General features: G+C 36.5%; 4 protein-coding genes across 6 annotated transcripts; 2 read left to right on the top strand and 2 right to left on the bottom strand.

The window, feature by feature from the left end:
- Positions 1-17,649: 17,649 nt before the first annotated feature.
- Positions 17,650-20,464, bottom strand: LOC128997809 (uncharacterized protein K02A2.6-like). The gene is made up of 2 exons (XM_054423545.1): positions 19,894-20,464; positions 17,650-19,166 (listed from the first exon to the last, which is right to left on the bottom strand). The coding sequence occupies exons 1-2, from the start codon at positions 20,462-20,464 to the stop codon at positions 17,650-17,652; spliced, it is 2,088 nt and encodes a 695-aa protein (XP_054279520.1).
- Positions 20,465-35,759: 15,295 nt separating this feature from the next.
- LOC128983514 (uracil-DNA glycosylase-like) lies at positions 35,760-60,759 on the top strand. Of its 3 annotated transcripts, none has more exons than XM_054402814.1 (7): positions 35,760-35,844; positions 37,315-37,704; positions 40,089-40,242; positions 42,886-42,928; positions 47,375-47,463; positions 51,520-51,698; positions 59,425-60,759. In XM_054402814.1, exons 2-7 carry the CDS (start codon positions 37,336-37,338, stop codon positions 59,572-59,574), a joined length of 984 nt encoding a protein of 327 aa, XP_054258789.1. In that variant the 5' UTR covers positions 35,760-35,844; positions 37,315-37,335; the 3' UTR covers positions 59,575-60,759. The 3 variants fall into 3 exon arrangements, with proteins under 3 accessions (XP_054258789.1, XP_054258790.1, XP_054258788.1); XM_054402815.1 differs by lacking the exon at positions 59,425-60,759 and adding an exon at positions 58,847-58,941 and having other exon boundaries at positions 35,787-36,213; XM_054402813.1 differs by having other exon boundaries at positions 35,788-36,213.
- An 855-nt stretch (positions 60,760-61,614) lies between these two features.
- Positions 61,615-64,853, bottom strand: LOC128983517 (signal peptidase complex catalytic subunit SEC11A). Its single transcript, XM_054402818.1, has 2 exons — positions 64,529-64,853; positions 61,615-62,738 (listed from the first exon to the last, which is right to left on the bottom strand). The coding sequence occupies exons 1-2, from the start codon at positions 64,539-64,541 to the stop codon at positions 62,212-62,214; spliced, it is 540 nt and encodes a 179-aa protein (XP_054258793.1). The 5' UTR covers positions 64,542-64,853; the 3' UTR covers positions 61,615-62,211.
- Positions 64,854-72,261: 7,408 nt separating this feature from the next.
- LOC128983515 (charged multivesicular body protein 2b-B) lies at positions 72,262-134,097 on the top strand. Its single transcript, XM_054402816.1, has 6 exons — positions 72,262-72,689; positions 76,585-76,676; positions 88,653-88,769; positions 113,021-113,201; positions 116,405-116,511; positions 133,812-134,097. Exons 1-6 carry the CDS (start codon positions 72,644-72,646, stop codon positions 133,917-133,919), a joined length of 651 nt encoding a protein of 216 aa, XP_054258791.1. The 5' UTR covers positions 72,262-72,643; the 3' UTR covers positions 133,920-134,097.
- The last annotated feature ends 10,082 nt before the right edge of the window (positions 134,098-144,179 follow it).

Below are 144,179 nucleotides of genomic sequence, written 5' to 3'. Positions count from 1 at the left end.
TGCAGGGAGGATCACATTCGAGTCGTTTTAAAGCGTAATTTTCCAATTTACATAAATATAAAACGAGTCGCAATAAGAGCCGGCGCAAGGCTGTTAAATATTTCGATTGAATGTTCGCCGCGGCGCGGGTTTAAAATCCGTTTTCACGGCTGGTCGCTTACCCCCTCCCCTCTCATCTATATGATAAGTGGTCCTAAGTTCCTTAATCAACGGTGCGCTTCTGATATTGACAAGTATTCATTAAGTCCACCCTGACCAGATCTGTTTTAATTCGGTGCAAAAAGTAAAGAAAATCTACGACAGTGGTTATATATTCGATATTATATAAATATTGTTCAAGGCATCATCAAGGTGCTTTCAAAAAGAATTTTTCTAGTTTCCGAATTTTATAAATATAAGCCCTGTATAGTATACGCAAATGTACAGTTGATTTGTAGAGTTTATACTGTAATCGATAAATTGCGTGAGGGATTAAGACTTTAATCCACGACCATTATGAAGACGCGATGGCTCAAGTATCTAGATTGCTTCTACAAGAAGAAACACTGATTTGTAAGGAAGTATACAATGAACTCATTAAGTTATTTATTAAAAGTTAAGAATCAGATAGATCCATAAACCAGGTATCCCTGGGGATGTCTCACAACTTTTGTGATCTCAGCAGCTTCATTATTTCGGCAACTAGTAGGCAATATAGTATGCTAATTGTTTTATTTATTCATATGGTATCAAAATGGATCAGGGAATCGAGATTAGACCTAAAAAGTAGTTACTGCACCCGTGATTACTTCCGCAACGGGAAAGGACGCTGGGGAAAATAATGCTCTAAATCGGTCACATGTGCCCTTTGTAAATAATATAAGGCTGTACCACATTTATTTGGATGAAAGATTCATTCTTTTGATTCACGTAAGTAGTGACTGATGCTTCCTCTTCACCGGATGAACAAAGTAACCATCTAACACTTTGAACCAATAGCTGAACGAATCATCCGCTGCAATGAATTTACATTTGTTGTCGGCTTAAGAAATTCTTGTTTGTAAGTATTGGTAGGGATATAGCTGTCTCCTGTAACACTGAGGGTCAGTTCATGATATCAGTCTTTCAAAGCTGTTCAAAACATGGTCAACAAGCCTTAGTCTGGCATACTTGTTACAATCGTTGAGCTACCTTCCACAGATCAAATACCCGATAACAAGAAAATGGATGAAGCATGGACCATCGGGATGCGTCCAAACACCACCAAAAAAAGGAAAGTAATTAGTTTTCCAAGTAAAAATTCTACAAGAATATTAAAACCTTACAAAAGAGAGCAAAACCCATTTTTGGGAGTGACCTAAAGAAAAACAATTAAACTGTTAAAAAATGTTAAACAAATTTTACCCTATAAAGATAGCAATAGTAGAATCTGGATAAAAAACAAACAAACAAAAAACATTTCATATATTATATATATATATGTATGTATAACATCATTATATTAATATACAAGCATGTTTCTTCGTGTGCATTGCAGGGAACGAATACTGTTGAAAAGAATAGTGTTGTCGTTTACGAATACTGTTGAAAAGAAATTTACCTGTAGATGTACAGAATTCTTCTATAAATTTAAATAGGTTTTAAATAAGCACACAAACTGGATTTAAAATTAAAATTAATTAACATGGACCTTATGGACCTTTTTCTCTTTTTTTACAACTTTTAGTTATTTCCATAATGTTTAAGACTACTTTTATCTATGGTTTAAGCTATCTGCTTTGGCTTCCCAGTAAAATTGTTTTTCACTTTTTGTAAATTAGATTGTGCAACAAAAGGTTATATTATTAGGTTTTAGGTTAGGTATTAGGTTATGGTTTTGGATTAGGTTAGATTATAGATTGTAGAATATGGATGGACTGTTTAACTCGTTCCCCTCGCACATGCTTTGCCTATGTGGGGAGGATCCATTTTTGTTAAATTACTGTTGTGTATTTTGATTCATGGAATAAATGATGTCTGATTTGATTTCGATTTGATATGGGTTGTCATGCTGGTGACGAAACAACAACGAAATACACAGAAAACCAAAACAAATGGAAACAATTCCAATCGCATGTTTTATTAACTCTGTACATTAAATTTTTTTGACCACTGGACCACCACTGAACGACCTCTAGTACAATAAGATATGCATAAAAAATCAAACAGATGGTACTCTATTAACAAGTAGAAAAATGTAAATGCACATCAGCATAATATGTAAAATCGTTATGTCGTAACCTATTTAAGTTTCATTTTACCTGAACATTGAGTATAACGAATTTCAGCATTCTACCTAGTCTGGAAGTCTTGAGAATGAGTAAAGAGTAAGGCAGGTAGTCAGTCAGTGAGTGCTTTTACTTTTATATATTTAGATTGAGTGTAGAGGTATGAGTAGATATTTTAAATAACTCACAGTAGGAATACAATGTTACAAGTTAAATCTGGCTTGAGTACATTAACGCAAACGTTACAAACCATACAAGCCATTTAAGATTGTTATCTGTACAAGTGCCACTCGACAATGGGTACAATGCGACAAACAAAGCAACATCTGACCACCGCCACACATTGTGGCCGGGCCATTACGGATTTATGATGCGATCAACGGCAAGATTTTATTACAATATCCCACCAATTACAGTCAACCGGTGGTCAATTACATAGCAGATGGGGAGAGTTCCCTGGGGAGTAACCCTTCAGAGTCCCGGGTCCCGGTCCCGGTCCCGTGTCGCACATCATGTGTTTTATGCAAAGAGCTCTTCCTTGTCTCGCTTCATTGTGTGAGACGAATCCGCTAATCTGGCCGACGCTGCTGAAATTGGAATTGTTGTTTGACTAATGGAAGCGAGATGCTGATCAACTGGTTTTGTTATGGTTTGTTGGGCATCATTTGATACGTTTGGTTGTTAGTTATCCTATGGTGATGGTTCGGAAACGCACGACGAAAGTGTAAAACGAACAAATTCACTAGTTAGTATCATATGAAAGTTATTATAAAACTTTTATATCATAGCGTACCTATTTTAATAGGGTCCACCAAACATGATTACTACTATAGTTATTCTTGTATAATACAAGACTAAATTTTGGAGCTGGGAATGTAAAGTTATTAAAAAAGCTTAGTTTTTAAGTTTTCAATACAACACCATTCTTTCACACTGTTTGTTTTTTAGACTGGATTTGTACTTAATATCTAGCATCAAAGGCATAGATAACAGATTATTAAATCGTATCTTGTTACCCATCACAGTTAACAGTTTAAGTTTTAAAGTCTATTTTTGTCTAAACTAAAAGATACCTTTTTTAAAATGTTTATTGAATCAATTGATCCAGTAAATAATGAGGCCCTGCCATAGATTAAAGGAGTACCTACTTCTTTTAACCTATGGATATCTATGGAAATAATTTTTTATTGTACTTTTCTTTTGGTTATGGTCCAGGAAAAAAATTTTCAGAGCAACCCGACTCTAAAACATTACGCTCCGTTGAAGACTAAAGCCATAGGGAGTTTTGGTGTTACCGGAAAAGTGCTTAACACAAGTATTTCATAGAATGACTTGTCATTCTGCACATTTCCGTAAGCTTAAGGCGGAGTATAAAATGGTTTTATAATAATAATAAAAATAATAATAATAATAGTATTCAATGTATTCAGTAAGAAACACTAGAAGTGTCTACACGCAGACCACCGAGTGACACAAGTGTCTACAATCAGACCCTTAAGTGACACAAGTGTCTACAAGCAGACCACTAAGAGACACAAGTATCTTCAAGCAGACCATCAAGAGACACAAGTGTCTACCAGCATACCACCAATTGACTCAAGTGTCTACAAGCAGACCACCAAGAGAAGCAAGTGTCTACAAGCAGACCACCAATTGACTCAAGTGTCTACAAGCAGACCACCAAGAGAAGCAAGTGTCTACAAGCAGACCATCAAGTGACATGAGCTTCTACAAGGAGACCACCGAGTGGCACAAGTGTCTACATTCAGACCCTTAAGTGACACGTGTCTACAAGCAGACCACCAAGAGAAGCAAGTGTCTACAAGCAGACCACCAAGTGACATGAACTTCTACAAGGTGACCACCGAGTGACACAAGTGTCTACATTCAGACCCTTAAGTGACACGTGTCTACAAGCAGACCACCAAGACGAGCAAGCTATCCATTTGTAATCAATAAAGTGGTCCGCAAGTCGGGCAGGATTAGAGCGTGAATAGGGTAATTACCATTTCCGAGGTTGGCAGCACCGCGCGGCGGAAACAGCCTCACTCGTCGTCACCTCGGTCCAGCTGCGAGCTGCTTACAAATCGTCTCCAACAACTTCCCTTTTTTACAATCCCAGATGTCCCTAAACGGTCTACCATATTAAATTGTTTATTTTGAGAACGAAAGACCTCTTGGCTGAGGATCAAAAGTAAACAAGGGATTGCGGTTGAAACTATTTCTCATCTGGCCGATTTAACAAAGAAATTATAAGCTCAATTAAGCAAAAATATTTGAACTAACATGAACTAATCTAATACTGCTCAATCCCAAAAAGCTGTATTCTGCAATGATTCTCCCAGTTTCTTAGTGTTCACGTGTTATAAGCCTACCTAAAATACCGGTCCTCTACACTTTAGCAATGACGTTAGTAATTACTCTTTGTTCGGTGTCAAGATAAAGTCGATGGTACCATCACAGTAAAGTGGCATGTTGTAAATTATGTTTAAACAATTGGAGTTCAATTAAAAGACTATATCAAAGTATTACAAAATGTACAAAAGTGTTTCAAAGTATTACATAGGTGACATATCCTTTTCCATAATTTATCAAATCCTTACTATAATTTCATAAATAAATTATTCTGTTATAAACTGCCAACAAATTTTAAATTTAAAATATTGAGTGACTCGACACTGCCCTTTACCACATAACAGCAATCGTCTAGTAACCCTGTGGAAATATTCTTTTCGATTTATTCTAACATTCTCTTTGAAAATAAAAATAAATACTGTAGCGACATTTTATCCACCAAGCATAATTATTTTACAATATACAGAAAGCGAAATATTAAAAAGCTTCATACCTGGTTTAACTGTAATGATTCTGAATCCGTTGGCAAATTTATTTAGGCAGTGCAAATTGTGCAGTACAGTATTGATTCACCCATATAAAAAATAATATAAAAGTAAGATTGCGTAATGCGTACATCTTGAGCGTCTTATCTTGGTAAGGTTACGAAGCATAGCTAACATCGACAAACTCACTTAAATGCGGATTATGTTGAAAAACGAAAGCGGAAGTTTTCCACGAGGATATAATTTTCCCATCAGGCATTGTCTGAGAGTTGCTGGGACATCTGGGCCTTCTCATGTTTAATGCATTTATCAATCACATGTGCGCGCCCGTGCATCGACGCTTTGTACGGTTAGGAGAGAAAACAGGACTAACATTTATATTTTTATTATTTTATTATTGTTTCTCGTGTGAAAACAATTACGAACAAGGTTTAGGTAAATGAAAAATCGAATCCAGTATCAGTGAGATAGAAAATAAGATAAGATACCATGTTGTGAAACGCACTTATAAAGACCACCATTATTAATGAGAAAATGGTTTTATTTATTTTTTATTTTGTTTATGTTGTCTTCGAGTCTCTACAAGCTGTCAAAACTGTTCTTCTTTTTGAAACATCTTAAGTAAAAAAACCTCCGTAAATTAGACAATTATCTCTCAAATATTAAATCAAATATAAAGGTAATTATAAAAGTTTAATCACATGCAGACTATCAATATTGCGCAAATAGTATTGTTTAGAAACTAGAAACAGGTATAATAGTGCGAGTTGAACATTGTCTGGGCGGTATTTAAGGATAAACAGGCAACTTAGCCGTGAAATGAGATCGCTGCGATAGCGGGACGAACAAAAGGTGCAATTACAGTACTTTTAGCGGTGGAATAGAGAAGGAGATAATAAGCAGTAATTGTGAGTAATTTAATAGCGACAATAATATTTGCTGAAACAAAGCGGCACAAGGGCTGTTTGTGAGGGGTTTAGAACCGTAGATAAGTCTGGGTGTTAATATTTGTGGTTAATGAAAGGGTATTTCAGCAGATGTGGGCCCTCTGGGGCCTCTTGTGGGGGGGGGGGGGGTTGAACCCCGCTGATAGAACCGACCCATTCAATTTAGATATATGCTTTTTATTCGGGCAATGTAATTAAGAGAAAGAATGGACTTGTGTTTGCTGCACAAGTCAAACAGAGTCGTTTCCGGTCAAACTCTCATTGTTGTGACAGGGTTACCAACCCTCCCTTACGGTTGTATTTACCACCGATATTGTTGTCACATGTCGTTCCTGCTGCTGAAAACAATTTGAAGATTATAAGACAAATAATGTTGTTCTTTTGAACTGCTTGTTCATGGCCACGTAAATATAGACCGTCATTCCCAAATATGTTTTACATTCTCTCAAAATGTATTTAAAGCAAACGTAAATGTTGTAGGCCTATACACTTTGCTGAGTGTAAACGGAAAACGGTAACAACCCATGATGTAAATTTTCCATTATTACTCCGTTATTTATCTGTATACTAATCTTAATAAGGGTTTTCTCTGTAACATTTTTCGCCCTTCTAGGATTGAGGTGTCATTTCAAAACTTATGATCTAGCGCAGGGATAGATGGTGATAAAAAAATAGTTTTCTTCTGGGCTTTGCCCCCCTAGCAATTTATTTATTTATAGGGAGTGCGGTGCGTAAATGTGAATTAAAATCAAACTGTTGAGTTTATAACCACAGTCATATTGGCCACCATTAATGATAACTTAATTAATTGTACCCTGATTGAGGTAGGGAAATAACTCTTATTGAATTGATCTTCTATTGTTATCATTTAAGTATTGTACATTTTTAGTTTCATTTGTCTAATAACATGTCTTACAAACATGTTATTTTTGTATGATGGTGGTTTTCTGCTACGAAGTAATCTTGAAAAGGTAAAAGGATTTAATATTGAGTAAAGTATTAAATTTCAACCAGATCGGTAAAATTATTTTTTTTTAGGACGAGTTTCCTTGAATTGCAGCTTAAATATTCCAGCAATTAAATTATCCAGCTGATCATAATGTAAACAATTAATTGTGGTCTTTATAAGGATGACATGGGAACTTTAAAAGCCACTGGGGCAGAGCCCAAGGGACTTTTTCAAAAGGTCAGTTTGCAAAACGTGACACGCTCTTTCCAATGAGACGTCAATGGTCAAAATCGGTTAAGAAACAGCGGAGGAGTTTAAAGGACAAATTTCGTGTTGGCGTATTAATTTTACAGGGTGGCTGAAAAGTAACTTGCATCCCCCTTAACTTTTCAACCATTTGAGATATTTGAAATCGGTTTGCGGCAACTTCCTTAGATATGAGGGGCTACAATAATTATGGTCAATTTTGAAAGTTTTGCCTTAGGGGTAGCGGAGGTAGAGGGTAGCTTAAAATTTTCAAATGACAAGTATAGTCAAGTTTGGTATCATTTTACAGGTCTTGACAAAACATAAACATTAACATAAACAAAACAAAAATCGACTCACTGATAACAAAATGGCGCCCTAAAACGTTTCAAATCCTAAAAATTATGAGGGTGGAAAAAAATTAACTTGCACCCTCTTTAACTTTTTAACTATTTTAGATATTTGAAATCGGTTTGCGGCAACTTGTTTGGATACAAAGGGCTACAATAATTATGGTCAATTTTGAAAATATTGTCCTTAGGGGTAGCAGGGGTAGGGGGTAGCTTAAAGTTTTCAAATGGCAAGTATAGTGGAGTTTGGTATCATTTTGTAGGTCTTGACGAGACATAACATTTAACATAAAGAAAATAGAAATCAGTCCATTAATAACAAAATGGCAGTTCAAAATGACTTTAAATAATCATTGCCTCAATCATTTTTAGCTGCCATTTTGTTATTAATGGTCCGATTTCTATTTTCTTTATGTTATTCGTTATGTTTTGTCAATACCTGTAAAATGATACCAAACTCGACTATACTTGCTATTTGAAAATTTTGAGCTACCCCCTACTCCGGCTACCCCTAAGGGCAAAATTTTCAAAATTGACCAATATTATTGTAGCCCCTCATATCTAAGAAAGTTGCCGCAAACCGATTTCAAATATCTCAAATGGTTGCTAAGTTAAGGGGGGGGGGGGGGGTGCAAGTTACTTTTCAGCCACCCTGTATAGATACTATAGAATAAACCATTACAAACTAATAAGTAGAGTAAAACATTGCATACTCTATAGTCTGTGTTAGTAGTTCTATTCACTTGAAAAAGCAAATAGGTACTGCCAGTTGTGGACCCTATTAAACTGTGCCATTTATTCAAGGGTACTCTCGTCGTTTATAAAATAGCAACTACCGGTACTGTATTTTAACGTCCATTAGTATAGCACGTGAGGTGATGGAGAGTGTAGGGATTGAGTTATCCTGTGAACGTCATCGAATGATACGCAGTATTGGGAACAGATCGGTTTGTTCTGCACCTTTGTACTAAACGTCAAACCCAAAAAGATCAAACAGGTTAGGGAAAATGTGTATTGTCTATTTAGAAGTATGATACTTTTATGAATAATCTTCAATTAACTGTATACAGAATGAAAAAAATGTCAATACTGATTTTTACTGGCTTTGAATAATGATAGATGTAAAGGTTATTTACAGTCTTCGCAATCCTGTTAATTGAGCACTACGGCCGTTTCGGAGATACTGTAACTCCATCGTCGGGTGCGTAGTCATCATACACTAATCTGAGCTATTTACATATTTAAATTTTTTACGTGGTTTCTTCATTTTCATAGCGTCAAAGGTTAATAAATAGTACATACAACACAAAACACGGACACGACACGAAAACATTAAGGCACGTGCACGGCTAAAAACTGACAACCGACTGATCGAACTTTATCACTGCAAAGGTTTGGTGGACGACTGGAACAACTGATAACACGTGTACCAACATAGCTGCTCAAATTATACCTTGTCCTGTTTGATTTGTATTATTTTCTCAAAAATTGGATTGGCTGCTGAATTAGTCTGGGAATTAATTATTAAGTTCGGTTCTTTAGCTGTACTGGTGTAAATGTGGAAATTTTCAATACAATTAAGTTTGTGGCCTTTGTGGAGTATTTCTAAACTATTAATTTCAGAGTAGTCGTGGCAATACTGTTGGATGTGTTCTGCATAATTTGAGACAGGATTTGGTTTCTTGATAGCACTTATATGTTCTTAATATCTGGTCTTAAAACATCTACCAGTCTGTCCGATGTAGTAGGAATCACATTCTCCACATTTAAGCTTATACACGCCTGACTTCTCTAGTATAGGCGTAGTATCCCTTTGTCGTGGAGCTGACAACTTACGTTGAAGGTTGTTGCTAGTTCTGTATGCAACTGAATAGTTATGCCTACTAAAAGGACGAGTTGCTAAACGTTGGTTGAGTTTACAGAACTCTAGTGTCACGTACTTTTTATCAGTTTTTTCTTTGGCAATTTTGTTATTAGCTTTACTCTTGATTCTCCTGTGCAGTTTATCAATCATGTCAGAGCTGTAACCGTTATTCAAGGCAATGTATTTTATTGTGTTAAGTTCATTTCTATAATTTTCTTCACTTAAAGGTATGTTAATCAATCTGTAGAGCATTGAATTGTAGGCTGCAATTTTGTGAGAGTGGGGGTGATTAGAGCTGCCAACGCATTTTGGCCGACAGTAATGCGCATCAAGGAAAGATTGTTTACTGGCACCGATACGTCGACGACGTACTTTGCTTATTCAAAGGCAATAGCAGACAAATTGACCTGTTTGGGAAATATCTTAATAATATCCATCCTAGACTTAAATTCACAATAGAACATGAGAAAAGCTCTTCTATCAACTTCCTTGATCTTACAATAACAAAATCCGATAACAAACACCTTTTTAATATTTATAGAAAACCAACCAGTACAGACACAACCATCCATAGCAGCTCTAATCACCCCCACTCTCACAAAATTGCAGCCTACAATTCAATGCTCTACAGATTGATTAACATACCTTTAAGTGAAGAAAATTATAGAAATGAACTTAACACAATAAAATACATTGCCTTGAATAACGGTTACAGCTCTGACATGATTGGTAAACTGCACAGGAGAATCAAGAGTAAAGCTAATAACAAAATTGCCAAAGAAAAAACTGATAAAAAGTACGTGACACTAGAGTTCTGTAAACTCAACCAACGTTTAGCAACTCGTCCTTTTAGTAGGCATAACTATTCAGTTGCATACAGAACTAGCAATAACCTTCAACGTAAGTTGTCAGCTCCACGACAAAGGGATACTACGCCTATACTAGAGATGTCAGGCGTGTATAAGCTTTAAATGTAGAGAATGTGATTCCTACTACATCGGACAGACTGGTAGATGTTTTAAGACCAGATATTAAGAACATATAAGTGCTATCAAGAAACCAAATCCTGTCTCAAATTATGCAGAACACATCCAACAGTATTGCCACGACTACTCTGAAATAAGGGGTCAGCTGGTACAGTACAAAAGTGTACTGTACTGAAAAATGTTTTCTGCAGTGACCAGGATCCGAACACACGACATCGCTGCCTTGGGCCCGAAGTCCGTGACGATACCGACTGATCCACCGACTCACCTAAAGCTTTAAAGCTGTATGTAGTTTTACTATAGAAAATTGTTGGAGTTTAATTGACTCGCCAACGGAAAATGCAGATGTCAAACGTGTTAATCTAGCCAAACTACAAGGAAACCTTCCTGTAAACTATACCACCTTCTATGACACATTGGTTATTAAAGTCTCGAAAATTAAGGGAGAAGAGAAAATAGATTTTTTACATTAGCTTACTCTTAGAGTGACTCATTTAATTATGTGATATTTAATAGAAAACATCTAGTAGGTACATAGTTATAGGATTTGTAAAAGTTTCCAAATGTCAATGATGTATATAGTCCATCGTCCAGTAGGCCTAGCGATCGCGCCGTGTCGTGTAGGACTACACTCCGCCTGTGTAAACATAGCACGGACGACAGTTATTGAGACATATGTCACAGCTGGTTAAGCCATACACTTGTCATCACCTCAACCTCAACCTCAGGCTACTGCACCGGAACTTCTTCTTCCTAACTCTCTATTTATCTGATTAATCGTTGCTTGTTTATGTACTTTATCTTATCAAGGATGACAAGATAACTCAACGAAGCCTTGCTAGTGGGAGACGGTCAGAGGGTCCCAGCCTCAAAATCTACCTAAAAATCCTTTGCCTGCTTTGGTGAGCGTTGCCACAGGGTCCCGGGCCGACCCCTCATTAATCCTGGGACCCTCAGACCGCAGTCGCCTGGAAAGGATTAGGTTTGGGTTTGATAAATGTTGACAAGGGGCAGTGTATTTCTATCTTTCACGATCAACTTAGTAGATTTAGTCACTATTTATTTGACAAAGAATTGTCACTTAAAATTTTAAAACGTTCCATATCTGTTGTTTGTACTCGTTATGTTCTCATTAATCCCTAATTCTGCCATGCCGAATTCAATACAATTATTTTCAATACAGAAAAATGCACCAAAAAGGCCGAATTCGTAGAGGCGCTTTTTGAAAGGTTTTCAAATGCATATGTGTAGTGTGATATATTCATTTAAAGATCTAATCACCCCAATCATTTTGGTGCTAATAAAAATAAATTGTCTCTAACAGTATTTACAGGGTGGGCCAAAACGTTTATAAAAGGACTTTGAAGTCAAATGCCGTATAGGCCTACTGAACCCAAATTTATTATCAAGCATATTTTTAGCTACTCTTTAAGACAACTTGCAGTAAGGGCATTTTGTGTTAATTTTTAATTTTGAAAAATCTCCAACTTTAAGATTAAAAAGGGGTTGAACACTCTACATTCTCAAATACCAAGGTATGACAGATAGTTAAAGGCCTTTTAAAAAATATTTTTATTCAAGTAGTCTTTGTAATATTAACTACTACCTAATTTACTTTTTAGTATAAATGCGTGTATAATATATCTACCCGCAAGCAAGCTAAGTTGTAGGCCTGCCTATAAATTAGGCTATAGCAATTATAACTTTTAACACATCTTTTAAATATAATTACCTATACGAACATTGAAAAATAACTGAATTATTTCTCTTGATTGTATTCAAACAATAAATCCGGTAGCCTTAATGTTTATTCAGGAAAAAGCCATCAATAGCTAGTACTGGGAAAGGTGATGGAAATGTCTATTGTAGAATGTTGTTTGGTGCGTTTATAACAAAGTATTCGACTTATTGTTGAATTCAACCTAATTCAGAAACATAGGTCAGCACTTGGAAAGGTAAATGGAATATGAGCGAACAATGCAAAAACAAGCTCCGTTAATCCGTTCGAATTTCAGATTCCAGTAATTAGGTGACAAGTCACTCGGCGTTCCATTTTTAATATATGGCCGTGGCATATGATCGTGTTTAACCTCAAAATATAGAGGTGTTCTATTCATTTGCCATAAAGAAATAGAACTAGAAAACTATGTTGATTTAACTATGTTTAAAGAATTCAACAAATATATCTGTCTATCTATTCTATATGTATAATATGTGTGGCAGTTTTTTGTGAACACTACTCCTCCCTCATCTGTGCCTGTGGACCAATTTCAACGTTTGAGGGGTCAAAGGATTCGTCTCAATTTGTAGTTTTGCAATAAGGGTTTGGAATTGTATAATTCTTACTCTTAAGGGCGCAAGGCGCACTCAAAGATTGCGTTCGTTGCAGAATTGGAATAACGCACGCGGAATTAGGGCCCTATTGTCGCTAAGGTCAAGTTAATTTTTCTTATTCAGGAGAGGCAAATACACACATTTCAATAAGATAAAATGAAAATTGTTATCCAAATCTTATAAAGGAGTTATCAAAAGTATTTCAATAAATAAATCTTCCTTCAGTCACCCGACAAATTTGGCTTCCTTGTACTGTTTATAGTACAGAAAGCTGCTAATTGCTGTATATATATACTTTGTCGTACGGTTTATACTTTGTCGTACGGTTTATACTTTGTCGTACGGTTTATACTTTGGCGCACATCAGGATTCCAACGAAACAACACAAAACAGCGTGGTTCTATTATGCACGTAATCCGGAGTGATACGGAGCTTGGAAATAAGTTGGCAACGCTACAAGATAATAATACTATGAGCAGCTGATGACTATTATAACTACGATTTAACCTGTCAGTTCGTGTTTATAGTCTCGGCATTTCTGAACTTTCTGGACTTTTCTTTTAAACGTTTTTAAAACATTCCTACGATCTTAATAAACAAGTAAATACCTTTAAAGCATTTTTTTTAGGCACGGAAATCACTTCAAATTACAAAAACATACGGGACTATATTCTCAAGTCGCGGAGCACATTTCTTGCCGAGGAAAAATAGCGGAGTGATACGGACCGGGTACTACTTTCTCTAGGGCACCTATTTGTGTTGCCAGCTGAACCTAAAAACGTGTTGTATAGTGTTTGAAAGACTAATTATTTATATGCTTCATAGTGACTGTAGGAAAAATATAATGTGTAACACGAGTGCAAAAGGCCTTTGCTGCACTCGAGATCATTCTCGTGTGCAGCAATGTGCCACTTTGCCCACTAGTTACACAAATAACTATTTCATACGAAACTAAAGATGTTTTGTGTGATATTGGAAAGATTTCTTCTAAGCTTTATAACAAACGTCATCTATCATTAGACCATTCGTGGCTTTTAATAGGTTGCCACGAATAGGAGAACAGAAAGTCTGTTCGAGTATTCGTGTACTGCCGAGAGAATATAGAACACGTAACTATTAAACAAATAACGTGCGAAATTAAATTTTTATTATTTTATAAACCGTAATCTTACAGTAACGTGGTAAGCAATTCATTGATTCATTACTTAAGAGAGCTAAGCCCACCTAAATGTGTATTTTAAGCTGAAAATGAATGCACTGTGAGTGCAAAATGAAGTAAGATGTAAGCTATAAGGTAGTAGGTGACACATTAAATCCTACATCCGGGGCCGATATACTTTTAACGGTGTCCGCGAACACGAGAACTTGGGTAATTTTGGTCCGATTATGATGGCATTTGGCTTGAAGGTGTAAGGTGGGATGAACGGGCGTGAGTTAAAAACAATTTTCATGATATAAAAAAACACACTTTATTGCCCTCCCTGAAGCAGCTAACCTAGGTACTTGTTGTATAATGTACTAAAGGTAACGGAGAAAGCTTGAAAATAAAAAAGACGACATTTGAAATATCTTTGTTATTGTTGTGGAGATGTAGTTTACATGTTTCTCTATGTTGATAATATTTGGTTAGTTGATTTATTTCATCCTATACAATAAACGTTCGTTAAAAACACATTTTACCTTCGTAGCAGCAAAACTAAACACTCTTTAAAACTAACTTTATTCACGCTATTATTTTGCCCGTGCCGAGGGTAGAATATAAACACAAATTCCACAAGGATGTATATTTCTAGTTTTACTGTTTGATGTATTTTATGTGTTCGTTGTAATATTAATTTAACTTAGCTGGTGATTACACTATGTAAATAGCTTTCTAATATATTATATGATTAACAGTTTTGCAAAATAACTTTAAACAGTATAAACTCTCGTATAATGTTAATTCTTAAACATTCTAGTTTTTTAAGATATGCATCAGTTTAGATCTTCACATGTAGGCCCTACATACTTCACATATAGTTAAATTGTTTTAATATAGTTTTGCAAGTGTCATCAAAACGGGTTGACACTGATAATTATTATTCATATCCTTGTACCGTTAAAAATAAATAGAATTTCCTTCAAATTTTCATTATTTGTTTATAGACAGTATATCAGTAGTTTTTTTCTCTGTTTTCATGTCAATTACTGTAAATAGTTGTATTTTTTAGTTTTACTGTTTGACGTCTTTTTATGATTATTAAGTGGTACTAATAATCCATCTAAACTTATGTAATCATTATATATTTTTTAATAAATTAGGCTATTATTTTTCACGACTTTATTATTGTACTCTATATGATCTAAACGTGTTATACATAACAGTGTTAACCCGAACATTAGTATTTTAGATAGATAGATAGATAGATAAAAAACTAAATATATATTTCATTAACAATCAGCAAGCAAAGCCCTCGGACGATATCGAAGCATGAACAGTCCTAAACAGATCCGAGGTATGGTAACTTTATTTTTGTTAGTTTTTACGTACTTGATTAGCATACCCACAGCAGACCCCTTTAGATCTTTGTATAATATTATTGTGTAGATATAGTACAGTGTGTCAGTTGTTACATTGGTCTTTTATTTATAGTTGATTGTTTATTTTTCTCTTTTGCATTTTTCCATTTGTTTAATACATTTTCATTGGAAGATAGAGTTAAATCTCAATGCAGTTATTAATTATGATATTTCAACAAGACTGATTAAAATACATAAACCAGAGATATATTCCTTGAAACTAGTAGTACATCGAGTTTTACCTCCATAGTAAATTGTGCATATATTAAAGGTTGTAATGCAACTGAAACGCAAAATAATTTATTTCCAACAGTAACCCCACGTGTGGGGTATTTCAGTGACTTGCGCGTTAATCCTCTCTTGGCTGGCGTTGCCAGAGAGTCCCATCGCTAATGAGGGGTAACCCTGGGACCCTCTGACCGCACTCGCTCAAATATTTTACGACCGACCCTTGTCTGGGTAACCCTGGGACCCTCTGACCTACAACCCTTGCTAGTTGCTGTAATCATTTTAAAATGTTTGTACTGTTGATGTTGAAGTTGAAACAACATTAAAATGTGGATTGATTTAATACTAAAACTATAAACAGTGTTTAGGCAGTTCCTTACTCGCGATTGTAGACAGCTTACAAAATCAATAAATAAATGGAATTTGACCCTTCTTAATATTTCACTTCTTATTTTGAGTGTACAGTATTCACGTTTAGATAATTTGGTATGAGGTTAAATATACCTTTAAGTGGTGAAAGATATATTTCTTACTTTCAGTTTCTCATAAAAATATATCCCTATGCCTATTCAATTTTATAAATTGATTCCTCAAATTGATTTGTTCTGGAAATGAATACACAAAAACAAAATTAAATATACGACGAAATAAATAAACTATCGCAAATTTAAATTGAAAGTGTCTCATGTACTGACAAAAGTTTTTACAGAAAATCTTATTTTAGTAACAGTTGGAATCATAAAGACACCACTATCAACAAGACTCGAAACCTCGTACTGGGCATTTCAGGTTAGTAGAATAATACGTTCACTACACCACAAGGTCTAAGTGAGCAGAGTGGAATCCAACTTTACTACTACTTACTACTTTGACTACTACTATACTTTGACTATTAATTCAACTTTGTAGAAATAATAATCAGTTTCATCCTAGCTATGATCAGTTCAAAGTGGAAAACCTACAAGTGGACTTTGAACCGATTTAATCCAGAAACTGCCATGGCAGAAAAGAGAGTGTCGTCTCCAGAGAAGTTCCTCATTCCTAAAGAGAATCGCGCTTACTCAAGTGCCGAATGATGATTAAATACGGCAAGTTTCTGCAGGTATTCGGTTGGAAAATCCTGATTTAAAAATCATTCGATTCTCTTCAAATTTGGTATCAAAATGAACAGGGTAAAAAAATAAATTCATTTGCGCGATTGACTAGACGGTTAATAGACGGACCTCGTATCCCGGAACTGAAAGAGGACGGGTTAATAATTCGAGATACCAATGATGTTAGTTACGATCTGCATGGTTCGACTTTTACACACTTACATTTACTTCAAGAATAAGTTCCAAATGGGTCTTATTAAATGTTAAATTTGCTGATATAATTTAGTATTGGATATTTTGTAAACGTTTGGATAATGGGTGGGTTGGTTGCAAAAATAACAAAAACATTTATACATTGTTTCTTCATAATATTGCCAAACGGCTTAATCATTTTCAAAATAAACTTATCACACACTTTTATAGAAATTTCTATATTTCGGCATTAGCCTTCTTCAGGAACAAACACAATAACAAATAGAAGTGTTTACCACTCTGAATCATATGGTTTTAGCAAAAATCCAAAATACATATAATTTATGAAGAAGTAAAAAAGAAAATGTTTTGATAGAAAGAAAGAAAAAAATTTATATATATATATATATACATATATATATAAATTTTTTTCTTTCTTTCTATCAAAACATTTTCTTTTTTACTTCTTCATAAATTATATGTATTTTGGATTTTTGCTAAAACCATATGATTCAGAGTGGTAAACACTTCTATTTGTTATTGTGTTTGTTCCTGAAGAAGGCTAATGCCGAAATATAGAAATTTCTATAAAAGTGTGTGATAAGTTTATTTTGAAAAAAAAAACATTTATACAGTTATTATGTACTTTAACTAATTTAATACAATTAAATTGTGCACATAATGTTGACTGTGTAGTGTATATTTATTACTGAATAACTTCACATAAACATAAATAAAAACAACAACAAATAATTAACTGATCAGCTGGATTAAATAGGGACAGTCTTTGGAAATATGTATCAACTCTCCCCGCCTAAATTTCACATTTTAGAAGCTGATCGATATGCCTCCTCCACACAGTTCCGTCTTCCATTTTGACTTGGTATAAGAGGGTACCTTCTCTTCCAATGACAGTTCCAAAGCACCATTTCCGTTTAGAACTTGAGTAGTCTCTAGCCTGTACACTGTCCCCCACTTGAAATTTTTTGCGCACAGCCATTGCACTTCTTGCTGACTTGTTACATTGAGGAAGCAATAATCCTAAGTGCGTTCTTATCTCTCTTCCATATATTAAACTGTAAGCATTTGACCCGGTTGAGTTAGGGGATTGACGAAGTTGCATGAGAAGCCTATATAATTTAAGATCTAGTTTACCTCCTTCTTCTTCCATTGCCTTTAATGATTTCTTTATTGTTTGAACATATCGTTCGGCTTGCCCGTTCGAGGAAGGATGGTACGGTGCAGTAGTTTTGTGCACCACACCATTAGCAGACAAGAACTGACGGAATGTGCTAGAAGTAAACTGACTCCCATTGTCTGATACTAGAACTAAAGGTAGACCGAATGTAGCAAAAGTTTTCCGAAGTTCCCTGATACACCATTCTGTAGACGTGTTTTTAGTTGGGATCACTTCAATCCATTTGGTGAATGCGTCTACAATAATGAAATACCATTGTCCTTGCATTGGGACAGCAAAGTCTATGTGTACTCTTTCCCAAGGTCCTTGAGGAGTCAGCCATGGATGATTGGTTTCTTTAGCAGGTTGGTTTTGTTTTAAGCGGCATTGTTTACAGGTGCGTACCAGTTGTTCAATGTCCTTGTCGATGTTTCTCCATGTGCAATAGCTTCTAGCAAGAGCTTTCATTTTATCCATACCTAGATGCCCAACGTGTAGTTCTTGAAGCACAGCATGGTGAAGAACTTCTGGTATTATTACCCTATTACCCTTAAATATACATCCATCTTGAAGCGTCAATTCATTGTCATGAAAACCCAGATGTTCAACAGACTCCCCTGTCTGAAGGGCACGTAGCACTGATTGTAGGAACTTATCTTCAGCAGTTTTTCTAGATATTATTTGACTGTCTACTAGAAACGAGTCCAGCTGGCTGATTTGAAATAGACTACGGTCATCCACATGATTGATTGAAGTGTGTTCAGTTGGGAATCGTGATAGAAAATCAGCATTCGCATGGTCTGTAGTTTTCCTGTATTCGATTTGATAGTTGAATCCAGATAAGAAGTGTGCGTAATTGAACAGCCTCGTTGCTGAGATTGATGGCAGAGTCTTGTTTGGATGAAATATTGATACTAACGGTTTGTGATCAGTCACTAGAATGAACTTACGTCCGTAACAATAGGGGAAAAACTTTTTGAGGCCCCAGTATATACCTGTTGCTTCTTTGTCAATCTGACTGTATTTTTGTTCCCATTTAGTCAGAGTACGTGAAGCAAAACTAATAGGTCTTTCAGTTCCATCACTGTATCTGTGAGAGAGAATGGCCCCAAGGCCCACCGGTGACGCGTTTGTTGCAAGCACTAAGGGAAGATCTGGATCATAGTGAACAAGTACATTGTCACTAGTTATTTCTGATTTAACTTTCTGAAAACTCTCTTCACATTTAGTTGTCCATATGTACTTTTCCCCATTCCGTAGCAGTTCATTAAGTGGGTAAAGGATTGTGGCCAAACTTTTAATGAACTTATTATAGTAGTTAGCCAATCCCAGGAACTTTCTCAATTAATTTACATTTTCTGGCTGTTTGCTGTTCATGATGGCAGAAATTTTTTCCTTTGATTTGTGTAGTCCCTGAGCATCAATGGTGTGTCCCAAATATTGGATACTTCTTTGAAAGAATTTGCACTTGTCTCTGTTTAGTCTTAAGTTTTTGGATCTCATTCGCTCTAGTACAGTCCGTAGTCTGGTTAGTAACTCTTCTTCTGTCTTACCTTGAATAATGATGTCATCGAAAAAGCACTGTACACCAGGAATCCCCTGTAAAGTTTTGTCCATAAACTGCTGCCAAAGGGAAGGAGCTACTTTGACTCCAAACATTAAGTGATTTACTTTGTACATCCCTTTATGCGTGCTAAGTGTTTGCATATGAGCACTTTCTTCATCCATCCTCATATGAAGGTAGGCATTAGAAATGTCCAATGTGCAAAATAGTTTGCCTCCATTCATTTGGGTGTAAATGTCCTCAATTCTAGGAATAGGATAGTTTTCATCCTTGATCAATTTGTTCACTGTGACCTTGTAATCAGCACAAATGCGCACTTGACCATTTGGCTTGACAACAGGCACGATGGGGGTACCAGTCCGAGTGATCTACTTTGGTTATTATTCCACATTCTTCTAGTCTCTTGAGTTCCTTTTCAATTTCACTCCTTAGAGAATATGGCACTTGTCTTGGCTTCACAAATATCGGTTTCGCGTCATCCATGACCCTTAATTGTCCTAAATGATCAGGTATGACTCCAATTTTTCCATCGAATACATCACTAAAGTCGCTCAACATGTTTCCTAGACTTGATGTCTGATTCATTTCTAGACTTTTTATTTCACCCCAATCTAATTTGACTTCCCTAAGCCAATCTCTACCAAATATTGCATCGACATTTTGTTCAATCAAAAATAGTTTCCCGACAAATCTTTGCGTTTTGTACATGCAATTCACAAACGTTACACCTCTTGGCTTAATAGTTTTCCCTGTGTATGTACGAAGTTCAACGTTGGTTGAAAATACCTTTTGTGGAATTGACAACTTCTTAAAGTCTTTGTAGGACATAGTGCTGAGGGCTGCACCCGTGTCTAGTTCCATTGGTACTGTTTTGCCCTCAATCTTCATGTTTACGATAAATTTGTCATTGCTTCTACTGTTGATGACATTAATGTGAAATTCATTCTCACTACTTTCTTCAGTTTCATATTCTGTTTGATGATTTCTGTACTTTGTTTGCATCTGCCTTTTTGTTTGCATGCATACACTTGCAATGTGTCCCACTTTGTTACACCTTCGACACGTTGCTTCCTGAAAACGACACTCATGTGCCCGATGAGATGGTGAACCGCAGCGATAGCATTTTCCTTTGAGCTTTTCAAAATCTGTTTTGAAATTAGGGCTGTTCAGTGAGGATTTCAGTTGTGTTGGCTTAACACTTTTTTCGTTATTATTTGTATACTTAATCTGATTCAATTCACTTTTTTCCAACGTATTATGGCTTACAGTCTTACTTTCTGATTTTGCAAGTTCCATTGCTGAAGCAATGTTTACTAAATCTTGAGACATTCGTTTTTCACGATCTTGTAATAGTTTAGTTCGAATGTCTACGTCTTTCAACCCCCGGATAAACTGTAGTTTTAGAAATAGGTCTGCAACAGATTTACCACAGCAACAATGAAATTCACAATTTACAGTCATCTTCTTAAGAGCAACTGAAAACTCATTCACTGTTTCATGTTCCATTTGATTCCGCGAAATAAATTTCTGTTGTAAAGCCCATTGACTTGGCTGAGGATCCACAAATTCTTTCAAGAGCTGCACTAAGTCATCATATTGTTTGTCCAAAGGGTCCTCAGGGGTACAAACATCATAGAGTTGTTGATGTAGTTGAGGTGTTAGGGCATGTAGTAGTGTATATACTTTACCTTTATTATCAGGTTCTTGGTTATTTAGATACAAAAATACTTCCAGTCTTCTTATGAAGTTTGTGAAAGTTTCTTCGGGGTGATATGGTGTGAAATTAATTCTCCCTGATGTGTTACATAAATGTGTACTGGGTGATGAAGATGAAGAGGTGTAAGAGTTTTTCTGTTCAACAGCTAGCATCATTTCTTGAAGTGTAGTTGTAATCTGTAAATATTCATCTTCCATGTTGCATCTGCATTCAATTTCTCTACTAAGCTCACCCAAATCTGTGTGTGAATCTATTTCATCTTGTATTTGTTTGTACTTTGACCAGTATTCGGTAACAGTTTTGAGCTTTACATTTAGTTCTGTCGCTGTTGGGTTGCCTTTTAATAATCTGTTTGCTCGTGTAAATTGGCCTTTGACAACCGTTCTTGCTTTGATTAGTTTCTGTAGCGTCTGTTCTTCAGTCATTTTGTTTTCCTCGTCGCCAATATTATGTACTTTAACTAATTTAATACAATTAAATTGTGCACATAATGTTGACTGTGTAGTGTATATTTATTACTGAATAACTTCACATAAACATAAATAAAAACAACAACAAATAATTAACTGATCAGCTGGATTAAATAGGGACAGTCTTTGGAAATATGTATCAACAGTACAGTTGGATTTTTTTAGCTAGAAGCAGTTAAGGTGTGGTGGAATATCTTTGAAGATGAACCTTTTTTGCTAGTGCGATCATGTGTTCATATGTGTCAAATTTTGAGGTTAAATCAAAACAAACAAACTAGCAGATATTGGAATTGACAATAGTTTAATATACTTTAAACTTACTCTAGCCTACTTTTATTAAAGTATTTGGAAATTTAGAGAATATTTACTGTGAAATAGAGACGTGATTCCTAATTCCAAATCAACTAATGAATAAGTTGTTATTTAATTATTGTCTCCAAATTATAAGTGATGGTTGCTTTGAAAATAGTTAATTATATGAGCAAATATTGAATCTTCTTGCATAATGAATTTTGATCATTATAATAATAGAATAATGTGGTTGCTGTAACTGAGATACACCTAAAATAACTGTTGGGACGTAGAGTAATGATGATTTACGTGTAGTTTTGATTTTTAAATCTTCCCGCCTTTTGGGTTTCAAGTAGTTTGTTTTGATTTAAACTCAAAATTTGACACATACATATACATAACATGATCGCACTACAGCAAAATAGGTTCATCTTCAAAGATATTCCAACACACCTTAACTGCTTCTAGCTAAAAAAATACAACTGTACATGAGAATCAAAACTGTTGCTTACAAGAACACAATCAACTACAAACATACATTTTTTACTGATTACAGATAGGCTACGAAAGACAATTTGGATATATTACTAATGGTTTTCTCCGGGCAAAGCACGGTCCCCACTCCCCAGGCACTAATGATGAATGTTGGCTACTTCAATAGAGATCACAGAGAGTTTTTCGAAAAGCTTTTACGAAAACATTTATTTTCCTGCTCTTTGGGAAATTACATGATCAGTGGAGGGGAGAGTTGGCATTATAGGAGTGAAATGTTAAAGAAGTGGAATGCTTAAGAGAAAGGGAAATACAGACAGACACACAAACGTACATTTACAAACTCACACAAGCACACTGGCTATGTGTAAATGCATTAAACATGAGAGATTCCAAATGTCCCTCCGGGCAAGTTGCCGACAACACTTTTCCACGGCTGGACTTAAACTGGCAACAAGACTTAGCTTTTTATCGAATTACATTTCTGGACAGTTTGGCGAAGTTCTAAACTGATGCAAAACTTTTATACTTAAGCCAAATAGTTATATTAGTTTAGTAAATGATTTTTTCCACTTCGTAATCGGAGAGGTATACAAATTAAATACGTCTCATTAGGTTTTCACAAAGAAATAAAAACGTAAAAGTGTCTAATTGCGTCTACGAAGAGGTAATAGTTGAAATTACACCTCAAACGCAGGATGTTATCTTAATTATTTAGTAAAAACTTGTATTACTAGTGATGCGGTTCTGGTTCCTGGTCAAAATCGATTCTCAGTTGTACAGTACCTACATAAATATTGTTTATTCTTTAAATATAAGCTATATGTTAGTAGTTGAAATGTTTTGCGAAAATTTGGAATATTTTTGGGGAACGTAATTCCTACAAACATTTGCATTTATGCGGAGGAAAATGCGGCAAAGGTACATCACACCCTTTATAGATTTTTATTGTTATAAAGATACACGCTAAGTGTTAAGTTGGAACATTCTGCAGTACTGCAATGTCCTACATTGCATACTAATTTTTCACTCGGATTTTTATACCGTTCCCAAAATTATTGTTTAAATAAACACCGGTAATGTTCACAATTGTCTGGAACATCGAAGGTGGTCAACCAAATACGCTGTTGGTCTCAGCTCTAGTTTGTACCATAAACATATAGTTTTACCTCCGACCAGTGTGAATCTGAGGCTCTGATTACTGACGTAGCTCGGAGGAATTTGATTAATAGACTATACAATTCCACAATGTTCGATATTTTAAGTTTACAAGATTTGCTGAGAAAATTTGTAAGTTAGTATAATGGAAACATTTATACGTTGCTACTCCAAGTCTATAACTAGTTAGAAATATATATTTCTTTTATGTTTCTAATTTAACTTTTATTTCAAATATATATTATAATGCACATCCATGGAACATAACAAGAGACATACACTCATGAAAATTGTAAATACCCCCGCCACAGCAAACCTGCAGACTAAGCGAATTTCCCTGCTAGATTCCCACTCGAATATTCCCTAACTGTCCGATGTACTTATATAGGAAAACCGAAATCTAACCCTATAAATTCCCCGTTCCCATCGTCTGATCATTCCAGGTCCAGGTCTTAACAATGAGACATACGGTAAACTTATTCCCATATATGAAAAATTCGCTAAAAAATACAAATTAATTTTAGCATTTTAAAAAATGTTTTCTAAATTTAATTAAACTGCTATGGTAAGCGGAGAATCATTCTGCAATGCAAAAACTATACGCCAGTAACCATATTAATGATTTATTTTATAAATTTCAAGGGTCATTTGAGGAAGTACTGAAAAGAAATGGGAAAGAGATCGCCTTATCTGTGCAGGGCCTATCTAACAACACACTCGCTTAGACACTCATGCAGCAAATTGGCCCCATCCCCCCCTGCACGATCACTTTAATTGGAAATGACAAATCCCGGCCGACTATTGAAATGGTAATGGCTCGACCAATCCCGGCCACTGGAAAACTCTCCGATAATCCCGGCCATTGTCCATTAAATCTGCCAACTATCATAACACGCCACCAAACTGACAACTCTGTATCTAATGATAAACATGCAACTCGCGGTTACACTCCGGGGCTTCAGTTGTACTGTATTGTTTTAAAGCGTAAAGTAAAACATTTCTTATATTTTACTGGTGTTGTATCACATTGTATACTCATACAGGGCGAGACAATGAAAGCGACCCAATTTATAAATAGTACTAACTCAATAATATTCGCCCAATGGATATAAATAGCACATAAAAAGACAGCTCTATTGCCATTTTAACTTAACAAAGTCATTTTTCCATTTCTTGAAAACAAAATCCTGCGCAAGTGACGTCCTTGTCCTACTTGACATTCCTTTTTAGTCACTTGAAAACTCCATCAAATACTCCTCCAGCATTTCTTCAGAAATCACTTTTAGTTTTTGGAAAATTCTTAGCTTCAAGCAAATCCATGGGCGACTTTTAAAAACCTCGAACTTCAAGTAGCTTATCAGAATCCCCCCACCCCCACCCAAAAAAAAGAGGCAACGTAAAACAACAAAAGTTTCCTGGCAAATCTTTTTGGACTTTTTCATAATTTGCTGGTGTACAAAGGGTTTTGCGGCACCCACCGGTTATCTTTAAGTTTTAAGCCTTCATCCTAAATAATTTTACCCAGTTCACCATTGTTTTCCAATCTGAAACAGCGCCATGTTGACCAAGGATGGAATGTGGGCCAAACAATCTCTGGGGTTTTGCACAAAAATCACTATTATTAAAAATAGGTTTCCACATCAAAATCTAAGTCATCTATCAGTTCTAATAGCCTCAGGAATAATGTTTACTAAAATGGCATAGTTGAATTGATGTTATAATTGCTGTTCATTCATTGTTGCTTTGCCTATAGTGTGTCAACGAAAGAAAATTGGGGTGCTCTCACTGCCTCACCCTGTATACATGAGATATTTGGATGACCTCACTGATCCTAGGTTAACATAGTGAATTAATTATTATTTTTTAAAGCAAACAAAATGCTAGGGGTTGGTTTTAGTTAAAAGCAAATGAAACATAAAGTCTTTCACAGCTTTAAATGATTACATTAAATTAAATGATTACATTAAATGATTAAATGATTGGAGGGGCCCCTACTTTTTTTCTAAATTTCTTGAGATATCAACTCTGGACCACGTCAGACCATTGTAGAGTAGTAAGTATTTCATTTTGACTGGGTATAAATTTTTGGTTGCAATCTTGGATCCGCCATATTAGATACGTTTTTTTTTTTATGTAAAGGTAGGGTTGTGACCCATCGTTTCAAACTAGATTTTTACTCTGAATACGATGCTGCAATCCGTCAAAAAATCTTGACTTATTCTAAAGTTATGATAACTTTTTATAACTTTATTTTTAGCTCATTTTAACATTGTGCATTTACAAACTAAGACCATAATCTCATAATAGTGCTAGGTAAAGATAAGTATACACCATCAATCATTGTCGACCTATTTTTACTTGGTTATGACGGATGTATTTTTTTCGGCCGCCATCTTGGATCCACCATATTGAAATGTGATAAATTATTTTAAATATGAAGGTGGTGTTGTGACCCATCATTTGTAATTACCTTTTTATGCTGAGCTTAATGCCGCAATCAGTTTTTTGTCGCCAAGCTTTTTTCAATGAAATATTACCATTATTATTTTATTTTAAATATCCATATTTCAAAAACAAAATATGAAAATAAATATAAAAATGTATGTGTAGGCAAAAATCACCAAAAAATGTATTGTAGTAAGTTTGTTTGGATTATTACTTAAAAGCTGTGAAAGACTTTATGTTTCATTTGCTTTTAACTAAAACCAACCCCTAGCATTTTGTTTGCTTTAAAAAATAATAATTAATTCACTATGTTAACCTGGGATCAGTGAGGTCATCCAAATATCTCATGGGATTACAAAACATAGCTTTAACGCGGAATCAAACAGTCTATAAAGTAAGTATACTATTTATACAAAGTAATACAAAGAAATCCGTTTAGAGTCGCTGCGTTGAGACACGTGGTTTTTGGTAGTACACAAGTACAAAACTCCTTTGTACAAGAGCTCAGTGAGGAGTCGCCAATTAATTATAATTAGCTATTAACGCGATATTCACAGTAAGGCGAGAAGTCAAGACAACTGGCGATAATTGCTGGAAACAGTCGAGCCATTGTCCGGTAGAGCGGGGAGACTAACTAACCAGAAACAGGTGACGTCGGCGACATCAAAGTCGCTACTAATGCTCAGTTCCGCCCGGGGGTGACTCCTTTGACGGAGGATTTAACGGGCTATAATTGCACAACTTGCCCGTTAATGAAACGTGAACTTGATGACTTTTTGTTGGTCAAATTAGAGAGTTACACATGTGTCGTTCCGGTGCGACTCCGGCCCACGACCCTCTGTGTTGCGAGCTGGACCACTCTCATAGCTTTGAGCCGAAACACTAGCAATAGTAAAGACTATACAACCGAGAAACGTTATGTATAACTAAAATAGCAGTCATAGTGACATTTAACGTAGGGAGCGAGCTGGTCCACTCTCATAAACATTAGCAATATAGTAAAGACTATACAACCGAGAAACGTTATGTACCGATATCACTAAAATAGCAGTCATAGTGACATTTAACGTAGGGAGCGAGCTGGTCCACTCTCATAGCTTTGAGCCGAAACACTAGCAATAGTAAAGACTATACAACCGAGAAACGTTATGTACCGATATCACTAAAATAGCAGTCATAGTGACATTTAACGTGGGGAGCGATCTGGTCCACTCTCATAAACACTAGCAATAGTAAAGACTATACAACCGAGAAACGTTATGTATAACTAAAATAGCAGTCATAGTGACATTTAACGTAGGGAGCGAGCTGGTCCACTCTCATAAACATTAGCAATATAGTAAAGACTATACAACCGAGAAACGTTATGTACCGATATCACTAAAATAGCAGTCATAGTGACATTTAACGTGGGGAGCGATCTGGTCCACTCTCATAAACACTAGCAATAGTAAAGACTTTACAACCGAGAAACGTTATGTATCACTAAAATAGCAGTCATAGTGACATTTAACGTAGGGAGCGAGCTGGTCCACTCTCATAAACATTAGCAATATAGTAAAGACTATACAACCGAGAAACGTTATGTATCACTAAAATAGCAGTCATAGTGACATTTAACGTAGGGAGCGATCTGGTCCACTCTCATAAACATTAGCAATATAGTAAAGACTATACAACCGAGAAACGTTATGTATCACTAAAATAGCAGTCATAGTGACATTTAACGTAGGGAGCGATCTGGTCCACTCTCATAAACATTAGCAATGTAGTAAAGGCTATACAACCGAGAAACGTTATGTATCACTAAAATAGCAGTCATAGTGACATTTAACGTAGGGAGCGAGCTGGTCCACTCTCATAAACATTAGCAATGTAGTAAAGGCTATACAACCGAGATACGTTATGTATCACTAAAATAGCAGTCATAGTGACATTTAACGTGGGGAGCGAGCTGGTCCACTCTCATAAACATTAGCAATATAGTAAAGACTATACAACCGAGAAACGTTATGTATCACTAAAATAGCAGTCATAGTGACATTTAACGTAGGGAGCGAGCTGGTCCACTCTCATAAACATTAGCAATGTAGTAAAGGCTATACAACCGAGATACGTTATGTATCACTAAAATAGCAGTCATAGTGACATTTAACGTGGGGAGCGATCTGGTCCACCCTCATAAACATTAGCAATATAGTAAAGGCTATACAACCGAGAAACGTTATGTATCACTAAAATAGCAGTCATAGTGACATTTAACGTGGGGAGCGATCTGGTCCACTCTCATAAACACTAGCAATAGTAAAGACTATACAACCGAGAAACGTTATGTATCGCTAAAATAGCAGTCATAGTGACATTAAACGTGGGGAGCGAGCTGGTCCACTCTCATAAACATTAGCAATATAGTAAAGACTATACAACCGAGAAACGTTATGTATCACTAAAATAAAAGTTATAGTGACATATAACGTAGGGAGCGATCTGGTCTAGTGGTTAGAGCGTGGGACTTCGGTCCCTGAGGTCTCGGGTTCAAATCCCGCCAAATCACCAATGGATTCTAAGTGATGATGCCGCAACCCCTAGGGCTAGCCGAAAGTAATGTGAAAAGCAATCCCGGGCTCGTGCCTAACGTCTTAGGACAACGTCTTAGGATTTTATATATATCGCTAGTTATATATATATATATATATATATCGCTAGTTTTATATATATATACATATATTCCTAAAAACGATAACTTGATTAATTTTGGTTCGATTTAGATTAAATTTTGCATGAATTTGTCGAGCTAGATAAACTTAAATAAGTTCGCGAACCAGCAACATCGAGTCAAGGGAACGGTGTATTTTGAGGTTTTAAAGTCTTTTTATGTTTACCATAAAGACATGGAAATGCACAATTTCCATTACATCCTTTGTATAGATCTTAAAAACAAACAATTTAGTAAACTATATTAATTGAAGCATTGTTGTACAATCAGGTCACGGAGAATGTACAATTCCCATGTTGATGTTATGGAGAAAAGGCATGGGTCTTAATAACACTCCCAAACTCAAATGACGAGTCGATAAAACCCCAGTTTTTTTTTCTTTTAGCGAATTTCCCATATAGGGAACAAGCTATTACCGTAGGTCTCATGGTAAGACCTGGACTCGGGACCGATTTACTTTTTCATTTTGATGTCCCCAGAGGCCAAAAACACCATCCGTTCAAATTCATATATATATATATATATATATATATATATATATATATATATATATATATATATATATTTATATATATATGTGTGTGTGTGTCCGTCAGCACGATAACTTGAACAAAAATTATCCGATTTTGATGAAATTTGGTATAAACGTGTAAACCTACATTTATTTGAACGAGTTCGCGAACCAGCATGATCGGACCATGGGAACAGGGGTTTATGGGGGGTTTTATGGGGTAAAAATGGGGTTTTCCCATTTTTGACCCTAAAAACATAAAATTTTGGAATTTTTTTCTCAACCATTTTGTAGAGCTTAAAAAAGTAAATAATTTAGTATATTGAAGCATTGTTGTATGCCTAATGGTTACGGAGAAAATTAAAAAAAGTGCAAATTTAAAATTCCCATGTTATTCTTATGGAGAAAATGAAAACTGTTGTGGTTTACTTGTTTATGGATATATTGATAAAATTTGGCAAATTTATTTATTTCATCCTATACTATTGACTTATGGTCGAAAATGCTTTTTACCTTCCCTGTAGCAGCAAACCTAAGCACTCGTTAAATCTAAATGTTATTTAAATTGAGAATAAATATGTCTTATATATGGAAATATTTTAGTAAAAATGTAATCAGACAAGTTGAAATTCGCTTAGTCTGCAGGTTTGCTGCGGCGGGGGTATTTTTGTTAGAACTCCTTTTAAATCCTTTTAAACGGCAGATATCTTGGAAATATTCAACATCCAGATAATTTTGTTTCATGCTAAAATTTATCAAATGATACTTGGTAGGCTTCCCCGTCATGACGTTGGACAAACATCAGCTGACAACACCATTAAGAGCTCAAAGAAATAGAAGGATGCAACTTCCACCAAAAGTTTTAAATCGGTCTCCCACGATACCGGCCATAGGCCTAGGTCTTAACCTTGACAACTTCATAAGGCTAACCTAAGACAAGAAAATGCATAACCTATGAAAATTGAACGTAATACGAAAGGCGAAATACTGTATAAAAATAGCATTGAGTGCAAATAATGATAAAGGCTAAGTCAAGGTCAGCCATTTTTAGTTTTTATTTGTCCACCGTCTTCAGCCATATTTCTAAGACTAATAGTACCCTACCTTTGTGTGTGTGCCCTATCTTTGTACCATACACACTAGACAGAACATTCACGGAAACATTTACAAAAGTAACGCTTAAACAACAAAGTCAACTCCCCGATGGACAAAGATTCTATTAGATGCCGCAAGGAGTGTTATAAAAAGATACGGTAATAACAAACTAATAAATCCTAGCCAACACTTATCAGTGTTTTTCAAATTTACCTCAAGAAAAAGTCACTTTCTCTAAAGAACATATCCAATGTACGGAAAATTGTGTGTATAATGTTTAAAATAACTTGTTTGGATGTTGATTGAAGTATAAGTTAATCTGTTCCTGATAAAGCCATTAATCTCTCAGATAACCTCGCCAAGTGACGGCACGCAGCCCCAGCCCTCAACCCTCACTGCCATCTACCGATAAACAAACAAACTAGATATCCATTATACGGCTACGCGACGCGTGAAAGCCTTGCGCCGATAAGCCTGTCTTTGATTAGAGCTAAGGGCGGTTTTAATGCGAGTTGAAAGGGTGTGTTTTTTGCCGATGCAAATCCTCGAATAGAACGTGGTTTCGGACATCGCAAATCCATTTGGGCAAGAAAAGAGTCAGTCCTCTGATAAATTGTTAATTGATAGTCGATTGTCTCTTAATCTCTTTTTCACACCCTCCACCGCCTGCCGCTTCCCACCCCTCCCCTCGCCCTTGTTTTGCTCTGGGATTACTTTGATAACGTCCGCCCAAAGCCAAGCTTAAGTGGAAAGTACTTCCTTGTGTCCAGGCCCGGTCATCGGCTACCGTTTGCGCTGGCCTTCGGGGAATGGAATTTGCAGAATCCATTTTAAAACGTTTTAAGCTGGTCGAACCTTTTTACCCCAGACAAATGAAAGACCTTTCACACTGCATACATTAGGCCGAAGAGTGAATTAAGTGTTTTAAAAATCTCCCATAGTCCGATTTGCAGTTTCATTTAACTTAGGTATCATCAACTTAAGTATAAATGCCACGTGTGACTCTGCAATAACAAAATTATCTTATTTTTACAATACCTGAACCAAGCCGTAGAATACCCTCAAAGCGGTCAGTAACTTACACGATCTGTAAGTAAAACAATATCTAATATTTACTATGTTTTCAGACCCAAGCCAACCGCGTACGAAGGGCGGGTACTCTGCTAGTTCCTTTTAAATATGAATACTCATAAGGTTAACGTGGTAATCTTCAGAGCCACTGGGGCAGAGCTCGAAATGGTTTTTGAGATAAGAATATGTCTGTATGTTAATCGGGAATGTGAGCTATCATCATGCCAAATTTTAACCCAATCCGACCAGTAATTAATGCATGATTGAACTTCAAACAAAGAAACAAACGCACAAATTACAAACTTTTCTAACCAATTGGAAAAAATTCTGTAATAACCCTACACTAGATACAGTAATCAACAAAATTCCATAATCAAATAATTATTGGATGGCTTTGCCGTTCAAAATACAGTACAAATAAATTTATTTTTGCACCGTTTTAATTATTTTTCATAAGGCTAATGTTAATTTTTTTTTTTATTTAAAGAATTCCTTTTTTGTGCTTATTTTTCAGCCTATTTTAATTTATAAAGGGATACTGCAAAAGGAAAATAAAACATTCACGCTTTAAATAAAACATGTGGTTGGAATTTCTTCCATTTGTTTTGGTTTTCTGTTAAAGACGGTGACAAACTATCATGACGTAATTACATAGGTAATTATTCAAATATTTTTTGGATTTTGCCGACGTAACCAAACAAATGCGTGTTATTGTTTTATCAACTGTTTCAATTTTCAACAACTAAAGTAAACATTAACTGAAGGCATTACCTAAAAATTCTATGAGTTTTGTAATGAAGAAAATAATTATTCTTTGTATTGTAGCGAAAAGTAACGTTCAAAACACGAGTGAAAGTGGGTTTATACATATTAATTCTCGATCATAAAGTGCTCGATAAATCTCGCACTTCAAACATGGTCTCAAATATGTAATGACAAAGGTAATGACTCACTTTCTACTCTTGTTATGAACTATAATTTTTTTCAAATAAATATAGAAACATTAGCTAATAACAGATAGTTTGTTTTAAACAGCTGTTTGGTTTAATAATATTTACACGCTACTTCTCTAAGTTGGGTAAACATACTACTTCCCTAAGTAGCTAACGCAATAACTTGAGTAATTTTTGTCCGATTATGATGAAATTTGGTTTGAATGTGTATGGCGGGATAAACTTGAATTAGTTCGCGAACCAGCATGATCGGACGATGAGAACAGGGTTTTACGAAAGGTTTTATGGGGTAAAAATGGGGTTGTCTCATTTTTGACCCTCGAAACACAAAATTTCCCAATTTCTCTCTAGACAATTTTAAAGACCCCAAAAAACTAATAATTGAGTATATCAAAGTGTTTTGTACAGTTATTGGTTACGGAGAAAATTCAAAAGATTGTAAATTTAAAATTCTAATGTCATTCTTTTGGGGAATATTGAAAAAAATTAACTGTAGTTTGTTTTATGGATGTATTTGGATCAAACTTGGTATATTTATTAATTTTATACTAAGCTATTAATATTTTACCAAACAACACTTTATTACCCTCCCTGTAGCAGCAAACCTAGGTACTTGTTAAACCTAAAGTTATTTAAATAAATTTAATTGAAAATTCAATTAAGTAAATGGAAAGTCGCTTAGTCTGCAGATTTGCTGCGGTGGGGGTATTGTTTTTACTTTTCTTTGTTTGCTTATTATTAATACAGTAATTAATTAGCAATTAATACAGTGAAAATTGATGTACAAGAAATTATGTAGCAGAAGAATTTGTGTATAGACGATTTATTTAATTAGCCAGGAAACCAAAGCTGTATTATGTGGAATGTGAATTATTATTTAACATAGTGGATATTATAATTTATTTTATTTGTAGCCGTGATGCTATAACCAAGATTTTCTGGTATAGGAACTCGGGGCAAGAGTGCGCAGAGCAGAGCGGACATTTTTACTTTTGACTTGAGCTAAAATAAAAATAGTTGGTATAGTTATGGTCGGTACCAATAAGTCTCATCCAGCGCAAGGCAGTAACCACGCCATTTCTCCGTAGTTTGATGGTTCCTCTCTGTTTCATTTCACAATTAGGTAGGATCTTTTTATCGTCATTTTGATAAGTAATAAGGAAACAGTATACGTTATTGCAACAATTGATTCAACCGTTTCAATCCTATATAGTTAAATGGTCATTCAAATCTCTACTTATTTCTGTCATGTTAGTTTAGTTCCTAATGGCCACAGCGAGCAGCAAGTTCGCATGCATAGCCTACTCTTGCCCCAAATATTATAATGTTGTTTCAGTGTTAACACATTTGTATGAATTTTTTTTATTAAGAAGTTGGCGGCCTCTTTTAACCTTGCATTTGCCCGTCCACATAGACTAAGCGCCCGTGCGTGGATCGTTTACAGCAAACAATAATAAATTAATAACAGATAAATTATCAAAATAACGCCAACAATTGCATTTGCTTTGGGTTTTGCAATTGGCTGTTATTTTGATAATTAATTGTATTATTCATGCAGGAATCTTTAAGTAGTAGGCCTACCTTTGACTAGTACTAGCAGACATTATCATTTCTTGACTTCAAAATTCGTGATGTATTTGAATCAATTTACAGTTTTTAATTAAACATGCTATGAAAACACAACATCTAACGTAAGTAATTTTCTTCTTTACATTTTTAACAAATAGCATTACGATATTTTAACTGAATTCACTAAAACATACTATGAAAACACAAAATCCTATCAAAACACAAAATCTAACGTCGCTTAAAAGAGCCTAAGTAATTTTCTTCTTTACATTTTATAAGAATAACATTTTAACATTTTAATTGAATTTACTAAAACGTCACCAAGTGTAACAATAACCCAATTTTCGTATGGATGTGAACAAAATGTATCGTGGGCATCTGGTTTGTGTAAACTTGAAAAAGTTAAGATATCTGAACTTTTTTTATAATTGGTTACAGAATTCATCACGAGCTCTGAAAATTTAAAAGCCTATAGAACGAAAGGCTTTTATTGGATACTATCCAAACCCACAAAAGGCACACCTTGAGGATAAGTGCTTGAAATTGATACCCAATTTGAGAATATAACTAAAAATAAATATATGGGCCAATTTGCTGAACAAAAAAATACAAAAAATTGTTTTAATAATATAGATACTACCATGCTATTTTGTACAAATTTGCTTGATGCTGATTTAACATTTATAGTCTCCTTTCATTTTCAGAAGAAATAAAAGAAGACTGATCGGAAGACATGTATACAAATGAGGAGATGCTTCAAACTGCCCAACAGCTGCTCGAATTAATTTGTTTTAAGCTGGATGCGAAAACTTAAAATTTACCTCGTTGAAAAAAAAATTGAGGTATAAAAGAACAATTGAACAAACAAGGACGACAAGTTACCAAAATTATCCGTTCAGCGTGTCAAGAGGATTTCACTGGAACTGACAGAGGAGGACTGGAATTCGATGCAATCATAGATTAAAAGAAGTAGACAGTTAAAGAAGTAGAAGTAAAGAAGTGTCTATACTCCTTTTATCTATGATGCAATGCACTTCATGCAAGCGGAAAAGGCTGTCATGACGCTTGTTCAAATTATGAGGGTGGGAGCAAATTCTCTTGTGATTACTGAAAAAAAATCTATTTTTCACTAGGAACGTGCTAAACTTAGACTTTTTGGTAACATTTTAGTAGTGAATATGACTGTTTGTACTAATAAAATTTGTTTCAGTATGTCTTTCGTACATTTTTAAGCCAAAGGCTCTCCGAAAGAAGACCTTGTGGGTAACCGGTCTATAATGTTAGTATAGAATAAATAAAAACCATGTTTTATTCATTCATTCTGTGGCGTTAGTTAGTCTATATTGTTACCCATGCAATAGCGTAAAAATCTACTTTTAATATCCGAAGTCAAATATGAAAAATATTATTAAGTCCACCCATAGTAAAAATTCATAGATAGTATGAAGGAAAATAAATCCTCACTGACTTTGACCTTGCCATTTAGAAAACATAAATACAAAAATATATGGTAAAAATTTCCAAAGTATCCATCACCATACACATAAGAACAATGTAAACGTCAACATATCAAAGAACACATTATAGGTATATAATCAACGCAGACAATTCATTAAAAGTACACTAGCTGCATAGGGTTTTATTTAACCTACTGTTTTTGAAAAAGATTTGTGGAAAAACAGCAAACAGCTGTGTGAAGTTCCCGCGCTTCAGGCTCGGCTCCGGCTCCGGCTGCCGCCGCTGCTCCGCTGTCAAGAATCAAGACTGAAGACTAACTTAAGTAGGCCTAAACGAAACTAGCTTAACTACTTAATTAACTAAAAGAGACCAAAGAAAAGAAAGAGAGTGCTAAGCTTTTTAAGGATCTATCTTGTTTGATTTTCATCTAGTTTTATTTTGTTTTATGTTTTAGTAAACTTAGGAGGAGCCAAGTTCACCACATTTTTGTGTTTGAGCTTTGTTTGGCTCAGTAAAATCAGAATAGTGAATAGTCAGAAACAAAATAGAATACAGTTTGGTGTGTCCTGTCTACTACAGTACTAAAACTTTGTTCTCGAGCAAGTTATGCTTGATGATTAGATATTTCTATGCTAACCAGCTAAGTTAGCCTATATAACGAGGAATTCCTATTCGAATTTGAGCAGTATCGGTACGTACACATACATTTTATGTATTTTGGTAGGAAGGCCTAGAAACGGTTCTTTCCTGTTAAAGGGAACATTCATTATTATCGACGATTTCTTTTTCGATACATCGATATTTTATTTTATTTTTTTTATATAGCCTATTGTTATTAACAAATTGAAACTTGCTGAGAACTACGATAGGCCTAAATAAATATTGTTCAGTATCAATAAATACAAAATATTATTAGGCCTAACCAAACTTGCTGTACGGTAACATTTCAAAATTCCGTTAGATAGCCTATTCCCCATGCCTTTTCTGTTATCAAACGGAATTTTGAAACGGTAACTTAGCCTACTGCAATTTTGGTTAGTTAATGTTGGTTTAGCTTAGAATAGTTTCATTTATTAATCCAATATATAACTTAGGTAGGCAGGCTATTATTTTTGCCTAAACAAGATTAGTTCTTAATCCTAATCTCTAATACGACGCTTGCTCTGAGCCTATAATTCAATAACTGAATAACTCTGTTACTGTTACTGAACCAAGTATAACTTGGACATATTTGCTATGTCTGTTTTTCTCTCTGTCTTTAATTTAAATGCAGCACAGAAAACTATTTTACTTTTGGATAAATCCAAATATATTAAACCCCAATCACAGCACACATGTGCACACAACATAACGTTAAACGCCTATGACAGTAGGCCTAACCAATATTTTTGTCCCTCTTATAGTAAAGTAATTAACAGTAGTATATATGTACCGAGTGTGTTAAATTAAGATTCATTATTTTCTTATTTCCTTTTTAAGGGTTACTCGGTTACTGTGCAATTCATAATGTAGCCCCTGAACTGTACCTATATTAATCCTATAAGGGATTGCCAAATTATGCCTAAAGTAAGGTAAGGTGGAGGGTAGTCTTAGAACTTTTCAGGCATTAGGGTACTAAAAGAAAATATTATTCTTAAAATAGGATAACTTATATGTATGCCTCTAGTTCCTAGCTGTCACATTCAATACCAGGTCACACAAGAGTCGTCACACAGAGGAGTGTGACGGTTGGTAGGTAACGTGTTGAAGAGATTTGGTGACTACTGAGTAACTGTTTGTTACTATCTTTTAGATTTTCGATCTGTCAAGCAAGATGAGCCATCAGAAAACAATAAAAGCATTTTTCCAGCCATCCATTGAAAAAAAAGCCCCTAAAAGAAACATTTCTGACGTTGAAAATATTGACAACACTAATGTGAGGGAATCTGTCAAAATACTTAAATCAAATAACGATGAGGAATTGAGGAATGCTGATCCCACAAATAAAGATGAATCAAAACCTTCAGAAGAAAAGAAGCTAGAAACGGTTGTTAGTGAAGAAATGGCGCTTAGGATTGCTAATAATAAACTTAGTGCAGAATTAAAGCTTATGAGTAAGACACACCCTGCTTTACATTCCAATGTTGGTTTGACTTGGTTTGAAGCACTGAAAGATGAGTTCTCTAAGCCATATTTTAAGAAGGTAAGTTAAGTCTAAGCCAATGCAAAGTACCTAACTTACAAGTTGGCCTTTTCTTGAATATGGAATAGGGCGCTATTTGTCTGATTCTGCTTTACTGGGAGCAGAACTTACATACAGATCTCAATGAAAAGTCCCACAGCTATTAAAAACCTTTTATTTTACTGCAACACTCCGTTGTCGGTTCTGTCAGAAAAACTGTAATATTGAAAAGCTACTCCCGCCCCCTGCTGAGGGAGCAAAATCAATAAAATCAGATGATCAAAATAAACAGAAATTGTAGGTGTGATATCTCTTTGACATTCATTCAAAGGTGCCCACAGGGGTTTTGATGTCGCAAGTTGCAACATCAGAAAATTTTCTGAGGGGAATTTATGATTTTGGGGGGGATTCAAGCCAGTGGTTGGTTAGAAGCTCATATATTATTAATACGCTACTTGAAACTTTGTGAACAATAAGGCTTTTTTGTTTTATAAGATTGTAAGATTTAACCCCCACATATTATATACCAAAATGTTTGTCTAGGTGTGTAGATTTGCAAATTGACCTCACATTTTTGGGTCAGCAATTAAAATTATACAGCAATTTTTATACATCTTTGGAAAATTTATTTATTTGAAGGTCTGTATTTTGACCGTTATTTACGCTACATACTTGCTGTTGGGCTTAAACTGTCACAAATGTATCCTCGTTTAATTATATAAAGTAATACTTTCAGTAAAATCAACTGTTCGCGAGATAGAGTGAAAACCCACAGGAATGGTCAGATTTTTGCTATTTCGTTAACAAGTGGCGCGCCCCGCGGCGCGCGGTGGTATCTCGAGGTGGATAACTTGGATTTTCTGTTATGGGCCCAACACTAACATCCAAAAATCAGAAATACCCGACCTTTTGCATACCACAATGTCTTATTTTACTGGACTGTTAATCTCCATAAGAATAACATGGAAATTTTAAATTTACAATATTTTGGAATTTTCTCCGTATCCATTAGTCGAACAGTAACGCTTCAATATACTAAATCATTTATGTTTTTAAACTCTACAATATGGTTTGGCAAGAATTTGCTAATTTTTTTGTTTTTGGGTCAAAAATGGGAAAAACCAATTTTTACCCCATAAACACCCGTCCCCATAGCCCAAACATGCTGGTTTGCGAACCTGTTAGAATAAATGTAGGTTTATACCAAATTTCAACAAAATCGGATAATTTTTGCTCGAGTTATTGCGCTAACGGACACATATATAAATATATATCCCAAAAAGCAACAACTTCCCTATGGGCTTTACCTCACAAAAGAGACAAATGGTAATATCCATTTCCCATTCAGATTTTTTTACTTATATACACCACAACATGTGACACAAAAAAATAATTCGAACTGACTTTAAAACAAATCATGTGTAAATATAACTTCCAAAACTAACACGGGTTAACGCGTTTGTAAAAGTCCACATAAGATCTGAGTAAACAAGGAAGTAATGGGTTTCTTGGAAGGGGCGATATGAATTTGATGGAATGGTGTTTTTGGCCTCTAGGGACCTCAAAATCGAAAAAGTAAAAGTCGGTCCGGGTCCAGGTCTTACCATGAGTAACTACTTATAAGATATGAGTATATCTTATTCCCTATATGGGAAATTCACTAAAAAAAATTGTTTTACTGAGTATATTCATCTAGTTGGGTAGTTAGTTATATTTTAGTAGTTATGAAGGTCAGATTTAAGAGAATGACATGTATTTTGTGTTTTCACTTATATAATCATCATCATACGAAGTCATCTTATATGCAGTTATCAGCCAAAATAGTATAATCCGAAACTGTAAGGGTTGATTTCTAGGTTATCAATAGCTGGAACCGTAACGCCCTATTTGAGAAAAAGCTAATGACCAACCGTCCAACCCAGAGGTTTTTAACTTGAAATGTAAATTCAGGCCACCGAAAAGCCCTAAAATGACATCTCTGTGTTTTACTCCCCTTCACTACTAAGCAAAGTGGAGCCAAACTAATTACCCTAATATTTATATCCACACAAATGTTGTGTTCACTTAAAACTGTAGGTAAAAATGATTATGAAGCTCGAATCGATACATACTTTCGATACATGTGATTGTTTACAATCGAAATTTACAACTGAGTTGACAACAGCTGATTATTACTCCCTAGAGTCTAAAAAGGATTTTTACTCCCTAGAGAGTAAAATTGCTACCTTAGACCCGCAACGCATGCATTAAAAATGGCTGTATTTAATGCAGTATGACAAAAACAATATAATATGAACCCTTGATGACTCCGCTTAATATTGTAGATGCCTTTGCGGACGCCACCTAGTATATTTAAACCCATGTTCACGATTTTAAGATTCTTGTGAAACAATGCCATGTTGCAGTTGAGCAAGTTCCTTGTTGAAGAAAGACAGAAAACCACTCCTATCTTCCCAAGGCCAGAGGAAGTGTGGACTTGGACTCGCGAATGCAGAGTTGATGAGGTCAAAGCTGTCATACTTGGACAAGACCCTTACCACCATCCAGGACAAGCTCATGGTATGTTATTTTTCATTGTAATTTTTTACGTTTTTTGGAAGGCAATTTTCAATCCTTGGTTTGTTACTAATAGCCTATAACATCGATCTTTTGGTGGGTAGCATCATAGCCCCATTTCCTGTAGGGGTTAGTCATTGATTTAGTTATCCCTCTACATATTATGTTTTTTTCTTTATTGTATCTTACTGTAAAACAAGTTGTTGGTGGACATGCTAAAAGGTATGTAAGGTTAAGTGAAAAATAGTATGATAATAATTCCTGTTTTGAGGTGCACCCAACCTGTCAGCTTCAACCCAAGCCACTCCCACCAAGCCTGTGCCAGAGACTTCATGTTGTATGTTGTTTTTTCTGAATCACTGTCATATAATATATATGATGTTAAATTACCTTAATCGCCCCTATGTCGTGACAACCGTTTACCATAAATTAGTTAGTAGTAGGCCTACTTAAATGTATTTTTGTTTGTTACTGTGTTTTGTACGTGCGTGTCGGAAAGACTATGACGTGACCCTTATGGTTTAGACAAGTTTTTGTAAGATTATCAGTACCACTCAAGCTACAGTAGTTTTTGCAGCCATATCCTGTTACTATAAGATTATAAGTTTTAAAAGATGCCGCTTAGTGAGCGTGAAAGAATTACACTCTTAATGATGCGCGGCTGGGGTGATAATGCAAGACCGTTTGCAGAAGTCACACAATTATTCAATGCTACTGTTCCTGATAGAGCTCCTATTTCTAAATCCACAGCACAGTACACAGTTGCTCGCTTTGTAGACACTGGTACTGTTAAGGATCGTGCCAGATCTGGACGACCAAGTACTGTGACAGACGAAGACGGCTCATTAGACATTCTTCAGTCTTTCGTTGAAAATCCAAAACAATCAGTTAGATCAGCAGCACAATCTCATGGAATAGGTCGTGAATCAGTTTGCAAAGTATTAAAGAAGTCTGGTTTCAAGGCATACCGGGTTCCCCTGTTGCAGGAACTAACCGAAGATGATTTTGATCGCCGGATGGAATTTGTAGTGAAATTATGATGAATAGAATTGACCAAAGACAAATACTTTTGGACGATATTGTATTCTCAGATGAGTCGACTTTTATGTTGAATGGCCATGTTAACAGGCATAACTGCCGGTATTGGGATAATGTTAACCCACACTGGATGAGTGAGTGTCACACACAACACCCCCAAAAAGTAAACGTATGGGCAGGTATCGTACGTAATTCAATTATAGGACCATTTTTCATCGATGGAAATTTAAATGCCAACAAGTATCAGGATATGCTCCAAAATGAGATTGTTCCTGCTTTACAAGTTACTCTGGGTGCTGACTTCTAATCATGTTTTTTCCAACAAGACGGAGCACTGCCACACTATGGTGTTCAGGTAAGGCAATACTTAGATTCAGTATTCCCACACCGGTGGATTGGAAGACGAGGTGCGATTGAGTGGCCGGCTCGTTCCCCTGACCTAACTCCGGTTGACTACTTCCTATGGGGCTATATCAAGGACAAAGTGTATCGAACTCAGCCTACAGATCTGAACGAACTGAGACATAGGATATCACATGAAGCTCAAGCTATTCCACGAGAATACACACAAAATGCAGTAGCCGCCTTTTATAACCGGTTAGCATATTGCCAGACGACCGATGGTGGACATTTTGAACACCTACTTTAAAAGACTTTCTGTAAGTAATACCCTTAACTTCTATTACCTACAGTAATAATGGTATTAAACATTTTTAAACTTTGAAACACGATTTCTTCCACCTGGATCAACCTTTTGAAGTCCGATTTGCGGCATTGTTTTCAGTTGAAGTAGACCTTTAAAATGATGTACAACTCAACATAGGCTGTCATTAAAGATTTTCTTCTGACCCCCGACGGGCCGTCCCCCAAAGGTGATATCCGACCACCATGTACACAGAAAAGTAGCTTACAATTTCCAGTAACGGTATACCAAATGTGGTTGTGATATCGTTTGTTGTTTAAAAGTTATAAAGTTGTCCTAAGACTTAATGGTCACCCTGTATATTATTATGCCAGAGAGTTGGACTCCATACCTGGCCAAGACAGGATTAGAACCCTTGACCTTCATTGCTATCACCTCGGACCTAACAATCTGCTGCACTAACAGCACTGGTAAACCAAAGCACAAAAGTAGAAGTTATAAGCTTTCCTTCAAGGTTGAGGTTGCAGCAGGTATCAGCTGTTCAGCTCCCAGCATGTAAGTGGAGGTTTAGGTAGGCCTATGGCAACGTTGCATTAAAATACAAAGTTTTAGTCCAGAACGCCATTAAAGCATTTGGTTCAGGATTGAACTAGCAACCGTCCAATTTGAAGACAAGCATTGTACTCTGCACATACAATTACAATTTTTTAATACAATTTTTTTTCTGTTTTAAATATTTAAAACAATTTGTTCTAATCAAACATTGGCGTTTATCGTACTATACACTCTAAAAAAATAATACATATATTGTGACGTTATCTTAAACCTAAACCATTATTAACAGTGTTTGTATAATTCAACACTGGGAGTAACCATCTTTAAGTCAATAGTGTAACTGACCTGTCCAGAAACGTTTATTATTTTTATTTAGATTACAATTTTAACTGTTGATGTTGATTTTTCAGGTTTGAGCTTCAGTGTTCCTGTTGGAGTTTCACCTCCACCAAGGTAAGAACATAATAGGCTAGTACATTTTATCATTAGGGTGTAAAGTGACTCTTTTCGACCCAAGCTCAAGTTTCATGCCTGAAAGCAAAGCCAAGGTCGGAATATGAGCTAGGTCATTGACATTTATGATTCTGAGAACATTAGTTTGGATTCTATACAATTTTGTAAATGTGGAAAAAAGATAAATAAATATTGTGTTGTGCTATAAAATATACATTGGCATAATTATAATTTGTATTTAGTGACTGACCTTTTTGTCTTATCTTCGTAGGTCTGAACAAGGAATGGTTTAAACAACTACCAAGGGTAAGATTTATGATGATTCAGAAAAAGAAAAGTCAGGGCTTGACTGCTCTGAAACTAAGTTTGATCTCACCTCAAGAAACCTAAACTTTTTTTACCTGTAAACATTACCATACTGAGTAAATGTTGTTAAATGTATTTGACTTGCATTGTATTATTTTAAAACAAAATACATACACTTTTATCACACAGAATATTAATTAAAATTCAAGAATATTTCATTATTTTAAATTTCTTATTGCCTGGGTGGAGATGCATAACACTTTCTTCAATCAGTTATAATATAGCCTGGTACCTGTTTACTTATAATTCATTCTATATCATTGAGCAGAGGGAGCGAAGCTCTTATACTACACTCCTGCTTTTGTTTTTCAAATACTCCTCCTGAACGGCTAATGTGATCTGCACAAAATTTAGCACAGTCGTAGTAATCAACCATGGGAAATAAATCTGAAATGGTTCAAATTGGACCACAGGGGTTTTCCCTATGTGAATTTTAGCTTTTAGAAATTTAACATGGGCCTTATGGGTTAATCGGTTGCCATGACATTATTTGCAAGATAACAATAAAAAGGTAAAAAAGGGTCGCAACATTTGTTAGTCACGAATCATCTAAAATATTTAGCACATTAGAAATACCGTACAAAGAAAAGGAAAGAACAATCGGATTAATATCATTGATCATTTATTTACTACATAATGAATAACTAATAATTAGGATCACTGGTATTAGGCTGATGCAACATTGACTTTAAATACTCCAAATAGCCATTTATGTGAACCAAAGGCCTACCATTGAGTTTGGATACTACAAGTAGACTTTCCATTTACGTGAACTAGACGTACCATTAATGCTGACTTTGAATAGGTACTGCAAAAAAGAATTTGATAAATGTGAACCAAAGATACCATTGAGTTTGGATACTGCAAGTAAACAATTCGTTTACGTGAATCCCACGTATCATTGACTTTGAATACTGCAAAAAGACATTCCATTTAAGTGAACCAGAATTAAGCCTATACCATTGACTTATTCATTTGAACCAAATGTATCATTGACTTTGGATACAGCAAGTAGATTTCTCATTTATGTGAAGCAGGTGTGCCCCGTGATTTAGGATACTGCAAGGAGACAATTCATTTACGTGAATCAAATGTTTTTCATTAAGTTTGGATACTGCAAGTAAACAATTTGTTTACGTGAGCCAGACGCAAGGCGTATGAAAGAAGGTGTGTGCATAGTGACGTCAGTGCGAGCAAAACGTGTTTTATTTTACCAAATCCATATGTTAGCAAATCATAATTTTCCAAAGACTTTCGAATGACAATCATTACGAATTAGCATTGAATGTATAACAGCACGAATACTAGACAAATGTTTTTTTCTAGTATTCGTGTATAACACTATTTAGTTTTATGTTTTATATATATAATATTGCGTTGTATTCAACATTGAATATAATGTAGTAGTGTTATACAATGTGGCAGTAGTTTAAAACATTTTATAGTAAGTACCATTTAATCGAAAAACAGTAAAATAACTAAAACATTTGTGTCTAGCTACACACTCATCCCTACCCCAGCACTGCAAATAACCAGTATCCGTAAGTTTTAGTTGGGCTAGCGACCTGTCCGCGCGCACAGACGTTTTGGCCGAACTGTACAAGTGTGGCCCCGGTCTAACAGGCAATTCATTTTTTAGGTAACCATTTATAAATAGTTTTCACTATAATACTGTACCTTTTTTGCAGCTCTTACATTTTATGTTTGATATTAAAACGCTCTGATTTAATTATAGCCTTAGCAGAAAATAAATATTTACAAATAAATTGACATTTATTTACAACAAGATATGTGTTTAAATTTTTTTTACACAAAGTTTATATTCAATTAGATTAGATTATATTTATAGATTAATTAGATTATTCATTTAGATCGTTACTTGCGATGGTGGCAATGCCATAATAATTGCACTCACGTTATTTGTGTCTTACACAATCGCGGCAACATCCGCGATAATCTCCTGCGATTATCTCAGCATCCATGACTATAGGCTATTTGTGATTGTGGCCATATCTCTGGTCATATCTCAATCGTGGCGAGATTCGTGATGACTTCCGTATCGTGGCAACAGCCGCGTGATGATTTCTTCTGATTGCGGTGACGTCCTGTATTCGTGATGGTTTGCTGCGGTCGCGATTTCCCACTTCGCAAAACAAGAGAGGCCATTCGGTAAGTGTCTAGTAAATTTTTGGAAGTTATTAAGAAGAACCATAGTCCGAGGGGTTCCCCTACGGGTTTAGTAGTTCAGTGCTAGGGTTTAGTGTATGTCATTAAAGTGTTATAAAATCTCTACAACTTAAGCTATATGTCATTTTGTGCTGTTTTTGTTAAATATATGTAAATACAATCTTGTCAATTTCTTTGTACCTTAAATATTTATTTTCCACTAAGGCTACTTAAATGAGAGATTTTCAATTATATAAAACATAAGTAGAAGCTGCATATATTTCAAACTATTTGTATATTTTTATTATACTAGACATAACCCCTGCCCGATCACGTCGTGTCCCGTTACCATATTGTATTATCTTTCGTTATTAGCCCTAAATGTTTGTTTTTATGTTCGTGTACGTGTGCGTGTTAAATGTATTTATTTATCATGAATTGACGACCTTCAAATGAAGCAAGAAGACATCTGTACTGGCCTGACGATGACTCCTTTGTGAGTCGAAACCGGTTGCAATTTAGCAACAAATTGATCACATGAATGCAGGTATTTACACCATTATTTAGTAGTTAAAATTGACATATCATATCGTTTTAAAATACATATATGCTGTAAAACACAAAAATAAAATAGGGCCTGACTCAAAAAATTACATGGATAAAGAAATTTAAAAAATCCCATTTCTGTTGGTTAGTTTAGTAAAAATATATATATAGTATTTTATTTAAATAATGGTACATTATGACAAAACATTTATTTTGGTCCCAAAGTGACTCAGTCTGACAATCTATAATTTTTCAACTGAGGCAGAGCCGAGTAAAATATGTTAAAATACTATTCTCTCTATGTTAAACTTATTATGATCAGTGATATGTACAATTCTTATATCATTAATTAAAGGCAATTTACTGAGAAATGTTTTCCCCGTGCTCCATTATATTACAAATAGCAACTGAATTCATTTGTTATTATTTACAAAAAACTGAATTTGACAGTTCTGCTGTATTACTGTTTGCTGGGTTTTGTAACATGTGTTACAATTTGACTCCATTCTATTTTTTTTTTTTTTTTTTTTTTTAGATATCAAAATCCAAAAAGTTAAAACGTTCGCTACCGAGCGACACACATATGCGTCGGTCCGGTCACTCCTACAGACCAAAAGGAATGATCATGACATTGCTTACAGACCAAGTGATATAGGAATAACATTGCCGACAGACCAAAAGAGAAATATCGTTTAAATGGACTAATTGACTTCATATTAACCTTAAGTGAATTAGTAAGCAATAAATATTTTTTTTATTTATCGTTTTGAGCAAATTTTAAATTGCCGCATATATGTGTCGGTCAGTATATTTAATGAAATCCAGTTAAAAAGATTACATTTTTGTTTTTGTTTCAATAGACCAGGTGACCCACGTAAGCGTCGTTGTAAATTTGGTTGTTTCAAGCTTTTACACAAACAATTAAAGAAACTCCACTAAACACTCGCCAAAACTGCAAAGGTTATAACGTTTACATCTGTTCTGTGATGTCGCGGAATACACAATGTAAACAACAATGTTGCCAACTGTTGTGTGGCGTAACCAATCGTCATATCCACAGACCAAGCGACGCACATTTGCAGCAGATATTCCTCTAGACCGTTACGATAAAATCAGGGCTTTAAAATAGACCGTTGCTAAGAAATATGCTGATTAATATCATTTAACACCGACGCAAGTGTGCGTCGTTAGTCTATTTCAATGTGACCAGTTGACGCAAATATGCGTCGGTGGTCTTTTGTGAGAAACGAGTCGACGCACAATTGCGTCGCTGGTCTATGCGAGCGTAAATTCCATATAATTGTGGTAGCGAACGTGTTAACCCTTTGTGTGCATGACATTCTTTATTGTAAGAATCGTCTGTTTCAGCTTACTCAATATGTACAAAGAGCTAGAAAATGACATTGGTGGCTTCAAGAGGCCTGGACATGGCTATCTCATTGGCTGGGCAAGACAAGGTGAATACACAGTTTTCTTCAACTTAATTATACTTTTTATCAAATGCAAGATCTTGATAATCTAACAGATAATGCAATGGGGTTCAGTTTACTGGTCTTTCTAAAAAAAAACCAAACCGAGAATTGGTAAAAAATAAAAAAAATGTTTTGGTTTATTGATTATTACCGGTATGCAATAATTTGTCCATGGTTATGGACGACGATAATGATGTCTCCATGTGAAAGATTTTGCCGCGATAGTGTGACACAATTATGATTTTTTTCAATCGCAGGAGGAGGAGGTGTTTAGGATATTGCCTGGATCACAGGAGACTATAACGAGTCTTGGCGTTCGTGAGGATGTTCAATATTTTTTCCAAAATCGTAGGAGGAGATGATAATGTCTTGGTGCTCAGGGACGTTCAGAATTTTGTCATACTCGCCGAATCGCGGCAGACATGATGTCTTGGTGTTTGCAAGAGATGCTCTCAATCCCGCGACGATTGTGGGATATAGCTATTTTTTCAGAGGATAAAAATACCTATAAAATCGCGGGAGCAGATGAGTTGGAAAAATTTACTTTCCCTGAAGAATTTTGACTAAAGAATAAAGTACAAATTCTATAATTACCCTTAAGAAATGGAGAAAAAACATTTAGTCAACGCTCTCAAACCTTACTAACAAGAAAACATTGTCTTATCTATAATATTAAAACGAAACAGTGTTTTTTTATTTCACGATTCTGAATCAACCACTCGACGGATTTTCATGATTTTTGTGTTGAAAGAAAGATAATTTTGAGAACTAGGGAATGTCGAAGCCATAATTTTAGTTTAGGGTCCCAGTTTTTTTAGAAATTAAGTTTTAATTTCAAAAAGTCTAGCAGCCGACGCTAGCAATTTAAAGTATTTTCAATGCTGGTTTAACTAACAGCTGGTTTATAACTGTCATTGAAATGTTTATGTTACGAGTTGTTTGTTTACAAAAATATTGTTCGTTGGTGTTTGCGTTTGCTTACATACTATTTCACTTTAAAATGTAGGTAGTTTTCCCTTACCGTGAAGGATTTGCGGTATCAGCAAATGTGTTATTATGAACTAAACATCACAAACACTTGCGTTTACTCAAGTTTTTGTCGTAAATGCAATCTGTGTAAGTATTTAGTTTATGCATTCCAAATTTCAACTCATATTTGGGAAATATTTTTTCAGCAGTTTATCGCTTAATTGTGTAAGATATAAGTGGTTTACGTGTTGATACTTCTTTTTCTGTATGTTTGAATGTGAGTATGTCGGCATACTAAAATTTTGGTTAGTAATGAAAGCGTCAATCGGTGTATGTAGTAGGTCTCTATAAAACCGTTAAATAAACTGCAGTGTGCAGCAGAAACCAAAGTCGACTCATACCATACCAACTATCCCCGTAGTACTGATCATTCAGAAACTTGGGCACTGACCAAAGAACCGAAAAACCTTAATGATGGGTTAGATAATAAAGTGCAGAGAAAATATACAGACCAGTTCAAGATAACGGCCCGGAGGCCGAAATAAAAAAGAACAGAGAGCTTAGAGAAATGTGTTAACAACCAAATATAGGGATGCTTTCCAGAAGTAGGTGAAGCTTGGATGGACAGGCTGTGCATAAACTTTAAAAAAGTATATTCCAAGGAGTACCACACGATAGACGGGAAATATCAAGTTATGAAATGCATCCTCAGACTGGGATCTAAATTTTGAAGAGGCAGGTGATAGAACAGAATTCTCATAAAAGTTTCAGTGGTCACGGAGGTAAGATAAGGTACGGTAAGTACATAAGTAGTACAGTATGCAATTGGAGGTGGCATGTAGCTACTCTACTCAAAACCAGTGTGAATCGGTCGCCAATCTCACTTCAAGATTTTTCAAATCGACTCGACACAAATGCTGTTTTATGGTAAAATTATCGGATTTAACATACATATCACCATATTTTAGGTCTATATTCGAATGGAATAGAATAAATAGGTGGTCACGTTACATTTGTTTATAAGGTGATCTTCCTCATTAAAACTGCCAGAATTTGTGTATATGCGTGTGAACTAGATGTTCTGAATTATTCCGTTTTAGTTGACAACTCGATTCCCGTACGTAGGACGGGCCACCAGCTCGTAATAATAATAATAATATTGAATGAATATATTAAATAGAATTAAAAGTGTACTTAGCCTACAAAAGATTTAAAGGCAATGTCATAACCGATGATTACACAACTCCATAAGTTAACTGTAATCCTGAGAAAGGTTATAAAATAAAGCTTAAAATGTCTGTTTATGGTTACACCGGATTCAATTTAGTTCATATAGACTAGAGTGGATTTATAAATGAATGAATGAAATGAATGAAAATGATTTATTTAAACAGGCAAAGTGGCCTATTTAGTGCAACACATTCAGAAGTAGGCAAAATATTTGTTATTCAGCCAAATGATACCGCTTCCTCAAAATAAAAACTAGGCTACTAAATTCATTGGTATAACTTAATTACATTTTTGTTGACTGTTTTAAGGCCAAATTTTTAGAACAGATATAAATTATTTACCTAATCCACCATGTTAACTCTATGTTACTTCTCGAGTGAAGTAAAGTATCAAAAAACTCACTCGGTGATGTAATGAAACCCATTTAAATAACATTGAGTGCTCAACTAAAAAAATATACCTCTATGGAGCCAACGACGTTCAATGCTAGAAATCATCTGTGCGCTTAAATTTATTGTTTTGCTTTAAAGAATTTTCCTAACCTAGCTTTTGTTTTTAAAAGAACGTTACTGTTAGAAGATGAGTGAAATGGATAATGAAACATATTGTACGTAACCTCGTGTATATTGTCGGGTCAGGTAAAATCTTGTACGTTACACGTTACGAAAGAGTGTGTTTACATCACTTAGGTAAATTATGCAACTCGCTTCCGCTCGTTGCACAACATTCACCTGCGTGATGTAAAAACGCTCTTACTACACTTGTAAGGTAAATAGCTATTACAACATTTCAAGGAAATCGTTGAAATCCATTACGAGATCTTTGTGCAAGCATATATACAAGCAAACATTACTCACATAAGAGTATAGGATAAAATAGGACTTGATTCGCAAATACTTACGTTTGCTGATAAAATGTGTTTGTTAGTGACATTAATAGCTTAGTATAAAATACTAAAATTAATTTACCAAAATTGATCAAAATATATCCATAAACAAGCAAACTGTAGTAATGTTTTTATATAGTACATGATCAACTCTGACTTGTAAGTTTCTTATTATTTTATGTATTACTCCATGCGTTGGGCCGATGGCTCTTTCTCAGAATATACCAAGATGTCGAGCAACCAAGATGTGTCTTTTAATTATTAAATCCCTACAAGTCCGGCTAGCCCTAGTTCACAAACTATAATGGTTTTCTTATTTGCGTAGGAATTGCCAAGTGTGCGTTGATTTTGTTGTCTCTTTGTCAAAGATGGTTCAGCAGTGCTGTGTTCAAATTTCCATGGGTTGAATGTGAAAATAAGATCCGACAAACGAAATACTGTAGGGTTGAAATTCTATTCAGATATACAATTTGTTTCCAATAATGAATCGAGTGTCAATCATTCGTAACAAATCAATTTCCTTCATTCACTCATCATTGTTACCATATTGGACGCGGAAATAAAATGTCGTCGTTGTGTAATCTATGTGCCGTGTGATCTGTTAAACATACGGCTAGTTAGAATGCTGAATATCCTTCAAGCAATCTAGGATAGGTGTTTAAAAATTAAATCTAACCTACAAACCCTTGGACATCCCGTTTACCACCCTAACCCCGCACAATTACGCTCAAAACCATGAAAAGGTTAAGGGTAGATAGCCTGTACAGCTAAACAGGATGATGAATATTCTTCAAGCATTCAAGGATAGGCTAGATAGATCGATTCGATGGACAAATTAGGATAACTAAACCTTAAACTATCCTTTAAAGATTAGATTAAAGATGATAACCTACATTTCATTGTGGAATCTTACTTAGCGTGATAGAAGTTGAATGTAACACTTGATATGTACCTAGGTGTGCTACTGCTAAATGCTGTGCTGACAGTCAAGTGTAGAACTCCCAACTCTCACAAGGACCAGGGCTGGGAGAAACTGACAGATGCAGTGATCAAACATCTCAACACCAACGGCAAAGGCATAGTCTTTCTGCTTTGGGGATCCTACGCTCAGAAAAAAGCTGAATTTCTTGATCAGGTACTTAAAACAAAATTTAGGTCTGTGGTTCAGGTTTTTCTGGTTCTACGAGGCCCTTTGAATATTTTTTCACTAGACTACTTGTAGACTATTATTCACAGGATATAAATTCTTTATAAAATGCCTAAAAGGTTTCCACATGGTTCAAAGCAATTGAAATTGGCAGGAGTAAAGGGAATTGAAAATATTTTTTAGGTACCATAAATCATGAGGTATATGTGTTGGTTTGACCTTATTTAACCAAATACGAGGGCTGTGCTGAAAATAAACTCCATTTGGACAATATGTGGAAAGTATTCAATTCAGGATAGTGTGGCAGGACAGTCGCTTTCCAGCTGATGTAGTATGGAGGCTTAAAGATCGCTTATGTTAATTTTACCAAGTCTTAAAATAGTAAAAATATATAACTTCTTGATCAGCATTGTACGTGTTATTAAATTTACGGAAAGTAAATAAAAGAAACGTCTTATAACACTTAAAACATATATTTACGCTTATACTGTTACTCACAAGACGGTAAATATACAAAAACGATGGTAAGTGGTGATCGATTTCGATTGGGCACTCCAATCATCATCAGACCCAATAGGCGAATGACAAGAATCTTGAATGGCGTCCCTACTTATACCCTATTGGCTACCGGAAGCACCGGCCAATACATTTATATAAGTACAACTGGAATCAAAATGTATTTGTTCATTAATCAACTTATTTCTATCTTTACATTTTTCCTTATAAATATACAATTCTTCCCAAGCATTCATTACATATCCTTTCTTACAATTCTTTAAAATATCTAGACTATCCTCCATTTTTCCTAGTGAGTGCCCATTTTGTAACAGGTGTTGTGCGACATTTGATCTTTCCGGTTTGTTGTTCCTCCACGCAGATATGTGGTTTTTGAAGCGGTTTACGAAGTTCACAGTCTGTCCAATGTAGAAGCTATCACAATCGTTACAATTGATTTTATAGATGCCCGAAGTGTCAAATTTGTTACAATCTTCTATTTTTGGATGCAGTATTTTACTCATGGTGTTCTGAGTCCTGTAGGCTATTGAAACTCCGTATTTCTTGAATCTGTTAGCAGTCCTTTGTGTTGTAGTCCCCGTGTAGCTAAATGTGATATATCTGGTGCTTTCCTCTTTTATCTCTTCTAATGTTGTTCTGCTGTTTAGTGTATTCTGTCTATCGATTTTTCTCCTCGTCTTCCTTGCGATGTCCTCTATCGTCTTGGTTCGAAATCCATTCACTTGGGCGATCTTCTTAATGGTGTCCAGTTCTTTTTTCCTATTGGCTTGGCTAAGTGGGATCTTATAGGCTCGGTACAGCATAGATCTAAAGGCTGCGGTCTTGTGGATTGTCGGATGGATAGACTTGTTGTTGATTGTAGTGTCCGTTTGCGTAGGTTTCCTGTAGATGTCAAACTCTATTTTGCTGTCTTTTCTCTCTAATGTGAGGTCCAGGAAGTTGATCTTTTTGTTTTCTTCAAACTCGTTGGTAAAGGTGAGGTTTGGGTGGTGGCTGTTTCATTTGAGGCATTTCAATAGTAGGCTAGTCTCATTTGATATCGCAAATCTGTACACAAACATACCTGTATCAGAAACTGTAGATCTTGTTAAATATAGGCTTTTGCAGAATAGTTTAGACGATGAATATGTCAATCAGATTGTAAAATTGCTTGTGACTGTTTTAAAGCAAAATTATTTTAGATTTAACAATAGATTTTACGAACAAACAGATGGTTTTAAAGCAAAATTATTTTAGATTTAACAATAGATTTTACGAACAAACAGATGGTTTAGCTATGGGAAGTCCACTTTCGGCAATTTTGTCAGAAATATTTTTACAGCACCAGGAAAAAGAAATGTTAATGAATTTAAGAAAGAATCATGATGTAAAACTGTATGTTAGATATGTAGACGACATTCTTGTTATCTTCAGACAAGCCCAGGAGCAGGAGCATGAAACGATGATGCAGACACTAAACAGCCACCACCCAAACCTCACCTTTACCAACGAGTTTGAAGAAAACAAAAAGATCAACTTCCTGGACCTCACATTAGAGAGAAAAGACAGCAAAATAGAGTTTGACATCTACAGGAAACCTACGCAAACGGACACTACAATCAACAACAAGTCTATCCATCCGACAATCCACAAGACCGCAGCCTTTAGATCTATGCTGTACCGAGCCTATAAGATCCCACTTAGCCAAGCCAATAGGAAAAAAGAACTGGACACCATTAAGAAGATCGCCCAAGTGAATGGATTTCGAACCAAGACGATAGAGGACATCGCAAGGAAGACGAGGAGAAAAATCGATAGACAGAATACACTAAACAGCAGAACAACATTAGAAGAGATAAAAGAGGAAAGCACCAGATATATCACATTTAGCTACACGGGGACTACAACACAAAGGACTGCTAACAGATTCAAGAAATACGGAGTTTCAATAGCCTACAGGACTCAGAACACCATGAGTAAAATACTGCATCCAAAAATAGAAGATTGTAACAAATTTGACACTTCGGGCATCTATAAAATCAATTGTAACGATTGTGATAGCTTCTACATTGGACAGACTGTGAACTTCGTAAACCGCTTCAAAAACCACATATCTGCGTGGAGGAACAACAAACCGGAAAGATCAAATGTCGCACAACACCTGTTACAAAATGGGCACTCACTAGGAAAAATGGAGGATAGTCTAGATATTTTAAAGAATTGTAAGAAAGGATATGTAATGAATGCTTGGGAAGAATTGTATATTTATAAGGAAAAATGTAAAGATAGAAATAAGTTGATTAATGAACAAATACATTTTGATTCCAGTTGTACTTATAAAAATGTATTGGCCGGTGCTTCCGGTAGCCAATAGGGTATAAGTAGGGACGCCATTCAAGATTCTTGTCATTCGCCTATTGGGTCTGATGATGATTGGAGTGTCCAATCGAAATCGATCACCACTTACCATCGTTTTTGTATATTTACCGTCTTGTGAGTAACAGTATAAGCGTAAATATATGTTTTAAGTGTTATAAGACGTTTCTTTTATTTACTTTCCGTAAAAATATATGACATCTTTATCATGGTATAATATCCTATCAAGCAAGTGTAAGTTAGGAGCATTTAGCTGTTAAAAGATTATTAGCTTCAACAAATTATTCAGTCGTAGCTATTTATCGGGAGTTTTGTGGGCCATATGTGATGAGCTAAGGAGTTCTTAGAGAATATACTTATAGCATTGTAGCTATATAACAAGAGACCTGGGAAAGTTCAATTGGGTTGGGATGCATTCAAACATATCTGCCTCACACTCCCAATATCTCTAATTGCATATGAAGAATTGAAGATGTTGCTAAGATCAAGATCTCAGCAGTTCTGAGATAATGAACTAAAGGATGCAGTACATACTGGCTCAAGCAGAGTCGGTGCAAGGTATTTTCCTCAACTTGCAAGTGTCATTTTTGTACCCCTCAATAATACACTCCCCTCCCCCTCATCACTCATCAATTAAAATGTAATACATGGTCAAATGGAAAGTATCAAATATGTAAACAATACAAAAAATATCACATTGAACAACTATTAAAAATCTATGTAGATATAATTAGTTTCTGCATAATATATCTAATAGATATCTATATCGATCTGTATATTCAACATGCTACATGCAATATTGATTAACCAATTTCAATTTGTTAATACCAAGGCAAAAATGTGGTTCGGATTCCACTATAAACTGTAGGTAGCTTAGTTGTCGTTAGCTGTATGGGCTATTAATTAACAGCTGTGTCTAAGGAATATGTCAGCCTTAAGACGGTGACACACTATCGATCTTTTCCCCGAACAAGACCCCGAACCGAGCAGGGAGAAGGGAGAAGGGAGGTCGAAGGGAGGATGTTCGATAGTGTGTCACGGGTCCGTACACCGATCAAGACGCCGAACAAGACATCAGGCCGAGCAGGGAGACGAGCGCTCTGGAGGCGGTTTTTTGGCGAAAGATCAAAGAAAAGATCGGTCCGATGTACGATAGTGTGTCACGGTACATTTTTGCCCCGTACATCGTCGCGAGCGCCGCACCGAGCGGCCACCTGCGCTAGCATTGATAGTTCTGATTTAATATGGCAATTAAACTCTTTAATTGGTAAAATAAATAAATGTTGGGTAATATGTTGCCGTTATATATTATAATCATTTAAGATGTAATGTTTGTGGTTTGTTTGGTCAAGGTTGAAAGTGTAGAAACCGTTAAATCAATTATATCAATAATATTAAGGTTGAATTAAGTAATTGATGTTGACTTAAATTCTTTCAAAAATAATATAAACATTAATATTATTAAAGGCAATTAAAATGATCATTCTGTAACGTTATTTCAATGAATAAAACCAATAGAAATCAATAGATATAACTAAGCATCCTTTCTAGAATATTTTATTTTTGCGACAAGTTTTCAAAATGCGACTTTTAACAATAATTTTTGCCTCTTCCACGGCACTGCCTCCGTGCTCTCACTCGCACACACTCTCTATCTCTCTCCAAACTTCCTTTTGCCGCGCTCGGTAGAATTCGTCTGGTCTTGGTCATGTTCGGGGAAATGTTTGGAGTAAAATTTTGCTGATATTTATCTCCCTTCTCCCTTCTCCCTGCTCGGTTCGGGGTCTTGATCGGGGAAAAGATCGATAGTGTGTCACCGCCTTTAGTCATTAACAAGACTACAAGATCACTCCACCCATCCTACATTGATCTCCATTCATACTTGGCTTAAAATACCTACTTTGTATGGTCACCATTTCAATGAAAAGTATTAAAGTAAAGTATTAAAGTAAGATTCCAATAAGGCATAACCAAAGACTCACCCCTGCATATTTTACTTTAAACAAATAAACATGTTTTTTTTTTTACTTAAACAAAATATCAAGGTCTAAATTCAAACAAATGTAGGTGTCCAGCCAACTGGGAGAAGTAAGAATTTGTACTTTGATGACTGAGCAAAAGTCTGTGAGTTATACATACATTTTGTATGGAACTTGGAAGTTTTCACTTTTTAATGATATTCAGTCAAATATCGCTGCTTGTCCTCATTTTGCCTCTGAGTCATGTTATAGGCTTGTTTTTATTAGCTCGCTTTCTTACAAATTTTGATATCAATTTTAAACAAAGTTCCCGATGAGCTAGAGACTTGAAATACTTTTTAAAAATGCCATGTTTTTAAACACACTAAAAAGTAGAAAATAATTTATAAATATGTTGAGAGAATAAATACTTGTAAAATTTAAAACGGTAAACATGGGGCGCATGCAATTGATCATAATAGTTCAATAGGTGAAGTTAATTGTAAATTAGCATGCGCCCCACGTTTTTCGTTTTAAATCTTACACGTATTTATTCTCTCAACATATTCATTTTGAGATAAGAATATGCCTAGATGTTAACCCTCCAAGTGTCCATAGTTTAGGCCTTAATGTCCACCTATTTTTGGCACATTTGCAAGGTTTTATTAAAACGGATCTGAGAAGCTTAAAACAATGTTAATTCTAATGTTCTATATACCATTTTGTTTGGAAAATCATTGGCTTCAATATTATATATAAAACATAAGGAACATTTTTTCAAAAAAAAAAAAAATTTTTAGGTAAAAAAAATATAATTTCGAAAATTTTCAAAAAAAAAATAAGTTCGCGCTCAATGAAATTGTATAAATTATAGGCCTATAAATATTTGAAAATAGCCACTTTGTTCTAAATTTTATGAGGATTACAAATATATAATAATATAAGGAAGTATATTTGCAAATAAATAAGTTATGGGCAAAAAACTGATTTCAGTACATAGCGTTTAGCTAAGAATGCATAGCCTAACCATAGCTAGGAATCTGGCTGATAATTTACATCAATATCACTACCTACTTCTTCAGGATCATCAACCAGCACTTCAAAACCACTTAAATCTTCTTATAATGCACCACGTATATCACTACTTTGGATTTTTAACACTAAAACAATGATAAACGTAATAAAACACATCAGTCATCGGTCCGGGGGAACATAGCTGTTTACAAATACACGCACGTCAGCTGTCTGCTACAATATTTTCGGAACTAAAATGAATAGCGCTTAGAGACAGACCTCTGGAGAAAGCTTAGAATATTACGGAAAGAACGATACCTAACTCGATCCAGTTCAATCCGATTCAGTCAGTCATAGAGCCTTCGCCGTAAACGATGTCTGCGTGTCGAAAAATCGACAAGTAACACTACACAAAGTGTGCTGCTTGTCGAATTTTCGTCAAGTAACACTGGGAGGGTTAATCGGTAATGTGAGGTATCATCATACCAAATTTCATCCCTATCCGTCTAGTAGTTAATACGTGATTGAACTTCAAACAAACAAACAAACACAAAACATTTCACATTTATAATATTAGTAAGATTATTTTCTACTTTTTAGTGCGCTTAAAAACGTGGCATTTTTAAAAAGTATTTTCATTTATAAATTACTCTTTATGGTTGTTTAGCAGAGGATCATCATTTGTCTTTTGGAATCAGTTGTTAAGGGTGTTCAGGTGTTTGTCTTGTGTGCGTGAGAGGCGGGAATTCTCGGGCTGTGGTACCAGCACTACTGGTGCGGGGTAAGAAATGTCGTCCTTCTCCCATGCCACCAACATTGATTCAGGGTGAGCTCAGCCTCGCACGGGGAACGTTGTGTTCGATTGCCGCGTCTTGTACTAGTGTTGCTAAAGCTTTTGGTGAGCTTCGTTTCCTTGTCGGCCATTCCAATCTTCGGTGCTTCGTGTTTGTGTCAACTAGGTATATTTTGCGGGGTGCTGACTTAGTACTTTTTTGTAATATTAATGTTTTAGTTATAGTTTTTTTATTATTTCCATACAATAGTTATTTGTGTAACTAATGTGCGAAGTGGCACTTTGCGGAACATGAGAGAAATGTTTACGCACAAGCCGCAGGCAGGTGTGGAAATTCTCTCAAGTACAGCAAAGGCACTTTGCGCTCGTGTTACACATTATATTTTTCCTACAGTTAAGGCATATAAATAATTAGTCTTGTTTTTAGGTAAGATTAAATCTAAGCGTTGAACGAAATGGGAATTGCAGCACCAGCTGATTGTAGTCGTTGTATCTTTTAGTGTTGCCAACTTATTTTGAAGCGTACGCGTAATACGTTGCTATCAAAAGCACACTGTTTAGTGTTGTTTGGTTGAAATACTGGAGTGCGGCAAAAGTAAGTAATTTCAGCATTTTCTCAGTTAACTGTAGTAAAAATACATTTCTTACATATTATAAAACATTTTGAAAACATGTTGGGATTGAAATTTTGGAACACTAAAAGACTTTTTTCAATGGTGAAGGGGGGTTGTAAAATATCCCCCCCCCCCCCCGCAAAAAAAGAAAGAAATTTGCTTTATGGGGGATAATATTATATACAAATATTGATGGTATAAGAACTATTTAATATACAAACTATTTCCTGCATGACTGTGAGAGTGTGTGGGGCTGAAAAATAGTTATGGGTTGGACTAGGCCTGGCATCAGCCAAAATTGACACTGCGACCTCTATATTCATAACTCAATAACTCAGGGTATATTCATACCCTGGCATTATTTTTGAGTTAGTAATCACGTCAAAATCAAAGGGACAACTGTTAGAACATCTTTTTCATCACTTTAAAACATAATTATAATTTAATGAATTCCCTTTTTTCAGAAAAAACACCACGTGCTGAAGAGTGTGCACCCCTCTCCCTTATCTGCATCCAGAGGATTTTTTGGATGTAAACATTTCTCCAAGTGCAATGAATTACTTGTAAGCCAGGGCAAGAATCCAATTGACTGGAGTTGTCTCCCGACCCAATAGATGTGAACGCTTATGCTAAGTTAATTGTACTTATGATGGAGATAGAAGAATCCCACCAAAGCAATAGATTCCCATGATTAGTTATAGGCTACTAAATATATCAAGTCCAGATAAATTCTACGTGTTATTCTATAGGAGATTACAAAAAAGTAATCTCAGTCAAATTGTTTTGTATACAGATCTCATGATTTAGAGTTAATGTAGAATTATAACAAAACAATATTTAAATACAGCCGCTTGTGCAAATGAGTTTCGAGTCCCCAAGATGAAATTTAAAGTGGAACCTCGATAGCAAGACCCATGATAACAATTCAACCTTTATAATAAATGTAATTTTCAAATCCCCTTGAATTTTTTTACCCCTAAGTTAATCATATGTTATTGCAAACCTCGATAAGAAGTCAACCTATCGAGGTTCTATAAACTTATTGAGAATAAGAAAATGCCTTGTGGGCAAAAATTTATCAGTATACATTTATTTATCAAGAACTACAAAAAAAAAAAAGGTTTCAAGAATAAATATGTTGCTTCGAATTACATAAACTTACTCATTTTGAAAGTAGTTTTATATTTCATTGTGCATTAGAATAAACTTGTAACAGATTAATGTGATGATATCATTTGATTGATTTTGAGTTTAAATCATTGTTTGAATGCATTTTGAAACCCAGACATGGTGGTCCTACAGCTGGTTATTTATTTGATCTAATAGACTTCTCAAATTGTTACAAATGAAGGGACTCATAAATAACCATTCTTTCGATTGGAATAAAAACCAAATCATGCAAGTTATGCTAAATAATAAGCCAGTTGGGTGTAGTCAGAAATGCCAAATGTTTCATAATATTGTACTAGGCCTTTTCAAAATTTATTTTGACAGTGATTGATAATAATTGTAATATAACATTATTGATATTGTATCCTATTTGTAAGTTGTTGTGCCTTATAGTTTTGTAAAATATATATATATATGTAGGTATATACAGCTCATGTAGGCTACTAAGGTTCGTTAAAAACATTTTGCTGGGAGAGTGTGTTTTGCTTTCCCTGGCTGACAATACTTATCTTGGTAACATCTTATCTTAGCTTATAATAGTTTCTTGACATCCATTTAGTAATGGTGAAAACCATAAAATTTTAAGCTTGAAATGTCAAAACTTAAAAAAATAAAACAATAAACTCTACATTGTGAAACACTTTTTAATTTGCCTGTGTTTGAAAAACTAAATAGTGTGCAATCGCAAGGTTTCTCAAAAGGCTCCTTTGTCTAACTTATCGCAGGATTTTAAACAAATGTTTTTAAGTGCTTTAAGGGTCCGCTCTACCTCAGCTCGGGCTTCAGTTGCTATGTTGCACCATTAGACAGCGCCGCAAGAAGCACTGCAGAGGTTTCCAAGATTACTGTTTTCGAATTAACCAATAATGATAGCTACGCACTCTAAATGGCTTATAGTAGTGCAAATACCAATCTATAGTTCTGCGGTTTTTCAAATAATGTTTTTTCAATAAGTTAGGGCTAGTTGAAAAGACCTTTTTCTTGTTCTACAAATCAAGTTTATAAGGTGTGTATTAAAAATAAATGAAATAATGAAACGCAGAACTATATAAAATTTCATCCTCTTTAATATGAGACCTTAACTTGGATTCTACCTTCAATGTAGCAGGTGAAAACAAGTAATCTTGCAAACCCTTGCATTCGGTTGCGCGTCAGGGGTAGAATGCACCCTTAAATCCTGTTAGTTTATCTGGTGGATATTATTTGAGAAAGAGTACAGAAATGATTGATGTTTACATCTTAGGCGTTACTAGCAAAGATGTGACACGGCCAATTACAAAAGGCTTGTGATACAGGCAAATTTTCATAATATCCAAGAGCAGGGTTTTAGTTTAAATAAGTCACCAATTGAATTTCAAAACCAAATTGTTTCCAAATTTGTAGTACCAGTACGTATGAATATTTTTGCACATCATCTTGTCAAAAAATCTCTTACTGCAAGTAGGTAGTCATGATGTTGGAGTATAGAATAGGAAAATTTCAAGTAATCAGCAATACCCATATATTTCCTTAAATTAAATTTTACATAACAAAAGATGACTCTCTTATCAACATGAGATCTCACAATTATTAACCTCCTAAATTAAGCTAACATAATTTGACGGTACAGTAGTAACAATAAATAGGCCTACCTAGAATAGTATAGTATGATTATGATAAGAATGTTAGAAGATCTTATTATTTGTGAAAATTTTGATTCCTCACATTAAATTACAACAACTTGTCTCTTAAATTTCAGATATAAACTCTATAAGTTATACAAAATCTAAATATTTTCAAAATCATTGTTATAAAAACAGAACACTTTCGTAATACTGTAAAATTTAATAAAATAGAGGATAAGCCTCCCGTAGGCCTACTTAAAAAAATACAAATTTCAACTTGGTCTGATAAAAGGACTTAACAGGCCAAGAAAAGACTAAACATTGTTTGTGCACATACGAAAGTAAGTGAAATTGTAACAAAACTACTGAAAAATGATCCTAAAACATAAATATTTAAACCCTTGAATGAAACTGTCAAACATGCACAAATATTTCCAGATCTGTAGACTGAAACCACCAATGTTTCTTGCTGAAAAGTTACTCTCGATGTACAAGAACATAAAGTCCTAATCCCGCCAACACTGCGTATTTGAACTTGGGATATTCATTCATATATATAGTAACCATTCCGATGTAAGGCAGGAAGCCTCGGGCCCTGCCAACTACATCTTTCTTGGTGAGCCATAATTGTCCTGGAGCGTACAAACCTCTATCATCAACACTGTTGTTGTCTCCTTTGGTCAAAAACTTGACAGTTCCATTCTCCTTTTCGTGGAGTTTGATCACTCGATGCACAATTGGAATATCACGACCCTCCACTTTAAAGACAGTGATCTCTCCAACTCTGACGGGCTCTTCTTGGTAGTTTGTGAGGAAGAGTAGATCACCTCTGTGAAACGCAGGCTCCATGCTGCCACTGAGCACAACTACGATGGGACTCTCACTGCCAGTGACCACCATCAGACCCTTCCAGATCATCAGAGCCGAAGACACTATCATACCAAAGCTCAGAACCTGATACAGGAACTGTCGCTTGTTCATGCGTTTTATCTCATCAATGGCACCTGCAAACACAACAACCATTCATTAGTTTGTTAAGATTTATGTGATATCCCCTAGGGGACTCTTTTAACATTTATGTTACCTAAGCTTTTTTAATAGTAGTTTACACAGCGATTGCGTAAAGATAGTGGTAACGACACAAGTAGGAAATTTAACAGACGACCCTTGGCAAATGCCTTAAAACTTGAGTGACGTTAAGACTTTGCGCGAGTTGAGTGCACTACTTTACCTATGACAGTATTTTAATTACTAAAATCATTACGGTACTCATAACTTGTAAGAGAGGTTAAATATTTCCGTTTATGACGTCTCATTACCACTGACAGTGATGCAACAAAACATTGTACCAAACACTACTCAACAATTAAATTGGCCTGAACAGCTGATTAGTTGCAGTTAATATCATTACAATTTTACTTCTTTCCTCTCAATCCTTCCTCATTGGTCCGTTACCTGTGTTGTTAAGTAAAACTATGCTGTTATGTGAAACTTTTCAATTTTAAGAACTGAACTGAAATGGCTAGTTTACAAAACGGGCGTAGGTAAATATTTGAACTAAATAAAATACAGTTTCACCTTTTCTGAAATTTTTTAGCAGCTCTTAATAACAAATTTATTTGTACACGCTATTCCATATAGTAAAACATGTTTGTGTAATCTGGTTGCCTCTGCCTGCATGTGAATAGTGAGTTGGCACGGTTGGCAGAAGTGGAGTGCCAATGACGACAACAGTGAAAGCCAATCAAACCATTCAATTATCTTTTGTTGTATCTTTTTTTGCACACAAGCCATAAAAAGTATAAATTGTAAACAATTTAACGTCATAGGTGTGCAGCTAACTGTTCATGGTGGTACTTTCCTGTTAAAGGGAACTTGCTACTTACTTACTTAACTTACTTGTTACTTGTGGGTGTTCGCCTCCGCTGTCCTTAAGAAAGGGGGCTCGAACATTCATTATTATCGATTATTTCTTTTAGAATATCGATATTTAATTTTTGTATCCGATATATTGATTAAACAGTCCGTATTGATTCCTTTGTTTTAATTTCTTCAAAGGCATTTTAAATACAAATTAAGAACTAAACTTAACCTTGTTTAGGAAAAAATAATATAGCCTAACTTATATCTGGGTTAGGGAATGAAACTATTCTTAACTAACCTAACATGACCAAAACCAACCAAACTTGCTGTAGGCTAAGTTAACTTACCGTTTCAAAATTCTGTTTGATTAGGCCTAATTTACAGAAAAGGCATAGTGAAATTTTGAAATAGGCTATTACAGCAAGTTTGGTTGGTTAGGATATTTTAGAATAGCCTAGTTTCATTTAGGCTAAATAAGTTATAATTTTTTTTTATTATTGTTTGTTAAAGGTACTTTTCTTTTAAAGGGATGCATTGCGATTGCATTCCAACTCCTAATTTTGAACGATATTTTCCTGATATACCGGTATCGATATTTTTGGTCTGATATTATCGGAATATCGATATTGAGGCTCCGATAGGCCTACTTATTATCGTCAATTTAAGTAACGATATTTTCTTTTAATATACTTATCCCAACACAATTAGTGACCAACAGATAGGGAAGTCTACCCATGTTCAGTTTTATGTAACTACTATATTTAATAACTTACAGTTGGATAGCGAAGAATATAGTCTGCTTATAATGTAGGCCTAACTATTTTTAAATAGAACATAACTTAAAAGGCGAAGTCTTGGCATAACTTCCCTTGATTGACCAAATTACCATGGTTTTATTCCTATACACACAATTAGATATACAACTACTTACTGCTTATAAACATGTTGCTTCAATTAGATTAATTTAAATTGACTTTCAATCCGGCTTTTTGGACGATGTCAAAGAGAACGTTATACTAGGCCTAGGCTACTCCTTTATGCTAAAAATTTGTTTACAGTAATTATTATCGTAGCCGTAATCTGTATCTGCATGAATTATTACAATTGAAAACAAGAATAGTACATATCGTGCGGGTTGTTTAAAAGATTACGGATAAACAATACCAATACAGGACCACTGTGGGGTTATGTTTCACGTTCGAGACGATTTTTGTTTTGATCTTTGATGTGGGCCGCCTATGTCGTCATTCGCATTCGTCAATTATTGTCAACAACTGTACCAACCAATACTACCAACCAAACAAAATGGCAACCGCTGACGCGGACCATTAGCAGCACACAATGACACAATCGTAGAAGAAACAATCAAAAGTTATGACCAAAAATTAAAAACCACGGTACTTATTTTCCTTCCACCATGGTACTTTATCTTTTACCATGTAATTTTTTTATATAAGAGCAAAATTTTCATATAATCCCTACAGGTTTGTTATAATAATGCAATTGAAATTGTAGGTATCTCTAGTATTTTAATGGCTTCGGGCTATAATACTAGTTTTCAATAAAAAGTTTTTCAATAAAGTATGAATTCAATGAAAGAGTTTTCAATAAAAACTTTAACTACCCTTTACAAGATACTCCTGCGTCCAATTTTGGAATATGCGTCGATGGTTTGGAAACCTTACCATGGCATCTACGTTTCTCGATTACAAAGAATTCAGAGAAGATTTGTAAGAATTATGGGAGTTAGATATGGCTACAATTATAGACACGTCCTAGTTGAAGAGCTGGTCTTCATACTCTGACCAAGAGAATAGATGTTGCAGATCTATGCGATTTTCCTGCTTCTTATAAAGATGAGGGTATACGAGATCAACTTTTTGTAGCGATTAGAGAAAAAAGTTTAGGGTATCTGAAAAACTACAAATGAATACAGATCTAACACTTAATTCTGCTGTCTCAAATGTTAAGCAATCCCAATCGGTTAAAATGCAACAATCATTGATGAGGTCCAGGTCTTCTGAACATGCGCTAACTGCAGATAAAGTCACTTCAAGGACTTGGGGCACTAAATTTGCTAAGAAACCTCCAGTTGATTCCAATGCGTCCAGTGTCAATTACTACAATCAATGCCAGTGGTGAGGTAACACTCAACATGAACGACCAAAATGTCCAGCCCGCAATATTTTCTGTCGAAACTGTAAAAAGAAGGGCCATTTTGCTAAATGATGCCTGTTCAAAAAATGTCAAGGAAATAAATTCAAATCCCCTTCAAGATGAAGTTATTAAGAGTGACAAATGTATGGGGTCTATTAATCCTCAAAAGAATCCTAAAGCAAAATGGTCTGCTGAAGTTAAACTAAATGAAGTATGTATTCAAGCTAAGATAGACACTGGAGCTGACGTTTGTGTCTTGCCCCGATCACTTTATAAGTTGACTGGGACGGGTGGCGTCGTCCTGTAATCCAGCTAACTATTAGGTCACGAATTGTGGATATTTATAGGGATGCACTGTGGATGCGATGCTCCCTGGTGTGGATTAACGTCCGCACTAGTGAGTACTACGACTATCCGCAGTACTATCCTAATAATTAGACCAATTCGTAAATTACAAGGAAAAATGTGGTTCGGATTCCACTATAAACTTTAGGTCCCTTAATTGCCATTAGCTGTATGGGCTATTAATTAACAGCTGTGTCTAAGGAATATGTCGGCCTTAGTCACTAACAAGACTACAAGATCGCGCCACTCATCCTACACTCATCCTTCACTCATATTTGGGTTAAAATACGCACATAGTGGCGTCCCCATCTTAAATAATTGATAATTGATAATATTGAAATTTTGTATGTACCCACTAAATTCAAGTAACAAAGTTTTAATTGGGCCTAGCTAACAGATCTGTCCTTAATATGCGTATTCGAGGGTACAATCAAGTACAAGAATCAATATTGTAAGTCTCAGTTTTATGTAATATCTGGTGCTAATAGAACCCTTTTGAGCAGAAGTTAGTGAAAAATTTGGTCTAGTTAAAAAGAAGGATGTTTTGAGTCAACTCAACTGGCTCATTTGATCCCATTACATCATACCCTAAACTTTTCAGTGGTCTTGGTGATGCACAAGCTCATTATAATATAAAGCCAAACGCTGAACCGTACACTTTCAAAGTTCCAAGGCGTGTTCCCCTACCCTATAAAGATGCTGTAAAAAAAAGAACTGGATGCAATTTTGGATAAAGGTGTTATCGTGAGAGTAGACACTCTGACTGACTGGTGTTCACCTCTTATCAAATACTCCTCCAGCATTATTTCAAGGTTCGCTTTAGTTTTTGGACGATTCTTTAGCTTCAGTTCAAGCAAATCTGTGGGGCGACTTTGAAAAACCTCGAACTTCAAGTAGCTTACTAGAACAACCCCCCCCCCTTCCAAAAAAGGAGCCAACGTACAACGAGCTTTCAACAACAAAAGCTTCCTGGAAAATCCCTTCGGAATTTGAGTTACTGTGTGACTCGCACTCTTTCAACATTTGCTGGTATACAAAGAGTTTTGCGGCACCCACCGATTATTTTTGAGGTTTAAGCGTTTATCCTAAATAATTTTACCCAGTTAACCATTGTTTTCCAATCGGGAACAGCGCCATGTTGACCAAGGATGGAATGTGGTCTAAACAATCTCTGGGGTTTTGCACAAGAATCACACCAAGATTTGACTGGGACGGGTGGCGTCGTCCTGTAATCCAGCTACTATGAGGTCACGAATTGTGGATATTTAAAGGCATGCACTGTGGATGCGATACTCCCTGGTGTGGGTGTGGATTAACGTCCGCACGAGTGAGTACTACGACTATCCGCAGTACTATCCTGATAATTAGACCAATTCGTATATACCAAGGAAAAATGTGGTTCGGATTCCACTATAAACTGTAGGTCTTTAGCTGTATGGGCTATTAATTAACAGCTGTGTCTAAGGAATGTCAGCCTTAGTCACTAACAAGACTACAAGATCACGCCACTCATCCTACACTCATCTCCATTCATACTTGGCTTAAAATACCTACCATGTATGGTCGCCATTTCATTGAACAGTATTAACTATTTTTAAAATAGGTTTCCACATCAAAATCTCAGTGTTCATAGCCTCAGGCATAATATTTACTAAAATGGCATAGTTTAATTGGAAGTTATAAGCACAGCTGAGCATTCCCTGTTGCAACAATTAACCACCATCTAAAACAAATTGTGGCGTTCTCTTGCCTCACCCTGTATATGAATTTGAACAGATGGTGTTTTTGGCCTCTAGGGACCTCAAAACGAAAAAGTAAATCGGTCCCGGGTCTAGGTCTTGCCATGAGTACTACAATAATAGCTAATTCCCTATAATATAGGAAATTCGCTAAAAAGGAAACAAAAGTATGGTTCTGGAAAAAAAATCTTTTTGGTAGTATGCCATAACAACAATGAAAATTCAGCACTTCACACTGTTGAGCGTGTGGTTAAAGGCGCCACCAAGGAACTACGAGACCACAAATCCCATCACGGGACACGAACCGGCACTTCTCGGCGTCTAGCGTGTGGCCCTTTAGAGGCACCACCACGTGAGTGAACAACAGTGTTGCCAATGCAAACTTACTGAAATACCCACACTCAATGGTAAAATTACCCAAAATTACCCACAAACAGCGTTTGGCCTGCGCGACTTATTACGCGATATTTATTTCATAGCATATAACCATAGATAAATCATACATATAACATATAACAAAACAACTTGATATATGAAAAACCCAAACCAGGACAGCTATGAAAAAAAAATTTAATTCTCACCGCTAATAAAAATAAATTATTAGTTATTAGATTCAATTTGCATGAAATAATTTAAGAACTGTACAAAAATACATATAGGGAGGGAGGAGACCTAGGAAAACACACGAAGAAACGAGTTATAAAGGTGGTAACAGACATCGGCATCGCCCAATTTCAGTTATGTACCACAGGACAGACTTATTACACACTCCTCTGTACCACAGACTACACTAGGTAGGACTATAAAGGCGGCCGTGACTATTTATGTTTGTAGTCCTGAGGTAGGACTGCAGGAGCAGGACTATGCAGATTGCAGACTGCAGAGTGCAGGACAGGGGTCAAGGGAAGGGACTAGGACTACTGGATGGACTGGATCTGGATGGAGTGGAGTGGATTTTGTTAGAATACGTAGAGATAGAATGGAAATGGGAATAGGAATAGATGAAGATTGCTAGCAAAGCAAAGAAAGCTAGACAGTAGAAGCACAATTACGCGCAATATTGCCAATCCAACAACCCGATGGGGCCGATGGGGGCCAAAAACACATAAATCTATATGATATGCTCGAGGATAAAATTACCCAAAATTACCAACACATTTTCCATTACCAACATTAATACCCACAGCCCATCAAATTACCCACAAATTGGGTAATTACCCACACATTGGCAACACTGGTCCTGATCGACGTGAGCAAAGCCTTCGACCGGGTCTGGCACGAGGGGCTTCTCTACAAGCTGGCGTCCTCCCCTCTACCCAGCTCGATCTACAGGCTCGTCAAGAGCTACCTGACCGCTCGCCGCTCGCCGCTTCGTGTTCACTGAACAACCAAAACACTGATAAAGAGAGGAGAGGTGTGTCAGAAGAGCAGCCAATGGACTTCATGTCTAAAAGACGCTGGTGATGGCCCAAAAGAAGCCTAGGTGTGGACAGACGTCTTCGCTAAACCTCAGCAGTCTGGAGATTCCATAAAGGGTATAATTCGTGGGCTGATATCTCCTTTTGAAGACAGCTCTGGGGCCCTATTTTTGAAATGGTTGACAGTTGAGTCAATCGTCAGCACTCAACTCAACCAACAACATGATTTGGTATTTTTGAAACCCAACAGTTGGGAAGCGAGTTGGGAATCACTAGTTGAGAGACTCGTGGTGGAAATGTAGAGCATACGACCGTCAAAAATTCAGATGACGTCATTTTGAACCAATCACAATGCAGAGTTCTTGCGGACTTCGATTTAACATCTTCTTACTCTAAAATCTGGCAGCTAATCTCCTCAATCTGCCATATTTCGAGACACTTAGGTAAACTGTCAACTCCGTTCTTGAGAGATTGAGATTGAGGTTATGTCTTGCTTAATCTTAGTGATTGCAAAGTACCTTAACTTAAGTAATAAACTAAAGTAAACTAAATAAAGTAATAAACTTAAGTATAAAAAATAAAATTTACTATGGATGTTTGTTTTAGGGTGTAGCTAATTATAAGTTTAGGCATAGGCTGCACTTTACTTTAGGTCCTACACTCATCCTAAATACATTATTATTTGCTTTCTTCGTCTCTATTTCGGAACACATCACCTTATTTTAGTTTCCTTCATCGGTTTGTTTTATGTCATTTTTAATTGTTTTTTATTTAGGTTAAAGCGGCTATTTGCCATTGCCCTGGAAGCATATCGTAACTTAAATTAATTTGATCCCGTTATTAGGTGAATGGTATTGAAACAAACTATGATATTGTTTCTCTCTACCACAATCTTTAATACCTTAAATCATAGGTCTAATAACAATAATTATCTTATAATAAGTTCAATTAGTATGCCTAGTCTATTTCAAACATTCCAACAAGAATAAAACCCTTGATTAAATAGTCTAGTATTGAACAGTAAATAAAATTAAAATGCGATTATTCTACGGAAAACAATCGCATAATTGGGTGCTAATACATTGACAACAAATACATAACCTCTAAATCGCAATTAGTAAATTAAAGCAACAACAAAACAATATGGCGTCGTCTCAAAAAGAGTAATTTTTTGCCGAAAGAGAGGAAGAAGAAAGTGCAATCAACCTCCACTCAACAGCTCGATAGGTGTTGAGTAGTTTTGGTTGTATAAGTCCACCGTCAACCGTTTCAAAAATACGAAACTATTGGAAATAGAATGACTCGACACTCAACTCAACAGTCAACCATTTCAAAAATAGGGCCCCTGGATCGGTTTCCTCTTGGAGCGTTAAAGTCTACTTCGTTCAGGAGTTCGGGGCAGTCAATGATCCCATCATTTGCCAGTTTGAAAAGAAAGACAATGTCGTTGTTCTTCTTTCGTTGACTTGTCATCTCAGGGGAAGCGGTTGAAGGCCGAACTGCACCTCGAGACCTGTAGAGGAACGTCGAGGAAAGGAAACCCGAGTTTTAGACCCTGTAGTTTGAGAAATCGTGTTTGAATCCTGTTAAATCCTGTAAGATTTCAATGTGGCCAGTTTGATAAGGATTTCAGATGACGGAACAGTACTCCAAGATTGGTTTTACTAGGGATTTGTACAGCGTGACAAGTGCCATGGAATACTTGAGAGATATTGTAGAGCGATGAATAAACCCCAGTAGAGAAGATACTTCTTGAGGATATGGATTAGGTGATCATGTGGGCTGAGTGAAGGGACAGATCACCAAGATCCCTGAATTTCTCGACCACGCTGAGACTTCTACCGTCGATGCAATAGTCATACTCATGTGAGAAACATTAACACATTTATATAGCATAGTTAAATTATTTCTACGATATGTTCTGTTTTATGCGTGTTTAGGGGCCCCAATCAAGTCTCCGGTTGGGAACATAAGAGGACAATAAGCAAGTGGATCTAATGACGGATCTAGATGAATACGGCGTTTAAGGTTATTAGTAAAAAAACTAAAAAAAACTATGATTTATTTGGCCAGGTGGTGGGGGTGCTTCTTTTCAGCTTTAAAAATAGCTGCGACATCTAACAGGTGGCATCATTGTAGCGAGGGAAGTCACTTCTTTTGTCTCTTATTATGTACATAAGAATCTCAGTTGACTCCTATAGGAGCATCTCGTCCCTACAAATTTCTGCCTCAGTCTTTAAAGATTGGGCAAATGGATTGGCATTGTGACCATATTTCCCGGATATTTTTTATTTGCGTTTTTTGTTTGAATTGTGTTGATGCTCTGTTAGGTTCCAGTTTCCAGGGCCAACGTCGTACTTATACATCTGTGGGTATTCTTGAGGAATTAGAGGACCTACTCGGTGGCAAAACGTGTCATGGATCTTGAAATTATAGATCCTCTCAACTTAATGAGCTTGAGAGCTGACCATTGCAAAGGCGGAATTTACTGGTTGGCGTCAAGAGATGTATTTAGCTTAGGTCTGAAAAGCTCACTTTACAGTGTGTGGTTGTCATCTACTTGCGCACAGAGTGCACCGGCTTCTGTACATGAGAGATAACCAATACCAAAATAGTATGAGAGCGGATCTATATTCCAATAATTTTATATAATTTATATAATCTTTTACAACATAATATATTTCAAATTTCTATAATCAGTCATAGATTACTTTAGAGTGATTCTTCGATTGAGCTCTTGCTGTTTATGATTTGTTCTATATTCATTACAAGTAGCAATTTTGCTCGATTTCAAGCAACGGGTTATCTAGTTATGAAATTAATTGTCTACTATAATAAATAAGAAATAACTAAGTAATAAGAAAGGAAATAAGATAAGTAGTAATCTGCGATTGAATTGAAACGCATGTGCAGAAGGCAGAATCAGAAACCTAACACAAGCCCAGTCTTACTAGTCCACTTGTCCAGTCAGTAGTCACTTCCGCCCAGTACCCAGCTCCAGTCCGGTCCGATGGGGTTTCGTGATCGCCTGATCGGGATAAACATAAACTTAACCTATAATATCATCTCCTGTCACTTACTGTCACTGTCATTCAATAGCCTACATTAATTTAGTGAAGTAGGGCCTAACTCTTTATTTTTTATTTAGCCTAGCACGATTATAGCATTTAGCATTACAGTAGTACCAGAACCAGCCCGTCATTATCAATCTCTGAAACTAGTAAATCGACAAACCTCTGTTAGCTCTAGCACATGAACTTAAGCGTTACTTATAAGTTAACGGAGGAAAATGAAAATGTCATAACATAAGTAAACTTATACATTTGCCTATTAAAAACATTTAATGTACATTTTTATCACAACGCTGACTAAACTTTACAGTACAAGATGAGTTTTTTGGACAGCATTTTTGGAAAAAAGCCCACTGTCAAAGGTTAGTATTCAACTAAGAAAATATATAGGCCTTACTTAACTTAATTCCAAAATGCTGCTCTATTTTAAAAATATAGCTTAACTAATTCCAATTTTATTTAGCCTAGGCCTAGGCCTACATGTTTAACAATGGCATCTAACATGGCGTTTAACATGGCTAGTCTTTGTCACTCCCCCCAAACATCTATTAGTGATGTGCGATACGGGTCAATGTACGTATTGGAACGTGGTGTATCGATACGTGTATCGTATCATATCCTCATGTAAACTTATAGATTTTTATCTGTATCGGATAAGATATCGTATCGTATTGTTTATTTATATATTTTTTTTTTATTTAAATATCTCAAATATACAAGCTGCATAGACAAATAATAATACATTGTGACTTACAAGCTTGTAAAGAGGGTTAGTGCTTGTAATCTTACCTCAGAAAAGCCGTTTCCTTCCTGTGTCTTTTTATTTGTATCAAACATACATCGCAGAGGATACGCGTCCGGTAACCGGACCTGGATTAGGCGTCCGGCAGTTACTGTCATAACCTAACCAAACCAACCAAACTTGCTGATAATGAAAAAATTCAAATGAAGGCTCAATTCTCTTGATAACATAAAATTACTAATGCCAAAAATTCTAACAAAAGATGTACAGTTAAGAAGGAATTAGGCCTACATTCAAAGCAAAATCTGGGACAAAAAGTTAAAGAAACCGGTAGATTTCGAACCAAGGACCTCTTGGTTATCAGCCGAGCACTCTATCCACTACACCACGAACAACGCTGGCCGAATATCGTATCGTTGTGGTAATGGCGTTCCGGGACCCCACAACCCGGTGACGTCACTACCGGACGCCTAATCCACGTCTGGTTACCGGACGCGTATCCTCTGTGAACATACATAGGCTACATAACCTCCAAATTCCGGTGAACCCTCAAAATTGGAAAACATTTGTTAGTTATTGTTTTCCTAGTTTTTACACAGGGATAATTAATTGAACCAAAAAGTACCTACTAAAAATGATGGACGGGTATGCCACTTACACATTAAATAGTATAAGTAATATGGATAATGAGGGTCCCCACTTCCGTTAATGGTGGCCCTAGTTTTGAGGTTATTTGTAAAACATAGCTGAAAATATGTGTTTTATCAGTGTTTTTGAAGATGCTAGGGTAAAATATCAAATTTCCACAACTACTTTTGAGGGGAGGAGGATGGGAAGAAAATTTTCATACCATAAAAATAAGATTTAGGCCCTAAGTTATATTAATAAATAAACAATACGATATTCGATACGATATTGGCTATAGGTGTATCGATACGGGCATATCGATACACTCCCACGTATCGATACAAAATATTGATATTTTGCGGTCCTTGTACCGATCTGTATCACTAACATCTATTGAGTTAGCCTATTCTATAATATTTAAGTGATTGTCTCGTCATTTAATCAACTATCCAAAAGATAAAAACAATATGGGTGAACATCGAAACAAACCGATCTCCTAAGTTAAGTTAGGCCTATAACCTACACATTAACTTACTTAATCTAACCTAGGCCTACTGATAACTTACCTTCAAAAGACTTAGTCACGAATCCTCATAAAGCCCGGCCTAGCTTCCCCATATGCTCTTTCTCTTACTAAACTGATTCATGTAATCATACAGCATGTTAGGTTAGGTTTTGTTGGTTTAGAACAGTTTTTTATACCAAATACTTAATAGAAAACCAAGGAATAATTAAGGCCTACAATGAATAAAAAGAAACTATTTAGGCCCTAATAGGAAACATGGGGATACAACCAATGAAAAGATTCGTCAATGTTATTGTTTTTGTTTTTTATTTAAATAGGCCTATTAATACAAACTAGGTGAACCTGTACGAATTCGCACGAATAATGAATTAGGATATTATATCAAGAATCAAACATTTTTTAGCAACGTCATTAGAAGTTGGGTCGTTGTATCGACTTTGCTCTTGGGCTCGATCATTGGCTATATGCATTCTAAGTTCTTTTTGCTGTTCAGTAGGAGTATTTGGCAGGACGGAGCTCATCATTCTGAACACTTGCGCGTATGGATTAATACTGTACCTACCAACCAAATGTTGAGTCAAAATGTGCATGAGTTCAGTGCTGCAAGAGCCATTAGCTTTGTTTAGCATTCTTTTTTAAAGAGCGGTTTCGACGTCGTAGATATAAATTTAGCCATATGTGGGACCGACCTCCCCTTCTGACGGTTGAAAGGTGCCAATATTGAGTGATAAATTGTGTCGTGCACCTTATACATGAAAGGCCCTCCACCGTTATATTCTTCAATTTTAGTTTGAGTGCTGACCATTGCGAGCGCAGAGTTGTACGATCTAATGTTCTCTTTGTAGTTTCTGCTCAAATGATTTGCTCTAGCCTATTAAGTAGGCTCTGAATATAATAGATTTCTCGGTATGGTGGAAGATTCACTTTTCCTTTATGGCAGCAGGATGAAAATCGCCTCGTCCTCTTTGTTCTTTCTTTAAAATGTAGCACACCACATTTCTGACATTTTAATGCCATCTCGGCAAGTAAATGCTGCTGAATTCTTATATTTGTCAGTGTAGGCCTAATTTTCTAAGTACACGTTGCCACTAACTGTTCCAGCTCCTTGTCTGGGTCTCTTACGTTTTGCATTGCTTGCAGTATGTTGACTCGCCGTGTCCGACCGGCAATATTTCTTTGTTGTCGGGTCCTTGCCATGTTTAAACGAAAATTTAATGTAAAACTTTTCTCCCGTCGTGTCCTATAGGTAACATTACTTTGCCGGGCTTCGAATTATTTAAAAAACATGCAAACTGTTTACATTTCAAAACCAAAATAAACAGCTAGGATTTAATTTTTGTTTAAGCTAATGCACTGGTCGCCATTTCATTGAAACAGTATTGACATCTGTTTCAGAATATAATAACATTCAAATCAATCACAATGTTATCCTTATGGAAGGAACTTTGAGGGCAGCCCACACCCTTAAAAATATATATTTTGAAAATCTAAAGCCAGTTTGCACATCTACACACCTAGACGAACATTTTTGTACCTATATAATACGTGGGGTTAAATCTTGAAACAAAAATGCCTTATGTTCACAAAGTTTCATGTCCCGTATTAAATATGTATATAGATTGACTTAAGTTATTATAGGCCTAGGCCTACATAATCTTGTACTAGGTAAGTACTAACTTATCTCTTATACTTTGTTGGCTTTTAGCGACTTTCCCATATAGGGAATACAGGGTTTAGCGTACCCCCGCCGCAGCAAACCTTCAGACTAAGCGAATTTCCATTAGCCTGATAGGATTTACACTAAAATGCCTACTTAAATATATCACATTTATTCCCTATTTAAATAGAATTAGTTTAACGAGTACTTAGGTTTGCTGCAACCGGGAGGGTTGTTTTTTGTTGTAAAATGTTAATAGTTTAGTCAGTGTGTTTAGTTTAGTAGTAGTGTGTGTTTTGTGTATTTTCCAAATTAGATCAAAATATGTTCATAAACAAGCGAATTACAACAGTTGATTTATTCTTCATAAGAATAACATGGGAATTTAAAATTTAATTTTTTTTGGAATTTTCTCCGTAACCATTAGGTGCACAATAACGCTTCATTATAGGCCTACTAAATTATTTGTTTTTTTAAGCTCTACAAAGTGGTTTAGAAATAAATTGTGAAATATTGTGTTTTTTAGGTGAAAAATGGGAAAACCCCTTTTTACCCCATTAAACCCCCGTTCCCATAGTCCGATCATTCTGGTTTGAGAACTCGTTCGAATAAATGTAGGTTTACTTGTTTATACAAAATTTTATCTAAATCGGATCACTTTAATTACTATCTAGTAAATATTTGTTATTGTTATTATGTTTACAGAACAGCAGCGAGAAAATGATAAAGCACTTCGCAAAGCTGGGCGAGAAATTGAAAGAGACCGAAGGGAATTAGAAAGAGAAGAAAAGAAATTAGTGAGTAGAGACACAGTAGGCCTATCTCTGTTGATAAGAACCTAATGAAATAAAGCTGATAGGTAAAAATTAATTTAGGCCTAATAAAGCTGAACTATTGCACTGTGTTACCAGTGTTATTAATCATATATGTTAAAACGTGACAGGGTTTTTTATTTCACGATTCTGAATCAACCACTTGACGGATTTTCATGATTTTTGTGTTGAAAGAACTGATAATGTTGAGAACTAGGGAATGTCGAAGCCATAATTTTAGTTTAGGGTTTCAGTTCTTTAGAAATTAAGTTTAAAATTTTAAAAAGTCTAGCATCCGACGCTAAAATTCTACTCTAGCTTTTGGTATAAAACCATTTGCTTAACGTATCAGCTGTAAACATTCAGCGTTTACGACACAAATTCAGCATTTGGATGAAAATGGAATGACATAGGCCTACGTAGAATTTACTTATTTATACTATGTGTAAGGTTATTATCATTGATACGTTCATTTATTCGGTAAGAGGATGAGAGTTTATTTAAATATACATAGTAAAATAAATACTAAATGTTCTATTTTTTTGAACAGTCTTTAAAATATTTAGGTTGTTTTAGGGCAATGTAATTTGTTATTTAACTAACAGCTGGTTGAATAAAATAATATTCTATAGAACTATGAGGTTAGTTTATTTACTCTGTGATTTTGTCATTGATTTAGGAAATAAGTAAGATTCTATAACTATTACTGTATACGAATCGAAGCTCACAAGTTTTCAAAAGAAAGCTTATGAACATTATTTTACATGTTTTAAGGAAAATAACAATGATCACATGTTTAGTTCACCTCGGCAGCTGTTCCGTCAAGTGTCTTCGTTTCATCTATTAATTTAAATGTCTTTGTTTTTTAACATCCCATCACATTACCATATTTCAATTTTCATTGTTGCATTTATTCGTCTCGAATCACCGCTCATAACATCACGTACTCTATTTTCCTCATAATAAATCAACCTCTTTATACCAAAACCCTCGACTTTTTCCTCTTTTTATTATAAATACACCGCACATTTTTGGTCCTATCGAGCCGCGGATTATATCTACGAACATTAGTGCGACTTTTCTCAAGTTTATTTTCAATGTCTCGGTTGAACGTATTTCATCCATCGTGAAGCCGCCAAAGACAATACCGCATCGCCATTTTGAACTTTACGTCTACGTCACGATACAGTCGACACTCCTCTCATTCCAAGTGTTCAACATCGTCATCGTTCTGCTAGTTCCGCTCCGCATTCATCACTTCGACACTTCATTTCGTCTACAACTTCAGCTTCAAACGTCATGAAGGAAAAGTAAGGTTATGTTATGTTTGTACTTCGAAGACAATGAAGACAACGCACCGCGTTCGCATCTCATCGTAAGTTAACAAAATAAATTAATATCAACCTGGAAATAATAAAGAAACCCTGATTTTATTCCTCAGTCGTCCTTATCCTCAAATTACTCCATCCATTTACAATATCTCGACTACTATCTAGGCCTAACTTGCAAAATGAGATTTTCCACATTTTCTAATAGATGCAAATTGCAATTAAATAAATTAAATACGATCAGTGAGTATATTCAATCATGTCCATCAGAAATAACAGAAGCTCAAACCGCTAAACTTAACCTTTATTTGCACGAAGCTAAAACCATTTCTGCCAATTTTGAATCTAACCTAGATAAGCTTCTTGACATTGATGACGATACTAACGTTTTTTCTGACAATGAAGAAGCTATTTTAAAGCTCCAGAACGACATAACAGAACTATCAATTAACATTCAAACCGAAATTTCTCCTCTTATTCAGAACTCTAATGATGAACACTTGTCAATTAACTCAGTAACATCAAACCCAACTTCTAGGCCTACTACAAGCATAGTAAAATTGCCTAAGCTAGAACTGAAGTCCTTCAATGGTGACACTAAAACATGGATATCCTATATTAACCTTTTTGATACTACTATCCACAACAACAGTAGCTTATCCCTTGTTGAAAAACACCAGTACTTGATAAGTTCACTTAAAGGCGAAGCCTTACATTTAATCAAATCCTTGCCGATCTCGTCTGGCAACTATACAGTAGCCTATAATGCTTTACGGGAAAGATATCACTCGAAGCGTAGGCTAATCTCTGTCCACCTCAGTAAAATTGTCGATTTGCCCAATATAACTGACAAATCTATCAAAAACCTTAGATCATTTTTAAATGAGTTCAACGAAAATGAACAAGCTCTTAGTGTTCTTGACTATAATGTCATGGAAGACAACTACCTACTAAGTATGTTGATCTTACAAAAAATGAATTCCAACCTCTGTCAAGTTTTCAAATCAAAACGCATAAATTCTTCTGATTTTCCTCAAGCAAGTGAAATAATTAAATTTCTCAAAGACTTTTGTAACAACAGTGAAGATGCCTCTCTCTGTCACGCTCCACAAGTAGCTCCTCTCCAAATATTCAACCCTCACCAAGTTCCACGTCAAATTGATGAATCAATTCAGTTTCAACATCCTCCTATGGCTTTGATATGTACTTCAAATGATTTGAAATGTTTTTGCTGCCATAAAAATCACAAAATATACAGTTGCCCTGTCTTTAATAGTAAAACCCCGCAAGAAAGGCTTAAAGTTGTACGCGACTTAAAACGCTGCACAAATGGCCTTGGTAATCACTTTGCTAAACGCTGCAAGTCTACTAATACTTGTAAGACCTGTTTGAAACTTCATCACACACTCCTACATTTTTTGAATCCTACTAAGCCTATGGCTGATAACAGAAATCACTCCAACCAAGAACAAAAAGAAGCAATAGCGAACTCAAAACCTTCAAAACTGACAGCTGTAACTCCTGGCCATTTTCTTATCAACTCTTCTCTGACAACTGTTCCTGACCCAACAAAGATCTCACCTCTTATTGATAATTTACCTCAAGACATCACCCAAAGCCTATGCTGCCGTTGGAGTCAAGAATATTTTAAGACCCCTCATCAGCGTTGTTTCAAGTGGAACCTCAAGAAAGAAAACCTCAATGTGTAGACCCTGTTTGCTAAAACACACCAGCTCCTCCTAGCTACAGACTAGCTGATCCTCATTCAAGACCATCATTCAAAGTGTCTTCATACCATTAAGCTGCATTCTGTAAATAATTTTTCAACCCACTCTGGTAAATTCTCATAAAAATTTTATATTTTTTCAATTTCTCTTTTGTTGAACCTTTTTGGTTCAAAGGGGGCGGTATGTTCCGTCAAGTGTCTTTGTTTCATCTATTAATTTAAATGTCTTTGTTTTGTAACATCCCTTCACATTACCATATGTTAATTTTCATTGTTGCATTTATTCGTCTCGAATCACCGCTCATAACATCACGTACTCATTTTTCCTCGTAATAAATCAACCTCTTTATACCAAAACCCTCGACTTTTTCCTCTTTTTATTATAAATACACTGCACAGCAGCTTTTTCTTTACAATAAATTTTGAACTGCTTAAACTATTCTTGAATTAGGAATAGACATATTGATATTTAACTATATACAGTTTTAAAGGACTACTCGATTCCCGCACGTAGGACGGGCCAACAGCTCGTAGACATTAAAAGGTAACTCAAAATGTTCTTACACTTCATGATGATAACAGTACAGTTTCCTTTCCACAAAAATGATAATGATATCTTAAGTTATTAACTTTTAGTAGGTCAAATAAGTTTAATCATAATTATCTATATGTTTATCTATACTTAACATGACAAATTTCAATTTGTCTTTCTTATTATGAATGTAGTTTATAATACAAGTGTCGACCGGTCTCAAATAAGTTCTTATCATGTCGTAGCCAGCTAGTTCAAATCTAACGCTGTTGCTGTGATTGTAAAGTTACTTTTCATTATTTCTATTCTAGTCGGTTCCCACCTTGATGCTGGCCTTATGCTGGCACATCATTCCTCAAACATCAAGCGCACAAACTGATAGATCATCTCGCCTTGAGAACCAAATCACTGAACTTACCATCCAAATTTCATCTTTACGCTCCCGGTCGAAATCTGGTTCTCGTCTTTACAAACACCGGAACCGTGATCCCACCCCTCAACGTAATGAATCTGTCTGCTGGTACCATAGAAACTTCGGTAAAAACGCTACAAGATGCACAACTCCATGCAACTAACATTCTTCCCCATCCGAAAATTTGGAAAACCTTGTTCAGCACTATCTTGATACGGCAGGAGATTGCGCTAAACATCAACCTCACTGTCTTTTTGTTTACAATCGGCTGACTATTACTAAATTTCTTGTCGATTCAAGGTACTGACATTTCTGTGTTGTCTGCACATAGCAACCAAAAGCCAAAACCACCCACCAAATTTCTTTATGCAGCTAATGGTTTAATCCCCACGTTTGACGAGAAACTTTTACAACGTGACCTAGGTCTCCGCAGATCATTTTGTTGACCTTTCACTATTGCAAACGTCCAACAACCAATAATTGGTGCAGACTTTCTAGCAGGATTTGGCCTTTTAATTGACATCATAAATAAAAAGTTAATATCCAGAAAAACGAACCTCTTTCAATGTGGCTCACACCATCACCGTCAGTATCTTCTGACATTTATCTCATTGACCCAAGTAGTAAGTACTCACACCTATTACATTAATTTCCTGAATTACTGAAAGACATGCCTGGACTTAAAACACCAGACTTGAATCCTTCCATACAATCAGTACCAATGGACCACCTGTTACCTCTAAAGCCAGACGGTTAGCTCCTGACAAACTCTCTCAGGCTAAATTAGAGTTTCAGAAAATGATTGATTTAGGTATCTGTAGACCTTCTAAAAGTTCTTGGTCTAGTCCGCTGCACATGGTACCAATGAAGGACGGCTCCTGGAGACCATGCGGTGACTACTGAGCTCTTAACCACATTACCATTCCGGATAAGTACCCGATACCTAATGTAGGTACCTACTTACAAGACTTCAACCACAGCCACCTCTAATACAAGGCCGCGACGTTCGAACTGGCAACGCCGCAATCACACCCCTTCTGGGTCCGTCTTCACACGTGCTAGGCTATTTAACTTAAAATGAGAGATTTGCTGTTTTCAGTGTTTTATAGAATGAATGAAATATATTTAAATGGCATATAATAGTGATTTTTGTACTAAAATACAAAAATAATGTTTGTTTGCTTATAGGCCTATTTATCGTATTGTAATAATTGCAATAAATGTGAAAATGTCGGGTAAAACTTCCAATTACAAATGAAAGAGTAAAATAAAAAAATTATCTTTGATTGTTTAAATAAAATCATTTTCAATTTTAAATATTCATATTATTGTTTTAGCCTACCTGACGAACCACAAGTCTATATAGCTACAAGAAAACTGTTGGGGAGACCGGGGACACTTGAAACAGTTTTTTAACTTTTATTTTTAGATTTGTTATTATTTCTCTTAAATACTTCCAACCAAGCTTATTTGATGAATTAACACTTCCTTTATCATTTAACATTTATTTAACACTAGCAGAGTACCCGTCCTTCGTACGGGGTTGGAATATAAGTATAAAATGCTTATTGCAGTTATACTCAAGCTTTGCGATTGCAATGGGTGGAGGACACAGTTTGATAAAATTTGCTTTTTTAAATTTACAGTATTATATAGTATTACACATCTACCAGAGCCATAATGTTCTACCATTTTACCTAAACAATAGAGAAAAATAAATTAACAATTCGCAAAATATCACAAATTATTCATGAAATGAAAAACATATACATACCGGTAACTGTAAACAATCCTACTTTGACAGTTCTCATTGCGAATCACAGTTTTTTGTTGCTGCTTAGTTCAAATTAGCTGTTTTCATAAATGCAAAAAAATATAGTGCTGCACCCTGTTGGTAAATCTTATAACTTTTTAATGCTTTTCCATATCATAGAACCAACTTTTTTTAGTTGAAACAGCTGACTAAATTCTTTAATTCCCTTTAAATATGAATACTCATAAGGTTAACATGGGGAATTACAGAGCCACTGGGGCGGAGCCCGAAAGGATTTTTGAGATAAGAATATGCCTATATGTTAATCGGGAATGTAAGCTATCATCATGCCAAATTTCAGCCCAATCCGTCCAGTGGTTTATGCGTGATTGAACTTCAAACAAACAAACAAACAAACAAACAAACACACAAACTTTCACATTTATAATATTAGTAAGATATAAAAGTAACACTTTGTATTAAAAAAAAATACAATTTTAATGGCATTACAGATTGTATCAAGTCTCCCCAGAGTTGGGAGACTTTATACGGTTTTGGGGAGACTTGATACAAAGAGTAAAATGGGTATTATCATTAAAACAATTTTTAGAATAAACTCTCAAACTTTATTTTTGTCATAAAAACATAACCGAAGTGGGTTACTACTCAATACAAAGTCCTTCAAATTTTTCTTTAAATATGAAGCATGTTAACCTATCATTTTTCTCTTGGCTGATTGGCTGGTTGGCTGAGATATTTTTTTTTCGATTTGCTCATCATCAATATTGCTGATTGTCTTTACTTAAGGCCATTTGAATTTACTTCCTTCAAGATGGCAAGCAAACCTTACCCTCCACTCATCAATGGAATTGAAAAGCTAGCTGACGGCAGCCCATCGTACTCAAACCATGATGTAAACGTGATGCTTTTTTCAAGTACTCTGCCAGTATGGTTTCTTCTTGTTTTGTACCTAAATATTTGAGTATGTCGATAGTTGGGCTCATATTCCATTGAAGTTGGATCTGTGTTCTTAGATTTAAATTTTTTTACATACCGCAAGAGAGTCATTTTGTCAATTTCATATTTTAAGGCAGCTTTCCGCAACCCTACACCATCTTCTACAACTTCTCGTATGGCAGCTTCCATTACTTCTGGTGAAACTTTCTTCCGAACTTTGGTAGTAGGCTTTGGTTTATAAAACATAGGCATCTGCAAAAACAACAAACAACGATTTTAGATAATACCGACATATTTGTCACCTATTTTGAAATACTATCTATTTATAAAATTAAACACAATAGTAGGATAGCCTGCAGTAGGCTAATGTTATAATATATATTTTATACTCTAATCATAATAATATAGCTCTCTTATCAGACAAAGCCTTTTTACAGCCTTTTTAATGATGTTTTAACTATAAATATTTTTGTTTAAACTCAAAGCAAATTAGGTCTATGTACTTTAACAACTCTAAAGTTGTAAAAAGGTAAATATATATAGGGTAAATCAACTAAATTATATGACTACATCCCAATTTTTTAATATAGTGCCATGCTATGTGTATCAAATGTCCCCACGTGGTTTTTTTTCCACTATAACCTTGATAACTTCTTCAAACCTAACCTAAAAAAGCTGGATTTGCTGGGTATTGAACATTAAATATGAACCAACAAATATAAAATGATAAATCACCTCTAACATTTAAGTTGGAAGGTAAATAACATGTTTTGTAAAGATAAAATACCCCCGCCGCAGCAAACCTGCCGACTAAGCGAATTTCCATTTGTCTTAATTGATTTTCAATTAAATATATTTTAATAACATTAGGTTTAACCAGTACCTAGGTTTGCTGCTAAAAAGAAACTAATAAAGTGTGTTTTTTTGTAAAATATTGATAGCTTAGTACAAAAAAAAATATTTGATCAAAATACAAAATATATCCATAAACAAGCAAACTACAACATTTGACAATATTCCCCATAAGAATAACATGGGAATTTTAAATTTACAATTTTTTTAATTTTCTCCATTACTATTAACCGAACAAAAATACTTTTATATACTAAATTCATTGTTTTTTTAAGCTCTTTAAAAAGGTCTCAAGAGAAATTGGGAAATTTTGTGTTTTGAGGGTTAAAAGTGAGAAAAACAAATTTTTACCCCATAAAACCCCCCGTAAAGCCCCGTTCCCATGGTCCGATCATGCTGGTTCGCGAACTCATTCAAGTTTATCCCGCTTTACACCTTTAAACCAAATTTAATCAAAATCGGACAAAAATTACTCAAGTTATCGCGTTCACGGACATATATATATATATAAGTCTATATATATATATATACATATATAAAAATTTGAACGAATGGTGTTTTTGGCCTCTGGGAACATCAAAATGAAAAAGTAAATCGGTCCCGGGTCTAGGTCTTACCGTGCCACCTACGGTAATAGCTACTTCCCTATAGGGAAATTCGCTAAAAACTTACCTTGAGGCAGTAAAATCCTTTTTACATAAATATCTTCTTTATTAAGATAACAAGTAACTCCCAAGCAACACACCAAAATGGAGGGAAACTGAGGAACAGGTGGTATGAGTTTCAGCACATTCTAGTCATAGATTATTAAACTGGCTAGGTGTATCAAGTCTCCCTATGTATCAAGTGTCCCCGGTCTCCTTATGTTTTCTTTTATGTTTGAAGGCCTATACTGACTGAACCATTTATTTTCCTTGAATAATTATTTAGCAATACGTTTGCCATTGTGGAAACGATCGCAGAAGCTAGGGCTTCATGTGGCTTTCCACATTCATTATAATGTGCAAAATGACGCTAATAATACACGTCAATTTATTATTATTATTGTTTATTTAATTATTATGTGCTAATATACAGCCTTAATTGTTGCAAAATGAAGTAAAGTCCCTGACTTCGTTTTCTTTTGCTAGTTGAATTTCTTCATCCTGTTTACTCTTCTTTATCCTGTTGCCTTCCTTTTGTCTTCTTTCTTCAGGAGTCTTTCTCCATGTAGTTTTTCGTGTATCAAGATATGTAGGTAAATTGGGAAAAGGTCTAGGTATGGCATTCCCACCTAAAACTGGCTTCTCACGTCTATATTTGCACTAATCACCGTCTTCATTCTTGTATTTTTCCACAAAACTAAGGTCATCTGCGTGAAAATGTTTCACGCAGACACGAGAATTGTTTGAGGGTGTCCAATCTGACCGAGGAATAGCACGAATCGACTGTTGCTTACACACTGGATCACTTGGAATCATCTATCTATCTGTCTATCTATTTATCTATCATCTATCTGGCATGATGCAGTAGCAATTTCAATGTCATTACTAATGATTAAGGGTAATCTAAACGCGGAAAGGTACGTCGGTAGGCGACTCCTCGATTCACTGTAATGGCAAGATGCAGACGAGATCCAAGATGGTAAGATCCAAGACACAGATGCGACGTTACCACTTTTCGCTCGTCGCGGCCTTGTATTAGAGGTGGCTGTGCTTCAACGCACAGCTTGAAGGCAAGACAATATTCTCCAAAATAGATCTTGACAAAGCCTACCACCACATTCCTGTTCATCCAGATGATGTACCTAAAACAGCTTTTATTACTCCCTTTGCTTTGTTTAAGTTTTTATGCATGCCATTTGGATTAAAGAACCCAGGTCAAACCTTTTAATGCTTCATTCACCATGTTTTGTGAGACCTTACGTTCGCATATTCCTATCTAGATGACATCTTAATTGCTTCTGAATCTGGAAAGGAACACGAGCAACATGTTCGCCTTCTTTTTGAATGCTTATCCAAACACGGCCTCTGCATTAACTCATCAAAATGTGAGTTTTCCGTCTCAGAGATTTCATTCCTAGGTTATCGAATCAACAAAAGTGGAATATTTCCATTGCCTAAACAAGTTCAAACAATTCTAAACCATCCTCTTCCTGACACAGTTGATCAACTTAGAAAATTTGCAGGAATTGTTAACCTCTATAGGAGATGACTACCAAATTCAGCAACAATACAAAAGACCCTATATGACCTTTGTTCATCGTCCAAACAAAAGGACAAAAGCAAAATACAATGGAACGATAGCGCCAAAGAGTCCTTCAACAGGTTGAAAACAGAACTGGCTAATGCTACTCTGATTTACCATCCTTCCAGCAATCTTCCCATCATCCTCCCAGTTGACACTTCAAATTTCGCTATCGGGGCTTCTGTCTAGCAAATGAGAGGAACTAACCCAAAACCGATTGGGTTCTGTTTGTTTTTTTTTCTAAAATCCTCACCAAAACTCAACAGAACTAAAGCACTTACAACCGTGAACTTCTGGCTGCATATGAAGCAGTCAAGTACTTCAAACTTTACCTAGAGGGCCATCACTTTATTATTCTGACAGATCACAAGCCTCTTTGCTACGCAAAGAGATTTGAACAGCGCCCTATAAAACCGACCCCTAGGCAACAATGACATTGTGACTACATCAGTCAATTCACTACTGATATCCGTTACATTCCCTGGAAACAAAATCGTTCTGCAGATGCATGCTCTAAGATTACAGTAATTGCACTGTCATCAACTGTATCACTTACAGACATCCGCTCATGCTAAAAAAGAATGTAATGAACTCAAACACATCCAACAATCCAACTCATCATAATTTACATTCAAAACCATGACTCTTGATAATGGGCTTCAATTGATTTTTAATTCTTCGACTGGAACTTTGCGACCTTTCATCCCTCGTACCTACCGAAGATCTCTCTATGTCTCCATTCATAATCTCAGCCTGGAATTGCCGCATCAGTCAAACTACTTCAAGAGAGATTCTGCTGGCCTTCGCTGAAACACAATGTTACATTGTGGGCCAAAACTTGTATTCCTTGCCATCGCTGTAAAACATGGCAGCACACTTCTAGTGAACTTGGTGCCTACCCTACTGCCGAAAATTGATTCTCTCGCTTGAATGTTGATGTTGTTGGATCGTTACTTCCTTCAAGAGGATATCAGTACCTGTTAACCATCATCGATAGGTTTTCAAGATGGACTGAAGCGATACCAATCTCATGCATCACTGCGAAAGAAGTTGCTTTCACTATTTTGCACTCATGGATATCTCACTTCGGTGTTCCTCGTTTTATTACTACTGATAGGGTAAGGCAGTTTGATTGTGAATTTTTTTCATCATTGACAGCCATGCGTGGCATAAATCACATAAAAACTTCAGCTTACCATCCTGCTGCAAATGGAGCTATTGAAAGGTGACATCGCTCCTTAAAAACGGCTCTCAAAGCTCAACTAACAGCAGACTGGGTTTCCAAACTTCCGTCAGTTCTGCTTGGACTTCATTCAAACATAATACCAGAAATAGGAGTTTCACCTGAACAGCTCGTCTATGGAGAACCAATCACACTTCCTGTTGATTTCTTTGAAGAGTCCAAGCTGCCAAATGACATCCCTAAATTACTCACTCGACTTCAAGACCATGTCAAATCAACTCGTCCTGTGCCATTTTGCCATCATCACAAACGATCAATTTTCATCCACCCTGATCTCATGACCTCATCTCATGTCTTTATTCGTCATGACGCCATAAGAAAGCCTCTTCAACCAACATATGAAGGGCCTTTCAAAGTTGTTTCAAGAGGTAACAAGCATTTTAACATACTATTGCCACGGGTTGAGGATACCGTTTCTATTGATCGGCTGAAACCAGCATTTATTCTTAAAAGTCATCTTCAGCCTACACAGTCTCAGACCGATAAAACAATGGAGTCAGATGCACTGGTGAAATAAGCTGAAACAGACTCATCCCCAACAAGACCTCGAAACATCACGACTCAACAGCCTTCAACCCAACCTGGACCTTCTGGAATTGTCACTGAATGAAAAACCCACTTGGGACGTGTTGTGAGGTTCTCTTCCAAATACCTCACATGAAACTTTGTGCTGTCACTGGGAGGGGAGTATGGGGCTGTACCTATCCATCTGTCAGTATTCAATTGATTTTAATTAAAACATATGTTAGCAATTATTGTTAACTAATTATTTACTTTCTTGTTTACCTTTATATTTTTTTTTGATGTTGTACTTTTTGTCCATACAATAAATCCTCTAAAATGTTAATTATATTATTTTACTAATCATTGTATATCACCACTAACCACAGGCCGAATTATTTATGATGTGAACTGTTTTATTACATTTTTAGGAAATGGAAATAAAAAAACTCGCTGCACAAGGTAATCATGATGGGTGTAAGTTATTGGCCAAGCAGCTAATACAAATGCGAAAGCAGAAAAACCGAACATATGCAGCCAACAGTAAGGTACGTAAATATCCAATAGTTAGACTATGTTTTATATTTAAAATATTTTTAGACAGAATCTAGCTTTTCTAAAGGTATATTTGGTTGAAACATAGTAGTATATTTGAGGAAGTACTAATTTCATAGCCCCTATAGCAGAAAATCATAATCTCTTTTTTGTCACAACCTCCCTAACCTCAACTCTTACCCTTGTATTTAATTGTGGTTATGAATTATATCAACAGTTTTTTTTTTTTTTAAGGGAGAGGAGGGAAAATGCTTTTACACACACAGGTAGCCAGCCTGTAGTGTGAGACTCCTAAATCTATCGCAGACTACTCACTAAAAAACCCCCTCTACTCTGTTGGACACAGACCTTGAATTGTTTGTCACATTACTTCAAGTCAGGCCAACATGTTACCTAAGCCCTCAGGGCTCTCACCGTTTTTGGCATTTGGATACTTCATGACCTACACCGCATCCCGGTCAAGGTCGAGCTTCTTGGCGCGGAGAATACCCTGGATGTAATGTGACACACAGGTCCAATTGTCCTCACCCTCCGTCATCATCGGTATGACCTTGTCCACCGACAGCAGTCCTACTAACTGTTGAGCCTCCAGGCGGGGCCTTTCCCAACGCTGGCAGTGGAAAAAGGTATGTTCCACGTCATCGGGAATGCCTGGGCAGTATATGCAATCGGGTGACACGGCTTTGCCCATCCTGAAAAGGTACGACCGGAAAAAGCCGTGGCCCGTCTGAAATTGGGTGAGGTAGAAGTCCACCTCTCCGCACCGCCGACTAACCCAAGGTTGGACTTGCTTTATCAGTCGCCTGGTCCAGCGTCCCCGAGTCTCCTGTTCCCAGCTCTCCTGCCACAGCTGGTAGGTGCGGGTGCGTTCCTCTGTTCGTGCCTGGTCCTCCCCACGGCGCTGATAAATTGATTTTCTATCCGCTGCCAAAAGTTTGACAGGGATGACTCCAGCAACCACCAGGACGGCGGGTTCGGACACTGTTCGGTAGGCGGATGCAACTCATAGTGCTGCCTGACGCTGCACTAGGGCGAGCCGCATCCTATATACCTCCTTATTTAGAGCGTCTGCCCACACCTCAGCACCGTACAAGAGTACGGACTGGACAGAAGACATTAACAGCCTTCTACGGCTGGACCGAGGACCTCCGATATTGGCCATCAGCCGGCTAAGAGAGGAGACCACCTTAGCGGCCTTGTCCGCCGTACGGAAAATCTGATCCCGCCAGCTAAGCTTGCTGTCCACCATCAAGATGTATCGAGTAAAAGAGGTGGGCCAGACAGAGCGGACTGCGCGCGATGACGTCACTGCAGTCCCGGCCGCGGCTGCCTCGCCGCTAGGTACATGCTAAACGCACAAACCTTACTTTTTCAGACACGATTTAAGCTGGTTTGAAGGAAGTATTTCCCGTTATGACACAAATATGATTGTGTACTAAATAATGATTTTTACGATTTTGAACTAACATGAATTGTGAACAGTTTGACAATAGTAAATAACCAATTATGCCTGTATGTTGCATAGAAAGCGATGAAATGCGGGAGTCTACCGATTCAGTTGGAATAATAAATACACTTTAGAATAATTTTAGAATAAGATATAACACTCCCCTTTTCCAGGTTAGTTAATAAAATATATGTTTAGCACTAGGTAAAAAAGTTGCCTGTTTAAAAGTTACTTCAACTGCTTTTTGGTATTAGTTATAAATGAAACGCCATCCTTTTTCATTTTTCATTTTTTCTTTTTCTATTTAATGTTAAACTTATTTGGGTTTGTTGATACAAAAAAAAACAACCAATTATATAATATTTTATATGAGAATCATAAAATGTTGCTTACAAATCAAAGTTAACTATGATACTGTATTACTATTTTACAGGAATTAAATAAACCACAAAAATCTGTTTGGATAAATGGCATTGACCAAAGAATACTTTTAGAGAATACTAATGGTATTCCCCGAGGAAAGTTTGGTTCACAGGTACTTTTAAAGAAAAAATATTAATTACTTTTGTAAATATATGTTAATTAATACATATATTTCATTTTAGACTTTATTATTTTCGTGTTAAGAGGATTTTCTCATTTATGTAAGTGCACGTTTGTTCGGTGTTTTTATACGAGTTTACTTTCTGAAAACTTTACTTTTCTTTCTGAGGAAAAAATTGCTAGGTATGCGGTTTTCTCTAGCTATATATAATGACAGTTACCTATTTTAAGACTAAAACTCAATCCGACATAAGAGTCATATTTTATTCGCAAAAAAATACGCTTTGTCTTTATTGAAAGGTGCAAAAGAAACGATTTTTGGATTTCAAACATTTTTATATTTGTTTATTTTGAAGATGTTTAAAGGAATTAATTTTATGATTATTGGGTTTGGGGAATGTTTAACATTCGTGAGCCCTGAATGAAACTTGTGTCTACTGAACACAGTATTATCGCAGTGATGCGAAGGAATGCTCGACAAAACGAAAATTCAGAAAACTTTACCGGGGAAACAAAAAAAAAATTGTGCAATCTGTGTTGTAATAATAAAACACCGTAATGTAGGCAAAATGAAAATTGAGAGTTTGGAAAAGGAATTTTTTAAATTGAAAATTGAATATTTAAAATGCTTTGATATGAATAAATGACCATGTGAAGAAAGTAAAGACATTATGCCATACGCCATAAAGTTAATTGTTTACCTCTAGACCGTCTTGAGCTATTTGCTCATAGAAGAATAGTAGAGTCTAATGATATTGAAGTTTTTTAAACAGGCAAAAACAAATGAACGGCAACAAAAATCAAAAATAATCAACTAAGAAACGTCATCGTCGCAGTACTAAATTTAAGAGTAAGTAAAAGATTTAAAGAACTCTAATAACGCAATGTGTTTATATCTGATTGCATGTCCAATGGTGAGAGATACACCTTGTAAATAAAGTGTTTTTATTTAAAATGTGTTTTCTTTCCATTCATAAAAATATCAATCTCCATTCCTAATTACACTAATCTAATGATGATTGTACATTACCAAAAGCTACGTTTATTTGGTATATCTGTATAGTGAAAACTGTTTGTTTGATTTAATTAATAATTTGAAAAATCCTAAGGGTACCTATCTAATTTAGTTACTAATATATTCATGAACCAGTTAAGTAGGCTATCCTAAAAATATATACATCATAAAATTAGATGCTATATATCGGATCAGAGTAGATCCTTAGTGATATAACAACAATTGCAGAAATGGACATCAATTTAATCAACAATTGCAGAAATGGGCATCAATTTAATCAACAATTGCTCTAATATTTTAGTAGTAATATAATTAGGCATAACATATTAATATATTGAAACCCAAGCAAAACCAATTTTAACAATTGCGTAGTACAAACTGGCGTAAACAACGCAATATAACATCTAAAAGTGTTGTGTACGGGCTGTGAGTAGTGGCTCGAGGACTGCAGTGACGTCACTGCCTCAGTCCGATGGGCGAGGGGGGAAGAGGGGCGCGCTCTGTCTGGCCCACCTCTTTTACTCCATGCATCTTGGTCCACCATAACCCCAAGGTACTTGGCAGAACGAACGGTCTGAACTTCGACGGCCCCTACCCTCAACGGTTTTTAAGTTAATATCACGATCTCAGTTTTGCTCAAAGCAAGCGAGAGACCGTGGTCTGTCATCCATGCGTTTATAGTACGCATAACTCGGTTCAGCTATTTATATCAACAGTATTACTTTATCAAGTTATAGAAATTGACCAGGAGGATTAAACAGAGCCGGGTTTGGTTAGTGCGGGACCCAGTGCAAAAACTCAGAGCCTCTTACTAGTAGGCCTACCTACCAAAATGTAGTACCAGAGTCCAGAAAATAATGACTAGCAAAAATATCAATGATTGATATAAGCATTATTTATACTCCCCACTTTTTTATTTTTTCATAATTATTGACGGTAATTAATGTAAAATTCACAGACTTTTTTTATAAATTTGTTTATTAAGGCTAAACATCCCAGGTTTAGTTCCAAATTTTGCCACCACGTCGCAGCACCAAAATGGAGTCATTTTGTGTTGGTGTTTATTGGTGGAATTTTCATCCGATTTTCATTTTGAAAACTGATTTGTGAACGGGATAAGATAACAATTTACGCCATTGAAGATAAATTTGAATTAAGTCGCTGGTTAAAAAAATTATAGTGAAATAATTTTGTTACAAAATAAAAAATGAAAATTGCAGGTAGTCATTTTAAAGTAGGGATGGACGAGATTGGATTTTTAGTTCGAGACGAGACGAGACAAGATTTTTTATTTCTCATAAAATTTCGAGACGAGATCGAGATGGGATTTCCCTTCTCATACACAACGGGAAATGCACGTTCAAAATTTTTACCTGATTTTGTAACATTGTTAGATGACTGTTTAAATACAAAAATAATGATAATAGGCAAGAATATTTACAATCTTTTATTAAAAAACATCAGCATAACATTTTTTTATTAATCACGCCTAACTTATTAAAAATGCCTACGATTAGGAAACATAGTGATATCAGTTAGGATAGAGTTCAACTTATCCTAAAATAAAATAAATCATAAAATAAAAGCAATATTAATTTTTATAAAATAGTTACTTGTTTTGACTTTTTATAGTAATAAAACATTCCTCACACTGCTTACACTTAACAAAACTTCTCAAATGTTATTAAAGTAATATTATTAAAATAATTAAAGTAATATTTACATTTAAAGAATTAAATAAGAACGCCTTCGCAAAGGAAACACAACTACAACACGCTCCTGTATTGCGGGTATTGCATTGACTTTCTGCAGGCGTTTTTTAATTTTTTTTTAATTTTTTTTTTTTATTCTCGTCTTGATAAAAATCTCGGCCAAAATGAAATCTCGTCTCGTATAACGAGATTTAAAATTTCCCGAAAATTTCCCGAAATTTCGAGACTTGACCATCCCTATTTTAAAGACAATAATTTTTAATTAATTTTACTTTTTAAATTTTTAAAATCGCTTGGCTGGTTCAGTCGGTATCGTTGTTTAAACATTTACAGTAATTATAACAAACGCGCGAGAGACATGAAGCAGGTGCAAGACAGGGCCGCTGTGACTCATTCCAAGGTCACACTCACATTTGCTACCCCTCCCTGCCACAACGCGGCTGGGGTGTTGCTTGTACACCGGTGGATGACGGTTTCCCGCGTTTCCATACACGAACAAATACAGAATTGAATTAGGGGTTTTGCTACGCTTTAACCAAAACAAATTGCAAACAAAATAATTATTTAAAAGTTATGATAGTGTCATCAAATTTTTAATTTTATGATAATCGTATTTAGGCCTAATCAAACTGTAAAATTTGTGTAAATCCGTTGGCAAATATATAAATCTATATAAATAAAACTACAGTTTTGTCTGTACATTGCTTAGAATCATGCAGGTTTTGGTTATTTTTACGTTTCATAACATAAGAAAGCCGAAACGAGTCTTATCTCAATTTCTGTCTGTTTGTCTATTCTGTGCCAAAATGTCATTTTGCGCGGCCTACTCATAGAAAACTAATGTTCCGATCATGGTTCTAATAATTTTTTCGTATTTACTGGATTGATGAGAGTGTCTTTGGCTATAAAAACATGGCCTCCCTTCTTTGAAAACAAAATAACGAACCATCAAAAACCCAATTTGGTTCGAATTTCGTCAAATTTTTTCCCAATGTTTACTATTACATTTTATGAAATAACGATCAGCTGTTTGGATTAGTTCTCACTTCTAGCTGTCACTGATATGTTTACATTCTAAGTTGTTTACAAATACCGCAACCATTTCCGATCAAGTTTTGTTAGCACATCCACACCAAGTTAGATTAAAAAGTTGTGCCTTGGAAGATCTTTCTGATTTCGCTGTGATCGTAGTTAACTTACAGATGTAGCTAAACTCACTTTACCAATGTGCCACTGGCTGCCATTTTTGGTGTCTACTTACTTACATTTTGACAACGATCGGTGCTTTTCCTATTTAGGAAGTAAAATTACTAACGTCCGAAACCCCTGATTTGTGCGTTTTTTGTCACATTTCCTCCGAATGTTTGCCAGATATATGTACCGATTATCGTTTAGAGATTACGTAATCTTAAGAAACCTTTGTTTGGATAACGGTGGTTTCTTCAAACTGTCATTAATATGTTAAGATTAAAAGTTGCTTACAAATAATACTATTAATGGAAAATAACTTTGATTTTTGAATACTTAAAAAATGTAAAATCAAGGGAGATTAATAACTTCTGAACTGCACAACACCAAGTGAATTTTTTTTTGAGAAAATCATATAGTGAGTTTTTAAAGCTTTACGTTGTTAACGTTAACATGTTACATAATATGTGGCCTGTGTATTAATTTATTTTTATATTTGCCAACGGATTAACACCTATAATACAGTTTAATTAGAAGGACAGTTTGAATTGGTCGTAAGTAGGGCTACTATAGTTCTTTTCTTAAATGTAAACGTTGGTTTTTGGTAGTGCTACTTTCCTTAGAACCATTGGTAGTAGTAAGAAACAGTTTTACGTACAAACACATTACTATTTACAACTATAGTTATCGTTAGTGCTGCACCTTATTTCTTATTAAATTAAATTGATGTCTTACTGTACAATTTTTGTGTTTTCTGTCTGGACTCCATAATATTAGTTTATGCTATGAAAATGAAAAACCATTAGTGAAAATCTTTTTGCATACCATCATGAATTTTTAAAGCTTGGCGTTGTTAACGTAAACATGTTTTGTGGACTGTGTATTTATTAACTTACAGATTTACACAAATTTTACAGTTTGATTAGGCCTAAAAACAATTATGATAAAATTTGATGACACTATCAAAACTTTCAAATAATTACATTGTTTGTAATTTGCTTTGGTTAAAGCGTAGCAAATGCCCTAATTCAATTCTGTATTTTTGTTTGTATGTCTGTTGGTAACGCATTAATGTCCTCATTTCTCATTGTTTCGTGGAAAAGACAAGAGCACCTTTGTTAATGAAAATTTCAACCCGAATAAAGTGTGCAATAGTGAGGTTGAGGTAGTATTTTAACTACTTTTAACCTGTGTGAAAAGTAACTTTCAATTTCAGGCCTTCTTTTAATGCAAAATGCACACTAAATATGCAAACCAACTCCTGTTCAGAATATAAGGTTTCAACTTACTACAAAGATTCCCGTAGGCCCTACGTAGAACGGGCAAACAGCTAGTAAGTAAATAAAAGCACAGTCCACAAAACACGTTAACAACGCAAAGCTTTAAAAATACATGATGGTTTGCTAACAAAATATTTCACTAATGTTTTATCATTTTCATAGCATAAGCTATTATTTTGGAGTCCAGAAAGAAAACGTAAAAATTAGAGTGCAAGAGTGTTTTGCGCCAACTCTCGCAATGCTGTTTTAGCGCTAACACAGCTCGCTATTTTAGTAATCGGAATGAGCATTCTCAGTTAAAGAAATAACATTTATGATTACTGTAATATTAATTGCCTGACACAAGTATTCAATTTTTATATATTACTGATAGGATTTATTCATAGGCTTTCTTAGGCTATGAAACGTAAAAATAACCAAAAACACCATGATTCTAAGCAATGTACAGATAAAACTTCAATTTTATTTGAATAGATGTCTCTTTCCGACTTACAGAAAATACTTGTTTTAAAATCATAAACTAGTATCTACAGACAATAATAGGTTTTTTACATACCTCAGTCAAATAGTCCAAAAATGGTATTGCTCAACAGCTTACATGTTTCGTTGCGAAGACAACATTATCAAAGCTTGCAACTCGTCAAAAACACATTTAAAACACGAACACGAACACAGAAGACATTAATACGGTACGAATACACAATTGACATTTAGATAGCGCTATCATAATGTCAATTGTGTATTCGTACCGTATTAATGTCTTCTGTGTTCGTGTTCGTGTTTTAAATGTGTTTTTGACGAGTTGCAAGCTTTGATAATGTTGTCTTCGCAACAAAACATGTAAGCTGTTGAGCAATACCATTTTTGGACTATTTGACTGAGGTATGTAAAAAACCTATTATTGTCTTAACAATATAGTCCAGGGGCCGAAAACATGAATTTTGAACTAGTATCTGTTGAAATCAGGAGTCCAGTCTAGTAAGTGTGTCCGGTCAAAGTATGAATGCGAGGTGTGTGTGAGATGACGAAGCTACAGTCGTGTTGCAGGGCCGGGCAGAGCGGCTGGGCACTGGAGCTGCGCTATGCGTAGTGGGGGAGGGGGGAGGGGACCGGAGCCCAAGAGAAATAATGATAATTTCTTTAAAAAACGATTCCGATACAACCATTTGGCCGAATTAATATCTGAAAACGGCAAAATTCTTTTAAAATTTCTCTTTACAAAATGACTACCTGCGATTAAAAAAAATTATTACAGCAAAAAAAATTCTTTATAAAACTTTTTTGTAAATAAATTTTAAAAAACATTAGCAAAATAGCGTGAATGTCTTATTCATATAATTTACAAAACCGTTTACAAAACAAAAATCTGATAACAAATACGGAAATTATAAGTGGTACAAATTTGCCGCAGAGGTGCTGCTATCTATCGGGCCAGAAACACAACTTTTTCAGGGATGTTTAGCCTTAATGAAGCAAAGAAACTAGGTGATGAAAATTTCATTAGGGAAGCACACAACCCATGTAAGGCTGCGTGGGAAATTATAAATAGCCATCGTAGGAATCCAAATAAAAACTTGATCAATGCTGCAAGCCCAGATGAATTCAACAGTTTCTTCATTAACTCAGTAGATGCTATCTTAGATCAAATTCCCCAGGCTGTTGGCCGGCCTGAGGATGCAATTTCAATGCAAAGTCCATGGACGCAACATAGTGCAAGCGACACTCGGGACCTATCTAATCCCTGACAGGCCATAACCCGCCATCAAAGCCAGGAGGAAGGGGACCAAACCCCCTATTTACACCACTACCCGTTCGAGGCCATCCCATTCTCTGGGAAACCAGGGATAACTAGGGCGATAGATCCCCAGATACCCCCAGCGGGCTTGATCCCAGCACCCGATCTACTTCGTTTGCCCATCTAACCCAACATCACTGCCGGGCCATCAGGGTTTCCCAAAAGGAGGCAGGTATAGAAGTGGGACCCACCCGGATGAACCTATCCACCAAAGGTGGCAACACCCTTAACTCAATTGAGGTTCCATGGAGAACCCCCCACACTCTAGATAACCATACCTTCCGGTACTTACTTGAACCATAATTTCCATACTACAGTACCATACTTTTGAACATACAGTACCCGACCACGTCCCAGACTACAACTCGGACCGGTTGGATAGAGCCAGTTTTACGATAGGCGTTAATGGAACAACACGCACTGGCCGACTGATAGGACCCTGGTCGGACGACCAAACTCAAACTCCGAAGACTTAGGTCGGGCCCAACTCACCGGCTGTTGCAGCCCATAATTGAACACATTAAAATGGAGCAACACACACTGCCACCAGCTTTTCTCCGACACAACCAGTCCTAGTTCAAGCAAATGGTTAGCACTTGTTCTTTTGTGTGGTGTACAAAATAACTTCTTTCATAATGTTATGTTATAGTTAGATTTTGACACTGAGGGTTTCATGGCTTTTAAAGAAATGCTTTCTATCGTCAGAAGATTTTGCCAAAAGAGGAACAAAGAAGGCAGCTTGGGAGAACAGTTAACATGGAATGCATCTAGTATAGTTTTTCTCCCGCTTAACGTACCTAAGATACAAACAAATGCACTACAGCAACAACTTCCTCAACATTTACCTTGACAGCAAAGCTTGGTTGGTAATAATACTCAACTCTAACATGGACTGATCATATAAATCATTTGGAATCAAAGCTTAGCGCAGCATTTCACGTAGGGGTCTTATCCTGGCTAAAAAGTTACTTAACAAACAGAAAACAATATGTTGAGCTAGTTTACAACAATCAAAATAATTTAGTTATACAAAAATCAGAGATGAAACTAATTCACCATGGGGTGCCCCAAGGCTCAATTTTGGGCCCACTTTTATTTTTAATATATATTAATGGATTACCTCAAGTCATTTCTGGTAATAAGGGAAACAAAATTTGCGTCCATACAGATGATGCCAATTTGAAAATAAGTGGCAAATCTGCCATAGAAATAGAACAATCTATTAGCAACAATCTAAGTGATATAAACAACTTCTTTAGTGATCATCAACTATTGCTCAATATTTCAAAAACGAATTTATGCCAATCAGCGCCATCAACAACAAAAATAATAAATTAAATCCCATCTCAATAACTATAAATAAAAATAAAATATCTCCAATAACTAACACCAAAATTTTAGGTTTGATAATGAGTAACAATTTAAGTTGGGATTTACATATTGAACAGATAGCTAAAAACACATCTGGTTTGTTTGCTTTGTATAAATTATCTAATCTTTGTGATCTTAAAACACTAAAAATTATATATTTTGCTTATATTCATTCAAATATAAATTTTGGTATCTGCATCTGCGGAGCTACAAGTAAAAGAAATTTGGATAGGCTTTTAATTTTACACAAACGAGCATTAAGCACAATATTGGATATTAAATGGAGAGAGACCGTCAAAGAGGAATTAAAAAAAATTGGAATAATGACTGTGTCACAGCGGCCCTCTTTAGTCTTCGTAGCGGTTGGGAGCAGGAAGAACGAACATTAAAACAAGCGAATAGGGATCAGCTAACACTTTATTAATGAACTAATAAACTTTACATGATTACATCGTTTAAAATAACACGTTACAAATCGAATCAAATCTCTACCAAATACTACGAATTACACAATATTGAATTTAAAACGTACACGGACTTAAAAGAAAAGAGTAAGAAAGGGCGCGAGACCGCGCGCGCGGACCTTACCGTCGTCCCCTACATTCCGGCGCGATCTAATTGCTTCAGCATCGTCCGAGCGAGAGCCTCAGCGTGGTCACATGACCATCGCCAGCCAATCAGCGCACGCTGAGCGCTCAGCCCATAATTCAACGCGTGGACATTTGCTTGACAGGTGCTGCAGCCAAACGATTACAATGGTCGTTAATGAAACTAATTGAAGCGAGGAACCGAGTCTAGAAGTGTAACATTGTTTATCGCGGCACACGTGCATGCAGATTCAGCACATTCCAAGGCATATCCGGCCAAGCCACGACGTCTGGTTAGGATTATTGTAGGGTTACAAAGTAATGAAATGAATTGGAGTATGAGTTTCAAGGTTCACTTGGAGACTTATATGAAGTTAAATAGAATTCAATATTGCTAAATACGGTTGACACATCAACCTAGCAAATATTCGGTGATAGCCAGAGGGCCAGGTTTAGGGAGTAAGGCCAATCAGCTTAAGCTCAAAGTTAACAAATTACAACAAAATGAGGCAAATATACCAGGCCGTCACACTCCCCCCACCTCAAGTTCATGCCGTCCTCGGCATGCAGTCTGTCCTTCCAACTGGGCCCTCTGCCGCAGCTTCAATCTACTGAAGTACATTGTACAAATTCTTTTGACGTAGCTTTCTCTGTCTCCAAGTTATGTCAAGATTTGGAAAGGTTTTTGGAAGGTATCTGTCATGTGGCTTGGGCGGATTTAAATTTTATCTATTCCCAAAAGTTTAAACCCCCCTCGAATTTTGATAATACGTCTCTTACTCTTTTCTTCGAATACAATAACAAAAGTTACTAAACAATTTTCCAACACATTACGATTAATAGTCCTTCTGAATTTACAAAGATTACTTAAGTAAATTACTACAAAAAAAACTTAACTACATGGTCCACTCGACCATCAATCAGAACAATAATGGTTACCTTGATACAAAAAAAAAACTTACTACACCAGATACCGAACAAAACACGCGTAACATTTATCATATTGAACAAAAAGAACTCACAGTTAAAATTTACAAGATACAACAACATAAAAGGTAATATAACTTAGTAAAACTCAACCCCTCATACTAAACTCTAACAAAGAAAACATTTCACGAAAAATTCATCATGCCTTGTTAAATTTACGACCCGACATTAATCAACCTAACGCCTATTAATCCCAACGGTGATACCACATGTATCCCTAACACTTAACATACACCTTACATGTATCTATCCTTATCAAACATTTAACCTTAGCACACAGCATCAATGGCTCAAATTGGATTAATGCCCCAAATTCACAAAACAAAATATAAACTAATTAAAAAAAACTTACGATTGCACTTTCCGCAAACTACTTTCACAGCGTTTTAATCACACACCGCGGACCAGCAGACTGTCAACAAACTTTTAACTCATGATTTTAATTTTTACTATATCATTCATAGGTAAGGCGTACCGAACGCTATCATTTATATCCATAGTCACAAACATAATGTGTGCGCTCAGTGCATTGGTTTAAATTTCGAACGCTACTCACTCGCTCTGGAGAAGCCGCACGAGCTTTCACTTGGGGTTGATCCATTACTCAGTCACCCCTGTGCATGACCAGTCTACTTGCCCCCTTTTTACAGTAACCTTTATCCAACTCACTAACATAAGAGTAAACACAACTACACAAACAACCCACGACACAACATTTTAACCCAACTACCGCTGTAGTTACTTAGACCAGAAAACTTAATGTTTCTAGGAGTGCTCACCAGCCAGGGTTAGAGAGCCGGCTATTCTCTAAACAAGGCCTATCCAGGCTTATGCCAGTTAAATTCTTTAACATATTACTGGTTATTTGCAATTTTAACTTTCAAAACTAACTGGTATGGACGAGTCTACGATCCAGCCTATTTATTCGGGTGGGTTAGGAAAGGGTGTAGGGAAGTTAGTGGGAAACAGCGCTGTTTGAACTTTCTCGTAGCTCCTCCATTCCAGCTCCACAGGTGGAAATATCCATTAATTTCAGGCATTTAATTAAATACCAGACGCACGGGTCAAGAGCTAAAAGATTTTTTTATTATTTTTTTTTTTTTTAACTAAAAGTTGAGCACTCTTTACAACAACCAATATAGGAGCCTAGTATTCCGCGATAACATTACAATCGCCCAGGTCCTTCGTCATTGAAACACCCAATGACCTAACAAAAATAACCACCACACATAACCGATAACATAATAACATAAGAACAAATCGACAGTCACAACACTTATCAACTACCTAGATCAACCTAAGTAAAGTTGTCCATAGGAGATCTCCTGTTAATAAGTAACACACTAGCGTTAGACAAGTTTTTCAAATTTGTTACACTGAATTACTTCATGGCCATGAAACTTCTTCCACGAATTCACGCTCCTGCAGGCGCACTATTCCGTTTTAGTGTCTTGCTTTCCGTATAAAAGTCTTCCCGCCACGTTTACCGATAACTTGATGTCGAGCTCGTTCGAAACATGGTACCATTTACCTTCAGGGTTCGGTGATCACCTCAGTCTATCCTCAATAGCGCTATTCACTCCAACAGTGACTCTATTCACCCCAACAGTGACTCGTGACTGGTTTATAGTTGAAACCTGCCACTGGAACCTCCTGGTCTCCGCCAGACGTTTCCGTTGTTGTCAGCCCCCCTCACATGAGTAGTGGCCCTGTCTGCGTAGGCCATGGTTGCAGCTCGCTACCCTCCAGGCCGTCATGGAGCAGGTCAGCAACTCGTACTCTCCACCCTAACAGAAGACAGACAACAATCGTCACTAATTCCACGCTCGAATTCACCAGAGAACGCTGCTGATAAATCAGGCAGGCATTCTACAACTGTCAGTAACCAAACTACCCATGGTTCTGACTTGAGATCTCACAATTCACATCAACATGACACGTGTCACTTTCTCCAGGGGAAGCTCTCACCACTCTCCCCTACAGCTCAAGTACAACTGGTAGCTGCTAGCAAGTTAGGCCAGGCAGGCGTACGCAGGTACAAGCAAGAGTACTCTCACACTCACAGCACTAAACACATTAGGCTCAGGGGACGCTCTCTTTCCACTCCCCTCCACGCTCAAGTACAACTGGTAGCTGCTAGCAAGTTAGGCTAGGCAAGCGTACGCAGGTACGAGCAAAAAAAAAACTCTTACACCCGGGTTACAGGGGGACCACCGGCAGAAAGATTTCTTGCCAACATTTATAAAAAAAAAACACCATCCGTACCAGGACTCTCAGGGTCCCACACGAGTTAATTGCTGCCAATGAACAGGCCTAACTCAACAGTACAAGTTATGCAGAGTCTTTAATGGAGCTCATGCTTACTTTGTGACTTTGACTTAATAAACGGTCCCCCACCCAAAAAAAACAACACTTACACGACACCTGGACCTAGTCCACAGGGAATTTAGCATGTTGCCGTGCCTAATGTAATACAGCGCGGCAAGCAAGGCAATCCCAAACGTGGTCAAACACCTAAGGCTCAGACCACACCTCTACCTCGCTGACCACTCACCATTGAACGATGCCCATATCCGAATGGGGCACGCTTCCAATGCACAAAACATTTTTCAGGCTATGAGCCAATCCACTGACCCATGGTCAGCCAAAACTACACCAGAAGTATACTTGACATACTTCCTTTCAAAATAAAATTTTCCTAACTGCTTTATCATTTTGCACATTTTCGAAATAATTTTCCCCCCGCAAGTTACATTTTTTTCATATATTTTCACAACAAGGCTAAAGCGAGCATAATTTAACAACCCCAACTCAGTTCAGGGCCAATTACAGGTACTAATTTGGGTTATTTTACTGACTTATACACTAATCAAACCAGATCCATCACAGTGGGACAGTGTTGAGCCACTACTCCAACAGCAGGTCCGCAGCAAGGAGTCTCCATGTGTCCCGGTCAACAGGGACAGCAAGGCCTGGCTTACACTCCTATATAAAACTGCTCTGTATAACAAACAAAAACAATTATCCAGTGCACATTTACATATAATTATCATAAACTACTAACCAATTTATCTAAATAACGAACATTTATTCTTTTTACTAACATCAGCTTGACCGTTTATTTTTAACCAATCAAGGGTTCTCCCAATTTTTCACGACAGCTTCCTCTGGCGAGGGATTAGCCACGGCCCAGTGTGACGTTTCCCTCGGCCCATTGGAAGAACCAAGGTACCGGAATCTACATTTACAAAAAAAAACATTAGATAAGCAACATAAAAAAAAGAACTCCCAAAAACCACAAGTAATCAATTAATCAATTTAAAACAAGAAACCCAATATGGCAGCACAGTGTCAAACAACTCCCCTACCCAGCAACCACCCTGGTTCCCACCATGTAGGACCCAGAGACTCGGGCTCCCGAGGACTTTAAGGAAAAAAAAGGAAAAACTGGAGTGAAGTAATCAATATGATTCACGGTCAATCACTAGACGAGAGTGAAGGGGCAATAGCCCACCTGGACAAAGAAAAGAGAAACTCCTCGCGTAAGAGAGGAAGGATGCGAAATCACCATCGCATCGCTAAGCTCCTTACAGCACCACACCACCTGGACAAAGAAAAGATAACACCTCACGTAAGAGAGGAAGGATGCGAATTCACCATCGCATCGCTAAGCTCCTTACAGCACCACACCACCTGGAAAAAGAGAAGATAACACCTCACGTAAGAGAGGAAGGATGCGAATTCACCATCGCATCGCTAAGCTCCTTACACCACTGTACCACCTGGACAAAGAGAAGACGAGGATCTGGATGAAGATGCAAAATCTCCAAGAACACTGCAATGGATCGGCTGTGTACCTGAATCAGACAGTTCCCCTGATCAGTCTCACATCAATGAGGACTTGTCGTTTTCACAAGTTGCTCATAATGTACCGTCAGATGAAATCAGGACCCCGAGGGTAGAATGGTACCTGAGAAAAGAAAAACTCAGGGGAATTCATTGAGACCCAAGTCCCACCAGAGGGCAAGGGAGGCCGGGGGGTCGGGGTGAGTCGCGACACTGGCTCCAACAAAACAAAACAAGTGTGAAGTCGCAACGGACATAAATTAACCTGACCCAAATTAAAAATAAACGCAAGCTATGAACAAATAACTATCCACAATTTAACAAGAATTCCACAAATAAATAGCTTTGGCCCTAGTTTCACTTTCAAATATTCAACGTTCAATTCAAAATCTAAAAAAAAATTAAAAAAAATCCTAATTAAATCCCCACCTAAGTCAGTAAAAATCCCCATTCCATAAGGAAATTTAAATTCCCTTTATCCCACCTTATTTAATAAAAATCCCCGTTCCAGGGAAAAATTTATTTTTATCCCGCGAAAAGAATACAAACACCTGTGGAGGGATAAAAACTCGTTTCATCCCTGCCGCAGTTCGAAAAATCCCGATGCAGGGACAAAATCCCGCCAATCACAACACTTTTCCAGATACAACTTTTTACTCAGTAATTTAAAAAAACAAATACGAAACGCATGACCCCATTGCCTACTCAGTCAAGGACTAAATAATGGAAACCAGGCAATCTTTCATCGACGCATCACATAAAACAATTAATTCTCGCTTTACCCTTCTCAGTTTTTCAAAGTAATTAACCAAAAATTTTCAAAGATTATCATTAATCCATCTTTCCCTAATCAATAGATAGTGCAGGCCTACATCAAATAATTTATTTCCCCAAATTATTTTACGATTTCACAATATCACTGGTGAGATTCCAGTAAATTTTTCTAAGTCCATTTATAACAAAATCCAATCTAATTCTTATAATACTTAAGGCTATCAGAACTGTCAAGTGAGTTGGGCCCTTTGACCAGATCAATGGAGTAAGCCAGTCATGCTGCCAATACATTGAGCAAAAACAAACTTTCAGTATACAACTTTTACCAATAAATTAAAAATTTTCAAACATTTTAACTCCATTAAGTCTAATTAATTTACAATCAATTCTAGTTATTGGCTCTTCCATTAACGCCCAGGCTTTACCATCCAACTCACTTTCAAGTTCAATCCACTTAACTTAACAGACTAGGCCTAGGTGAGTAAATCACCATTAGCCTAAATGCATGTTAGTAAGTCAATCTCAAAAGTTTCACAGCGATTTGTTTTCTCTCAATTTCTCCTGCTAATTATTCAACAGCAGTAGGCCTAACACCATAATATTCAATTAATGATTCATAATATTCACATCAACAACGTAATTCCGTTTTCCAATCACTTTGAGATCCAGCGGTATTTCCCGACAACAAATTAAAAATAATCCCAAATTTATCCCACTTGCGGTATAAAAATTCCCTTATCCGGGATAAAATCCCGCGGATAGAACTGACAACCTGACAGCAAGCCAACCCGGCGGCCATCTTGAGTTCACTTCGAACGCATCCACTTTTAATTTTCACAAGTACAAAACATTTTAGTTTTCGAAATTTTGCTTCCCATCCTCCCACAATAATTATTTCTTTATTCCCTTTCTTTCTTACTCCTTATACTAGCAACTTTTAATCAAGTATCTATTACCAATTGTTCACCAACAACCGAACAAAATATTCCAATATGGCGTCTTCATTCACAACGCAACATACAACGCACGACAACTCTGACAAGACAATAGCAGAGTGCAACACTGTGGGAGGCGGAAAGAGATCCAATGCATCCTAGATCACGCGTACAATGGCGAAATAAGTTTACGAACAAAATATTCTATTTACTTCAAAATTACCTAATAAATCGAAAAATGGCTCTTTCTTCACGAAAATTTCACGAAAATGATTCTTATTTTACTTTTAATCGATTTAAACATATTTTATTCCAGAAACATCTAAACTTTGATTTTTGAAAATTAGTATAAGTAAAATAATTTGATCAAGCAAATCCCTAATTCCACTTACCTTTAGGTTGACATTGTCGCAGTCAAGCCCACACCTGACAACAGATGTCACAGCGGCCCTCTTTAGTCTTCGTAGCGGTTGGGAGCAGGAAGAACGAACATTAAAACAAGCGAATAGGGATCAGCTAACACTTTATTAATGAACTAATAAACTTTACATGATTACATCGTTTAAAATAACACGTTACAAATCGAATCAAATCTCTACCAAATACTACGAATTACACAATATTGAATTTAAAACGTACACGGACTTAAAAGAAAAGAGTAAGAAAGGGCGCGAGACCGCGCGCGCGGACCTTACCGTCGTCCCCTACATTCCGGCGCGATCTAATTGCTTCAGCATCGTCCGAGCGAGAGCCTCAGCGTGGTCACATGACCATCGCCAGCCAATCAGCGCACGCTGAGCGCTCAGCCCATAATTCAACGCGTGGACATTTGCTTGACAGGTGCTGCAGCCAAACGATTACAATGGTCGTTAATGAAACTAATTGAAGCGAGGAACCGAGTCTAGAAGTGTAACATTGTTTATCGCGGCACACGTGCATGCAGATTCAGCACATTCCAAGGCATATCCGGCCAAGCCACGACGTCTGGTTAGGATTATTGTAGGGTTACAAAGTAATGAAATGAATTGGAGTATGAGTTTCAAGGTTCACTTGGAGACTTATATGAAGTTAAATAGAATTCAATATTGCTAAATACGGTTGACACATCAACCTAGCAAATATTCGGTGATAGCCAGAGGGCCAGGTTTAGGGAGTAAGGCCAATCAGCATAAGCTCAAAGTTAACAAATTACAACAAAATGAGGCAAATATACCAGGCCGTCACAACTGTATCCATCATATATAAATTGTATAATATATATGAAGTAATTTTATATTGTAGACAAAATTTTGCAGACTTACCTCTATTAGGTGAATGCCACTCCTACAATACAAGAATTAGGGGTACTATTGCAGCACCTTCCCATAGACTAAGTATATATGAAAAGAAAACTACCTATGCTGGAGGTAAATTCTATAATAAACTTCCTGATCACATTAAGAAAGAAAATATTTTTTTCAAATTAAAAAAAAAACATTTGAAGCACCACTTGTTGTCACTACTGTACCTCTTTACTCTTTAGAAGAATATATGTTAAATTAGTGTTTTACTAGTGGCTTGTAGGCGCAATAGCCCCTATATTCCAGTAATTATTTTGTACAAATTATTAGTCTCATGGGTTACCCTACCTTGAATTATCATTTAACATTTTTGTATATTATGATACTATGTATAATAATAGTTATTACATACCTGCATAATGCATTTTGATGTCTGCTCTGTTTAAAATAAAACTTCCAAAGGACATGTGGTGTGTTTTATAATATAAACTTTCTAATCATAATGAAACTAAGGAACATTTTCCATTAACAATCTTTTTGAATGAATATTAATGAAATCTATAGGCCTATAGATTTCTTTAATTATAGACAAATTCTCTTAGAAAAACACATAGAGATAATGTCATCATCCAAATTGTAAAATGCTAATTCTATAACAAAATTCTCTCTGAAACAACACTTGTTGTATAGTATCCATTTTGGTCGATTCCTTGGTCTTTATTTGGTTCTAGTACTATTTTAACATCATCTGGCCTCTTTAACTATCTAAAAGGGGTAAAAACTGGGTTTTTCAAATAAATGCCAACTTTTGTGAAGGTTCGGTTGTGTGCCTTGTGCCACAATTTCACCAAATCAAATTGCGCAATGCACCACAATGAATGCACCCATCGTTCATTGGTCCTACGCTGTGTAATGCAATATCATTTAAAAGTGGTAATCTACACACAGGAATAAATTCATGTTCATCCGATGCTCATTTATTCTTCTTCCATTAATATCGTGTATCGTGCCAAATCTGGTGCCTGTTGTTCTCATTTCGAGGAACAATACCTCTGCGTGGTAGCATTGAGTATACACTGGTGATAGTCTTCCGACATTATACATTACCGTGCAAAAGAACAATCCATTGTAAAGTATTTAGTTTAAAAGTATCAAATTGTTTGTTCAAAAGATTTTAACTAAGTTCCACTTTGTGTTGTTTACTACTTCACTAACAATTTTACAATAATAAAATAATGCACATTCAGGTGTAACGGTCGTATTCCTCTTGGAATACCTACTGTTACTTTGGGTGACGTAGCTCAGGAATGAAACTCAGCACTCGTTTACAAAACCCAACTTTATTAATTACTCAAAACAACACAAAGAACACAAAGCTCAACTAACAATCAAAAAGGTAGAGTAGACTGGAACTGTATAAATGAGTTAGGAACTTAAAACCCAATTTGGAAAAGACTCTAAACCCCAATTTTGAAAACCCTTAACATTTTCTTACCTGGACCCAAGGCCAAGGGCCTTGGGCTCCAGCTCCCCCAGCAGGACCCCGTCCTCAGGTGCACCACACAAACACTACACACCAAAACTGACCCCTTGATCAAGTGCACTGGCCTACTTAAAGCAACAGCCTTCAGTAGGTCAGCACAACAAGTTATTGTTTAACAACACTACCAGCCTACTCACACAACATTGCCAAACACTTCCTCTTTACAATATTTGACCCTCCTATTACACAGGTGTGGTTATAATTTCTTCAATTTATATAATCTGTGTTTCCACTAAATAAAAAGACATAAAACTAGATTCCCATGTTATTTAAATGTGAATTATTTTATCCTGTAACAACCTTTTGGTGCATAATTAAGAAAAATGAATAATTTTCCCCAAAATTTCATGCCCAGACCTTAAAAACGAGACCTCTCCCCGTTTTCTACGGCCTCCCGTTCGCTCACAATTTCATTGTAAAATTTTGGGCTTACGGAATTAGATATGTAGATTTCTATTAGACTTGATTTCTTTATGTTAAGTTTTAGATATAGTTTTTGACGCCATTCCATGTACTGATTTATGTACAATATGAAATAAAGACGATTTGATTTGATTTTATTTGAATCCCGAATCCCGGGATCCTGGCCGATTTCTGATACCTAGAAATCCCGGGATTGGTGACTTTTAATCCCGGGATTAACGGGATTACAAAACCTATGTTTATATTTATTTTTTGTGAATTTGAGGACTTTTACTTATGGAAAATAAATAAATATACGTCCAATAACATTTTAAACACATACACTCTTTACTTTTTAGGACGATAAATATATATATATATGAAATGGTATAAGTAATGATCTATTTTGATTGGAAAATTTAATTATCATTGACTTCAATAGGCGAACGAATGTAAATATATGTCTCAGTTTTTAGACGATTAGGATTTACTTTCTGTCTGTAAATGTTATTACATTAGTGTTAGAACTTAATTACAATAGGCCTATAAGTTATTTTGAGTTTTACTTTTGACATTAAACTTAAACAACGCAATTCGTGTAGCAAACATAACATTGCAATCGGAAATTGAAGTATTATTTTCATTGAAGCCATAAAATATAACTATAAACACACCATTATAATCTCATTATTAAGATTGCTTATATTTAGGGTCTATAACTTTATCTTCGTATTTGGTTATTAGTGTGGTGATTAAATTTCTTACTATCCTAAATTATGTTTTTCATACACACGCTACTACATAAGCAGATGGTTTATTGTTTTATTGTTTTATTGCTGTCAGTAAAAATAACATTTTTATGCTGATACTCATGATTATTCCCATTTTATCTTTTTATCTTAGCTATCTTTAATCTATTTATTAGCGTAGCCTTTGATTTTTAAAATGTATTTATTATATTCTAGAGTGACATATCATCATTTATGCACTGTAATTAAGAAATACGTGCAATGAAAACGGAAACATTGCGCAGTGTAACACTGGTAAGGCCAGTTTAAAACATTAAAGTACTCAACCAGGGGACTTCTCGCTCATTTAAAATGGCTATAAAGTAAAAAATCATAATATTGTATAATCCCGGGATTGATCCCGGGATACCGGGATTATTATTTCGGCTGAGACGAATCCCGAAATCCCGGGATTGAGACCCCTAATCACGTTACATTAGTGCTTTCTAAAATAATAGATGAAAAACTCAGATAATGTATAATTTGCAAACATGCACTCTAACATTGGCTCTTATGGTATTGAGTATTATGGTAATGTTGGTAATATATGGTATTGAGTTCAGGGGAAGTGCCACAGGGTATCCAACGCGGATTTTCCGAGTTTAAAGCAAAAGTACACAGCATTTCTCGACAGTACGCTACTATTTTTACTATTTATTGAATGGACCCTGTAGTATTTAAAATGCAAAAGAGAATTATAAGAGTTTACGCACATGTTAGTCCAAGAACATCCTGTAGAAATTTGTTTAAAAGGATGAAGATTTTACCTGTGCCCTCTTGGTATATATTCAACACTTTAATCCTTGTCAAAAAACATTTTGCCATTTTTAAAGAAAAAAGAACTAACTCCCAATACAGCTTTAGGCCCATGAGCTCTGTGTTGCAATAACCCATACATAAATCTACTTCTTGTTCTTATAAAAAGAGTCCATTTTATATGGGTCTCAATCTATCTAATAAGCTTCCTTTATCTCTGAAGTAGGTGGATTCATTAGAAAAGGTTTCGGTTATACTTACTGTCGTACCTATTAGACAAATGTTTTTACAACATTAAGAATAAGTCTAATTGTAGTAGACTCTAGAAATTGTTGGTAGATTGTAGTTTCTTGGCATTGATATAACTTTGTAAGTTTTGCTGATAGCTTATTTTATATTTGTTGCTTTTATTCTATACTAAATGTGGGGAGCGAGATGGCGTAGTGGTTAGAGCGCGGGACTTCAGTTCCTGAGGTCCCGGCTTCGATCCCCGCCAAGTCACCAATGGATTTGATCCACATGATAATGCCGCAACCCCTAGGTCTAGCCTGAAGTAATGTGAAAAACAATCCCAGGCTCGTGCCTAGCGTCCTAGGACCAAAAAAAAAAAAAAAAAAAAATTAAACTAAATGTAAGTACACAATGTATCTTATGACAATTTATCTGCCTGCGTCCAGAAGCACTCCTTAGGCGTTATGTGATGTATTTTAATAAATAAATCAGTTATTTTTAAAAACATACCAAAATACCTTTGAACATCAGTAAATTCTTAAGTTCTTGGATCGTATTCATGGTCTGAGCCAATGATATCGGCTTTATTAAATTGAGTTAGAAAGCAGGCATTTCTCTAACTGTCCAAGAAAGTCTGAAGTTACCACTGGGTGAACGATACATGCTGACAAAAATTAATGATAGGTCAGTTAATAAAACTAAACTGGAGCAAACTGGCAGTGGACTTCAAGTATAATAACCTGGGAATTTTAAATTACATTTTTTTTTCTGCATACAGTAGAACCCCTCATATCCGGCTACCACGGGACCAAGCGCCTGGCCGGATAACGATTTGGACGGGCAAATCAGCCTTTTATAAAAATGATTGAAAAAAAAGAAATGACTCACAATAAATATTATCTTGAAGATCATTGGGCCTTAAATGGTACCTACGCATATCTTTCTGCTCAAATATCATACTCATTTTTATTCTTACAAAATAAAACAATTAATACACTAACCCTGCACTGGAAATAACCAACCAATAGGCTAGGCTTACTAGCTTAACTGAGTAGAGACACAGTAAACAAACAGAGAAATTGTGTGAGACCGGTCAAGACTACAGTAGAGTTTGCAACTACTTGTTTTAAGCCGTTAGAAAAACATTTTAATATTGGCTTTTTGGAAGTGGCCGGATAAACCAAGGACCAGTAAAACCGTGGCCGGATATCAGGGATTCTACTGTAGTCATTAACTGTAACAAAAACACTAAAATAAACTATGTTTTTTTAATTTTTCAGGTCAAAAATAAGAAAACTTAATTTTAACGGGCCATAAAAATGCGTTCCCATAATCCGATCATGCTGGTTAGTGGTTTTGCAAACTCCTTCAATTAATGTTGGTTTATACATTACAGGCTATATATTAGGTTATACAGTTATGATTATATAGGTATGCTACATTGTTACCCGAGTTATCGTGCTAACAGACACACTCATAAATATGAATTTGAATTGAACGGGTCTAGATCTAACCTTGAAACCTGCGGTAATAGCTTTTTCCCTATCTGGAAAACAAGCTAAAAAAAACTTCAATGATATATCTGTTCAAAGGTTTCAGAGTTTTAGGGTTTGAAACCAATTTTAATAGACTGCTTTCAACAAGAAAATGAAATTTTTTCTAGAGTTTGTAACTGTAACCGTTATACTCAGTGTAAGTTAATATGTTATTTCCCACAATTCTTATGCCAGTACTAAAGTGATGAATTATTTTGTTTGTTTACAGATACAAAGTATAGGTGCTCAGAACAAAACTATTGGAGCAAATGCAAGTTTGGCTAATGCTATGTCAACTACAGCCAAGACGATGAAAGATATGAATACCATCATGAAACCAGAACAGATAGCAGCCAATATGCGAGACTTTGCTCAGGCTAATATGAAGATGGAAATGACTGATGAAATGAGTGAGTGAGCCAAATACTATAGCCTATGTTTTACGGTATTATCAATCAATTATCAGTTATTTAAGATGGGGACGCCACTATTTGCGTATTTTAACCCTAATATGAGCGAAGGATGAGTGTAGGATGAGTGGCGCGATCTTGTAGTCTTGTTAGTGACTAAGGCTGATATGTTCCTTAGACACAGCTATTAATTAATAGCCCATACATTCAATGGCAACTAAGGGACCTACAGTTTATTGGACTTTTAGATCTGATCAGGACGGTACAGGACAGGATTTTTTCCATCCTGATTTCCAAAACAGGAATCTAATGGGATTTTCTTACTGTGCAACAACAGTTTGGTTTGTAAATCTTGAGTTAAAATCATTAAAAATGGCAGTATTAATGCTGGGCTCACACCAAGGCAATGTTAGCGAGGGGAGCGCAGTACTACATTTATAGTAGACTGCGTGTAGTGCTAGTGCGCAGGTAGTGCTATAGCAGCTAATGACACAAGGACCAATAGGCAGGAAGTTTCCAAATCGTTTGGTTGGTTTGCAGTTTTTCCATTATTATGTAAAAATCCCTGCACAGTGTTAAGGCGGCTCCAGACATGCGCCATTCGCCAAGCACCAAGCAGCGACTCGCCGAAATGTGGATAGATGTTTGTCTATTTGGCAAGCAGCAAATATTTGTGCTCGTGTTTTTTCGTTCATTGTCAGTACGGTATTCTTGCACACATCAAAGTGAACAAACATTTGTTATTCCTGAAACGAACAATTGCTTGGAAAACAACACATGTAATAATCCCGGTATTTTGCTATTTGTCAAAGCCGACTACCGGGATCAATTCTAGAATTATATTATTATATGATTGTACCTTTTTAGCCATTTAATAAGAGCGTGGAGACCCTTTGTTGAGTCCTCTAATGTTTTAATCTGGACTTCTAATGGCCGCTTGCAAGACAAAGAGGCGTAAGTATATAGGATTATCATAATTAATTACTTACTCCCTTTCGTCTTGCAAGCGTTGCAATGTTACACTGCACAATTCTTATCTGTCTTTCTAAGTTAAAAGATATTTCTATCTTCAGATCTTTTTGTGTACAGTAAATAAATGTTCACAAGTCTTCAAGAATTTTTGAAATACATACAATAAACAAAAGAAAATGCAAGCAATAAGGAACCACACCTGCATGCAAACGTCACACTTCACTCAACACTAAACTCGTTAAGTTGCTTAGCTGGATACTTCCACAACTGGAGAAACTAACAGGCCAATATGGAACCTAATTTGGAAACTAATTCAATTCTCAACTATACTTTAGTTCAGAACTTGATCTCCGAAACCCATTTTCTGTAGTTCTGGAGCAAGTCTTAGTTCAGAACCAGAGGTATTTCATAACTCCAAAACCCTCTCTTTAAGGCAAGTATTGCTGCTTGGTCCAATAAACCAAATTCTAAGGATTAATCAGTGTTGGGTAAACTACTTTTTAAATGTAGCTTGCTTTTGCCACTTCTACATTTTTACAAAATGTAGCTTGCTATAGCTACAACTACAATAAAATTGTAGCAAACTACTTTTTTGCTACATTTCATTTTTAATAATAAAACACTAGTTTTCAGAATGTGAGTGTAATGAATCATTAAAATAAACGGTATCAGCAAACTGACACATACTTTCTCCCATAAGCTTGTAGGCTTGTAGTTGTAAACAACCTTTATCGCGGGTAAGCCAGTGGGACTAACTATAATATTATTCTATGGGGATAAATCACAAAAGTTGCAAGCGATGACGTGACCTTTCCATTTCATTTGATAAAGAAACAGATTTTCCCAAAACAATAATTGGGTGGGGGATTTGTTATATTGAGGGAAAGACGTAGACAATTCGTTGTACAGAGGTTAAATTCGCAATGTAGAGGTTCTGACAATGATAAATTCGTTATATTGAGGTGTCTTATTTTAGCCGAAATCATGAAAAATTCGTTAAACCAAGGTCGTTGTTATGGTTTGTTCGTTATGTAGAGGTAAAATATACATTGTGTCTTATGGAGAGTTCTAGGGGATTACAAAAAATTCGTTATATCAAGGAATTCGTTATATCGAGGTTCGTTATATCAAGGTTAGACTGTACGAGTAAATAAAAATAGTTTAATAACATTTGAAACATATATCTACACTACATTCGCCTATTGAGTGTGATGATTGAAGTGTCCATACAAAACAATCACAACTTATCATCTTTTATATTTAACCAATTTACTCTGTCTTGTAAGTAAACAGTAGACCAGTAGACTATAAGTGTAAATAAATGTTTCAATTATTGTTATTAGACATTTTTGTCAATTAATTTCAGTTAGTAAAACCGTTGACTATTGGATAAAACTCATAGAAAAATATATACATAGGTTTTGTAATATGGTTAATTCCGGGATTAAGAGACTATCCCAGGATTTATATGTACCAAAATTCAACTGGAATTCTGGGATCAAGACCCCCTGGGCCCAGTGCAAACATTCAGAGCGGGGCTCGTTACTACTAAAAATTAGTATCCAAACAATAATTACTATAGACAGCCTAGTCCGTTCACAATTTGTAGGCGGTTTGAGGGGGAGTTCTCAGCTGTTGAGCTATGTTTTAATGGTAGGATCAAGACTTGGAGGGGATAGATTTCTTCCCCTAAAACCGCCTACATTTTATTAACAAAAATCTCAATGTAGGCCTATTGACTAATATTGGTATTTATATTCCTTTTTTCATGATTGACATAATTGATTTACAATTCACAGACTTATAAAACTTTTTGTATTTTTCACCAAGCACTGGATTTGGTGCTGCCGCCCCTTTTGCACGTGCCTAAAGCCAGCTCTGTACAGCAATACATTTACTGGTATGTTAGTTGGGTGATGCAAGTTTCTATAGCCTACTGTCCACAAATTTTTGCCAAGTATAAATTATAATTTTAACCCATTGAACTTTGTATCTCGTATACAAGCTAGATTAAGCTTACATCATTTTTACAAGCTCCTGAATGATTTATGAGCTGGGTGAATGACACTATTAGCCTACTCCCCAATATTAAACTTTGGTTAAATATTTTTTGGTAATTCTTAAAAATTATGGTACAATTTGATTTTAAAGATCAACGATTTTATATCACACACTAGTGGTTTTGGTTTCTTTCTAAGGAGATTTGATTGACAAATGAAATTTTTCCATAGTAAATGACACACTGGATGACATGCTTGATGAGTCAGGAGACGAAGAAGAAACTGACCTCATAGTCAACCAGGTCCTGGATGAAATTGGAATTGAAATTTCTGGACAGGTAAGTTTGTGATAAAAATAACTAATTGGTCTGGATTCCTCATAAAGAATTTGTTATGTAAAGTATCTGTGTGTGTTTTTACTGTATTTAAATTTTCCAAACATCTGTTTCCGTCTGTTAGACCTGAACAGACTCTATCCCTCTTCTCTTCAGCACTCTACCAACAAATTTATGAATGAACTGACAAGATGAATAATTTTTAGGGGTCTGCGGGTCCCCGATTTTTTCGGGTCGGGTCGGGCCAGCGGAAGGCCCGAGAGACCGGGTCGGGTCAGAGATTTGATCGGGCCAAGATCGGGTCGGGCCAAAAAAAAAATAATTAAATTATTATTTTCAAAGTTATAATAAGTTATTTTCAAAGAAACACCCTTATATATATTATTACAGAGGAATTAAAACGTTAAAATTCTAATTAAATATTAAGTTTGCTCACGATGGTTTAAGAACAAAGACACAACAGAGCAATTGCCGTACTGTCACTAGCCAGAGCCAGTCCAGTCGGCTACTGACAAAAGCCGTGACGCAACAGTGCAAAGAAAACGAAGTCAAAAGAAAGACTATTTATCCAGAGGTAGCAGTTTAATTATTTATTGTTTATTCCATACCTAGTTTAAAATATATTTTAGTATTTTACATAATAAATTATAAACAAAAGAAATATCTGATATAGTGTACAGATCTGTATCTTGTTCTTTTATTTTCCTATTGTCCTTTTTGTCATTCAGTAACAAAACAAAACAACACTTCTGATCGTCTGGTTCTGCATTGTATGGTCACCATTTCATTTTTTTTAAAAAGTATCAAGTATCAGCAAGTCTACAAAGAGGTTAGGCCTAAATATTTTATAATTTGTATGAAAGTTTTCATCAGTAAAATTATTTTTTCTTAAGTTAGATTGAGTTTCAAAAAGGATATTTCTAAGATCCAATACAATATTTACAAGACACATACTACCATGAATTAATTTCTTTGGAAATTATCTGTAACAGTTTTATATTTTTTAATAAAGAAATAATATATATTTTTGTCTCTACTTCCTTGTTTCGTTACTTGCATTTTGTCAGCAATTGGACAACCGGGTGGTGTAATAGGGCGGGGGAGGGGGAGGGTCTATGACCTTGAGTGTCCCCGAGCCGGGTTGTGCAAGAGGGGAGGGGAGGGGGAGGGTCTGTAACCTTGAGTGTCCCCGGGCCCCGGACCTGGCTGTGAGTGTGATTCATGGTTTTTTGTTTACATTCTACTACCCTTCCTTCCGAGAAAAATACCTTACAGTTTCAAAAACATTGACTTACAGTATAAAAACATTGAGTTGTGTTGCTCATTAGGGCACTATAATTTCTGTGCTGTCTGCTTATGTTGCCAAATTAGCATTTAACTTTCTTTTCTCTTGATTTAAAATTTTCTATAATTATATTAAGAGTTCCTTTTCAGGTAGGCTACCTAATTAATTGTGATATTGTTTGACTTGAGTTTATGGATTTTTAATTCTTTTCATTTATTAGCTATCAAAATCAGTTGTTTTAGGATTTTAATCTCTTGCAATACCGTAGGTCTATACTACTGTGTATGACATGATATGCAATTTTTACAGCCTTTACTATAACTATACCATAAACAATGTATGTGTGTTATTTACTGTTTTAGAGTGTTATAGTAAATTAGTTTACACAATATCTTTTCTTCAATGAGTTCTCCACTTGTCATGTTGCTTAGCCTATTACTATAAAAATTACCTAATTCCTATGTAAAGCTGTAGGCCTAAATGCCAATAATAGATAATTCTTTATTTATGATGATGTAACTAATAATGCTATTGTAAATGTGAGGTTTTTATACTTGGGAGGTTAGGAGGCAGGGAATGAATGATTCATATTGCATGGTGGAAACATAGAATTTTTATTTTCTTCTTGCTTGCAGTCTTGAAGCCAGTCCACAGGCCCTAAACTTGTGATAAGGTTAATTGATTTGTTTATGATCCTTTTATATTAAGTTCCATTTCAAACTTGTTGTAATATAACTATTTAGATATTTCAACAGTTATGAAAATGGGAAAGAATGGCTTGATAAAAAAAAATATTTTCTTCTTTCTTGCAGTTGATTCAACTCCTAAGCTGTAAATAAGTTATGAACATGAAATAATATACATAAATACAATCTTTTTTCATATTTTATTTTCAAGTAATATTATAAACACAGAGTTAAAAGAAAAAAAATCCGGTAATTAATAATTTTTGGCCCGACCCGATTTTGGCCCGAAACCCGAGGACCAAAATTATCGGCCCGACCCGACCCGACCCGAACCAAAAAAGTCTGACCCGCAGACCCCTAATAATTTTATACATCAAGTTGTCTGAAATATCCTATGGCACGGTATCATGCTATCCAAATTTGATGAAGATCAGTCTTTTACACTGTGAAAAATCACAAAATTGACCTTTATAACGCATTTATATATATTTTTTGACGCAAAATAACAAAGAATCATTTTGTGTAAACCGTTGTCGTCTGTCTAGTGTCTACAGTACAGTTCCGCCATTGCTTGCTACACGAACGCCGACAAATACTTATTGCGGTCAAAAGTCGATACCATCAATGGTGGCAATAGTCGCTCGCACTGAACTAGAGCTACTAACCGAAGGTAGCACTGAATGCGAGAATTGAGAGATGTTGTCCCCAATATGTATTAGGGGAATAGTACTTTGGAACTAGGGGATTGTGGGATTGCAATTAAGCCAACAGCCAAAGAGCTAGGTTGATTCTTCTAGTGGTACCAACATAACAACATTCTACAGCATCTCGATTTTCTTGAGTTGCCGTGCCACGGCTACATCAATTTGGATGTTTTCAGTCTACGACTATTATTTTGTTTCGTAAAAAGCAAGAGCGGTTCCCAGATTCTGATTACTTATCAGACTTGTATGCAATATAACTGAGAGCACACGATAATTTTGGCCAGACATGAACTACACCAGTTGTCTGATTCAGAATTTAAACATGGATGATAAAAACAACAAAACATTGACCATGGAAACTTCCTTAAAAATATTTGTTTTTATATATGGAATTGGTATCTAGAATCGTGAGTAATATTTCAGAACTAGAATCAAGAAATTCTGTTATCGGCCTATCCCTATTTAAAATATTAATAATATTCGACTAGGACACATTCAAGCCACAGCCATGAACTTTTTAGACCGAGTTTGGCTTTGTTCCAGCTATGCGTGGATCGTCACTGCTGCTACACGTTATTTAGGAGCTGGCTGCGAGTCGGCGTAACTGTCAGTGTACCTGAATTTGATTCTCGAATCTCAAATGCAAATCTTTTCTTAGGATTTGAGATTTGGATTCGACACATCTTTCTACTTGGCTCGGCTGGTTACTTTATTTTAATAATACAGAAGCCACAGAAAAATTGGTTAAGTGGCACAAATGTCGAAGAAAGTAACGGATTTAACTTTTAGTGAAGAAGTCACTCATTTGATTACCTTGATTTTAGTGAAGAAGTCACTGATTTGATTACCTTTATTGTAATTTAATTGTTGAACCTGTGTTATTTATTCATACCTTTTTCTGACTCTCAAACATACCACAGTGGAACTTGGCTAATTTGAGTTATATTTTGGATAGTTCGAAGTTTCTACGCAAAAAAAGACAACCGAAAGTCAAAACCCGGGCAAGGAATTCCCAAAAAACAAATTAGTATTATTGGCCTGTGGTCGAAACCTCCCTCGCCAGCCCTTTAGGGCAGTGGTTCAAGTCCAATACAGCTTCAAGGTTGCACCCACCCCTTCCCCCGCCCTACTCGACTGTTTGCCCTTGACTCACGTCTGTGGCGCACGCTCCTTTCGTGGTCATTGTCCAACCCCTGCAACCCTTCGATTGTTTCTACTCTGATTTTTTTCAGAAACATTATTGCTTCACGCACTAACAGTACAGTGTAGTCTATTTTTCTACTGTCAGTAAGATCATTTACTGTATGCTACTTAATTTACTGTACCGTAAAACGAAAGTTTAAGTTATTCATAATAAGGGGTTTTATGCGGAATTGTAAAGTTTGATTGATTTGAGCCTTTTAAACTAAACTTTTTAAATTAGAATTTTTGGATGGTTAGAAGGCCCTTGAGGTTCAAATTAACCAAGTTCCACTGTACTGTACTTTATACCTTACTTTTCTTTATACTTTCTTATTTTTTTTTTTTTTTTTTTTTTAGGGAGAGGAGGGAAAATGCTTTTACGCACACAGGTAGCCAGCCTGTAGTGTGAGACTCCTGAAATTATCAGACTACTCACTAAAAAACCCCCTCTACTCTGTTGGACACAGACCTGGAATTGTTTGTCACATTACTTCAAGTCAGGCCAACATGTGACCTAAGCCCTCAGGGCTCGCACCGTTTCTGGCATTTTGATTCTTTATGACCTACACCGCATCCCGGTCAAGGTCGATCTTCTTGGCGCGGAGGATACCCTGGATATAATGTGACACACAGGTCCAATTGTCCTCACCCTCCGTCATAATCGGTATGACCGTGTCCACCGACAGCAGTCCTATTAACTGTTGAGCCTCCAGGCGGGGCCTTTCCCAGCGCTGGCAGTGGAAAAATGTATGTTCCACGTCATCGAGAATGCCTAGGCAGTATATGCAGTCGGGAGACACGGCTTTGCCCATCCTGAACAGGTACGACCGGAAAAAGCCGTGTCCCGTCAGAAATTGGGTGAGGTAAAAGTCCAACTCTCCGTACCGCCGATCAACCCAAGGTTGGACTTGCGGTATCAGTCGCCTGGTCCAGAGTCCCCGTGTCTCCTGTTCCCAGCCCTCCTGCCACAGCTGGTAGGTGCGGGTGCGTTCCTCTGTTCGTGCCTCGTCCTCCCCGCGGCGCCGGTAAATTGCCTTTCTCTCCGCCGCCAAAAGTTTGACGGGGATGACTCCAGCAATCACCAGGACGGCGGGCTCGGACACTGTTCGGTAGGCAGATGCTACCCTCAGTGCTGCCTGACGCTGCACTCGGGCGAGCCGCATCCTGTATGCCTCCTTATTTAGTGCGTCTGCCCACACCTCCGCACCGTACAAGAGTACGGACTGGACCGAAGACATTAACAGCCTTCTACGACTGGACCGAGGCCCTCCGACATTGGCCATCAACCGGCTAAGAGAAGAAACCACCCTAGCGGCCTTGTCCGCTGTTCGGAAGATCTGATCCCGCCAGCTAAGCTTGCTGTCTACCATGACCCCAAGATACTTGGCAGAACGAACAGTTTGAACCTCGACGGCTCCCACCCTCAACGGCACGATGGTGTCAATCCGTTTTTTTGTCAAAATCACGATCTCGGTTTTGCTCAGAGCAAGTGAGAGACCGTGGTCTGCCATCCATGCGTTTATGGTACGCATAACTCGGTTTAGCTTTAGCTGAGCCAGCTCAACGCTACGTGCAGCTATCAAAGCTGCAACGTCGTCTGCGTACCCAACCAAGACCGTTTCCTCAGGCATTTCAGACCTCAGAAGGCTGTCATAAGCGACGTTCCAGAGGTCTGGGCCGAGTATGGAACCTTGGGCAGCACCAGAAGTGACACTCATCGTCCGCGGGCCCTCCGCAGTGTCATACATTAGGAGGCGAAACCGGAGATAATCCTCTATGATGCGCATGAGGTATGCCGGCACGTGGAAGGTGTTCTCCAGAGCGTCCAGCATATCGCACCACCTCGCCGAATTAAATGCATTTCGCACATCGAGCGTTACGAGCAGCACAACCCTGCGAGAGTAGTGGTTAAAATCCTCAGCTCTCATCACTGCTTGCTTCACCTCCTCAATCGCATCAATCGTTGATCGCCCCGTCCTGAATCCATACTGACGAGGGGAGAGGTCCCCCGCAGCGACAACGGCTGAATTCAGCCGGGAACGGATCAATTTCTCGAGGACTTTGCCAGCCGTATCCAACATACACAGAGGTCTGTAAGAGGATGGCAGATCTGGGTCTCCCTTGCCCTTCCCAACAAGCACAAGCCTAGCTGTCTTCCAGCACAAGGGGAAAACCCCTTCGACCAGGCAGGCGTTGTACATGCTCAAAAGGATCAAGGGGTTGGTAGTCAAAACCTTCTTGAGGACTTCACCGGGTACCCCATCAGGACCAGGAGCCTTGTTGTTCTTCAGGGATATGACGGCCGCCACCAGCTCTTCAGGGCTGAAAAGTGGGACGTCGTCCACCCTTCCGAAATCCCGCAGTGGTCGCAACGCGTGAGCCGGGAAAAGGGACTCGACTATCCTCTCCATAGTGACCCTGTCCATAACGGAAGGTGGAGAGCGGGTTCCAAGTTTCTTGGTTACAAGTTTGTAACCCAGGCCCCACGGGTTGGAATCAACATCGTCCCTTAATTTATCCCAGCAACTGCGTTTACTCTGATTGATGGCTCGACGAAGATACCTCCTAGCCGCCCTATAAGCATCCGACTTACGCCGTCTGTCTAGGGGTTCTCTAGCCCTGGTAGCAAGTCTTCTGGCTCTCAATGCTGCTCGTCGCAATTCCGCAATCTCGGCAGTCCACCAGTACACAGGACGCTTATTGCACCGGTATCTCCTGCGAGGCATAGATTCATCGCAGGCCGAGACAATCAGTTCCATCGTGGATGCAACTAACGCCTCTGCGTGAGGCACGCCAGTTGCGGGATGAATATCCGGCGTTCTTCGTAGGATGGCTCCATTGAATTTTGCCACGTCCAGTTTTTTAATGTTCCATCGAACGGGCACTTGACGAAACGCTGCCACTTGTCTCTGATGACCATCCAGGACGTCAAAAATTATGTACTGGTGGTCACTGCCCGTGTAATCCTCCAGGACTCTCCAGGATCTGATCCTTGGCAAAAGGGACTCAGATGTAAGGGTAATGTCTGGGATCGTCCCCCGCATCCCAGGGCGGCGGAAAGTTGGCGTGTTGCCCTCATTCAGTACAACGAGTCCGGCTCTGGCAGCAAAGTCCAGAATATACTTGCCCCGGGAGTTGGTGAGGGTCATTCCCCACTCGACAGCCCTAGCATTAAAATCCCCACCCACGACGACGTGTCCGGTGGTATCGCGCACGCTCTCTTCTAGGCGGTCTATCTTCTCACGAAAGTCACGGATGGCCTCGTTGGGAGTAAGGTAGACACTGAAGTAAGTGACATCCCTGCACCGAACCCAAACGAAACCTCGGCCATTCGCGTGACCCCGCACTTGTACTTTAGCTGCATTACGAGCCCAGAATGCAGCAGTACCAAGACTATCAGGGAACCATAAAGATGGGTCCCTATCTCGATACTGGTACTGTTCGCTGATTAAGAGAGCGTCAACATCGTGTTCGAGGGCAAACTGACAAAGAAGTGCGTCAGCCGTCCTGGATCGCTCCAGATTGCACTGAAGGATTCTTATCTTCGTGGGAGAGATTTCGCTTGCTGTAGAGCAGTTTTAAATACACTACACTGCCCAGACCCAGCTATATGCTTTACGTGTTTGTCAGCGAGCCCATTTTCTTTGCAAAGGAAACAGGACTCGACTTTGCAGTCCTTACGGATGTGACCAACCTCCCCGCACCGAAGGCAATTCTTGCTTCGGTCGGGTCCCTTGCAGTTTCGGGAGGAATGGCCGAAACAGAGGCATTTAAAACACCTCTTCACTTCCACTCTCCGTCTGAGCCTGCAGTTGACCCAGCCGACTCTCAGATGCTGGAGTGCCAGCACCCTAGTGGCAAGCGCGTCTGCCATTTCGGCGATTGCCATCCGCTGCTGACTCCTATTGGGTTTTGTGAGCCAAACCCTTAGGATGGCCGTTTGCCCGGCAAGCTCGGGTACAGCTTTCTTCAGGGCCTCAACAACGTCACTCTCCGTCGACACACAATCAATGTCTCGAACCTCAATTGATGTCTTGGGCTCAAGAGCACGGACGGTGCCCTGGCCTTCAACAGCTGCCTTCAGTTCGGCAGTAAAAGCAGCCTTGTCTTTCAACTTACCCAGTTCAAGGAGAACGTCCCCTTCCCGGGTTTGTCTAATCGACCGTACAACCGTATCGGTCTGCTCCGGTTTAGCTTTGGCCTTTATTACGCCCAAGACCTCGGCAAAAGATCTCCCCCCTGAGGGTTTGACAAGGATTGCCTCCGTCCTGGGCTTTTTGGGCCGCGACCTTTTCGGAGCAGGGACCGAGTTTGGGCCACGCCGGTTGGCTGTGCCTTCACTGCCTCATTCTTCATGGAGGCGACCTCCGCCCGCCTCAATTGCCTCTTCTCCTTTTTGGAAAGGCGTTTTTCCCACACAGCCTCAGGTGTCTCCACCACTGACCCCTTTCGGGAACTTCCCTGAAGGGGGGTCGTGGGTTGCTGTGCCTGTCGGCGCCTCGCTGGAGCTGCAGCTACGTCCGAAAAGGATCTGGACACAGCAGACGAGAGGTCCGTCTGAGTCGCCTTGGCCTTAACCGTGGTCTTTTTGGTCTGGACGCCTTCTTCTCTATTTGGAGGACTCTCCGATGTGGAAGGCCTCCGACGTTTCTTAGAGGGCAGCGCTCTTTCATCGGGCAGGGACACCACCTTTTCGGCAATCTTTTTCATGGTCGCCTTGCTTACCAGACGGCAGGCAAAGGCAAAGCCAAGGTCATCCTCTAGTTTGGCCATTCCATTTTTGACCACTTGATTTACGGCTCTCTGGGTCCGGAAGGTGTCCAGCATAGCCTTAATGGTCTTTTCCATGTCACGGAGCCGGGTTTCAATGTTACTATCTGCGTCAAGATATTCCTGACGCAGAAGCACAATCTCAGAGCTTTCCGACCGCGACGTCGCTGTGAGGGTTTCCTTCGGCATCCCTACAGCATCTACATCGCCAACATTTTCTGCACCGTTCCCAGCTCCACTTCCCGAAGGAGATCCTAACGGGGGAATCGTAGAGCACTTGAAAGGTGCAGGTGGCGGAGATGTCCTCACGTTTTTCGGTGGTGGCGACCTCTTAAGTTTGGAGCTTCGGACAAAAGGGCTCTGCTCCACTTCAAACGAATTTACTTGCTCATTTGAGCTCCTCTTCAATGATGTGTTTGGGGTATTTTTATCAAAACTCATCGTGTTTTCTCCAGCGCATCGTGCGGCAAGGAGCGGCCCGGAATCAGTCAGGAACGGGTATACCCTCGGGGACAAAAACCCCTACCCCGGTTCCCCGGGGCCCGACCTCCGTTTGCCCAGCACCGGATACCTGACATGCCGGGGGTCGCCCGTCGCAATGCAGAGCCCGACCTCTGCATCCATGCCGCACTCCCTGACCAAGGACCGAAGTGGCTGGTTTCTCACGACCCACTGAGAATACCCATCGGCAGTGCAGAGCACACATCAACCCCTGCAACACAACAGGGGCACTCCCAGGGACTCCCAGTGTGTTCGTCGGTCACCCTTTTAGTCGCCTCTTACGACAAGCCCGAGAAGGCTGCGGTACTATTCTAACCCGGTACCGCACGGGGCTATACTTTCTTATTAAATACGAGCTAGATTAAACTTACATCAGTTTTACAAGCTCCTGAATGATTGATGAGCTGGGTGAATGACACTATTAGCCTGTATATGTAAGTTAATTTGTTTTATGGTAAAATGTGTCATTCTTCAATCAATCCATTATCTTGTATATATTTGGAGTAAAGATAAAATAAACTACAATAATCCTGCAACGTCCGACTGACCGGAAACGGATGAACAACCTATCCACTACTACTACTACTACTACTAGGATACTACTAACTTGGTACTACTTGGTAGTACTACTACTATTACTATGGATTGCTAGCCACTTCCTTCAACCATCAATGTACATATTCTCTTTCAACTTGCTCTCCTCTTCAGTTTTGGCTGTCACATGTCGGCTGATAAGGAAAGACAGGTTAATTACCTGAAAACAGCGCCGCCACCCTTGCTCCAAATTATAATCTAGAACAGTGCCTTTGTAACTATACTTCTACAATCCTTGATATGTATGACTTAGTGAATCAAAATATTTATTCTTATCTATTTTATATTGTAGACAATTAATTTTTATCTAGTTTCAAATGTATTGTAAAGATTGCATTATAGTGAATATGGTAAAAAAATATGGTAAATGTATTCTTTGGGACATATGGAAAAAAAGGATTTTCGGCTGGGAAATATGGGTGATTTTTTCCCCAGGAGTTCTGTGGCCACCCTGATCCATCTAACTAACCAATCACACTACTACATTTAAAAGTACAGATAAAACTTAAATCTTTAAATGTAATCAGCCAAAAAAGTACAAAACACTGTTAATAAACAGATAATAGATGAGTGAACGAAGTGAACGAATCTATGTATCGTGTATAGCGGAGTCGGAGAAAGGTTGTCCGCTGGAGTATGTGTGTGTGTGTGTGTGTGTTCGCACCTAAAACTCAAGAACCGTTGCACTTATAGCGTTCAAATTTTGCACAAATAGTTATGACACCAGTGTAAAGACACCATTAAAATTCTAGACGATTCCACTCAGTAGTAATAATAAAATACTTAAAAAACATTTTTTAATTTGTCCCATAAGAATAACATTAGGAGCTACCTTCTTCTTCTTTTTATTTGTTTACGTTTTGCGACCAACAATTTTGTTGTCTACTTAAGACAGAGAGAACGACTTTTACTCTAAGCTCTTTCATTCATGGAGTAAACAGTTTGGCATCTATGAATATATATCATTATAATTTCACAGCTTTCAGAATAATGTTATTTAAGCTAATTAAATTTCACAACTTTCAGAATAATAAATTGAACTTAACAATATTAGTTGGCAGTTATATACCGTTTATTTTCAGTATTAAAATTCACCTTTAAATTAAAAGTATATAGGTATGTATGTATTTAGAACAAAGCAGCTTTTTATATTATCCAATAATTTAATGTTGGCATTGAATATTAAATATTCAAAGATGTTAGTATATCTATATAAATAAAATTAGAGTTTTGTCTGTACATTGCTTAGAATAATGAACTTTTTGGTTATTTTTACATTTCATAGGTCAGAGAAACCGAATCAAACCTTATCTCAATTTCTGTCTGTCTGTCTGTCTGTCTGTCTGTCTGTCTATCTGTCATTCTCTTGGTAACGCTAAAATACGCACTTTATTACAACTACTCCTCAATAACTATAGCACTGTCCCGCCTGAAACTTATTTTCCAAATACTATACATATATGAGATGGTTTTAGACGTATTTCATCGAATATGAGACAGTTAGATATTTAACAGTAAACCCTTGAAAATCAAGTTTTTGTCGATTTTTGACGTGGAATTTCTGGAAGCCCATGTTAACCTTATGAGAAATGAAATTATTGAATCTTAACAGCTGTTTCAATTAAACAAGTTGGTTCTGTTCTGTGATGTTCAATAGCATTAAAGTTACAAGGATTACCAACAGGGTGCAGCACTAGCACTATTATTTCTTTTACATTTATGACAACAGCTAATTTGCAACCTGGAGGCGAGTGAGCGTAGCGAACGAGCTAACCTGAAGGCAAGTGAGCGTAGCGAACGAGCTAACCTGAAGGAAAGTGAGCGCAGCGAACGAGCTCCAACATACAGGTGAGTGAGCGTAGCGAACGAACTTCAACCAGGACGTGATTGAGCCATGCAAACGAGATCAGATAGTAAAAATAAAAGTAAGCCTACCGTTATAGGATCGACCGGCAGACACAGAGGTAATTTAACCTTTTATTGATTGTCATACCGATCCGGAACAACAAAAAACAACATAAAATGAAGCTATGTATAATAGTTTGGCCAGCATATCTTAAAATATGCAAACCAACTGCTGTTCGTTATATAAGAAGGTTTCAACTGAATATTATAAGATCCCCGTGCGTAGAACGGGTACACAGCTAGTTTTTATACTAAAATGCTATGCGAAGGGGGGGGGGGGGAAAGGTCCCCGACGTAGAGAGTGGTAAAGGAAGCGGAAAGGTGAGCAGTGAAAAGAAAGGAGTACGGAAAACCTTTATGACTGTTAAATTAACGTATCTGTAATACTTAAATGCTATGGAAAAATAGAGAAACAGGTCTACGATGTACGAAGTAGTGAAGGTAATAGTGAGGGAAGTAGTCAATGCGAGCGCTGCGGAGTGTGGGGGGCCTTTATGACAGTTGGAATAATTTATCTGCAATTCTAAAAATGCTATGGGAAGGGAGAGAAACAGGTCCACGATGTAGGAAGTGGTGAAGGAAGTAGTCAATGTGAGCAGTCCGGAGTGAGGGAAGCCTTTGTGACAATTAGAATAATGTATCTGCAATTCTAAAAATGCTATGGGAAGGGAGGGAAACAGGTCCATGACACTTAGGAAGTGGTGAAGGAAGTAGTCGAGGCGAGCAGTCCGGAGTGTGGGAACCCTTTGTGGCAGTTAGATTAATGTATCTGCCATAATAAAATGCTATAGGAAGGTAGGGAAACAGGTCCACGACGTAGGGAGCGGTAAAGAAAGTAGTCAAGGCGAGCAGTCCGGAGTGTAGAAACCCTTTGTGGCAGCTAGATTAATATACCTGCAATACTAAAATGCTATGGGAAGGGAGAGAAACAGGTCCACGATGTAAGAAGTGGTGAAGGAAGTAGTCAATGTGAGCAGTCCGGAGTGTGGGAAGCCTTTGTGACAATTAGAATAATGTATCTGCAATTCTAAAAATGCTATGGGAAGGGAGGGAAACAGGTCCACGACACTTAGGAAGTGGTGAAGGAAGTAGTCGAGGCGAGCAGTCCGGAGTGTGGGAACCCTTTGTGGCAGTTAGATTAATGTATCTGCCATAATAAAATGCTATAGGAAGGGAGGGAAATAGGTCCACGACGTAGGAAGCGGTAAAGAAAGTAGTCAAGGCGAGCAGTCCGGAGTGTAGAAACCCTTTGTGGCAGCTAGATTAATATACCTGCAATACTAAAATGCTATAAGAAGGGAAGGAAACAGGTCCACGACGTAGTAAACGGTAATGGAATTAGTCAAGGCGAGCAGTCCGGAGTGTAGAAACCCTTTGTGACAGTTAGATTAATATACCTGCAATACTAAAATGCTATAGGAAGGGAGGGAAACAGGTCCACGACGTAGGAAGTGGTAATGGAAGTAGTCGAGGCGAGCAGTCCGGGGTGTAGAAACCCTTTGTGACAGTTAGATTAATATACCTGCAATACTAAAATGCTATAGGAAGGGAAGGAAACAGGTCCACGACTTAGGAAGTGGTAATGGAAGTAGTCGAGGCGAGCATTCTGGAGTGTAGAAACCCTTTGTTACAGTTAGATTAGTGTAACTGCAATTCTAAAATGCTATGGGAAGGGAGGGAAACAGGTCCACGACGTAGGAAGTGGTAAGGGAAGTAGTCGAGGCGAGCATTCTGGAGTGTAGAAACCCTTTGTGACAGTTAGCTTAATGTAACTGCAATATTAAAATGGTGTAGGAAGGGAGGGAAACAGGTCCACGACGTAGGAAGTGGTAATGGAAGTAGTCGAGGCGAGCATTCTGGAGTGTAGAAACCCTTTGTGAGAGTTAGATTAATGTAACTACAATTCTAAAATGCTATGGGAAGGGAGGGAAACAGGTCCACAACGTAGGAAGTGGTAATGGAAGTAGTCGAGGCGAGCAGTCCGGGGTGTAGAAACCCTTTGTGACAGTTAGATTAATATACCTGCAATACTAAAATGCTATAGGAAGGGAGGGAAACAGGTCCACGACGTAGGAAGTGGTAATGGAAGTAGTCGAGGCGAGCAGTCCGGGGTGTAGAAACCCTTTGTGACAGTTAGATTAATATACCTGCAATACTAAAATGCTATAGGAAGGGAGGGAAACAGGTCCACGACGTAGGAAGTGGTAATGGAAGTAGTCGAAGCGAGCATTCTGGAGTGTAGAAACCCCTTGTGACAGTTAGATTAGTGTTACTGCAATTCTAAAATGCTATGGGAAGGGAGGGAAACAGGTCCACGACGCAGGAAGCGGTGATGGAAGTAGTCTAGGCGAGCAGTCCGGAGTGTAGAAACCCTTTGTGACAGTTAGATTAATATACATTCAATACTAAAATGCTGTAGGAAGGGAGGGAAACAGATCCATGACATAGGAAGCGGTGAAGGATGTAGTCAAGGTGAGCAGTCCGGAGTGTGGGAACCCTTTGTGAAAGTTAAATTAATCTATTTGAAATTCTAAAATGCTATAGGAAGGGAGGGAAACAGGTCCACGACGTAGGAAGCGGTGAAGGATGTAGTCAAGGTGAACAGTCCGGAGTGTGGGAACCCTTTGTGAAAGTTAAATTAATCTATTTGAAATTCTAAAATGCTATAGGAAGGGAGGGAAACAGGTCTACGACGTAGGAAGTGGTGAAGGAAGTAGTCGAGGCGAGCATTCCGGAGTGTAGAAACCCTTTGTGATAATTAGAATAATGTACAGTATCGAGCATGAGGCGAGCAGTGCGGAGTGTGGGAACCGTTGGTGGCAGTTAGATAATGCATCTGCAATTCTAAAAATGCTATGGGAAGGGAGGGAAAGAGGAAATACATTACGTATATTACCAATGACTTTGGTTAATTAATGGACGAGAAGTTAGGATTGTTGTTGACTGAGATTTGGTTTTTTTAAGAGGTTGACAGCCTCTTTTAACCTTGCATTAGCCCGTCCACATAGACTAAGTGCCCGTGCGTGGATCGTTTACAGCAAAGCAAGGGGTGAGCCGGTACGGTACAAAGGTGAACTGTACTGATAAAATTTAGTGGCAGTGACCAGGATCCGAACCCACGACATTGCTGCCTTGGGCCCGAAGTCCGCGTGACGCTACCGACTGAGCCACCGAATCACCATTATTTGCCCCGACTCATGGGTTGATTTGCCCATACAAATAACATTATTGTGTTCACCAGTGACACCGGTAAGTATGCTAGGTGTGGGTGGACTCTTTCATTATTGCGCTCATGTTCACTCATCCCGTTACGCGCAGAATAAGCGTACTACTAGTTTAAAGTAGTTGTAACAGGGCATCAAATGAAACGTCTTTTAGTAGTTTTAGCGAATTTCCCGATAGGGAAGTAGCTATTACCGTAGGTCTCATGGTAAGACCTAACCCCGGGACCGATTTACTTTTTCATTTTGATGTCCCCAGAGGCCAAAAACACCATTCGTTCAAATTTTTATATATCTATATATATATATATATATATATATATATATGTGTCCATCCGCACGATAACTTGAGTAATTTTTGTCCGATTTTGATAAAATTTGGTTTGAAGGTGTAAGGCGGGATAAACTTGAATGAGTTCGCGAACCAGCATGATCGGACTATGGGAACGGGGGTTTATGGGGGATTTTATGGGGTAAAAATAGGTTTTTCCCATTTTTCACCCTAAAAACACAAAATTTCACAATTTCTTTTTAAACCATTTTGTAGAGCTTAAAAAAACAAATAATTTAGTATATTGAAGCGTTATTATGCGCCTATTTGTTACGGAGAAAATTCAAAAAATTTGTAATTTTGAAATTCCCATGTTATTCTTATGGAGAATAAGTCAACTGTTGTAGTTTGCTTGTTTATGAACATATTTTGATCGATTTTGGAAAATACTTTTATTTCTTACTAAACTATTATCAATTTATAAAAAAAATCTTTTTTATCCTCCCTGTTGCAGCAAACCTAAGTACTCGTTAAACTTATTCTATTTAAATAGGAAATAAATGTGCTATTTTTATAGAGGCATTTTAGTGTAAATCCAATCAGGTTAATGGAAATTCGCTTAGTCTGCAGGTTTGCTGCGGCGGGGGTATTTCAGTGTAGGTGAGATAAAGCAACAGAAAGGTGGCCAAAGCCTGTGGTCCTTTCTCCACCCCTATTTCAGTGAGATATTTACCTATAATACCAATCCGTTTTTCTGAACAATCCTTTTAGTCCAACTTTGACATCTTTCATTTCACTCTAAGGGCCGCTTTCCCCAAATCAAGTTTAACTCTGATCTTGGTTTAAACTCTAGTTTAACCTCAGATTCACTTTCCCCAAAATAAATTCTCCGTTTAAACTAGGTTTAAGTTAACCCTAGGGGTGAGGCTGGTTTAACTGGCGATCCGTGGGTTAACCCAGGAGAGAAGAATAATAGCTTGATTTTGATTGGCTCTTGGCTGACTTGTTACGTTCGGCAGACGGCAATGGCAAATATCCTTGTTTGACATTTGTTTTTGTTCATAACCTAAAATAAATTGAACTGGAAATAAATTAAGAAATAGCAAACCAGAACCTATGGAGACAATTAATTCATGACTATTTCAAATTTAAAGATATAAGGCTACAGATATACAGTAATGGTTTGAAGGTTTTTAAATGCGTAGAGTAGGCCTAAATTATTATATTTTCGGTAGGTAGTATCGTAGTTGTGTACAATCGATAGGTTACCTTGTCCACAGCAACGCAACAGTAGTGGTTGGAAAGTATGCTCATAAGAAGCCTTTTGGTTTGACTTTATTTTAACACGAGTCTTACATTACACAAAAGTAAATATTAAACATTCGGGACTACTAATGGTAAATAGTAGTAAATATTAGTGGTTACTAGTCTATTATTATCATGTGTAAATTAACAACTACTGTAGTACGCCTAAAATTAAAATTTAGTTCAGGAACATCGAACGTGTCTAATAGGCCTACTGAGTAGCCTAGGCCTGCTATTACAAAGGTTAGGCTCTAGTTTTTAATCCACAAACATTAATTTTGCGTCTTTCCCAACATTTTATTTTCCCATGATTGTAAATGCTTTTATTTGATGCGTACAGTAGGCCCACTGTTTAAGTTAATTAAGTTTGAGCTTAAATAAACACAATAAATGAAATGCTTATAAATTAGCATCAGTACAATTTATTAGCCTGCAAATAAAAATGTTTCTTTTCAATGTCAACAATTGGAGACAATGACACGAAACCTAATACAAATAACCAAAACATGAGAAAATTAATGACAGATATGTCATAGTGGCAAGTTGAACAGCTAATATTGCAGACAAAATTGCATAACAGTGTTGCCAACATTGTTGCTTGCAAAGAAAAGCTAGGTTAAACTAAACTTTCATGACAAAATAGTGGGGAAAGCCATCCTAAGTTTAACCCACCGATTAAAGTTAACCGAGATTAAGTTAAACTTGATTTGGGGAAAGCGGCCCTAACTCTTCTAGTGCTCAACACACCTTGGCTGGTAGAGAGAGATGGACATTTGAAGGTGCCATCTGTATTAGATTTCATAACTAACAAATACAAGTTGTTATCAGGTATAGGCCTATTTTTGGAGAATATGTTAATTTTTAATATTTTCTTTTCAGATGTCAAAAGCACCTTCTGCAGCAAGAGAGAAGGTTGGTGATAAGACCAAGTCTAGGCTACCCACAGACGAGGAAATAGAAGAACAGTTGGCCAAACTTAGAGGTTGATCATCTATCTGTGCCTTACCTTTATCGAATACCGGTTTGAAGCCAATTTGTGCTTTTAGATTTGTATTAAAAAATAAGATTAAATTCAAAATTATTATTTTTGTGTTAATACATGCCATTTATTATTTATTTATGAAATGTACTTAAATGTTCTATTGAATAAATAAGTTGTGTTATTTGTTGTTTGTTTCCTTAAATTATATGGGAACAGTGATGGGAAAGCTCAATCTTTTTAAGTACCAACCGTCAACCCATTGGTGCCCCTTACGAGCGTTACTCATACGGCTGCTGCAGGCCCGGCGGCTGACGTACGAGTGCTGCTCGTTCACTAGTGTCTAGCACTACCAGTCATCGTAGTTCCACAAAAATCCAATAGATAGCAGTCAAATGCACTTCTGTTGATATCTGTGAATCCCGCTGACTGTTTGTGAAATATAACACATAGTTTATAGTTCAATAAAACAAATTTTATTCCGGTTAGAAAGACACGCGTTTTTTGCTGTGGTGAATGCTGGTCGCAGGTAAATTGTAACAAAGCAAAATCATTTTGTATAGTATTTTATGTTGATTGCTACACTATAATAAAATATATAATCTTTAATTGTTGTCAACACTTATTTGCCACTGAAATTAATGTCGGCTGTCAGCATCGTTTTCTTCTCATGAACTAAACGTAGCGTAAATCATCTTCAATGTTATTATTTGTAGGTAGTGATCATGTAACTGAATGTCACTTGACTTGGTAGTGTTTTACCAAACGTATGATTAAAAAAGTCGATAAATTGAGAAGTGTTTTGTGAGGTCAAAACCTTTGTAGTTCTGAGCTTGATAGTCTACTACTTGAAAGTGGGAGTGAGGATGAGTGTGACAAAGACTTAGAAGGAGTAAGCCTACATGAACAACTTCAAAAGGTAAAACAAACAATTCTTTTTCTATATGTTATCTATATACAGGGTGAGTTTTAAATGAGTTCTCCCCTACTTTTTTCTACATTTATTGAGATATCAACTCCGGACCACGTCGGATCATTGTAGGGTAGTAAGTACTTCATTTTGACTGGGTATAAATTTTTGGCCGCCATCTTGGATCCGCCATATTGGATACAAAGTTTTTTTTTCAAATGTAAAGGTAGGGTTGTCGGTTGTGACCCATTATTCCAAACTAGAATTTTACGCTGATTACAATGCCGCAATTAGTTAAAAAAAATCTTGATCCGTTCTAAAGTAACAAGTACTTTTTATAACTTTATTTTTAGCCCATTTTAACATTGTGCATTTACAAACTAAGACCATAATCTCAAAATAGTGCTAGATAAAGATAAGTATACACCACCATTCATTGTCAACCTATTTCACTTGGTTGTGATGGATGTAATTTTTTCGGTCGCCATCTTGGATCCGCTATTTTGAAATGTGATCAATTAATTTGAATATGAAGGTGGTGTTGTGACCCATCATTTTCAACTACTTTTTTATGCTGAACTCAATGCCGTAATCCGGTTTTGGTTATCAAGCTTTCTTGATGAAATATTAAAATTATCTTTTTTAAAATTTCAATAATTCAAAAAACCAAATATGCAAATGAAAACCCAATTGCGGCATTGAGTTCAGCATAAAAAAGTAGCCCAAAAAAATTACATCTGTCATAACCAAGTAAAAATAGGCCGACAATGAATGGTGGTGTATACTTATCTTTATCAAGCACTATTTTGTGATTATGGTTATAAATGCACAATGTTAAAATAAGCTAAAAATAAAGTTATAAAAAGTCCATATAACTTTAGAACGGATCAAGAGTTTTAAAAACTAATTGCGGCATTATAATCAGGGTAAAATTCTAGTTTGAAATAATGGGTCCCAACCCTACCTTTACATTTGAAAAAACAACTTTGTATCCAATATGGCGTATCCAAGATGGCGGCCAAAAATGTATACCCAGTCAAAATGAAGTACTTACTACTCTACAATGATCTGAAGTGGTCCGGAGTTGATATCTTAAGAAATGTAGAAAAAAGTAGGGGGGGAACTCATTTAAAACTCACCCTGTTTAAAGCTCAAATACCACTGACTCATTCATTCATTCACTCACTTATCAATCACGAAATCTCAGAAACCATAAGACCTAGGAACCTGAAACTTGGCAGGCATCTTCCTTTTGGATAGTAGACGCTCACTAAGAAAGGATTTTACCCTCCGACCTCTGGGCTCCGCCCCAGTGGCTCTGGAGTTTCCCATGTTAACCTTATGAGAAATGGTATTAATGAATCTTAACAGCTGTTTCAATTAAACAAATTGGTTCTGTTCTGTGATGTTTAATAATAGCATTAAAGTTACAAGGATTACCAACAGGGTGCAGCACTATTATTTTTTTAAATTTATGACAACAGCTAATTTGCAACCAAAAGGTGAGTGAGCGTAGCAAACGAACTTCAACCTGGAGGCGAGTTAGCGTAGCGAACGAGCTAACCTGAAGGCAAGTGAGCGCAGCGAACGAGCTCCAGCCTAAAGGTGAGTGAGCGTAGCGAACGAACTTCAACCAGGGGCCCTATTTTTGAAATGGTTGACTGTTAAGTTGAGTGTCGAGTCATTCTATTTCCAATCGTTTCGTATTTTTGAAACGATTGACGGTAGACCTATCCAACCAAAACTACTCACCATCTACTGAGCTGTTGAGTGGACGGTTGACTGCACATTCTTCTTCCTCTTTCGGTAAAAAATTTGCTCTTTTTGAGTCAACGCCATATTGTTATTGCTTTAATTTATTAATTGCGATTTAGAGGTTATGTATTTGTTGTCAATGTATTATCACCCAATACTTTACGCGATTGTTTTCTGTAGAATAGCCTAATTGCATTTTAATTTTATTTACTGTGTCAATACTAGACTATTTAATCAAGGGTTTTATCCTTGTTGGTATGTTTGAAATAGACTAGGCATACTAATTGAACTTATTATGTAAGATATTTATTGTTATTAGACCTAGTGTAGCGGCTACACTTGTCCGACTATGTATGCAGTGAGTCTCATTTATATTGTACTAGCTGGCCCGACAGACTTTGTCCTGTCCTAATGTGGTTTGATGTCAAATGTTCGCGTTCATTTTCAAGATGAGCTCGTTCGCATGGCCTTTAGGTTGGAGCTCGTTCGTTGCGCTCACTTGCCTTCAGGTTAGCTCGTTCGCTACGCTAACTCGCCTCCAGCTTGAAGTTCGTTCGCTACGCTAACTCGCCTCCAGGTTGAAGTTCATTCGCTACGCTCACTCACCTTTTGGTTGCAAATTAGCTGTTGTCATAAATTAAAAAAATAATAGTGCTGCACCCTGTTGGTAATCCTTGTAACTTAAATGCTATTGAACATCATAGAACAGAACCAACTTGTTTAATTGAAAAAGCTGTTAAGATTCATTAATTCCTTTTAAATATGAAAAATCATAAGGTAACATGGAAAGCTCCAGAGCCACTGGGACGGAGCACGAAAGCCCGATCAGAATAAAAAGTACTTAGTTTTGCTATTTAATGCCCAAAGAATCCTAGGTAAATGGGAAGTGGGAGAATCAGTGATGAGTAAGTCAGTGAGGGCTTTGCCTTATCTATATATATAAAAGGCAAAGCCCTCACTGACTGACTGACTGACTGACTCACTCACTCACTCACTCATCACTAATTCTCCCACTTCCCACTTACCTAGGAGGCTGAAATTCTGTACACTGATTCTTTAAACATTAAATAGGAAAACTAAGTGGTTTTTATTCTGATCGGACTCTCGGGCTCTGCCCCAGTGGCTCTGGAGTTTCCCATGTTAACCTAATGAGTACTCATATTTAAATGGAATTAATGAATCATAACAGCTGTTTCAATTAAACAAGTTGGTTCTGTTCTATGATGTTCAATAGCATTAAAGTTACAAGGATTACCAACAGAGTGCAGCACTATTATTTTTTTTCAAATATTTGACAACAGCCCAGACAGCACAGAGTTATCTATAGAATATCTTATAAACATTTAATTTGGATATTTAAGATATCTATAGATAATCAATATCCAGATATTTATATTTGTTAGATATTGTGAAGAAGTTTAAATGTCACTAATTTCTACTTTCAACAGATATTAGATTTACAATATCTTAAGAACTTCTAAAACTGAATGTTATATCTGATGACAGATCACAACAAATATATAATAAATACATAAAAACACAAAATAATAAAGATTAAGCCTGAAAAGCACATTTATCAGTTGAATATTTTCATTAAATAGTTCATAAAAACAATTTTTGAAGAAAAAAACTAGACAAAATTTTTTATACCCGGACAGGTTTCAAACCTGATACCTTCATCTTATGAAACTCTTACCTTACCTCTGAGCTACCTGTGATTGTTGATATAACTAGTTTTCAAGCGGTTAAAGAGGAGCCAACAGCTGCAATGGTCGCAATACTTAAATAGTTTTGATACTATGATTCTGTTTAGGCATCAAGTTGTTAAATTAATTGTTTTTCTGGCAGATGGAGAGAATACTGATATCTGAATATAGATTAATTAATTACCATTAGTAATGTTATTATAATGGTTATATGATCAATTAATATTTACCCTTAAATTGATCAACCCATATAATTTCCTCAAATAAGTTGAAGAATTTTAATTAAAAAGAAAATATTTGAATTATTATTACTATAAGCAGGTGTATTATTATTATAAAAAGGTGTTTAATCATACATTCAAAGTCAATTGTATAATGTTTTTACAGAATGGCTTAACAGTTTTTTTTTGTTTCTCACAACGACAACTTTTGGGTCGTGCGAGACTTGTGTTATTATATATTACGTGGTGTAATTCATATTTCTTCCCTTCTGTCTGACTGAAAAAGTTTGACTTTAATGAAACACTCCCTTTGGAAAAGTGTAGTCATTCTTGTAAACATCGCTAATGCAATTTTTGTCCACTTTGGGCTGATTAAAATTATTTGATTTTTTTAACGCGTAGCATGGATTAGAGTAACGGAGACAACATAATATAATTAATCTACCAAAATAACCACATAAAAACTACAATTAAGTTTTGGTTTCATTAGTGTTTGTTGATTTGTTGGATGATTTTAGATCCTGTGTTTTTATAAGGCTAACTGTAATATTAAATATTCTAGATGAAACAATAATGCACTTATCAGCATTTATCGTCTTTATAATCAATATCCAATCGTCAATGTAGGATTGATATTTACAGGATATCTGTTCGTAGATATCTAGTACTGAATATATGTACAATATTTGTAGGATATTGCATCTAAACATTATATAAATATGTACTGTGAAACTTTTAATATCTATTAAATATCTATAAAATATCTTAAAAGATATTTTACAGATTTATTAGATAAGATATTTTAAAAATATATTTAATTACATTTAGATATCTTTAGACATATTTCAACCACTTCGAATATCCAATGGATATCTGGTGCTGTTAGGGAGCTAATTTGAAACCAAAAGGTGAGTGAGCGTAGCGAACGAACTTCAACGCGGAGGCGAGGTAGCGTAAAGAACGAGCTCCAACTGTAAAGGTGAGTGAGCGTAGCGAACGAACTTAAACCACGACGTGTGAGCGCAGCGAACGAGCTCCAACCCAAAGGTGAGTGAGCGTAGCGAACGAACTTCAACCAGGACGTGATTGAGCCATGCGAACGAGCTCACACATGAAGTTAAACGGGGCAAAGCCCGCGGGTACAGCTAGTATATATAAATATATATATATATATATATACAGTATATAGATGTAGCTCTAAAATCTGTAATATTCTGAGAGCCATAAATCCACAGTTTATCTCTTTCCTTTACTTGCCACCACAAACTGTGCAGACGCATATCTTTAGTTCCGGGTAAAATAGGCTATAACCACACATCCACCATCCTTTCTTTTTAACGGGAAGTTTCATATGCCAACGGCAATTTAGTTTTGTTTCGCCATTGTATATTCTCTTACGAATAACCATCCCGAATCCATAAACCCGTCCATTTAAAAAACATGTAAATGTCCTTCAAGTAAAATAGTATATATGATAGTACAGTATTAAAAAGAATAATAACAGGTAGGCCTAGTTAGTTTGATGTATGAAAAACTGGTAGTTTGCATGCGATTTGCCATTAAATGTCATAGTTGCAATGAAAGTATAAAAAATGAGTACCTACCTGTGACGAGAACAATGTTTGAAAATGCATAAAGTAAGTTGTGTTTTCTGTGAAATCTAACACAGTAGAAATTTTATCTTCCTGTCTTGCTGTGTAGGTCACTCAGTGAAGACGAAGAATAGTGTAGTCTGGTTTTGCATCTCTCATATAGGCCTACAACGTTGTTGTGAGACAATTTAGCAGTTATAAATCTTCGTTGACAAAGTGTTATGAATTTACACCAAAAATAAATGTAAATCTGTATGAACCTAATAACTATAAATAAATCTATATAAATAAAATTAGAGTTTTGTCTGTACTTTGCTCAGAATTATATACTTTTAGGTTATTTTTACGTTTTATACATTAAAGAAGCAGAAACGAGTCTTATCTCTATTTCTGTCTGTCTGTCTTTCCCTTTGTCTGTAACACTCAAGATGGCATTTTACGCAATCTTCTCCGTGAAAACCAGAGTACCTATCAAGATCCAAGTCATTTTAATGTATTCACTGGATTGGCGAGAGTGTCTTTAGTGATTTAAAATATAGCCTCACTACTTTGTAAATAAAATTACAGACGTTCAAAAATGCAGTTTTGTGCGATTTTTGTCAAATTTTCGTTCAATTTTTATCACATAATTGTCTATGAAATAACGAACAGCTGTTCGGATCAAGATTATTTTTTCTAGCTGTCAATGATATGTTTACAAATGTTGTTTACTAATACCGCAACCATTTCGAATCACGTTTTGAAAGCAAATCCCAACCAAGTGAGATTAAAAACTTTTTTATTACATAACGGATTTAATTAATCACAAGTGCAATAATATAGTCTAATAATGTAACCGTAAATGAAATTAAATAACTAGACATCGTCCAAATCGGAACCAGAAATTCTTTGAGTATAAAATGTTTCTTGAGTTTTGACAACCAGAAAGAAGACCTTGAATCAGTGTTGTATAGGGCTGGACACTGAAATGATCGTCGCCAATAGCTTACAAAAAAGGTTTCCACTCATTGACGGCGCTTCAATGGCGGTTGTGTAAAGTGTAAAGTAAAAAATCACAACTGCAGTGGGCGATTGTAACAGAGGTGTAACAGAGGAAGTGCTAAACTCGCTTTTCTAATGTGTCACTTTCTGTTTCTACTCACTGTGTGATGCAATCGCTGGACCATACAGCCAATAGGCCCATAGCTCATATCTTGGGTACGTAAGCCTACATATTTATTCATAACAACCTTTTTGACGACGATCCTTGATACCGGTACTTTTCCATAGAATACATGGCCTACCTACTTAAGAAATATAATTACAAATGACCAAAACCCCAACATTGTGTGATTTTCGTCACATTTCCTTCTAATGTTAATAAATATACTAATCATTGTTTAGAGAATGCGTAATCTATTAAATAACAAAAAGTTGTTTGGGTAAGGTTGTTTTTTTTTTTCAAACTGATACCGATAAGTTTACGCTATAACTTTTTACGAGAAATTCCAAAAGCAAGAAATCAATAATCTCGGGACTAGATATTAATGTATTTAATTGGTCGGATGTACTATAGTTCTTAGGTAGGTTCTTACGTAGGTACTGGTTCTTTTCCTTAGAACCGTTGGTAGCTGCTAGAATCATTTTTACGTAGGTACCAACACATCACTGTAGTTTACAAATTAGTTATCGTTGGTGTTGCACCTTATTTATTAGAGCCGTCCGTATTCAATTTAAGTGATGTCTTAACTCTGTATAAGTTTTGCTTTTTCTGTCTGGATTCCAAATCTTAGCTTACCCGGTATGCTAAGAAAATGATAACCTATTTGAGTAAAACATTTGTTGGGCAAACCATCATGAATTGTTTACGCCTTTATATTGTTTATGTATCAATAGTTCGTGGCCTTTTTTGGATTGTTGTGTGTATGTCTGTTGGTAACGCATTAATGTCCTTATTTCTCAGTGTTTCACGGAATGGACAAGAGCACCTTTGATACTGAAAATGTCAACCGGAATAAAGTGTTAAATGGCGAAGTTGAGGTAGTACTTTAAATACGTTTAAGTTAACCGATGTGGAAAGTAACTTTCAATTATAGGCCTACTTTAGGGCTACGCTTCATGGATCTATAAAACATTTTTAGTTTAATCATTGGACATATGGACCATAACGATCCGGGTGACATTTAATTGCGAAGCATTTATTTTGGCTTGAACTGTCAGAAACTGTATTTGCGAAGGTTTATATATAATAGTTTTGCCAACATATCTGCAAATATGCAAACTAACTGCTGTTCTTAATCTTAATATAAGAAGGTTTCAACTGACTACTATAAGATCCCCGTGCGTAGAACGGGCACACAGCTAGTAATCTCTAAAAGTAAGCTGCCGTGTATGAATATTATTTAGCTTAAGAAAAACAGTGCTTCGTTTAAAACCCGATAGTGCAGTTTATGTTGTAGTCGGCTGTTATAGAAATTAAGTGGTTTCACACAAAAAGAAAAAAAAAGAAAAAAGAAACACACACAACAACAAAATAGCTATGTCTGTACAAGAGCGCAAAGTAAGCAAGAATTGTAGATGGCCGCACGAAGCTTAATATTAGCTGAGGGTGCGAGTGCGGCAATGACTGTGCTCATAATTTGTAATACACACAAGATTTTTTTAGACGTTAATAATGAATTATATATACTGTAGAATAATTATTGAACAATAAAACATAAGAGAAAAATAATTTATGAAGAAAGAATAAGAACCAAGAAAGCTTAGGTTTACAAAACTATCTTAAACTTTGGGAAGACTGGAATCCCCCAAAATATATGGACTATGCTTCATGAAAAGTAAGGAAAAATGTGTCATACATCACAAAATATATGATAAAAGGTTATCATTAATTTTACAATTGCTGTATCTAATATATTATTCCAAATTTGAAAGCATGCCAGTAGACTGGTTTATCCAACGATTGATGGCGATAGCTTCACTCCTGGTACTAGGATCCCACCAAAGCCTCTCCACTTAGTCATCAAGAATCTGCAACACCCATCTGCAGCAACCCTACATCACCACTCACCAGCTAGCTTACGTGTGAAATACAGCTAAAACTCTTTCAAATTAAGTCAATTGAATTAGGTTCATACCTATATACTTATAGTTGTGTACATTTTACTAAACTGTGCACCTGCTTAAAAATATTTTGATGATTCCATAGAATAAGACATAATACATTTATTAGTCTCTTTTACATTTATAATGCATAGACAAGTCAATTGTTAGTAAATACATCTTGTTTTCAGTCTTAGGTAAATAAATAAATAAATAAATATATATATATATATATATATATATATATATATATTAATAATTGGAAATATTATAACAACATTAAGTACCCTTTTAAATTCATTTTAATTAAGAAACTACATGTTTCGACACTAAGGTCATAGTCATGTTTTTATACAAATACAATAACCTGTAACAAATAAGGTTATTGTATTTGTATAAAAACATGACTATGACCTTAGTGTCGAAACATGTAGTTTCTTAATTAAAATGAATTTAAAAAGGTACTTAATGTTGTTATAATATTTCCAATTATTAATATAATAGTAGCCCTAATCACAACCATACTTATTATATATATATATATATATATATACATATCACAAGGAATTAACTTACAGTAATACAGGCAATGTTAAAATTAAAATTGAGCGACGAGCAAACAAATACAAAAGTTACAGACCATGGCGAGAGATTTAAAATTTGATGGTAATAAATTAAAACTTATGCATTTGATATCTAAATCACACAATCTTATATCTAAAACATTCTATCTATTATATTATTAAAGTGATACAATCAAATTTTATGTAAACTGTTAAGGCAATTTACCAAATGAAAATATATTCATATGGCACATCAAAATTAAGCTTAAAGTGTGTAGATTTGCCGAAAAGTATTGATATGGACGAATATCCTAAGGGCTCTGTCCCACAGGCTGATTTCCAAAGGGCTACACCTGGCACGCTTCCAAAGTTTAAATAATCTATAATATTAAAACGAAACAGTGTTTTTTTTATTTCACGATTCTGAATCAACCACTCGA

Source organism: Macrosteles quadrilineatus, unplaced genomic scaffold (assembly GCF_028750875.1).
Source record: "Macrosteles quadrilineatus isolate MER2022 unplaced genomic scaffold, UCM_ALF_1.0 Scaffold_1__1_contigs__length_201487025, whole genome shotgun sequence".
In the NCBI taxonomy this organism is placed as follows: domain Eukaryota; kingdom Metazoa; phylum Arthropoda; class Insecta; order Hemiptera; family Cicadellidae; genus Macrosteles; species Macrosteles quadrilineatus.
The sequence above is the reverse complement of the archived record's forward strand: the minus strand, read 5'-3'. Positions and strand labels throughout refer to the sequence as shown.

Bases quoted from the DNA above. Each gene is read 5' to 3' on its own strand.
- LOC128997809 (XM_054423545.1), bottom strand. From the start codon at position 20,464: ATGAAGATTGAGGGCAAAACAGTACCAATGGAACTAGACACGGGTGCA. The intron at 19,167-19,893 runs GTGCGCATTTGT...ACTATGATCCAG, and splicing joins TTGTCAAGCCAAATGGTCAA to ATCTTCCCTTAGTGCTTGCA.
- LOC128983514 (XM_054402814.1), top strand. From the start codon at position 37,336: ATGAGCCATCAGAAAACAATAAAAGCATTTTTCCAGCCATCCATTGAA. The intron at 37,705-40,088 runs GTAAGTTAAGTC...GCCATGTTGCAG, and splicing joins CTAAGCCATATTTTAAGAAG to TTGAGCAAGTTCCTTGTTGA. The intron at 40,243-42,885 runs GTATGTTATTTT...TTGATTTTTCAG, and splicing joins CCATCCAGGACAAGCTCATG to GTTTGAGCTTCAGTGTTCCT.
- LOC128983515 (XM_054402816.1), top strand. From the start codon at position 72,644: ATGAGTTTTTTGGACAGCATTTTTGGAAAAAAGCCCACTGTCAAAG. The intron at 72,690-76,584 runs GTTAGTATTCAA...TTATGTTTACAG, and splicing joins AAAAAAGCCCACTGTCAAAG to AACAGCAGCGAGAAAATGAT. The intron at 116,512-133,811 runs GTAAGTTTGTGA...TTTTCTTTTCAG, and splicing joins GAATTGAAATTTCTGGACAG to ATGTCAAAAGCACCTTCTGC.